The sequence below is a fragment of the Dioscorea cayenensis genome, chromosome 19, assembly GCF_009730915.1.
Source record: "Dioscorea cayenensis subsp. rotundata cultivar TDr96_F1 chromosome 19, TDr96_F1_v2_PseudoChromosome.rev07_lg8_w22 25.fasta, whole genome shotgun sequence".
NCBI lineage: Eukaryota > Viridiplantae > Streptophyta > Magnoliopsida > Dioscoreales > Dioscoreaceae > Dioscorea > Dioscorea cayenensis.
This window is the reverse complement of record NC_052489.1, coordinates 1,210,556-1,350,485: the sequence shown is the minus strand read 5'-3', so window position 1 is coordinate 1,350,485 and position 139,930 is coordinate 1,210,556. Positions and strand designations below refer to the sequence as shown.

At 35.4% G+C, this 139,930-nt stretch overlaps 19 protein-coding genes and 1 pseudogene across 28 annotated transcripts in view; 5 read left to right on the top strand and 15 right to left on the bottom strand.

The window, feature by feature from the left end:
• The window catches only part of LOC120250476 (probable protein phosphatase 2C 78), a 3,631-nt gene extending 220 nt beyond the window's left edge, over positions 1-3,411 (top strand). Inside the window, exons 1-4 of the mRNA XM_039259297.1 lie at positions 1-166; positions 597-964; positions 2,598-2,834; positions 2,912-3,411. The exon at positions 1-166 is cut by the window's left edge and continues 220 nt beyond it. Of these exons, the coding sequence (XP_039115231.1) occupies positions 1-166; positions 597-964; positions 2,598-2,834; positions 2,912-3,175 (1,035 nt within the window). The 3' untranslated portion in view covers positions 3,176-3,411. The remainder of the gene's footprint in view (positions 167-596; positions 965-2,597; positions 2,835-2,911) is intronic.
• A 709-nt stretch (positions 3,412-4,120) lies between these two features.
• On the bottom strand, positions 4,121-7,294 carry LOC120250624 (annotated as a pseudogene).
• On the bottom strand, positions 6,749-11,640 carry LOC120250474 (cytochrome P450 81E8-like). Of its 6 annotated transcripts, none has more exons than XR_005533019.1 (5): positions 10,688-11,640; positions 9,574-9,876; positions 9,307-9,437; positions 7,593-7,676; positions 6,749-7,444 (listed from the first exon to the last, which is right to left on the bottom strand). XR_005533019.1 is itself a non-coding variant. In XM_039259295.1 (3 exons), the coding sequence occupies exons 1-3, from the start codon at positions 11,600-11,602 to the stop codon at positions 9,432-9,434; spliced, it is 1,224 nt and encodes a 407-aa protein (XP_039115229.1). In that variant the 5' UTR covers positions 11,603-11,640; the 3' UTR covers positions 9,306-9,431. The 6 variants fall into 6 exon arrangements, 2 of the variants coding, with proteins under 2 accessions (XP_039115229.1, XP_039115230.1); XR_005533017.1 differs by having other exon boundaries at positions 7,336-7,428; XR_005533018.1 differs by lacking the exon at positions 6,749-7,444 and having other exon boundaries at positions 7,446-7,676.
• An 11,706-nt stretch (positions 11,641-23,346) lies between these two features.
• LOC120250620 (cytochrome P450 81Q32-like) lies at positions 23,347-27,500 on the bottom strand. Its single transcript, XM_039259445.1, has 3 exons — positions 26,955-27,500; positions 24,309-24,439; positions 23,347-23,476 (listed from the first exon to the last, which is right to left on the bottom strand). Exons 1-3 carry the CDS (start codon positions 27,498-27,500, stop codon positions 23,347-23,349), a joined length of 807 nt encoding a protein of 268 aa, XP_039115379.1.
• Positions 27,501-27,870: 370 nt separating this feature from the next.
• On the bottom strand, positions 27,871-28,878 carry LOC120250618 (cytochrome P450 81E8-like). The gene has a single exon (XM_039259443.1). It carries the CDS (start codon positions 28,876-28,878, stop codon positions 27,871-27,873), a length of 1,008 nt encoding a protein of 335 aa, XP_039115377.1.
• Positions 28,879-44,970: 16,092 nt separating this feature from the next.
• Positions 44,971-46,956, bottom strand: LOC120250614 (cytochrome P450 81E8-like). Its single transcript, XM_039259437.1, has 3 exons — positions 46,348-46,956; positions 45,168-45,236; positions 44,971-45,048 (listed from the first exon to the last, which is right to left on the bottom strand). The coding sequence occupies exons 1-3, from the start codon at positions 46,954-46,956 to the stop codon at positions 44,971-44,973; spliced, it is 756 nt and encodes a 251-aa protein (XP_039115371.1).
• A 1,270-nt stretch (positions 46,957-48,226) lies between these two features.
• On the bottom strand, positions 48,227-52,893 carry LOC120250477 (protein TRIGALACTOSYLDIACYLGLYCEROL 5, chloroplastic-like). Of its 3 annotated transcripts, none has more exons than XM_039259299.1 (5): positions 52,673-52,893; positions 52,540-52,584; positions 50,815-50,847; positions 50,577-50,727; positions 48,227-48,373 (listed from the first exon to the last, which is right to left on the bottom strand). In XM_039259299.1, exons 1-5 carry the CDS (start codon positions 52,710-52,712, stop codon positions 48,301-48,303), a joined length of 342 nt encoding a protein of 113 aa, XP_039115233.1. In that variant the 5' UTR covers positions 52,713-52,893; the 3' UTR covers positions 48,227-48,300. The 3 variants fall into 3 exon arrangements, with proteins under 3 accessions (XP_039115233.1, XP_039115234.1, XP_039115235.1); XM_039259300.1 differs by having other exon boundaries at positions 48,248-48,386; positions 52,673-52,890; XM_039259301.1 differs by lacking the exon at positions 48,227-48,373 and adding an exon at positions 48,385-48,412 and having other exon boundaries at positions 52,673-52,891.
• A 1,358-nt stretch (positions 52,894-54,251) lies between these two features.
• LOC120283852 (3-oxo-Delta(4,5)-steroid 5-beta-reductase-like) lies at positions 54,252-55,620 on the top strand. The gene is made up of 2 exons (XM_039290619.1): positions 54,252-54,367; positions 54,454-55,620. The coding sequence occupies exons 1-2, from the start codon at positions 54,329-54,331 to the stop codon at positions 55,603-55,605; spliced, it is 1,191 nt and encodes a 396-aa protein (XP_039146553.1). The 5' UTR covers positions 54,252-54,328; the 3' UTR covers positions 55,606-55,620.
• A 3,369-nt stretch (positions 55,621-58,989) lies between these two features.
• LOC120283853 (ADP-ribosylation factor-like) lies at positions 58,990-62,570 on the bottom strand. Its single transcript, XM_039290621.1, has 5 exons — positions 62,423-62,570; positions 62,107-62,177; positions 61,646-61,765; positions 60,040-60,084; positions 58,990-59,462 (listed from the first exon to the last, which is right to left on the bottom strand). Exons 1-3 carry the CDS (start codon positions 62,568-62,570, stop codon positions 61,658-61,660), a joined length of 327 nt encoding a protein of 108 aa, XP_039146555.1. The 3' UTR covers positions 58,990-59,462; positions 60,040-60,084; positions 61,646-61,657.
• Positions 62,571-70,523: 7,953 nt separating this feature from the next.
• LOC120283851 (3-oxo-Delta(4,5)-steroid 5-beta-reductase-like) lies at positions 70,524-72,119 on the top strand. Its single transcript, XM_039290618.1, has 2 exons — positions 70,524-70,707; positions 70,795-72,119. The coding sequence occupies exons 1-2, from the start codon at positions 70,669-70,671 to the stop codon at positions 71,944-71,946; spliced, it is 1,191 nt and encodes a 396-aa protein (XP_039146552.1). The 5' UTR covers positions 70,524-70,668; the 3' UTR covers positions 71,947-72,119.
• Positions 72,120-77,000: 4,881 nt separating this feature from the next.
• On the bottom strand, positions 77,001-78,158 carry LOC120250606 (leucine-rich repeat extensin-like protein 5). The gene is made up of 3 exons (XM_039259431.1): positions 78,012-78,158; positions 77,467-77,895; positions 77,001-77,289 (listed from the first exon to the last, which is right to left on the bottom strand). The coding sequence occupies exons 1-3, from the start codon at positions 78,156-78,158 to the stop codon at positions 77,206-77,208; spliced, it is 660 nt and encodes a 219-aa protein (XP_039115365.1). The 3' UTR covers positions 77,001-77,205.
• Positions 78,159-81,438: 3,280 nt separating this feature from the next.
• On the top strand, positions 81,439-83,358 carry LOC120283524 (protein TRI1-like). The gene is made up of 2 exons (XM_039290223.1): positions 81,439-81,814; positions 83,010-83,358. Exons 1-2 carry the CDS (start codon positions 81,509-81,511, stop codon positions 83,127-83,129), a joined length of 426 nt encoding a protein of 141 aa, XP_039146157.1. The 5' UTR covers positions 81,439-81,508; the 3' UTR covers positions 83,130-83,358.
• Positions 83,359-83,959: 601 nt separating this feature from the next.
• LOC120283461 lies at positions 83,960-86,279 on the bottom strand. The gene is made up of 3 exons (XM_039290156.1): positions 85,636-86,279; positions 84,902-85,249; positions 83,960-84,821 (listed from the first exon to the last, which is right to left on the bottom strand). Exons 1-3 carry the CDS (start codon positions 86,092-86,094, stop codon positions 84,216-84,218), a joined length of 1,413 nt encoding a protein of 470 aa, XP_039146090.1. The 5' UTR covers positions 86,095-86,279; the 3' UTR covers positions 83,960-84,215.
• Positions 86,280-96,769: 10,490 nt separating this feature from the next.
• On the bottom strand, positions 96,770-102,471 carry LOC120249858 (aspartic proteinase CDR1-like). Its single transcript, XM_039258536.1, has 12 exons — positions 102,166-102,471; positions 101,961-102,081; positions 100,837-101,264; positions 100,577-100,733; positions 99,961-100,043; positions 99,769-99,865; positions 99,582-99,654; positions 99,122-99,340; positions 98,476-98,600; positions 98,137-98,238; positions 97,945-98,039; positions 96,770-97,343 (listed from the first exon to the last, which is right to left on the bottom strand). The coding sequence occupies exons 1-12, from the start codon at positions 102,414-102,416 to the stop codon at positions 97,172-97,174; spliced, it is 1,923 nt and encodes a 640-aa protein (XP_039114470.1). The 5' UTR covers positions 102,417-102,471; the 3' UTR covers positions 96,770-97,171.
• Positions 102,472-103,989: 1,518 nt separating this feature from the next.
• LOC120283388 (FRIGIDA-like protein 3) lies at positions 103,990-107,747 on the bottom strand. Its single transcript, XM_039290063.1, has 4 exons — positions 107,687-107,747; positions 104,804-105,801; positions 104,540-104,712; positions 103,990-104,454 (listed from the first exon to the last, which is right to left on the bottom strand). The coding sequence occupies exons 2-4, from the start codon at positions 105,792-105,794 to the stop codon at positions 104,164-104,166; spliced, it is 1,455 nt and encodes a 484-aa protein (XP_039145997.1). The 5' UTR covers positions 105,795-105,801; positions 107,687-107,747; the 3' UTR covers positions 103,990-104,163.
• A 441-nt stretch (positions 107,748-108,188) lies between these two features.
• On the bottom strand, positions 108,189-111,782 carry LOC120250392 (protein RBL). 3 transcript variants are annotated; one of them, XM_039259206.1, is made up of 5 exons: positions 111,603-111,782; positions 111,327-111,425; positions 108,881-109,971; positions 108,548-108,806; positions 108,189-108,471 (listed from the first exon to the last, which is right to left on the bottom strand). In XM_039259206.1, the coding sequence occupies exons 1-5, from the start codon at positions 111,619-111,621 to the stop codon at positions 108,242-108,244; spliced, it is 1,698 nt and encodes a 565-aa protein (XP_039115140.1). In that variant the 5' UTR covers positions 111,622-111,782; the 3' UTR covers positions 108,189-108,241. The 3 variants fall into 3 exon arrangements, with proteins under 3 accessions (XP_039115140.1, XP_039115141.1, XP_039115142.1); XM_039259207.1 differs by having other exon boundaries at positions 108,189-108,468; XM_039259208.1 differs by having other exon boundaries at positions 108,189-108,453.
• A 2,635-nt stretch (positions 111,783-114,417) lies between these two features.
• On the bottom strand, positions 114,418-116,664 carry LOC120250703 (probable indole-3-acetic acid-amido synthetase GH3.1). The gene is made up of 3 exons (XM_039259537.1): positions 116,260-116,664; positions 116,063-116,164; positions 114,418-115,958 (listed from the first exon to the last, which is right to left on the bottom strand). The coding sequence occupies exons 1-3, from the start codon at positions 116,583-116,585 to the stop codon at positions 114,572-114,574; spliced, it is 1,815 nt and encodes a 604-aa protein (XP_039115471.1). The 5' UTR covers positions 116,586-116,664; the 3' UTR covers positions 114,418-114,571.
• A 9,029-nt stretch (positions 116,665-125,693) lies between these two features.
• LOC120250215 (zinc finger protein 7-like) lies at positions 125,694-126,521 on the bottom strand. The gene has a single exon (XM_039259008.1). It carries the CDS (start codon positions 126,474-126,476, stop codon positions 125,817-125,819), a length of 660 nt encoding a protein of 219 aa, XP_039114942.1. The 5' UTR covers positions 126,477-126,521; the 3' UTR covers positions 125,694-125,816.
• A 5,218-nt stretch (positions 126,522-131,739) lies between these two features.
• On the bottom strand, positions 131,740-134,052 carry LOC120250602 (protein FAR1-RELATED SEQUENCE 5-like). The gene has a single exon (XM_039259426.1). It carries the CDS (start codon positions 134,050-134,052, stop codon positions 131,740-131,742), a length of 2,313 nt encoding a protein of 770 aa, XP_039115360.1.
• A 3,390-nt stretch (positions 134,053-137,442) lies between these two features.
• The window catches only part of LOC120250646 (alpha-L-fucosidase 2), a 4,360-nt gene continuing 1,872 nt past the window's right edge, over positions 137,443-139,930 (top strand). Inside the window, exons 1-5 of the mRNA XM_039259473.1 lie at positions 137,443-137,719; positions 137,810-137,955; positions 138,118-139,022; positions 139,203-139,335; positions 139,603-139,761. Coding sequence (XP_039115407.1) covers positions 137,494-137,719; positions 137,810-137,955; positions 138,118-139,022; positions 139,203-139,335; positions 139,603-139,761 — 1,569 coding nt within the window. The 5' untranslated portion in view covers positions 137,443-137,493. The remainder of the gene's footprint in view (positions 137,720-137,809; positions 137,956-138,117; positions 139,023-139,202; positions 139,336-139,602; positions 139,762-139,930) is intronic.

The following is a 139,930-nucleotide window of genomic DNA, read 5'->3' as shown; positions in this document are numbered from 1 at the left end:
GCATCAGGGGACTTTTCCATCGCGGTGGCGCAAGCGAACATGGCGCTTGAGGACCAGGGCCAGGTGTTGACGTCACCGTCGGCGACGCTTGTTGGTGTTTATGACGGCCATGGTGGTCCGGAGGCATCTCGGTTCGTTAACAGCCGCCTTTTCCCACATCTTCACAGTAAGGGTTTGGTTTGAAGTGCTTGGTTGACTGTTTCCGCTTTAGTGGGTTTCAATTGGATAGAGTTTGGTTTGGAGAGTTATTAGGGTGGCCAAGTTTCACTTTTGATGCTTTTTAATGGATGTTACTATATTCGTTTTAAGCTTTATAAAGTTCAGTTTGAAGTTTCTTTCATGCTTTTGTGATATTTGATGATATGTAGTTTTAATTGGTTAAGGGTTTTGCTTCAAGTATGGAATATTATTTGAGTTCTACTTCAATAATTTGGTCAATAGGATTGTGTGTTATACTTATTGAACGGATAGAGTTCTATTTGGATTTAAGAGTGCCATGAGATTCCTCTTTGAATCTGTTAATTTATTTGAACATCTCTTGTATGTGTTTTTTTTTTTCTAAAAACTTTTTCTTGTGTGTGTATTTGATTGGATAGAGTTTGCTTCGGAGCAAGGGGGCTTATCGGCGGAAGTGATAAGGAAGGCATTTGATGCAACTGAGGAGGAGTTCCTGCATCTGGTGAAGCAGTCATGGCTTTCAAGGCCTCAAATTGCTTCAGTGGGTTCATGCTGCCTTGTTGGGGCAATTGTTGATGATGTGCTCTATGTGGCAAACTTGGGAGACTCAAGGGCGGTGCTTGGCAGACGAAGTGCGAATGGGAATGCGGTGGTGGCCGAGCGCCTGTCAAGTGATCATAATGTAGCTGTGGAGGAGGTCAGGAAGGAGCTTACAGAACTTCATCCGGATGACTCCCACATTGTCGTCTATACTAGAGGTGTTTGGCGGATTAAAGGAATCATTCAGGTGAGGAATTCCTAGCCATTGTTTCTCTGCCCATAATCCTGTTGATCTAATCTATTACAGAACCTTCGTGTGAGAAGATGCCTGATAAATTTGTACCTTTAGAACATTTTAAATTCTTGGACTTACTTTGAATGATGACAAAACATATCAATCTATCCCCACGTCCTCTTTTAGCTTTTGTTCTTATTCATCCTTTGTTTTTAGCATTTGGAAGATGTGAAGGGCCTTCTCAAAATCCTTTTGCTAAAGCTAGACACAAATACAAGTTGAAGAGACTGATGATAAAGCTTTGGTCTCAATTCCTTTTGAATGCGTTGATTGATGCTCTCTAGCCATGAAGTGTTAAGAAATAATCTTAAACACTGATTTTGGAGATGTGGTAGATAGATTAATACCATTGTTGCGGTGGTTGAGCTTACTATGCTCTGCTGTTAGCATCATGATCACTGATTGACAGTGTTATTGATCTTATCATGTCAGTAATTCGATTTAGATTTCAGTTTCATATATGACTCTTAAGTAAACATTAACTGCCTTAATCCTTCTAGTTTGTTGTTCAGTAAAGCTTGCCCTACTTTTACATTGACAGAAAAGAAGTTTGGAATCAGATTCTTTTTTGGAACTTAGTTACTAAACAGTTGCATTATTTAAAGTTGCAGGCTATTCTATATTAATGTACATAGTTGTTATGACACACATTTGTTGTGTACTAGTTCATGAACCTTCCCCTTTTGAAATCAGCAAATATATCCATGAAATATAAGCATCTTTGCTCTATATTATTGGTCTTGTTTTGGTGTCTCTCCTCCATTCTGATTTCAGTTTATTTCTTGCGGAGGACTACTTTTGAACTTTAGATTACACCATAATGATATGGTTGTTTTTCTTGAGCAACCTCATTGTATGCTTTTTAGTGGCAGTATCCCTGTATACCATGGATCAATGTACTTCTGCTTTAGTCATTATCAAAGGCAACATAATGCACAAATATGCTTTGACTTCCTTTTTCCAATAATTTAAAGCAATATTCTACATGAGACAATTTATTCTCAACTTTAGATAACCTGTTTTGTACTTCAATCCATTGCCCCTTTCTACTTGATGTCTCTGTTATGCGCATGGGAATTTTCTTTTCAAGAGTGGTGTGGTACAAAGATGTTGCAACTTGCAGAATTGCTTGTTTATGGTTAGTAGTTTTTCATTATATGATAGTGTTTGAGTACAAGTATGATGAATAATCATTTTTAGCTACACCTTTCCGTGTTTTTGAATTCATCCTCATTCTCTATTTGTGTTAATGCCATTTCTTATGGCTCTGTTTTCTTCCTCAACAGTGACATTTTGTTGAAGGTGCTGTTTGATATAACCCTAGACCTTCTTGGAATTCCTTTTTCAAAGATAGGTGATGAATATGCTTCAAGTCTAAGACAATTATACCACTAAACATCTTTTCAAGAATTGTGTGCATGTATTCTGTATCCACTTAGAATCAACAAAGATGGTGCAAAACTTCTTTCAATTATACCTGCTTGAATTCAATAACGACAACTAACATTCTACATTGCATGCTTGCAAGCATTTGGGTGAACAAATAGCATTTTGGTATATGGTGATCTCATATCTGTCCTTTTAGGTATCACGATCTATTGGTGACATTTACCTGAAGAAACCCGAGTTCAGTCGGGACCCATTATTCCAACGAATAGTCTCACCAATCCCATTGAAGCGCCCGGTCATGACTGCTGAGCCATCTATTGAAGTCCGCAAGCTCAGAGCCAATGACTTATTTCTGATCTTTGCCTCAGATGGCCTCTGGGAGCAACTAACCGATGAAGATGCAGTGGAGATAGTTTTCAAAAACCCACGTCCGGTGAGCCTGCTGTTCTCCTCTGTCCTTGTCAAGCCTTTGATATTATCTTTGCATTTCTCTCAAAAGTGAATTCACAGGGAATAGCAAAGCGGTTGGTGAGAGCTGCTCTGAATGAAGCTGCAAAGAAAAGAGAAATGAGATACAATGACATTAAAAGGATCGAGAAGGGAATAAGGCGTCATGTTCACGATGATATCACCGTCATAGTGATCTATCTTGATCACCGTCGAGGAGGTGGACCCAGATTCAGAAACAGTACAATGGACTGCACTAATGCACCTGTGGATGTTTACTCCGTTGATGCCAGTGAACCGGAAGGCCCCCGCTTGCCTGTGCTTTGATCGTTGGGCTAAATCTCTTCAGTTTAGATTGACTGACTGATTGCCTGCTTTGTGAATTCTAGTTCAGATGTACAATATAATCATAGAATTAAAGCTCACTGTCTCTGCTGGTCTAACATGGAAGGGAAGAATGCTCCATAAGAAGTTTGAATAAAACTCTTGGAGGTTTGCTGTTACTTGTGCATAAGTTGGCTTCCAGAGTGTTTTTGAATGCCTGTCAAAGGTGCTTTTTCCTTTTTGTCATGGATCTTATTTTTTTGGTTTTTCTTCTGTTTGTGATGTTATAATTGTTAAATGTGGGGCTCATAAAGCTAATGAGTTTATTATTAGAAGTTTATTCTCTATTTAGTGAAATACAACTGGGTTTTTTTCATGGCATATATTCCCTGGTGATGTGATAAATGTAACATGCCATGTGACGCATGTAAAAATTTTATGTCTTCACTAAACTCTAGTACTTTTTTAAAATAAGCAAGTTATCTTGTTATTTTTCTCTATAGAAAAATATTTTTTTTTTATATATAATAAAAATGTGGGCAAGTGATGGTTAGGATTTTTTCAAAAAAAAAGTGATGGTTAGGATTCTTTAGAGCTTTGAGTTAGGGAAGAATGATAATTTAAATTTTATCTCTCGAAATACATAGTTTATTTTTTAGTTGATGTGAATTTATGATATTGTAACATATTTCGGTCATTTCAATTATCCATGTTAGTTTTTAGAAATAAAATAATTTGTCTATTTCTATTTAAGTTAATGCCAACTTATGATGATGTAACATATCTTACGCATATCAACTTTTTTTTTTTTTGGTTTCAGACATTATACGAAAAAGTATTCTAATTTAACATCACAATAAATATGTTATAATTAAAGAAACGAAAACAAACGTAGACCATCAATATAAAAAACAAATATGATTTGTATGATACGTGTTAAACAAAATATAAAATAAACTCAAACCAAATGATGATTTATTATAGCATTAAAACTGATTAATTAATCAGTTCATCATCTTTGAAAACAGAGGGGAAAGGCGATACCAAACAAGGGCAAAAACAACAGCAAGTGGAACAACATGGTTAAAGAGCTGACCAAATACTCTTCCAGTCAATGCATGTTGTTGCACATCATCCTTGATGACAAAACCAGTCATGCTCTCTTTCCCAACCACTTTGGTGGTTTCCTTGAGATCATCCAAAGCAACATGATGATCATCAGGATCACTATGTTTGTGGCCTTGGAGGAGTCCTACTTGGTATTTAAGAACTAGTTCTTTAGCCACCTTGCTATGCCCAATGTCTTCAAATTCTTTGGTGGCTTCCTTCCCTGCAACCTCTAACAGCACTTGAACCCCTTCCTGGATGATCTTCTAAAAACTTTGTCACATCCACTACCTATACTTAAATTCATTCATCATTTATACATGCATGTTATACATACATACATACATATATATATATTGATGAAGAGAAAGAGATAGAGTAAGAGAGAGGACCTTGCCATGGATAGCAAGCCAGCAATCTTGCTTAGAGTTGTGCTCAGTGAGTTGCTGGAGATTGAACACTCTTTGGGCAGTCATATATTGCCAAGGTTAATTATCAGTGACCAACCATGCATGTCCATGGATGCCTATTTATTTATCTCTCTCATTTGGGTCATGTTATGTGAATATTGTTGCAGCTACCATGCATGCACATGATTAATTTAACAACCATTCTCACCTGTCAGTCTGTTTCTACTTAAACCCAACAACTTTAATTTGATATTAATTAATGACATACATACATATACACACATTCATACATACATTATCTTTCAGGTTTGGATGAAGGGAAGGCTCCTCTTCAGTTTGGTGTCTCATTGATGCTTGACTTTACTGTTTGTATAGGTTGCAGACTAAGAGGCAATAGTTTACAACATTAGTGACATGGCTCTTGAGGTAATACCATTGCCAAGGTTTAAAATGCTATTCAAATTGGACGTACATGAACATCATTTTGTTGAATGAAAATTTTTTATATACATCAATGCATTATATTAAGCAATTAATTATGTATTACATATATAACATTTTCAAGCAAGTTCATTTATTTGGTGTAATGTGTCTAAATAAAACTTTAAGAAAGGAAAACTGAAACATGAATTGTGATCTAGAGTAGTACGTTTAATTTATTAATTAGTTAAAACAGAGCATACCTTAACATGTGTATCAAGATTAAGAGATTTGCTAATTAATTAGAGTTTAAAGGAGAGAAAAATAAATAAATAAAAGCCCTCTAATCTTTAGATTTTTAGTTCAACCCAAATGATTAAACCTCTTGGATTGAAGAGTGGTGGATCCAAATATATTTATTTGTCTTATAATATATATATAATTTTTTAAAAGAAAAAAATACATATGTAAAAAATAATTACAAGGTACTAGGTGCTCCACAAGAATGCAGATTTCTCTGAGTAAGTTATATATATACAAAAATTTGAATTCGAATTCACTTAGTTAAATTTTCTAGTACCCTCATAGATTCCTCCTTATTCATGGATACTTAATGGTCAATTTTTGGTCAAATCCTTTTATGGATTCCTCATTCATGGAGACACCCTCTGCTAGACAGCTCAGATTATTGGAAGACATTTGCCATTGAAAAGTCAACCTCTTCAACTAGTTGGTTTGTGATAATTAAATACTCATCTCAAAAATATGGTAACATGTCAGAAAGTGCAATAGACTCCCTACATACTACATGTGTTCTCTGTTACTCGATAAATGAATATGAGGTTAACTTGTTTCTACTTTGTCTTTTGGTAGACCGCATTTGGTACTTTTCACCCTAATTTTTAGACTCCCTCATCCCTGAGATCCATGCAGAAATTATGGGTACTTGGAGAATGTAAATTCCTTGTCCTCTTAGAGATATAGGGGCTCTAACAGGCAAGGTTATAACTTAGAATATTTGACTAGAAAAAAAAATGCTTGCATTTTACATTTTTTCATGATAAATTTTCTTCATGCGCTAATGTTTCAATTATTGTTAAAATTATTTATATATTTTTATCATGGTTTACAACAACCTTTGAAGCTAAGAAGGTAAGATTGGAAGACTAAGACTACTACTCTTAGACATTATAAGCTTTAATATGTATATTTCCAATTTAGAATTCTAGTTTTTTTTCCAAGTTCTAGTATAATGCCTAACATTAAATACTAGTATTTCTCCAAGTTCTATAAGCTAACAAAATACCTTCCACAATTCAATATTTAACCAAATACAAGAAAACAAAGAGATAAAATGCTAACATATATAAAACTCAAAGATCATATAAGATAGAGGAATGAAGAATCTAGATAATAAATTCTTACGAAGTTAAAGCATAAAATGCTATAAAAACTGTGCATACCTAAGTTTGGAAAATACAAAAGTAAGAAGGATAAATCTCTCTCTCTCCCTCCCCTAGGCCACTGTCAGATGAAAGTGAAATAGAAAAAAAAGCGAACAGAGGTTTTAAGAAAATTACCCAAAGTTAATCCAGTAATTTTCAACAGTAATTACTTAATTTGCAGTAACATAGTAATGAACTGAGTCAAAAACACTGTATTACAATCCCGTGTGTCATAATGCCATTTACATGACAAGATTCAGGTCCAATATATCTGACACTAGGTTCTTGATCTATATATCTCCTTACATATATAGAGACATCATCAAACATATATATATATATATACACGCATGTAATATATATACATATATACAAACAAATTTTGTTATTGATTCCGAGAGATGCAGCAGCTGATATATAGTCTCTCCATTATTACATCCATACATAATTATCTTACGCTAAATCTTAGAAAGAGTATCAACCATGCAGTCACGTACCTTATACTTAGCCACCACAGGCTTTCCCTTAGGCACAGTGAGGCCAAGTAGTGAATTGAGATCAACCTCCTCTTTGCTCATCATCTCCCAATCAAAGCATTGGACAAACGCTCCCACTCCAGCCATGACAATGCGCATGCCCAAATGCTCACCGGGGCACTTCCTTCTTCCAGCACCGAATGGTATATACTTGATATCTCCTTCTTCTTTCTCTCTAGCAAATCTTTCAGGCTTGAAGTTCATGGCATCATCCCATAACTCCGGGTCTTTTTGAAGGCCCCAAATGTCACGTCCCAGCCCCACAGCCGGGCCCGCGGACAGATCGGCCGCATCCAATGGGACTGGGCCCCACTGGGTGCAAGGCCTCAGCTAAAAACCTGGTCAGAGTCAACCCTAACAAGCAAATATGAATAGAACATAAAAGCACAAATAGGGTACTGAAAACTGACATACTACAAGTACGGGCTTTAGCAGCCCTACAGAATACAAATACAATCCAACAGTTTGCAAATTACAAATACAGTCAGAATACAAGTCTTACACTCTCAAGCAGGTAATAACAAGATACTGATAACGCAGACAATACGACTCTCTGACACCCCCCAGACCTAAACTTGATCTTCTCCTGCGAAAACAGAATACACAGAGTGCATGAGCCACAAGGGCCCAGTAGGATCGCAGAAAAAACAACAAGTATAGCAGATATTGCAGAATAATAGTTCATGCTTCATACGTAATACGTAAAATACGCGAATATCTGGAATAATCCAAAAACACGAAAAACACGCGAAATACATCTCCATGGCTAATAGCGAAAATCAACAAAGACGAGGTCGGATCTTCGACTATGAAGTCGAATAGAACGTAAACGTAATATCAACAGTAGTAGCCGGATCTTCGACCGCAGATCGGGGTAGCGCTACTACGAAAAACATGTGCACATGGCTAGGGACTTACTCCTCCTCACTGGGCGAGCTGAAATGGAGATGTACTAAAAACCGCAGAAAAATACTGAATACGGATGGAGGAATTACTTGAATAAATAATGCAAATAAGAAAAATAAATAAATAAACATAAATACCACGCAAATAAATAAAATTATCAAACAATGCAATAATTAAATAATAATTATTGCCGAAATACTGGAATACTCGGTCGAGAGCCTACCCGGCTCCGAGCTACAGAGTTAGGGTTCACTAAGTCCCGCGAGCTAAGACTCGCTACAATAATCTAACCCAACAAAAATAAACTACACTCGGGAATAATTCTCGGTCTGGGCCCTAACTTAACTATTGCCCAAGCTTTACATAATAGGAATTAAACAACAAACTTCTAATCACCAAGGGATAAATAATAACCATATTTCAAGCCATGATCAGAACAACCATGAGTATAAAAGTATTCACATATGAAAATAACAATAACATGAATGATTAAAGACAATACCATGCTTATATAACAAAATGTTAATAAATAACAATTAACTTATAACATGGCTGCACACTCACACTTTCAAGTTTATTAACATGAAAACGTATCTCTAAAATAATTTAGAGCATGAATGTTAGTTTACAGGTCCAAGTTTACATGATGCATATAAAAATATCATAACTAAACTAAAGAAATTCTTTGGTTTCATATAAATTAATAGCAAGAAAAATATACAGATAATGCATTCTAAAGAAATTCATTATCCACTAAACCAAACATGCTTACACAGTTGTATGTATAAACTAAGTCCAGATGTCATGCTGATATAAAAATAATAACATGATAAAGCAATTAAAGTGTGGAAAATTTTAGAAAATCAGATCTTAAAATTATTAAGCTCTTAGCACACTTCTAAAATCTCATGCTTACAGGCTTTAGAACACAAATATAGGCTAACTAAAAGGTTATATGCTCAAACTTACAAAAACAAGAAAGATAAATAGAATCATAACATAACAAGGTTGCAGGTTCACATCAAGCTCAATGTCACAGCATACACACATAGAGCTAATAACTTAAATTACAAAGGCATGCTACACATAATAACCCATGATGATAAAACACATTCCATCACAAGAAGGACAACTCAGACAAATTCTCAGACTCAACATTTTCAAAGAATTAAACAAAGCTTTCACAACACAAGGATCAAGCTCAAAAAATGGAAGAGTAAATAAGAACTAAGGTTGCAAGGCTTAGGCATGAATCCAGGATTTCTATAGGAGCAAGGCCTATTAAACAAACAACCACAAGGATTACCTACCTTTAATCTCTCCGAGGATCCGCCGGTGAAGAGAATCTCCCTCCAACTCCAAGCTTTAAGAGAAGAAAAAGCTGGAATTTCGGCCTCCTGAAGATGCCAATCAGCAAGCAAGCAAGCTGCTCCCCTTAAAACTAAACAAAACACCACAAGCCAATAATTCACTCATCAAGATCCGGTTTTTAAGGGCAAAGAGACAAACAATGGGGGCCCGCTCACCAACAGCTCAGCCAACCAGTCAAAGATGAAGAAAAAAGAAATTTTACAAACCTTACACCAAACATTAACAAAGAGCATTGTGCCTTTAGGAACGTGGTAACCCTGGATGGTGCAGTCGCCGGACGAGGCTCGGGGTGGTATGCCTTGCATCGGAGGTGATAGCCGAAGAGTTTCTTTGATGATGTATTTGAGGTATGGGAGCTTAAGGAGGTCTGACTCGTCTAGGATGCTGTCATGCCCTACATTCATGTCTATCTCCATCTTGGCCTTCTTCATTACCTCTGCATGGCTCAAAAGTAACAACATTGCCGTCTCAATAGTTTCCGTTGTTGTTTCGTTCGCCGCTAACATTATCTAAATTTAAACAAATGTTGGCAAGAGTGTGTTTATATATATATATATATATATATATATGCATGAATTCAAAAATGTGCATAAATGGTATAAACAATTGATCAAGTTTACACAAATTTATTCAGTGTAGATAACTCTTCTCAAAGTGTAATTTTTATTTTAACTATCAAATTAATTATTAAATAACTATATAATTATGGGATATATAGTGGTTATTCACTTTACCTCTCAAACTATAATTCTGTTGGAGTTAATTTATGCACTGACTGACGTGGATTAACTCACGTGGGAGAATAACTTAGTCTTTATTTGGTAATTAGTTGAGTATATAGTGGAGATAATGTAGCTAGTGGACGTTGTGGGTTCACGTGCTAATTTAGTGGAGATAATGTATAGCTAGTGGATGTTGTGGGTTTATGTGCTAATTTAGTGGAGATAATGTAGCTAGTGGAAGTTGTGGGTTCATGTGCTATATATGCATGTCATTATGTATGTGTTTTGAAATATACTTTTATCTATTGAGCTTCTTCAAATAAAAATATATTGAAAAGGTCTTCATCCACATTACTGCTTGCTCTCTTTGTCTTCTTTTAATCCATTCTTTCACAAGATATCCAACAAATTCTACTTTTAAATATTAATAAAAATAGTGATTTACTCATTTTTCTAAAAACAAAATAAAAAAAAATTATTATGAGTTTGCGGTTGAGTTGCAATGAATTAAGAAAAGTTCTCAAACATTCAGTTTAATAAAGACTTGCATTTTTCTTTCATTTATTTATTTATTTATTTTGTAAGGAAGAATACTGACCAGGATATGGCCCTTGATGACGTCATCTGTGTATGTCTCTGGATCAGCTTCTTGCATGGATAGCATGACGTCAAGTGGATTTCTCTCCTCATCTTCTTCGCCCGCATTGACACCCTCACTCCTCCTCCTTCTCCTTCTCCGGTGCTCCTCAATGATCTCGGTGATGAATCCGTCTAACCTTGAAAATATCCTCTCCATCCTCCTCTCAACACCAAGCAAATCCAACCACCCCAATGCCGGGAAAAAATCTCTTGGATTGAAGGAGGAGACGAGATCAATTACCTCACGGATTATGTCCATAAATTGAATGGCAACATCAGCTTCAACACCATTTCCGACTACCATCTTGGATATTGTATTGTAAGTCATTTCAAAGAACCTTGCTTTGAACTCAATCTCGCCAGAAGAAGAGGTTTTGACCATGCTCTGGATGAGGGAGAGGAACTCATTGGATCGGATTCCGGCGAGGAGGTTGAGCGGGCGAGTGGCGAAGAGTTGTAAGGAGATGAGACGACGGAGGTTGCGCCAGTGAGGGCCGTGAGGTGAGAAGAAAATGGAGGTGTTCTTGTAACCAAGGACGTCTCCGGCTTTGATTCTGGGGCGGTTGGAGAAGATGGGGTCATTTTTGACAAGGGCCTCTTTGACGGCGGCCGGAGAGGAAAGAATGATGGCGTTACGAGAGCCGAGACGGAGGGCAACGACGGGGCCGTAGAGTTTGGAAAGGGAGTGGATGGAGAGATGGCGAGGGAGTCTGAGGAGGTGAAGGTGGCCAATGAAAGGGAGTGATGGAGGACTTGGAGGGAGGTTCTTGGAGGGTTTCTTATTGGAGTAGTACCGCTTAAGTAAGAGATAGATTGAGAGGAGGATGATGATGACGACAAAGAAGAGAGTGGCATCGTAATGGAGAAAGTCCATAGGTATATTTTTTCGTTGTTTTTATTACACTTCGTCAGTATCCATTGCAAATGAAGGGACTTTGTTGTATATAGCTTGTTTCCTTATTAATGTAAAATTTTTACAGAGCTCGATCCCCTCGTTTGGGTTAGAGTAAATTGCTATAGGGCCGAATATATATATATATATATTTTTAATCACAAATCAATATATAAATTTAGCTTTTTTTAAATAAATTTTGTGTTAAATGGTATTTAGTTCACTTCACCTCCGGTGATCATGTGCATATATCATGAACTCGAAGCAAAGAGTGCAAAGAGGAAGTAAACAGGGTAGAAATTAATGACCCACTGCATTGAAGAGCAGCAACAGATGTGCTTGGTAATTAATTAATTATTTAATAGATAGAACAGATTGCGGTAAATTAGAGGACCTAAACTCTACTCTATAAGTAAAAATCTAAATATGAGAATGATTACATATAGATAAACAAGAAGTCAATATTGAAGATGAAGAAACTGTATAAGGTTCATCTCCTGCGTTGTCAATGTATTTTCATCCTTTATAAATTCTCTTAATTTGTAGATAACCTGTATATGACACGTACTTTATGCATTCATGAGCCATAATTAGGATCTCAGAAAATCTTTGGTGTAAGGCTAATTAGATTGATAAGAAATGCTATGAAAGTCAAAGCATACGTTTTGTTTACCAATACACGTTTCATAAGTAAAGTTAAATAAATATATTGTTTTCAACACCGGTGAGACGATAAGTGGTTGATATAAACTACGTGCTAGATAAAGTTGTATAGAAGAGGCATTTGCATGTGAGAAGAGAGAAGGTTTGTAGGTGAGGGATAAATGCGCAAATGGTACAGAGAGAGATACAACGTCTACATGTGAACTGCTCCAGGAATTGTCTACCCATCACCTACTTAGGTATTTCATTTTTTGAAAAACATCCAAAGCGCCAAAATTGGACAAACTCATTGATATGGTCAGATTTAGGCTCACACTGCACCTTGGAAAAAGATGTATTTATCCTTAGGTGGACGCTTAACTCTTTTAAATTCGGTGCTATCTTTAGTAGTAGTCTATTGGATGTCAGTATTTAAACAACCTGTTTGGGTAATAAAAGAAATAGATAAGATTCCCAAAAACTTCCTTTGGAAAGGACCAGACATGGGCACAAAAGGAGCTAGGTTAGTAGCCTGAAAAAGAATCTTCTGACCCTGTAACATGAGAGGATGGGGAATCCTCAATCTTCAAGAATTCAACAACGCCTTATTAGGAAAATGGCGGTGGAAAATTGTGACTACTACAAACAGTTGTTGGGACAAAATTATCAAAGCAAATTATTTATTTAGAGATACAGCTGGACTCCTATTCCAATCCCCACCTAAAAACAAATCCTTCTTCTGGGCAGGGATTAACACTACAATTGAGCCTTTTCATTCATGTATATTCAAGAACGTAAACAATGGAGCTTCCATTGTCTTTTGGTATGACAAATGGTTTTCTAGTCGCCCTCTCAAAGATACTTGGCCATCTCTTTTCAACGATTGCACCAATCCTTGAATAACATTAAGACATTTCTATCAACAACTTAGCTTTCCAGAAAGTCTTTTCCTCACAAGCACAGTTGACGACCTTAATCCGCTTTTGGAAATTTTACCAAATTGCACTAATGACCAGGAGGACTCCCACACATGGGCATTGGATAAAAGTGGTACTTTCACAATTAAATCCTTTTATAATTTCCTAATAGATGGTGGAATGAGGTGTCCACTTTATTCTCAGTTCTGGAAAATGCGATATCCAAGTAAAATTTCTTTGTTATGTTGGTTAGCATGGGACGATAAAATTCTTACACTTTCAAATCTCTTCAAGAAAGGTTGTAGCACCCAAGCTTTCACAGAAACATGCGTTCTTTGTCATAAAGACTCTGAAACAGTAGAGCACCTTTTCTTTAATTGCCAATTCTCAGAACACATTTGGTCATTTTCTAGTGAATGCTTAGATTTTCATCCTTCTCCTCCTTCTGTGTTCTTGATTTGAACCACATGATTATCTTCTCTGAATTCTCAAATTCAGACTCTTTAGGACCTCATCATAAGATCCATTATGTGCAATATATTGCTAGAACGGAATGATCAAATCTTCCAACTAATTGATTTACCCTATTTTTCTGTGATTTTTAAAATTGTTAATATGCTTCTTTCATGGTTCTCTGCAGATTCAGGACGTTACCAGCAAACCCTGAATGGAGCTTCTTAGAAAATAAAATGATCGCTCAACTTACTTAATGCTCGAGCCTCAGATTGTCCTGGCGACTCTTCCACTTTGCTGGAAATCATCACTAACCCCTCGATTAGGGAGTGATTTACCCCTGCCTCTCCTAGTTAGCTGCTGAAGACCTCTGATACCTTCTGGCACTCTTCGTCTTCTTTTTCTTTTTTTTTTGTTAGATCATTTTTCTTCTTGAAAGTGTATCACTGCTGGTGATGTCTTTCTTGTTTGTTTGGATCAGGACTGGTACTTTGTTCATCTCACAACCTGCATTGCCAATCTTCAAGAGACACTCATAAGAGTTCTAGAGTATAAAGATGCGCACTTTGTTCAAATCCCAAGATCTCTAGGATTTAGTGGACTTGGGTTATTCAGATCCGGATGAAGAAGGCCGGTTGAGGGAGAATAGAAAATGCAACTCAAAAGTATTGTTTTTTATTCAACAAGCAGTGCATGAGTCAATTTTCTCAAGGATAGCTGCAGCAACTACATCGAGGCAAGCATGGATGATCCTACAAACTAAATTCCAAGGTTCATTAAGAGTAGTTGTAGTGAAGCTTCAAATGCTGCAGCTTGAGTTTGAAGTTTTACAGATGAAGAGTAATGAAGCAGTTCAAGACTTCATTTCAAAGGTGATGACCATTGTTAATCAAATAAAGACTTACGGAGACTTCATCAAAAATCAGACAGTTGTTGCAAAAGTTTTAAGAAGCCTCACACCAAAGTTTTATCATGTTGTCGCTGCGATTGAAGAGTAAAAGGATTTCACAATCTTCACCATCGATGAGTTAAGTAGCTCTCTTCAGGCTCATGAAACAAGAATAACAAGATCTTCAGATAAAAGTGATGAAAAAGCACTACAAGTTGAAGGAGAAGCATCTCAAACGAGTGAAGGTAACCATGACCATGGCAATGGCAAAGGTCGAGGTTGAGGTGCTTATAGAGGCAGAAGCCTTGGGAGAGAAAGAGGACGCAACATAGACGCAAGGCAACAGTATCATGATTAATTCTAGATAAGGAGTTCAATGTCATAACTGTTAAAAGTTCCAGCATGTTAAAACTGAATGTTGGTCCAAGGAGAAGAATGTTAATCTTGTTGAAGAACAAGAGGTAAGCAACCTCTTCATAACACACTATGAAACCAAACAAGTTGATGGTTGTGTTGGCTCATAAACAGCGGTTGTTCTAACCACATGACTGGCAAAAGAGAGTTGTTTCAAGAATTGGATTAGTCCCAAAATATGGTTGTTAGGCTTGGTGATAACAAGCAAATACAAGTGGAAGGAAGAGGTATAGTTGCTATTAAAACTTCTCAAGGAAAGATCAAGCTATTGCACAATGTCCAATTTGCACCTACCTTAGCACACAATCTATTAAGTGTTGGACAATTGTTGGCCTCTGGGTATTCTGTTGTGTTTAATGAGAAGATGTGCATTATAAAAGATGGGAAGATAGGGCAATCTATAGCAACCATTCAAAAGACAAACAACAACATGTTCCCATTAGAAGTATCAAATATGAACAATCATAGCTTGATTGTCAATATAAGCACAATGATTCCACAATATGGCATCTCAGATATGGCCATCCCAATATCAAAGGGTTGAAACTATTAAACCAGAAACAAATGGTAAAAGGTTTTCCTATTATTGATGACATTGATCTCTGCGAAGGGTGTATATATAATAAACAAGCAAGAAGACATTTTGCTTCAAGACAAGAATGGAGAGCATCAACACACTTGAAGCTAATTCATGCTGACTTATGTGGCCCAATGCAAATGGAGTCCTTGGCTGGTAGTAGATATTTTTTGTTGTTCACGAATAATTTCACTAGGATATGTTGGCCTTTCTTCATCAAATTGAAGCCACAAGCCTTTGAGAGTTTCCTAAACTTCAAGGCTTTAGTAGAGAAGCAAAAGGGGTGTCGAATCAAGACATTGAGAATATATAGGGGTGGAGAGTTCCTATCTAAAGAGTTCTTTATCTATTACAAGGAACAAGGGATTCACAGAGAGCTAACAACACACTACACTCCTCAACAAAACGGAATTGGAGAAAGAAAGAATATAACCGTGATCAAGATGGCAAGGGGTCTTCTAAAGGCGAAGAAGCTTCCAAACTATTTTTGGGTAGAAGCTGTGGCAACTTCTGTATAACTGCTCAACATATCTCCAACAAAGGCGGTGCTAGATCAAACACCATTTAAGGCATGGACAGGTATAAAGCCATATGTAAATCATCTTCGCATATTCGGTTGCATTGCATATTCATTAATCAATCCTCAGCAACAAAAACTAGATTCCAAATCAATGAAAACTATATTTATTGGTTACTGTGTTGAGTCAAAGGCATATAGATTATATGAACATGTTAAAGGTATTGTAATTGTTAGTCATAATATAATTTTCATTGAGGATGGTGAATAGGATTGGAGCAACAGTAAAGATAAAGGCCATTCAAAGATTCCCGTTGACTTCATGGAGGAATCAATTCAAGTAGGCAACAGTCACATGTCTCACTTATCATACCTATGCCTACAACTCAAAGCATTGGATAAATTTCAGCAGAAACTACAGAAATTTCAGCAGGAATTTGTTAGTTTCTAGCACTTGGAATTGCAAAAAACTCAGCTGGAAAAACATCATCTCAACGTGTAGCAAGATCATCTTCTAGACGGACTGCAAATTCAACATCTAACATTATCTCTACGTCTTCAATTCCTGAACAGTCTCCGTTAGCTTCAATGGAAGAAACACCTCCATTAAAGGTAAAATCCTTGAGAGAAATTTATGAGTCTTGTAACTTTGCACTCGTAGTTCAAGATCCTGTCACATATGAGGAGGAAACAACAAAGGAAGAGTGGCAAGAAGCGATGCTTGAAGAATATGCAGCTATTCAAAAGAATAACACTTGGGATTTTGTGGATATACCAGAAGGGAAGACTCCTATAGGCTTGAAATGGGTGTTCAAGACCAAGTATAAAGCTGATGGAAGTGTTCAGCGATTCAAAGCACGTCTGGTTGCAAAGGGTTACTCTCAAATGCATGGAGTTGACTATGAGAAAACCTTCTCTCCTATAGCTCGATTTGAGACAGTTAGGATCTTTCTTGCCTTGGCTGCTCATCAACGATTTCTGGTGCATCAATTGGATGTCAAATCGGCATTTTTGAATGGTGAACTTCAGGAGGAAGTATATGTCACTCAACTTGAAGGTTTTGTTACTGAAGGGAATGAACACAAAGTTTATCGGCTAAGAAAAGCTTTATATGGGCTAAAACAAGCACCCAGGGCTTGGTATAGCAAGATTGATAAATATTTTATAGAACAAGGCTTTGAAAGATAAAAAAATGAACCCACTTTGTACAAAAGGAGAGTAGGAGGTAATGAACTTTTGCTTGTTTGCTTGTATGCAGCTGATATCATCTACATGGCTTCAACACAAGCTTTGGCAAATGAGTTTAAGCAAGGGATGATGAAGATGTTTGAAATGAGTGATCTTGGTCTTTTACATTATTTCCTGGGACTAGAGATCAAGCAAGGAGAGGAAGGAGTGTTTATCTGCCAAAAAAGGTATGCAGAGAATTTGCTAAGCAAGTTTAATATGCTCCATTGTAAGAAAACTGTAACTTCTATGAACACTGGTGACAAGTTGAAATTGAAAGATGGGACTGAGGATGCAGATACAAGGCAGTATCGAAGTTTCATGGGTGGACTGATTTATCTAACTCATACTCGACCTAATACCGCATTCTCAGTTGGTGTAATCTCAAAGTTCATGAGTTGCCCATCAAAACATCACTTTGGGGCAGCAAAATGAATCTTGAGATATATTTCAGGAACAATGGACTATGGCTTGATGTACACTTATGAATCTAACTTCCATTTGAAAGGCTACACCGATAGCGATTGGGCCGACTCATTTGATGATCGGATTACTTCTGGACATGTTTTTTTTTCTGGGTTCAAGTGCTATTACTTGGAGCTTAAGAAAACAAGAAGTTGCGACATTATCAACAACAGAAACCGAATATATTGCAACAACAACTTCTGCATGTCAAGCTATATGGCTTAGAAGATTGCTGATGGATTTGGAACAGAAACATTGTGATGTAACCTATATCTATTGTGATAATAGATCAACAATAGCCATTAGCAAGAATCCTATATTTCATGGGCCTACAAAGCACATAAAGTTAAGGTACCACTTCATAAGAGATTCAGTTTCAAGTGATCAGATTAATTTGAGGTACTGCAGTTCTAAAGAACAAATGGCAGACATATTTACCATGGTAGTGCCTGCTCAAAGTCACTATCATTTTAGATTCATGCTTGGAGTGCGCAGGTTCCAATCAAGGGAGGATGTTGGAGTTAATTGAAACCTGCATACGTGGCAGATCAATATATTAATAAATATTTATGTTTGATTTAGTCTTTATATTAGTTGTTTTGGTTCTTGGAGGGTTTCTTATTGGAGTAGTATTGCTGAAGAAAGAGATAGATTGAGAGGAGGAGGATGATAATGACAAAGAAGAGAGTGGTATCGTAATGGAGAAAGTCCATGGGTATATTTTTTTCATTGTTGTCTTTTGTATTTTTATTATACTTCGTCAGTTTCCATTGCAAGTGAAGGGACTTTGTTGTACATCTTGTTTCCTTATTAATGTAAAATTTTTACAGAGCTCCCCTCGTTTGGGTAAGAGTAAATTGTTGTAAGGCTTACAATTGATAGTTATTGATGAAAAAAATGTTATTTGGTGATGGTGGTGGTGGGACGGAGGGTAAGGATAGGTTTGGTAGTGGGTGGTTGTCGGGGACCATGAAACTTTAAATACCTAATCTGGTTTACATGAAGAAGGTTAGTGTCTTTATGAAGAAGACTCATGCCCATTCATCCTCTGCTCGAACGGATTTAATTATTTCACTATTTTTTGCGGTTACTGATATCATGTTATGGTAAAATACTCATTTTGTTACTTTTTACTTGTCATATTTTAGAGTTTTTCTCTGTTTTTTTTACTTGTTCATTTAAAATTTTTGTGCAACATTAAATATTGGTTTTTTAAATTTACCCTTTATATTTATCATGCTTCTACAACTTCTAATAAATTATATTCAACTATAAATTTTTCAAAACATATTTTAAATAAGGGTAATATTGGAAAGTTAATATAATTTTTTATAAATCTTAGGTTACCAACTAACTTCAACCAACTTTTTTTAATTGGTGTGAATTAGGTAAAATTAACAAGTAAAAAAAGAATGGATGAAGTAAGCAATTGTCTGTGAACACACTTTCTTGAGTGACGATTTAGTGGCTTGTCTTTGAAATGATAGTAAATCATCTAGTTAGTTTTATCATTTTTTGATTGAGTTAATGGCAGTTTTATTTCCTCTTTATGGTCTTAGTCTTCATCATTCAAAAAAGAGTCATACTCTACTGACTCACTCTTAAGTGATCATATATGTTGCATATTAGAAATGCATCAGCTTCATATACTTTTTGAGCAATGTTTTCCAAGCCAAATAGTTGGGCCGAAGGCTAGCCTCGACTCTGGGTTAGCAATCACAGCTCCGGATTTAGCAGCCCTAATTCATGATAGTCCCCTCGTATGGATAATAGTAAGATTGCTATAAGGCCTACAATTGATAGGTATTGATGAAAAAAAAATATGTTATTTCAGTGTTGGTGGTGGTGGTGGCAAAGGGTAGGGATAGGTTTGGTGGTGGGTGGTTGTTGGGGACCATGAAGCTTTAAATATTGAGTTTTCATTTATATATTGAGTTTGAAAATTTTATTAGCTTACAGAAGGAACATCGCTATTTAGGCTTACATGCAAAAGGTTAGTGTCTTTATCAAGAAGGCTCATACCCATCCATCTTCTGCTCGGATTAATATACGGATTTAATTATTTCATTACCTTTGCAGTTATTGATATAATGTTATGGTGAAATAAGTAATTGTCTGTGAGCACACTTTCTTGAGTGATGGTTCAGTGGCTTGTCTTTAAAATGACAACAAATCATATGGTTAGCTTTATCGTTTTCTGATAGAGTTAATGGTAGTTTAATTTCCTCTATGTGGTCCAAGACTTCATCATTTAAAAAAGAGTCTTGCTCTACCAACTTGGCATCCCAGATTCTTATAAGTGGAGTTTCCTTTTCTAAGGTATCAATATATATTGCATGTTGGAAATGCATCAGCTTCATATATAATTTGAGCAATGCTTTCCATTCAGAATGGTTGGGCCGAAATTGGGGCCGAATGCTAACCTTGGCTTCGGGGTTAGCTATTGTTATTAATTTTGTTCATTCGCATTGATAAATTTTTTAGGCTTATATAGAGCCTTACACCTCACTCTTATAAAAACAACTCTGGACTATTTCATAGTTACCTATTTGCCCATAGGCCCCTGAAAAACATGAAAATATATAAACATACAATAAATCTCCACACTCACCCTCAAGATGGGCGAAAGATATCCACTAAGCCCATCTTGTCACATCCTCTAGCTAAGTCTGACGAATTAAGCAATTTCGTTAGACAATCTGTTGCCTGGTCTTTGGTTGAAACATGGCCTAGCTCCAGTAGTCCACTATTCAACTTTTCTTTGATGAAGAACCTATCGATCTCAATATGCTTGGTCCTATCATGTTGCACTAGGTTGTTGGCAATGCTTATAGTTAACTAGTTGTCACACCATAACTTCATTCTGACTCCTTGATCTAAAGTCAACTCCACCAACATACCTTTTAGCCATAATAACTCTGCAACTCCCAAAGCCATAGCTCTGTACTCTGCTTATGGTGTCGATCTTGCCACCAAAGACTGCTTCTTACTCTTCCAAGAGACCAAGTTACCTCCTACAAGATATAGTAACAAGAGGTGGATCTCCTATCATCGGAACACAGACATGCCAATCAGAGTTACAGTACTCCTTAATGCTCACATGACCATTCTTCCTGAATATCAGTCCCTTTCTAGGAGCATTTTTCAAATACCTCAGGATTTGGTACACTACATCCATATGACCCTTCCTCAGGTCATGCATGTAGCGACTCACCACGCTTTCACATAACCATTCTTGCTGAACATCAGTCCCTTTCTAGGAGCATTTTTCAAATACCTCAGGATCTGGTACACTGCATCCATATGACCCTTCCTCGGGTCATGCATGGAGCATTTTTCAAAAGAGATATCAGGATGCGTGTGACTCTGATAGATCAACTTGCCTACCAATCTCTGGTATCTCTCGTGATCAACTGGTTCTCCGGCCTCTGTAGGTTTACACTCTAACATACCTGTCTCCGTGAGAAGATCAATTACATACTTCCTTTGAGACAGAACCATTTCCTCCGCTCCTCGAGCTATCTCAATCCCAAGGAAATATCGAAGCAAACCAAGATCCGTTACCTCAAATTCTTTGCTTAGTCTCACCTTGAGTTGGGCAATCTCCTTCTCATCATCCCCTGTGATGATCATGTCATCCACATATACTGCAAGTATAGTAACACAACCCCCATTTCGTCGAAAGAACACAGTGTGGTCAGCGTTGATCTGCTGGTATCTCATACCTATCATAGCTCTCAAGAACCTATCCAACCAAGCTCGAGGAGATTGCTTTAGCCCATAAAGAGATTTTTTTCAACCTGCAGACCTTGTCCATTATTTGGTCTGTGCCAAATCCTGGTGGTATATCCATGTACACCTCCTCCACTAAATCCCCATGAAGAAATGTATTCTTCACATCTAGCTGGTGTACCTTCTACCCACCATTCACTTCTAGCGAAACCAACATCCGGACGGTGCTCATCTTCGCTACAAGTGCAAAGGTTTCATCATAGTCGATGCCATAGGTTTGGCTATACCCTTTTGCTACCAAGCGTGCCTTGTAACGCTCAACCTGCCGTCTGGATTCTGCTTTACAGTGAAGACCCACTTGCATCCAACTGTCCTTTTCCCAGATAGCAGTAATACTAACTCCCATGTGTGATTTTTGTCAAGAGCCTTTAGTTCTTCCTTCATGGCTGTCTTCCACTTTGGGTCCTCCTTTGCTACCTGCCAACACTTGGGTATAGAGACAATATCCAAAGATGTAATGAATGCTCCATATGTGGATGATAGATTAGAGTATTGAACAAACTGGTCAATATTATATGGAAACCCAAAACGATCAGGAGAATTTCCCGCATTACTGTAAGAAGTCCTCCTTAATGTCACGGGAGAAGAAAAGAGAGGAATCATATCACCTAGATTTGTGGTAGATGATGTAGGCATCTCAAGAGTTGGAGAAGGCCGAGACAAGGAACTTGGCACGAGTGGTACTGTAGGCATAAGTACATTCACCTTTTCTCTCCTCTGGTACACTCTCAGCTCCTCATAAGCCTGTTTTTCTTTTCTTTTTTCTCCTACTACCTCTATTTCAGCCTCTTCTTCCAGCTCATCCTCGGTCAATTCTTCCCTCAAAACAGGACCTAATCCCATCTCTAACTCAATTACCTTTTCTTCCTCACTTTTCTCCCCTTTTTGCCCTATTTCTCCATTATCTGGCGAGTCACCAAAGGGTGAGGTTACTCTCAAGAGGTAGTATGGCTCAGACTCACGAAAAGTCGCATCCATACTTACAAACAATCGTCTTTCTCCTGGGCTCCAACACATATATCCTTTCTAAGTGGCTGAGTAGCCTACGAAAACACATTTGATTGCTCTAGGATCTAGGTTCCCCACTATTGGTCTGTTGTCTCTCACAAAGTACACACATCCAAACACTTTCAAGGGAAGAACTCCTCCATTATCACTCTTCAGCATCTCACAAGGAGACTTCTAATCCAATATTCTCGAAGGCATCCTGTTAATTAGTTGAGCAGCTGTCAAGACTGCTTACCCCCATAGATAATTTGGGACATTCATCGATATCATCATACATCAGGCTACCTCTAGAAGGTGTCTGTTCTTCCTTTATGCTATCCCATTTTGTACCAATGTATATGGGCAAGTAGTCTAATGATGTATTCCCTGTGTAGACAAGTACTCCCCGAAAGCCTTGTTAGTGTACTCTGTCCCATTATCGGATCTCAATACCTTAACCATGGTGCCATATTGAGTTTGTATTGCCTTGTGAAAGTCTTTGAAACAAGCAAGTACATCCTTCTTATTTTTCATCAAATACAACCAAGTAACACGAGAAAAACAATCAATAAAAGTCACAAAATATCTATAACCATTGATTGTATTTGCCGGACAAGACCCCCACACATCAAAGTGAATAAGATCAAAAACCCCAAAACTCTTATTCCCAGAGCTATGATAAGAGTTTCTAGTATATTTTCCTAACTCACAAGCATCACATACTAACTTTTCTTAATTTGCCCTTTCATACAATGAAGGGTACAACTGACTCAAAACAGACAATGAAATGTGTCCCATACGCCGATGATGCAGTAGAAACACCTCCTCTACATTCATCCCAGACACTCATACTCCCGCCCCCTCTACCAAAGATGTCAATGCTGAATCCATCCCCTCTCTGTCCATGTACCACAATCCTCTATGCCACGTGCTAGTCCCAAGTCTCTGACCTGTCCCCTTCTCTGTGAAGTTCACCCTGGGAATATCAAAAGAAACAACACAAGATCAAAATCTAGATCACACAGATATAACGTGACTTCCTTCCCCTTCTTAACTTGACCCAGTCTCGATCTTCTTTACCCACAAGATCAAGATCCCTTTCATTCAACCTTTATTTCGTTTCTTGACACAATCTTGGTTATTCAAGTCATCAAGATCTAGATCAAACCCATGTCAACCCCTTCTTCGAAATCGGTGGGGTATCAACCCCCCCACTTGGGAAAACTTCAATTGACAGAAAAAGAGAAAGGTGGTGGCCGAGTAGAGAAGAGATGGGTGGCTGTACTGTAGCGGCGGTACTGCAGCGGCGACGCGTTAGGGTTTTACTAGATTTCTCTCTGATACCATATTGTTTTTAATTTTGTTCATTCTCATTGACTAATTTTTTAGGCTTATATAGAGTCTTACACCTCACTCTTATAAAAACAACCTTAGAATATTTCATAGTTATCTATTTTCCCACAAGCCTCTGAAAAACCTGAAAAATATCAAGCCTCTGAAAAACCTGAAAAATATATAAACATACAATAAATCTCCACATTAGCAATCCCAGCTTCGAAGTTAGCAACCCTAGCTCATGATAGTTCCCTCGTTTGGGTAAGAGTAAGATTGTCATAGGGCCTACAATCGATATGTATTGATGAAAAAAAATGCTATTTCAGTGTCGGTGGTGGTGGTGGTGGTGGTGGGGGCGGAGGGTAGGGATAGGTTTGGTGGTGGGTGGTTGTTGGGGACTATGAAGCTTTAAATATTGAGTTTTCATTTATTTATCACTATTTATGTGCACAGTTACGACCATAAGACCCAACCTGAGAATCTTATGCACACTGTTACAGTCATAAGCCTCTTGCTGTAAGGGTATTGTAGCAGTATGATGTTCATCATATTGTAGCAAATCACTATTTATAGGTACTATTATGGGTCGGTTATGGGTGTAACTCTAAACCAGAAAACTTTATAGGCACTATTACAACCGTAAGCCTCGAGCTGTAAGGACCTCTTACAGTCGTAAGAACTCTCAATTCCTGAGTTATAAAAGCCAGAAATTAGGGCTTTTGGGGGGATCTTCTTCTCTACTTTAAGAGAGTTTTGTAATTCTCGTTATGTATTTTAATTCATTTTTATTGGATTGTTGTTCTCCAATGAGGGAGAACTAAATTTCATGGTGTTTGGGCATAGTTGAACTCTAGGGTTTATCTTTTGCATGACTCATTTGATTTACTTGTTTTCTTTATTGCAATCCATTCTATTTGAATCTAATTGCGTGTTTGAATGCTTGATTGATATTGTGGCGAAGGCTCTATTTATCAAACTTGATGTGCTTTGTGACACGTAAAAACACCCACCTAGCATAGACATACCGTGATTAGAGGGGATTGTGAGTAAGCCTAGAAATATCGTACTTTGGGGACCTTGTCTCCCTCAAGTCTCCTTAGTGAGCTAATGAGTATCTTTGTGCTCTTTGTAATCATGTGGAGTAGATTTTAGGATATATCGCATCTTTACTCTGTTTAAGGGTAATCTCTTCTCATACGAGAGATTATCTACTTAAGCGATTCTCAATGATATTTCATAGAGTGTTATTGCGATTGTGTGGATGACTGTATTAGCTATATACCGATTCAATTACTCTTCATCCTCTACCAAGGGTTTAGTATGATTTAGAAAACTTCTCGGTTCAAATAGGATTGCATACCTAGACAACTTTTGTCCTGCACTTTATCAAACCCTAGAGGGATCGTATGCTCGGACATCATTTCTTCCCCTGATTTTCCTCCTATTTTATTCTGTATTTCTTGCTTTTTCTCTCTTTTTTTCACACACATCACTAGATTAATTAGGCTAATTTTTGGAACTAAGGCTAGTACTAGTAATCTCATTCTTTCTTGTGGACCAATATCCTGATTTTATGCACATTTTATTACATTATCAACATGTACACTTGCGTCATTTTCAACCTCCATTGAATTATGTTTATCATCTAGTCAAATTATATTTAATTAACGACTTTTGTTGATACCCATACTTTCAGTAGCCATGTCTTCAAAACTTTTATTTAAACATATATTTATCCATTCTATTATTATTTAATTGTTTATATAGTTATTTTAATTCATGTTAGTTACTCATTTTATTTAAATACTTACTACTTACTATTTGCACATTGATTTTCTATGGGTTGTCTTCCATCCAATCATGGTGATATAATGGTTTTAGTTATTTTAAAAATTATTATTACCTCTCTAAAGTGGAAGCATCAGGCTGTAACTTGGCATTTGGTATTTATAGTTACATGTACATTTAGGAAATTTTGTGAATCTTTCCATGGTTATGAGTTTTGTTTGAGGATCTTTGTCTCCAAGTGAACTATACCTAACCCTGTCAAGTGGGTGTTAAACATTGATCTTATTGACAAACAATTCTGAGAAAATTAAGACTACGGTTTTGAACCAATCTGTCGATAAAATAATAACGGCCTCTGATATTCAACTTCAGATCATCGAGGGTAAACAAATGACATCTGTTATTCTGACTAGGGTCACCGATGGTAAACAAATGACCTCTGACATCTATAATGAATTTGGAGACATATTCTGTTATTCGAAAAATCTGTTATATTTTGTTATGTATTTAAGTTCTTATTTTCATCTGATTGCTATAATTGTGGGTTATTAATTACTCTGCATATTTCAAATCCGAACTTTTTTTTTTCAAATTTTTGAATTACTTACTGGGTTAATGAGCTCATGAAATTGTTTAAAATCTTTTTCAAATCAGGAGCAATAGACCCAAGGATTTTAGAAATATTCTAGTAGTCACATTTTTTTCGCTTGAGTTGAGACTTATGTTATTGTATTTTGTTATGCATGTGGTTGCTAAAACCCTACCCTTTGGGATATTTCTATATTTTGATTATAATGTATTGAACATTGTTATATTCCTTAAAGTTGTATCTGTATTATGTATTTTGTTAGTTTATTTTATTTTTCACTTTGAGTTAGGTTTTGAGGTCTTGCAGGCTCACCGGGCTCTCGCCTTGTGGGACTAGCCATTTGTCCTTGTATCAGATTCGCTTTGACCGGGTCCGGGGCGTGACATATTAATAGAGTGTTACTACATATAAATCTATGTGTATTGATATATTAGGTATCAGCTTTGTAGGTATACCGTCATTTGTTAGTGCACCAGGCTCGGGGAGTGATAGATGCAATATATTTCATATTATTTTCTTCATATTAATTTGCATCTTTAAAAAAACATTCGTTAATTACTCACAAGCAGCGAGGAGAATCAGGCGTATAGAACCATCTATAATCAAACATCTTATGTGTATATAACCAAATTTTATTAGTAATCAGCTGGAGAGATACGGCAGTTCATAGTCCTCCATTAAATCCATACGAAATTATCTCATTCTAAATCTTAGAAAGTGTATCAACCATGCAATTACGTACCTGATATTTAGCCACCACAGGCTTGCCATTAGACACAATGAGGCCAAGCGATGAACTGATATCAACCTCCCCTTTGCTCATCGGCTCCCACTCAAAGCACTGGACCAATGCACCAACTCCAGCCATGACCATGCGCATGGCCAAATGCTCACCAGGGCACTTCCTCCTTCCAGCACCGAATGGCATATACTTGAAAACCTTTTCTTCTTCCTCTCTGTCGAACCTCTCTGGCTTGAAGCTCATGGCATCGTCCCATAACTCTGGGTCACGGTTAATTCCCAGAGCATTAACAAAGAGCATTGTGCCTTTAGGAACGTGGTAGTCCTGGATGGTGCAGTCGCCGGAGGACTCTCGGGGTGGGAAGTCTGCTAGGGTCAGCCGGAGAGTTTCTTTGAGGACGTTGTTAAGGTATGGGAGCTTGGGTAGGTCTGACTCGTTGATAATTCGTTCATTCCCAACATTAGTGTCTATCTCCTCATTCGTCTTCTTCAGTGTCTCAGGGTGGCTCAAGAGAAACAACATCATTCTCTTAATTGTCAACGCCATGGTGTCAGTCCCGGCCATCAACATTGTCTGTGATTAATTAATTAGTTTTATTTTCATTATTTATTCATAGCCTTTGGCTTTGGGGCTTTGCCATCTTTAACAAGATTAATTTTTCAGTCTAAATATGTTTATTTTCTTTAATTTAATAAAAATTTATTGAGATGAATGCATAAATTTAGATTAAAATAATTAACTTTATCATTTTGGCAACTCATTGAGATTTTAATGAAATAGTTATGCATGTCTAGACTTGCAAATTGATTGAGTGCTGATAAATTTTTGAACTTGTACCAACAAAATCCAAACATATATAACAACTACAGCGGATCATAACTATGCTCCAAACTTGTTTGACAATTAACATAATAGATCAATATTTAGTAGTATTTTCAGGCAAAGTGGAGAAATTCCGAAGAGTTTTTAGGTAAAGAATGCTAACCTTAATATGGCCCTTGATGACTTCATCAGTGAATGTCTCGGGATCTGTGTCCTGCATTGATAGCATCACGTCAACCAGACTTTTCTCCTCTTCCTTAGTCTCTTTCTCCGCTTCTTCATTGCCGTTGGCCGGATCATTCCTCCTCTTTCTCCGGGCCTCCTCGACGATGTCTGTGAGGAATCGGTCAACTCTTGGAAGCAATCTCTCCATCTTCCTTTCCACCCCAAGCAAATCCAACCACCCCAACGCCGGAAAAAAATCTCTTGGATTGAAAGAAAACATAAGCTGAATTTCCTCCTTCATGATATCCCTAAACTGGTTGGCAACCTCCACTTCAACATCCAAGCACTCACCGTAATACCTCTTTCCGACCACCATCTTGGACATTAAATTGTAAGTCATTTCAAAGAACCTTGCTTGGATGTCAATCTTACCTGATGAAGAGTCCTTCACCATGCGGCGGATAAGGGAGAGGAACTCTTCGGTGCGAATACTAGTGAGGAGGTTGATCCGGCTAGTGGAGAGGAGTTGTAAGGAGGTGAGACGACGGAGATTGCGCCAGTGAGGATTGTAAGGAGAAAAGAACATGGTGGTATTGTTGTAGCCAAGGATGTGACCTGCTTTGATAACAGGGTGGTTGGAGAAGATGGTGTCGTTCTTGATGAGGGCCTCTTCGACAGCGGCCGGTGAAGAAAGAATGATGGCGTTGCGAGAACCTAGACGGAGTGCAACAACGGGGCCATATAGTTGGGAAAGGGAGTGGATGGAGAGGTTGCGAGGTGATTTGAGGAGGTGAAGGTGGCCAATGAAGGGGAGTGATGGAGGACTTGGAGGGAGGTTATTGGAGAGCTTTTTATTGGAGTAATGGTGGATGATATAGATGAAGAGGAGGATGACAATGAAGGGAATGGTAGGTATAGTGTAGTGGAGAATGTCCATAGGTATAGCTAGTACCTTTGCTTTTGAGTTTGAGGGCTTGAGAGGTGGTGGGATTTATAGAAGGAGAGTAGTGATGGAGAGATGTCTTTGTTACTTGGTGAGGAGTTAATTAGGGCTTTGTGAGATAATGACTATGTCTATTATAAAGTAAAGAGCATAATAAGATTATATTAGAAGGGTTGTTGTGTGTGAGAAGAAAGGAAAAAATAATTAGGATTGAGAGGATAGAGGGAGATGATAATTAATTAGGGGACACACAGATATATGTGAGGTGTGAACCTCGTCTATTTAGTACTCCTTTGGTTGTGAAACAGGTGCCATATGAAAAACAAAAATCAAAATAATTATCGCTTTAAATTTTCAAGATGATATTTATTTATTTTTCCTAACGTTACTTTTATTTTATTTAATAATTATATAAATAAAAAAAATTCTATTAAGTAAGTATTCCCTCCGTTGTAAAATAGGTATGGCTTTAGAGTTTCAAGATTATATATTTTTTTTTTCTAACATTAATTGTATTTAATTTAATAAATTATATAAATAAAGAAAGTAATTTTTATAGTTTTAAAGATATAGTTAAGGTTTCGAACCAGGAATAGTTTAGTGCTTTGATTAATTTTTATGTTTAATTTTAAAAAAATTTAATACTATCATTAATTTTTATGAATCATTTTTAAACGAAATATATTTTGAAATAAAGGGATTATTTACACTCATATTATTAACAAAATACATATTTGTGTGAAAAGTTGAGAGAAATATTAAGAAAAATTGTAAGTTGTTTATGCATAGAAATATGCGAAAACGTGTAAGGTAAGAAATACATTATACAAAATTCCAAGTCAAAGTTCAAGTTGAGGAATTTAAAAATTAAAAAAATGTAAAAAAAAATTTGGAAGTTTGTTGGTGTATTTAATCACTTTAATTTAAAGAAAAGGTTTGATGGTGTGTGTGAGCAGTTCCAAGTGGAAATATTCTAAAATGAGTGTTGCTGAAGTGTTTTAAAAAAATATGAAGAAGAAGCTAAATCATGTTTATAAAAAAAAATGGAAGTATCAAGGGTTCAAGTTATTGTTTGAGCTTAAAAAAGGAGAGGTTTTAGTACATCAATACATATAAAAAATTAATTAGTAGAATGAGTATAGATCTATATATATAAAAATAATCAATAGAATGAGTATAGATCCATAGTCATTAGAAACAATATTATCATAGTAGCCCAAGAATAAAATAAGATCTCAATCACATGATTCATATGAGCACATAATTATGTGAATGGCATAAGTTACCTCGGTCTATCACATCAAACAACCTATAAAATTAACGGTCTACCACATCGAACAGCCTATAAAATTATTTTTGGAGCGTGCCATTAACTTTGTTTTCTGCTAGTAGTTAATTATATTGTTTTGTTAAATTTTTATTTTCTTTTTAACATAAATACATTTTAATTTTTTTTACATGAAACTAAAATTAATTTTAGTGAATGATGCGCTTTGAGAAAGCATATCCAGATCAACAAATTAGTGCTACCACAGCTGTTAAATTCTCTTGATTTGCAATTTCTTTTCCCTTTTTTATAAAATTGTAAATCAATATCGCTGAGGAGAATATTCATGCATATATATATATATATAGTCTCGAGACAAAACCAAATATTTTATTAGTAATCTTCAGATCAAGCAGCAGTTCATAAAGTCTCTTCATTTTTTTACGTACATCCATAACATAATAATGATACATTTCATTCTAAATTTTAGAAAGAGCATCAGCCATGCAGTCACGTACCTTATACTTAGCCACCACAGGCTTACCATTAGACACAGTGAGGCCAAGTAATGCATTGATATCAACCTCCTCTTTACTCATCGTCTCCCACTCAAAGCACTGGACCAATGCACCAACTGCAGCCGTCACCATGCGCACGGCCAAATGCTCACCAGGGCACTTCCTCCTTCCGGCACCAAACGCTAAATACTTCAAACCCTTCTCTTCAATCTCACCGACGAACCTCTCCGGCTTGAAGCTCATAGCATCATCCCATAACTCCGGGTCTCGTTGAATTCCCCAGAGGTTAACTAGAAGCATTGTGCCCTTAGGAATGCGGTAACCCTGAATGGTGCAGTCATTGGAGGACTCTCTCGGTGGCATTACTTGCATTGGCATCCCTAGCCTAAGGCTTTCTTTGAGGATGTTTTTGAGGTAAGGGAGGTTAGGCAGGTCTGACTCGTCAATGATGCGGTCATGGCCGACATTAGTGTCTATCTCCGCCTTCGTCTTCCTCAGTATCTCCGGGTGGCTAAGGAGAAACAACATGGTTATCTCAATTGTCTTTGCTATCGAGTCACTGCCGGCTGACAACATTGTCTGTGCATGATTCAAATGTGAGACTATATATTATTACTTTATATGTATTAATTAGTTCACTCGTATATATAAATATGCATTCTCTAATTGAGTGATCTGTGGGGTTATGCTAGCTTAACATGATTGATTAATTTTTCCTTGATAATTTAATAAAACAATTATATATTGATATTTGATACTAAGATAAATATATATATATATATATATAATTAAATAGTTAACTTTATTGGTGTGTAAACTATTTTTGTATTTATTTAATTTTTTTAATAGATAAATCATAAATATATTTAAAAAAATGGAGAAATTAATAGAGTATAAACCAACAACAAAAATAAAAGAGAGCTACAACATGTAATACTTATCATGCATGTCTAGACTTACAATGTTGCTGGTAAATGTTTGACCATGTTTGAACAAAATCCGAACATAGTAACCACACGCATATAGTCACATCAAACTCTTAAATATTTTACAAATAAATTTAAGAATTAATAAAATAGATCATTTAACAGTGTGATAATTTTATTTTTACAATAAGCAACAAGGGCCTATTAAAAAAATTTATCAAAAGATAAATATATATGGAGATAAACTAATTACCACGACTTATCAATTTTTTAAAATTTTATTAAATCAGTTTAATGCCACTAAAATAATTGGATATTTTTTTAAAAAATAATAATAAATCACACATGCACTAAAAAAAAAAAGCAAATTACAAACACAAAAAGGAAAGACTAGAGAAGAGAATAGAACAACGGATTAGGTAACGAGAGGTGAAACCCGGAGAAAAAAAAAAACACTAACAAAATAATTTGATACTTCTTTAAATTTCTAGCAAATTAAAATTAAAAATTCCAAAAATAAGTAGGGAATGCTGACCAGGATATGGCCCTTGATGACTTCATCAGTGAATGTCTCGGGATCAGTTTCCTGCAAAGATAACATCACATCAACCAGACTCCTCTCCTCTTCCTCAGTCTCTTTCCCTGCTTCTCCTCCGCCGTTGGCCGCGTCATTAACCCTCCTCTTACTCCGGCGCTCCTCTATGATCTCAGTGATGAATTCATCGAGCCTTGGAAGCACCCTCTGCATCCTCCTCTCAACACCAAGCAAATCCAACCACCCAAACGCTGGGAAAAAATCTCTTGGATTGAAAGAGAACACAAGCTGAATTACCTCTTGAATGATATCCTTAAATTGGTTGGCAACCTCCACATCAACGTCCACGTTGTCACCGTGATATCTCTTTCCAACTACCATCTTGGATATTGAATTATAAATCATTTCAAAGAGCCTTTCTTTGAGTTCAACCTCGCCAGATGAAGAGGTTTTCACCATGCGGTGGATGAGGGAGAGGAACTCTTCAGCACGGAGACGGCCGAGGAGGTTGAGCTGGTGACTGGAGAGGAGTTGTAAGGAGGTGAGACGACGGAGATTGCGAAAGTGAGGGCCGTAAGGGGAGAAGAAGATGGTGGAGTTCACTACAAGAAAAACAGAAATTTGGCACGACAATTTTGGCACGGAAATAAGCCAAAAAACCGTGACAAATTGATTTTGGCACGGATTTTGGTACGGAATAGTAACCGTGCCTATAACATGCGTGACAAATATAATTTGTCACGAAATAGTAAAACCGTGACAATTTTGTCACGGTTTTAGGTACAGTTTTTGTCACGGTTTTATTTGTCACGATTTTTGGCACAACTAATGTTATCGCGGTTTTAAACACGACTTTTTGAGTGCAGTTTTTGGGGACGATTATTTTTGTCACGATTTTTTAGACGCAGTTAGTTAGCACTATTTTTAGCATGGATGATTTTTATCACGGTTTTTAGCGCGATTGATTTTATTACTGGTTTTTGACACGGTTATTGATTAGACTGTTTTTAGCACGATTGATTTTTGTCACGATTTTTTTGGCACAATTATTTTTGTCACAAAGATAATTTTTTTGTCACAATTTTTTGTCACGGTTTCAAATTTAACATAATTATTAACACATTTTTTTGTCACATTTTTTTGGAGCGGTTTTAAATTTAGTATTGATATTGATATGATTTTTTTTGTTACTGAATTTGACACAATTCTATTTTAAAAAATAAAATAAATTTCAAATAAATTTATTTAATATTAAACCTGCATTTAATTTCATCAAAATATAAATTACAATATTGGTAAAAATATGCAAAAATGTTATTACAATCATAACATTATTATAATAATAAGGTCCAATCTAACATAACCCTATACATCATCCTATGATGGAGAAATACGAACTCTCTTGGCATTGGAGAGTGCTTATCGGCATGTATTTGTGACTCCTGTCGGTGTTCAAGGGCATGTGGCATGCGAGTAACATTAGACATGCTAGAAAGGTTGATCAATACCTTGCCTGAAAGGAGGAAAAAACTTTATCACATTAAGTGGCTAAGCAATATAACATATACAAGCATAATTAAGTAGAGCCCACTAAATTCTTACGTTTTCACATTCATTCTTATACTTCATATTTGTGAGTGAAGCTCAAACCTTTGTTCCGACCATAATGAGGCGTTATATCCCAAAAACTCATCACGCATTATCATGAGTTTTGTTCTGGTTTGTTGATTTGGTATAGTGCCCTACAAACATTAAAACTAATGTTACACCTAAGAATCCAAAAGAGTGCAAGATACAATCAGATTTGGTTTACAATATACTCTAACTGCATAACATCAACTAGACCATTAATAGCAGAGAAAAGAAGGAACAGAAAGTCAAGTCTCCACTACCAAGAACTAATTCTTGGAACCAAGAACAAAAAAAGCAGTCCAGTAGTTTCAAATAAACAAATGATTATAAAGTTGTAGCTTCATACTTCCTTGTGATAAACAGTCTTCTATCCCAAGGTTAGGTACCATCTATCAGAATCAAGAAAAAGAAACATTGGGATTCTTTGGTGCAAATCACCTTTTTCATTAGCCTACAAGTTAATCACTGCTATTTCCTTGGAGCGATATGTTCAACTTACAAATATATGAACAGACTACAATGATCACTTGCCATGGATAATACTCTCAAATGGAAAGTACTAAACACATCACAGAAATAACAACATACTCATAAAAAGCTTTAAAAATCAAGCTTTTACCAAATCATGCACTATTATTCATCTTATTATTGTAATTGGCTTCCTTCATCTAGGAATATTCATGCACTATTATTCATTCTATTAATTCTATCATATGAAACTTACTTCTAAACAACAAATGATGAAAAATACAAAGAAAGAAATCAAAAGACATGAAACTTATATATATATATATATATATATATATATATATATATATATATATGTATAAATATCTAATTGCAAGGGAGAGCGAGCAAAAATTTCTATTATTGTTTCTACATCGATTAATTTTAAAGTCAAATAAAGCAGAAAGCTACAATTCTATATACAAAACACACTGAAATCGAGTAGTACACTAATAATTGAGTTAATTTAAACCCAAATGTTTTTGTCTTTATTTGGTCATAATTAGAATAACATATGTAAAAGCATAATAAAAATTATGCAACATGAAACTCGACATGCGTAAAAGCATACCGATAAACTTATGATCCTGCAATTGCTTTCGTTAGAGTTTGGTTTTGCAACAATGCGATAGAATCGTTAGCACTCTTTGTGAGCCAAGCCCGATCCCGACCTTCACCCCTGTGTTCATCAGTCGGCAACCTCCACAAGTATGCTAACTTTCTCGCTGAAATACGAGATGCATGTACATCATCATTAGTCATAGAGAAAGAAAATGCATTCTGTATAAACAGAATGTGCATGTTAATTACCGGCATGACCAATAGGTCCATCCAAGGTCGGGGCCTTCAATGAAACTAGGCGTTATTCTTTGCACCATTCGTCATGAGAGTCATCATCTCGCCAAGGTTTTGAAACCTGAATAATTCACGGAATGACTAAAGTTCTTTTACGTGTATTTGACTCAAAAATCATCAAATAGAATGAACATTTTTGTGAGTGACAAGTCTTTCTATCCATAGAATGTCCAAATCATAAAATTTCTATCCACAAAAGGCCATAAATTTAATAAATTGGTCCGTGTATATGTATATTGATCGAGTATATAGCATGTAAAGTCCAAGCCAAAAGGAATATCGAGAAAATGAATTCAAACCTGAGCGAGAAGAGGTCGGTCATTGATGGCGAGCCCAAAGGTTCCAACCGAGCAAAAATCGACTTGCTGAAAAAGCAACTGAAGATGATTACTGAAACCGTTAAGTTTAATAAAAATAAATACAAGTTGAGTAGGCAGAGCTGGGGCGCACATAAGGGTGGAGAGGATGGCATCGATGGCAAAAGGCGGTGGCTTTATCTTCATTAGCGAGGTGGCGGATGGCGAGGGTCGGCGGTGGTGGTGACCTTGAAGAAATTCCGGGTCTTGAAACTCTCGAGCGCGTTCGTTCTTAGGGTTGACGCGATCGTAGGGAGGCGGTCATAAAAGCTCGAGGGCACCACGAAATCGAAGTCTTACGGGGGGTCGGGGACGGAGAAGGAGAGTTTGGTGAAGGTAGAGAAGGGGATCTGATCGAGCATTATCCATTCAGGCTGGATATCGACAGAAGATTTGAGAGAAGAGGCCTCGCAACACTGGGGACCTTGGTGAGCATTAGATGGAGGGCCAGAAGAGCAGTGGTTATGGTGGTAAATCCGATCTCGGCGTGCACGCTCCTTCTTAGCCTCACGTCGGCGGGCTTCGACCTCCTCATCGCGTCGCTGGAGAGTTGAGGACGCTGCTGAAACCGCCACTTGGGGCAAAACTTGGGACGCGGCGAGGGCTTCCCATCGACCAATCGAAACCCATTAATGGTGATCTAGAGCTTCGGATACCACGAGAGGAGATCAAGGTTCTAGGGTTTCACCTCTAGGGTTTCTGGAGGCGAAAGATTGGATTGGAAGAGAAGAAAAGCTAGGAATCGCGTGTGTATATATCCCGTTTTTCGTCAACGGTTGAGATTGGCGGAGTGGATGGAAGCAACGGCTGATAGCCTTCCAAGTTTATCCACAAAGTTGGGCTACCAAACCCAGTTAAAAAGCCCATTTGATTAAGACCCTTGTTTCTATGTTAATTACAAATTTCCATATTTTATTTATTTATTTATTTATTTTCTTAGTGGAAAATTAGTATCATATTGGTTTTTAAATAATGGATTTTTTCTGAAAGAAAATTTAAAAAAAGGGACACAGTCACTTAGGGAAGGATTATTTTTACCCAACTTTAACACTAATAAAAATAAATAAATTTATCATGTTCAAATTAATTATTGATATTTGTTAGTGTTGATGATATTAATAATTATGAATAAAATACTTATTTGATTAATTATATTAAAAAAATTCAGTTGCTTCAAGATTGTTGATTTGGGGTTAAAGGGCTAAAAGATGTTCAAAAATATTGTTTAGAAGGTACCTTTCTATGTAGATGTCGTGCAGCTCTGATGCATTGATCGTGTTAAAGTCTCTGGTGTTCATGCTCACCACCAAATGAGTCTACGACAGTAAGACATGTGTTCGAGCTTTTTCCTGTCCGACACGTTCCAGACTAGGTTGATCCATCAGTGAGGGGCTTGAGGTTCCTTGTGATATTTCCTGAGCTAAACTTTGCTCATCAGTAGTAATGACGGCAACAACAGCGGTGATAGCTCGAGCTTCTTCCTACCTCCTCTACTCCTCCAATAGGTACCTCTCCTAACATGTAAATCAAAGCACTGGGCCCCTATCCTAATTAGAAAGCCTAAAAACAACACGGAGGGACGATGATGAAGAAGCAAGGCGGGTGTTTTGGGAGAATGGTTTAGGGATTTTGTCACGATTTTTGGCATGATCTTAGGCACACCGTGTCAAATAGCATGCCAAATATTGTACCAAATAAAGACATTCCTAGTTTTATTTAAAATTTTTAAAATAATCAATTTTAATTATATTAGTCAATTTATACTTATCAAATTTAAATTATAATATAAAAATTTATTATAAATAGAATATAATTATTATAAATATTGAATATCGTATGCGTAATTAAATTATGCAATAAAATTCTTATATATTTCTGTGAAGTATAGAGACTTTATAAGAAAATATTATGCAAGAAAAAATTAAGTTTTTTTTTATTGTGGGTATGTAATTATTATAAAAAGAGTATAATTATTATGTAATTATTATAAATATAGAAATATCATGTGTATGCGTATTTATATTATCCAAGAAAATTTATACTTATCTAATTTTAAATTATAATATAAAAAAATAAGTTTTTTTTATTGTGGGTGAGTAATTATTATAAATAGAGTATAATTATTATGTAATTATTATTATAAATATAGAGTAAAATTAAGTTTTTGATATAGTTTTGGGTTGTTCGTGCCAAAAAACCGTCACAAAAAAGGGATTTGTCATGGTTTTTGGCACCACCAAGTTAAAACCGTGCCAAAAAACAGTGTCGAAATCCATGTACTTCATTGATCCATGATTTTTGGCACGGTTTTGGCTGATATGTCATAAAACCGTGACAAATAAAGGGATGAGGTGTTTGTCACGGTTTTTGACACGTTCTAGGTTTGCCCGTGCCAAAAACTGTGCCAAATACCATGTACTCTATTGTCACGGTTTTTGGCACGTTCTAGGATTGTCCGTGCAAAAACCGTGACAAATAAAAGGATGAGGTGTTTGTCACGGTTTTTGGCACGGACAATCCTAGAAAGTGCCAAAAACCGTGCCAAATGCCATGCTCTCCATTGTCATTGTTTTTTGGCACAGGTTTGCCTTGGTCGTGCCAAAAATCATGACAAATAAAGGGATGATGTGTTTGTCACGGTTTTGCACGAGCAAGCCTAGAAACGTGCCAAAAAGCGTAGTCAAATGCCATGTTCTCCATTATTCACGGTTTTTGGCACGGTTTTGGCTTTCGCGTGCCAAATATCGTGACAAATAAAGGGATGAGGTGTTTGTCGCGGTTTTTAGCGCGGGAAATCTAGAACCGTGCCAAAAACCGTGCCAAAATGACATGTTCTCCATTGTCACGGTTTTTGGCACGGTTTTGGCTTGCACGTGCCAAATATCGTGACAAATAAAGGGATGAGTTGTTTGTCACAGTTTTTGGCACGGGAAATCCTAGACCGTGCCAAAAACCGTGCCAAATGACATGTTCTCCATTGTCACGATTTTTGGCACGGTTTTGGCTTGCACGTGCCAAATATCGTGACAAATAAAGAGATGAGATGTTGTCACGGTTTTTGGCACGGCCAAGCCTAGACCGTGCCAAAAACCGTGCCAAATACTATATGCTTCATTGTCACTATTTTTGGCACGGTTTTGCTTTGGTCGTCCCAAAAACCGTGACAAATAAAGAGCTGATTGTTTGTCACGGTTTTTGGCACGGTGTTGACACGGATTTTTATTTAAATTTTAGACGAAAATATAAATAGTGCTAAATACCGTGACAAAATTGTCACGGTTTGGTAACCGTGCCAAATACCGTGCTAACGTTGTCACTAACTTTGTGTTCGTGCCAATTTCCGTGACAAATTTGGCACGGAATCAAAACCGTGCCAAATAAATCGTGCCAAATTACTGTTTTTCTTGTAGTGGTTGTTGTAGCCGAGGATTTGTCCTACTTTGACAACAGGGTGGTTGGAGAAGATGGTGGCCTTCTTGATGAGGGCCTCTTCAACAGCCTCAGGAGAGGAAAGAATGACGGTGTTGCGAGAGCCGAGACGGAGGCTGACGACGGGGCCGTAGAGTTTGGAAAGGGAGTGGATTGAGAGGTGGCGAAGGGGTCTGAGGAGGTGAATGTGGCCAATGATGGGGAGTGATGGAGGACTAGGAGGGAGTTTTTTGGAGGGTCTTTTATTGGAGTAGTGATGGACGAGATAGATGGAGAAGAGGGTGATAACAAAGAAGAGAGTGGTAACATGATGGAGGATGTCCATGAGTATATTTGCTTTTATGTTTGATTTCTGAAATATTGTAAGATTTATAGAGGGATGACAGGTTTTTTTTTTATTTTCGTGTGTTTGTCCTTTTTATTTTTTCTAATAAATTTATGATTTATTTTCTTTATTAAAAAAAAACAACAGAAGCGATGACAAGTGATAAACATATGAATATGAATGTACCTTTTTTTTTTTTAATCACAAATCAATATATATATATATATATACATATAACTTGTTTTTTTCATTAAATTTTATGTTAAGTGGTATTTAGTTCACCTCCAGTGGTCATGTGCATATATCATGAACTCAAAGCAAAAAGAGCAAAGAGGAAGTAAATCAGGGTAGAAATTAACGACCCACTACATTGAAGTGCAGCAACAGATGTGCTTGTTAATTAATTAATTAGTTAGGAGATAGAACAGATTGCAGTAAATTAGAGGACTTAAACTCTACTCGATAAGTAAAAATTTAACTATGAGAATGATTACAAATAGATGAACAAGAAGTCAATAATGAAGATGAAGAAATTGTATAAGGTTCATCTCCTACGTTTTCATCATATTTTTGTTGGAGTGAATACCAGGTAATTGAGAAGAGAGTAGAAACTCACAGCAAGATGAAGAAGGCAAAAGAAGGAGAAAAGCTTTGAACTATGTATTAAGATAATCTTTTTCTCAGACTTCATGCTACTGGTCATACAAGATAAATAGAATTGGAAAGGCAACAGCCATTTGACCAATCTCTGAAGAGCAAAGATATTGTTGAGATGGTGATTGAAGACAAGACCCAGACAGTGGGCATGGTGAGCAAGTGAGGCGTGTGGTGTGGGGGAAAGGCTGGTGCTTGTGGAGAAGCAAACTAGCATGGTGCTGTACCAGAGAGGATGGAGAACCATTGTGTTCAGAGATTGCAGGGCATGGATCATCGAGCCCACGTGGGTAGTTTAAAGTAGTTGGAAACCTTTTGATATATTAGTATTTTAATGTTTGAATCTCTGGGTGTTTGGGTTGGTCCAATGGTTGGGTGAGTCAAGATTACGGACAGACCAATAGGGAGAACGCTTTTTGGTGTCTCGCCCTAATAGTCGCTGAGTTAAGTGTCTACACGTCTGTAGTTATATATATATATTCAAATGCTAATGGACTTCTTGAATTGGCTGAGATTTTCCTCTGTCTCCCACTTTATACTTTGACTCTTTGAATGATTGTTTTACATTATCGGATAATCTAGAGACATTTCGATCGAACACCTCAAGCCGCCAGCTCTCCACATCACAACAACTGCGGTATCGAGCTCTGGAGACGATGGCAACCTGCAGCTCGACGGCACCAGGAGGGGCTCCAGTGTGTCTCTCCCAACCGTCAGTTCCGGTGTTCACCGGGCAGGAGTACGGGCGGTGGAATCTCGTGGATGAAAAACCGTGATTCGTGTCCCGTGAGCGTGGGACTTGGTGGAGAATGGTGTGACGGAGTCGAGGACGAGGCGGTCGAGAGGGAAAACCGAAGCGAGATGCGAAAAGCGTCGTGCTTGATCCAAAGAAGCGGTGGACGGGCCAAATCTCGACCCGGATAGCCGAGGCCAAATCGGCGCATCGATGCTTGGGAGATTTTTGAGGAAGCATCGCTCGAGGACGTCCAAAGTCTTGTCGCTGAGGATCCAAGCCCTCCGACAGGACTTTGAGACATTACAAATGGGCGACGACGAGGGTGTTCAGGCTTACATCTCGAGGGTCATCACGATCACTAACCAGATTAAAGCTCTAGGGCACAAGCTCAAGGAGCCAGAGGTTGTCTCCAAGGTGCTGCGGAGTCTGGCGCCGAAGTTCGACTGGGTTGCTGTCGCGATTGAAGAGTCGAAGGAGATCGCGAAGCTCACTCTGGATGATCTCTGTGGAACGCTGCAAGCTCACGAGGTGAGGGTGAATCGAGCTGCCGGGAAAACTGTAGAGAAAGCCCTCTATGTCAAGACCGAGCACTCAATCTCAAACCACAACAAAGGTGGGAGTGCTGGGAGCTCATGGGGAGTTGGCCGGGGTCGTGGGAGATCATTCGTACGCGGGAGAGGTCGAGGCCGAGGCGGACGAGGAAGGGGCTTCGATAATAAAAGTCACATCCAGTGTTATCACTGCAAGAAATTTGGCCACGTAAAAGCCGAATGCAGAGCACGTGAAAAGCAACCAGAGCAGGGTGCTGGGCTTGTTGCAGAGGAGGAATGTACCGAGAATCTTTTCATGGCCAGCTACTCCACAGGAGAACAATCAAGTTCCGTTTGGCTCATAGATTCCGGGTGTTCAAACCACATGACCGGGGACAAATCCTTGTTCAGCAGCTTTGATGAGTCATTGAGCATCAAGGTGAGACTGGGAAATGATAAGGAGATGAAAGTGTGTGGAGAAGGGACCGTGGCTGTAAGCACAAGCACAGGAACCCATAAGAAATTACATGGAGTCCAATATGTGCCGGGGTTGGCACATAACCTCTTGAGCGTGGGGCAGTTTCTTACCAGAGGGTACTCTGTGGTGTTCGAGAAGAACCAATGTGTTATCTCTGATAATCATGTGAAGGGTCAAGCAATATGCATTCCGAGATCGAGCAACATGTTTCCACTCGACATTGCGAAGATGGGAAGTTTAGTGCTGAATACCAGGTGTCAAACACTAGAGGAGTTGTGGCACCTAAGGATGGGTCATCTAAATTATAACAGTCTGATGACCATGGCTCGTAAGAAGTTGGCATTCGGGATACCTGAACTGAAGCAAGGAGTGCAGTGCGAAGGATGTGCATTGACGAAACTGTCAAGAAACTCATTTCCCAGTGGAGGGTCTCGGAGGGCCAATGTATGTCTTCAGTTGGTTCATATGGACCTCTGTGGTCCAATGAGCGAGGATTCACTGGGAGGTAACAGGTACTTCTATCTGTTGGTGGATGATTACAGCAGATGGTGCACGGTGTTCTTCATCAAAAATAAGGCCGAGGCCTTTGCCAAGTTTCGCATCTTTCATGCATCTGTAGAAAGACAGATTGGCATGAAGCTCAAGGCAGTAAGAAGCGATCGTGGAGGCGAGTTCTCATCAAAAGAATTCGAGGACTACTGTAATGAGTTTGGCATTCGGAGGGAATTTACAGCCCCTTACACACCTCAACAGAACGGCGTCGTTGAGCGCAAGAACCGCACTATTGTTGAAATGGCCAGAGGACTACTCAAGAGTAGAGGACTGCCCGTGAAATTCTGGGGGGAGGCAGTGTCCACTGCAGTGCACCTTGTCAATCGATCACCGACTCGCGCGCTGCAGGACAAGACCCCCTACGAGGTTTGGCATGGAGGTAAACCATCTGTGAAACATATCCGTGTGTTTGGTTGCATTGCTTTCACCTTAATTCCATCACTTAAGTTGAAGAAACTTAGTGATAAAGCTGAAAAATGTGTGTTCATTGGGTATTGCCTTGAATCCAAGGCATATAAGTTATTTAATCCCGTCACTTGTAGAGTCATTGTAAGCAGGGATGTAATGTTTCATGAGGACTCACGGTGGAACTGGGATGGCCGTGCTCATAGAGGCCCAGAAATCTCAATTGATAATGCACATGATGCCGCGGGTGATGCAGATTGCGGATCTGGAGAGGTTGCAACTCAGCTTATAGGAGGACAAGATGAGCTGGGGACACAAGCTGAAGAAACACCATCAAAGAAAACCCGCTCACTGGAAGAGATATACAACAGGTGTACCTTTGCATTGTGTGCAGGTGCTCCAGCAAATTACAAAGAAGCTGTGAAGCACAAGGGGTGGCAGGAGGCTATGAATGTTGAGATGGCATCAATCGAGAAGAATTGCACCTGGGAGCTGTGTGAGCTACCATCCGGGAAGCATGCTGTGGGGTTGAAATGGATATTCAAGCCTAAAATGAATGCACAAGGGGAGGTTGCCAAACTGAAAGCCAGACTGGTCGCCAAGGGATACTCACAGAGGCAAGGTGTGGATTATGAGGAGGTGTTCTCTCCAGTAGCTAGGTTGGAAACAGTAAGGCTAGTGCTCGCGCTCGCAGCTCATGCAAGCTGGACGGTTCATCACTTTGATGTGAAGTCGGCTTTCTTGAACGGGGACATACAAGAGGAGGTATATGTACAGCAACCGGAGGGCTATGAGATTGAAGGGAAGGAAAATCAAGTTTACAGATTGAAGAAAGCTTTGTATGGGTTGAAGCAAGCCCCCCGTGCTTGGTACGGAAGAATTGATCAACACTTTCGTGATCATGGCTTCATTCGAAGTGAATTCGAGCATACTTTGTATAGGAAGGTATTGAAGAATGGAGACAGTCTGTTGTTGAGTCTCTATGTGGACGATATCATCTACACTAGTTCGTCCTGTGCTCTTGTGAACCAGTTTAAGGCAGACATGATGAAGACCTTTGACATGTCAGACCTGGGTGAGCTGAGTTTCTTTCTCGGGCTTGAGATTAAACAAGTATCAAGTGGGATATTTATCAGACAAAAAAACTACATTGATGTGATTCTGCACCAACTCAACATGGTGAACTGCAAACCCATGACGACACCCATGGGAGTGAATGAGAAGACACTCAGAAGCACTGATGCCGAGCTCACTGATCCAATGATGTATAGAAGCCTTGTTGGGAAGCTGCTGTATCTCACACACTCACGACCAGACACTTGTTTTGCTATTAGCTATCTAGCAAGGTTCATGCATTCACCCTGTAATTCACACTTCACTGCAGCCAAGCGTGTAGTGAGGTATCTCGCTGGCACCAAAGATCTTGGTCTATGGTTCTCTCGAGATAGTGGTGGAATGCTTGAAGCCTTTTCAGATAGTGACTGGGGAGGATCCGTGCCCGATCGGAAGAGCACAACCGGGGTGGTAATTCGGTTGGGGCAAAGCACCATATCCTGGAGTTCTAGAAAGCAAGATGTGGTGGCATTGTCGACCACGGAAACAGAGTACATAGCGGCCACCGCAGCTGCGTGTCAAATTGTATGGTTCAGGAGACTGCTTGAGGAATGCGGGCATGTTTTCAACAAACCAATATGCCTCTGGTGTGACAACCAATCAGCTATAGCTGTGGCAAAGAATCCGGCACACCACGGAAGGACCAAGCACATCGACGTTCGTTACCATTTCATCAGGGGCCTGGTGAGTGATGGAGTAATCGCCGTCCAACACTGCTCTACCTATGACCAACTTGCAGATTTGTTCACAAAACCTCTTCCGCCAGAGAAGCATGCCATGATGAGGAGTATGATAGGAGTCCACGAGTTTCAATCAAGAGGGGGTGTTGAGATGGTGATTGAAGACAAGACCCAGACAGTGGGCATGGTGAGCAAGTGAGGCGTGTGGTGTGGGGGAAAGGCTGGTGCTTGTGGAGAAGCAAACTAGCATGGTGCTGTACCAGAGAGGATGGAGAACCATTGTGTTCAGAGATTGCAGGGCATGGATACTGAGCCCTGTGGGTAGTTTAAAGTAGTTGGAAACCTTTTGATATATTAGTATTTTAATGTTTGAATCTCTGGGTGTTTGGGTTGGTCCAATGGTTGGGTGAGTCAAGATTACGGACAGACCAATAGGAGAACGTTTTGGTGTCTCGCCCAATAGTCGCTGAGTTAAGTGTCTACCTGTCTGTTGTTATATATATATATTCAAATGCTAATGGACTTCTTGAATTGGCTGAGATTTTCCTCTGTCTCCCACTTTATACTTTGACTCTTTGAATGATTGTTTTACATTATCGGATAATCTAGAGACATTTCGTCGAACACCTCAAGCCAGCAGCTCTCCACATCACAACAGATATTGCTCTGACCAATACTAAAAGGACAATACACAAGGATGTAAACCTCGTACAAACCGAAAGTAAAGAAGCATTAAGTAAGCTCATTTGGAGTAACCCATCTATCAAAGACTTGACTAGACATACCTTGACCCAAATGGTCAAGCCAAACAAGAACGAGACCCAAGGAACTTTCAAGTCAAAGTTCTGAACACCCTTTTTCAACAATTTTCATCCTTTGTAAACTCTCTTAATTTGTAGATAACCTGCATGTAATGGCACGTACGTACTTTATACATGCATGAGCCATAATTAGGATCTCAGAAAATCTAAGGTGTAAGGCTAATTAGATTAATAATAAACGCTATGAAAGTCAAAGTATACGTTTTAGTTCACTAATACACGTAATTCATAAATTAAGTTAAATATTTCAAGCAAATATATTATTTTCAACACCAGTGAGACGATATGTGTTTAATATAAGCTACGAGCTTGATAAAGTTGTGTAGAAGAAGCATTTGCGTGTGAGAAGAGAGAGGTTTGTAGGTGAGGGACAATTAGATGGTACAGATAGAGACAGATAGAACGTTTGTGCATGTGATAATTTTGATGCGTTTGTTAAAAGCAATATATATCTTGATGCAGAAAAATATGAGAAATATTAGAAAACATGTAAGTTTGTGGTTTGTTGATATTTATCAAATAATTATGATAATAATAACTTGAAAGTTACAATTTTATGTGAGGAATGAGAAATATTTGAAACAATGCAAACTGTGCTTACGGGAGATAAATGAGGAAATTATATATAAGAAAAAGATGCAACATATAACAAAATAGAAACTAATAAAGGATTTAAAAAGGGATTATTTGGCTAAAAGAAGAGCTATTTTGAGGAGATGAATCTGTTAAAAAAAAATCAATAGAATGGGCATACATGTTGTCAAAATTACAAACAAAAACATTTTTTAGTTTAAAAAAAACATTTTTTTAAAGGCTTATTTAATTTTATAGGAAAAAGTTTATTTGAATATTTGGTTTGAATTCTATTCATGATTTGTATAATATATATATACACTAGCTAGGGTGATGAATGGCCCTTCTTTTTGTTCATAAATTTTTCATTTTTGTCATATACCCATTGGTTCAATATGTATTATTTAAAATATACATATTTACATATAGTTTTTTATGCCTCATGTAAATGATTTTATTTTGAAAATTATTCTTCCCTATCTTCTTGCTCCTTTTCTTATATATATATATATCCTTTTTTCTGGATTTGTTGATAATTAAGTTGGCATTTTGAGTAAGAATATATACTGACCAGGATATGACCGTTGATGTGCTCATCTGTGTACATCTCGTGATCAGTTTCCTGCATGGATAGCATGACATCAAGTAGATTTCTCTCCTCCGCTTCTCTGCCGGCGTTAGCCTCTTCACTCCTCCTTCTCCTCTGCTCCTCGATGATCTCAGTGATGAATCCGTCTAACCTTGGAAGCAGCCTCTTCATCCTCCTCTCAACACCAAGCAAATCCAACCACCCTAACGCCGGGAAAAAATCTCTTGGATTGAAAGAGAACACGAGATCAATTACCTCATGCATGATATCCTTAAACTGGTTGGCAACATCCACTTCAACGTCCAAGTTTTCACCATAATACCTCTTCCCAAACACCATTTTGGACATTGAATTGTGGGCCATTTCAAAGAGCCTTGCTCTGAGCTCAATCTCGCCGGATGAAGAGGCTTGCACCATGCGGTGGATTAGGGAGAGGAACTCATTGAACCGGATTCCTGAGAGGAGGTTGAGCCGGCGGGTGGAGAGGAGTTCTGAGGAGGTGAGACGGCGGAGATTGCTCCAGTGAGGGCCGTGAGGTGAGAAGAAAATGGCGGTGTTCTTGTGACCAAGGATGTCTCCGGCCTTGATCATGGGGCGGTTGGAGAAGACAGTGTCATTTTTATAAGGGCCTCTTCGACGGCGGCTGGAGAGAAAAGAATGATGGCGTTACGAGAGCCGAGACGGAGGGTGACAACCGGGCCGTAGAGTTTGGAAAGGGAGTGGATGGAGAGATGGCGAGGGGGTCTGAGGAGGTGAAGGTGGCCAATGAAAGGGAGTGATGGAGGACTTGGAGGGAGGTTCTTGAAGGGTTTTTTTAATGGAGTAGTACCTCTGAAAGAGATAGATTGAGAGGGGGAGGAAGACAAAGAAGAGAATGGTATTGTAATGGAGAAAGTCCATGGATAAATTTTGCATTCAAGTTTGAGTGTTTGAGAGGTATAGGACTTATAGAAGAAAGAGAATGGAAATTAAGATGTGTTTCTTAATTAGTTAGGAAATGGAACGTGGTTGAAAGGAATGAGAGGATCCACAATTAATTATAAAAATAATAATAATATTAACATTATTATTGACAAAAGTTACAAACATGATAAAAAAAGATGAATAGATAGGGAGATTAGGAGTTATAATAGCTTAACAACACTTAAAAATTTACACTTTAATTGATTATTAATTATTAAAAATTAATAAATATTATATATATATATATATATTGATAAAAAATGGACAAATTAGTTACTTTAACTGTTGTCACTTTAACTAGCTTGTGTGAAAAAAAAGTTGATTGCTAAATCTCTCACGTGGAAGAGAAAAGATTTATCATCCTTCTATTATAAAATTGGTTATGAGATTATAAATAAATGAAGGAAAAGATTTATCATCTTTCTACTATAAAAGTGATTATGAGATTATAAATAATTGAAGGACAATAATAATTATAAAATTGGCTATGAGATTATAAATTGATGAGAGGGAGGATGATAAATGCATAGAGAAGTTTTATTATCTTATTATCTATGTTTTTGTTATGCTTTCTACCAATAATATTTTCCTATAATATTTTTCTATATATTTTTTAAATTACATGTGTTGAATGCAAAAGGTATAACACAAGGTACCCAAAAGTCTTACCGTTTAATATATATATATATATATATATATATATATATATTAAGGTATATTACAAAAGTCTTCATGTATATACTAATTATTAGAGGATCAACTATCAGAGAATTAATAATTATTGAATGATAAATAGATGGAAAGAAGATGATAACCGAATGAAGAAGTTTTTAAGTGGATAAACCACAATAGATTAAGATAAAACGACAAGATCTGAAAGAGTGTCATGCAGAGTGATACACAAAGTCGGATACCAAAATACAAAACAGAGAAACAACAGGCCTCCTCAGAGCCTACAACATCAAAGAGAGTCTAGCCCGTGGACATATCATGTGCCTCCTCGGCCATCCCAATCATTTTCCCACTAGATCCAAGAAAATCCAGGCTACATCGCACGGCTGCCAACGGTTATTAAATATTGCTTCTTTATATAAGAAAAATAAGAGATAAGAAAGCAATAGGGAAGGTGATGCATACATATTTTGTTATTAAATATAATACATCTTTATATTAGAAAAATAAGAAATACTTTTAATGTCCCTATTATTACAACTACAGTTAGAGAGATCTTGTCCTCCTATGATAGTACTCTTAAGGTCTCTAACATTATATGTCATCCAAGTGATACATTGGTCCATATGGATCGACTAGAACAACCGTCTTTTCTCTTCCATAACATCTTCATATCTTTCATCTATATGTAATATTTAATTACTACCTGCTCATTGTTTAGATAAATACAGCTTTAATTTAAATTCTCAAAAAAATCAAAGTTAAGGAATCCCTTCCGATGATCAAAAAATAGTCTTGACTTAATTTGTGGTCCCACTAATAGCCGTTCTTAAAGGATCTATAAAGGATCTAACAATCAACAGAGCGGCCCCTCAGATTCAACTAGCCATTGAATAGCTGCAGGCTCCATCTTGTTTTGTGTTTTATCCGGTTTTTATTGTTTTATTTATTGTTTTATCTATTTTGTTATTTGCTAGCTCTTTATTGACAATTTTATTGTAGTCTGTTCCTATTTATCTTTGGTGGACTATTAACTATGTTACCATCCTTTGTCTTTTTCTAGTCTTCTCCACCGCAATTGGTCATATTACTCCTCTTCCCGGTGTTTTTTATACCAAAAAAAAAAAAAACTTCAAACAGGCCAACAAAATGTAACATGTAGTGCATTTCCGTCTTTTAAAATCAATTTTATATATACATGGTATTTTTGCTAATGATGGACAAATTTAAATTTTTTGGAAGATTTTTCAGAAATAAATAAAGAAATAAGATCTCGACTTTTCTACTTTGTCATTTTTTCACACAAAAGTCAGATATCCAAATTCCACATAAAGTATGATAAATAAAAATTTACTGTGCAAGTGATGAAAAATCCACTATGCACAAAATATCATAAAATTCTTAATGTGAAGATATATTTACAATCCAATCTCTGTACGGATATTCAATTTTTAGTTGTGTGCACACCCTCAAATTTTTGTGCACTTATAGCGTTTGCCACATTTATCAATATATATATATAAATATATTAGTGGTACAATGCGAAGAGGAAATAAAATATTAAAATATTACTTAATTTTAGTCACTAGTGAATAATGTTAGTCATGTGAGATCCCTTTGCACAATCGGTTCAAATCTTAAAAGAGGTCAGATTCAATATATAAATAAATTAATTTATTTATATATTTATCTCTCGGTTTCAATCCTGAAAAAGAGAAATATGTATTAAACCATTTAAACGCAAATCATTTTCTTTTCCAATATTCATTACTATAAAAATAACTAAAGTGCTTTGTACTATGCATTACACTGACTCGCACGATCCCTTCAGTCAATCAGGTGCTTTTTTTTTTATTTACTTTCAAGAATTTGACAATTAATTACGGCGCCATAACTCACTCTCAACAAAAGAGTCATGAAACAGTTATATTTCATATTTCTCCTAATTAAAAAATAAAGGGCTTGATTTTATCACTTATCTACATTTATTAACAAAAATTATAATTAATTAATTATTTTTTGTACTCTTACAAAACACATACACCATGGGCGCATTGCAATGGTTAAAATACAGGGTTTGCATAACCTTACATTGAACCATATAAATTTTTGTGTTCAGACTCTGATTGTTTTTTCAAATTTCTTCCATATACCATAAAACCTACAACTTACGCCAAATCATGAAATATAACATGAAGTAACAGCAATAATTTTTCTGATTCAACATTGCTATATTTCCCAAACCCAACCAACAAAACAAGAGTGATAAATGATAACAAGATCAATATTCAAAATGACGTGTGCTTTGTTTTTTTTTCAATAAGAATGGTAAGTGATGAAATTATAGCGACATATGATGAACTTTGGAATAAACTTGGAGCACAAAAACAAACACAACGTCACAGGAAGGATGATTAAGTTTGACCAATAAGGTGAGCAAATTGCAATGAAATTCTCTATATAATACTTGCATGAATGCCAAACGTTAAAAAAAAAATTGTTTTTGAAAAGATTTAGACAAAGCTAACAGTTCATAAAGTTCATCATTTTGTCATGTTTTGAGAAGAAAGTATTACTTGGAAGTATGAACATCTTGATCGGGCTTTTCATTGATGACTTTGCTATCAAATTCAATGCCACGAAACCTAACCTTGGAATTTCTGTATTGACAACCGAAGGAGCTGCCGAAGCCCCAGCCAAGACCAAGGCCTACACCACAACCGCCCCCTTCATAATACAATGAAGATAAGGGTTTACTGAGACTAATGAGTTAAAAGAAATGGTAATGAAAATATTGATAAATAGAATACACACCTATGCCAAGACCAAATGCATGCAAAGGCATCCCTGGAGAAAATAAAAGGTTAAGTAACTTAAAAAGGCTAACAATCTTAACATTGTATTGCATATAAAGTTAGAGATTAGACGAGGACCAAAGGAAGCAAAAATGCATTTTACAGTCAAATGTAATCAATGTGTAATTCACTTTGCCAACAGAAGTTTGCTTGTCCATGTATTTGTTTCTAACATGAAAGGGGTGAGTAGAGGGCAAAAACAGAAACGTTTTAGGTTTGTTTTCCTTTCAGTCAGCTAAACATCAGCCCAACTATATTTTGCGTTCTATCACTTTTCGATCCAAGCAAGAAAGGAAACCAAATTGGCCAACCACACCAAAGTAAGAAGAGCACATAGCTATTTATAAAGTAAACCAAAATAATGCAATAGTTTCTAGCAAACTAATTTATGTATATGAAACTAGCACAAGTTAGATTATATGCTAAATTTGGAATGCAACTAATCAAGATTCAATAGATATGATCCATAGAGAAGTTAACAAATAAAAAAATAATAAAAATAAAAAGAGAAGAAAGTTGTATAGAGGTTTGTAACCATAACAAATACTTTAAAATTGTGCATTGCGTAGGGTGAGGTGCAACCCGAAATTAGATAGGTCTATTCTAGACACACACGCGTGAGCGAGAGAGAAAAAAAAGGGATCAGAATACATAAACCACCCCATCTGATGTCTTAAAAAAGATTTCCAAATTATAGTTACATTGCCCCCCTTGAAAAACAATGGCAGGTAAACTCTTGGTCTAGACGATAATAGCAAGGGTTGAAATCCAAACCAAGATATCGGTCATCAAGCCAACAAGTGAAACTTACCATACCCATAGATGCCTTACGGTCCACCTCCAATGGTGAAACCAATATTAAATACTCTTGTCCTAATAAAACCAACAAAAGACTAAATTGAAAACAGAACACAAAGCTCTTGTCCTAATAAAACACTACTCCACGATCGAAACAAAAAGGAGTTATTAGCTAGTTAATGGCCAGCCTCATATTGGCCAAGTTGCAAATCCTTTCCTTCCTTCTCATTTGCACTTGAAATAATAATTTAAATAAAAGCATATGATTTCAGTCAAGGTCTAAGTGTTCAAAAAAAATTGAGGTGAACACTCACTTTCTATAACAAATGAATGTTGAGAATTTTGAAGAATACAAACTCCGAACAAGGAATAACTATTTCTTTTGTAAAGTTTTGTAAATGTTGCTAAGCAGGGCAAGAGACAAACAAGCAAGAAAACCAAGGGTTAAGGAGGTTCAAACTCTGGGTTTTATAGAGTATTCTTTAAATGTAACATGTTCCCAAGTAATCTCTTTGACTTGCACAAATTGTCTCCACCTTCCCTTTGATTAACTTCAGAAATTGAAACCTCTAAAATAATACCTCATATACAGATATTAGAGAGCAATAATCCTTCCAGAAACAATCAAATTCTAACCTAACATTTCTCAAGATCAAAAGATATGCCCTCATAGAATGCAACACTCTGCTTGTTTACTAGTAAACATTGATTTGTGAAGTGATATGTCTACTATGTTTTCGTTACTACAAATTTAATCCATAATTTCACATTATGAAAAAAAAAAAATCACGCTTAGCACACAAAGAACTCTTCAACTATATATATAATTCACCAATCGCATGGATTGAGCATACAAATGATGGATCAAAACTGAAACAAAACAAACCTCCAAACCCCCATCCGACTCCAAAACCACAGCCAATGCCAAACCCTGCAGCAACAAAAGAACAAGAGCATAAGCATGGCTATCAACTAACACATTGGACATACGCAATCAATGGAGAGAGAAGAAGGAATACCAAATCCGACACCATTTCCAGTGAAGTTCGTGAGCACCATCCTTTCTAGATATGGCGGAAGGATTGAGAAAAGGATTTCTCTGAAGAATCTAGGGTTTTGATTGAGAGAAGAACACGAGAAATTTGGGGGTTTAGGGATTTGAGAGAGAGAGAGAGAGAGAGAGAGAGAGAGATGACTTGGCTTCCCAGCCCTCCCGTTCCCGGGAAATTTGGTTGCTAGCGCATGTGCGGGTGCTACATCCACTGTTGAATTGCCTCGAGATATGGTGACGACAAGCGTCCCCCATTTAAGGATAAGTCGTTGACATGCAGAGAGCTCAATGCTGACTCACGTGTACTCATCTTGCGTGGACATGAGATTCGATCTCGGGTCTTTCCCAAAACGAAAGACCCTACGCAAAGGACCTAGTATCAATTAACCTAAAAGCCATTAGTGCTAGCCTAAATAGTTATTTAAAAATCTATTTACATTTATGATTTATACTAAAAAAAAAAATCACAATGCTCATTGCTAAAGACGTTAGTATGAAATATTAAAAAAAAAAAATCTCGATTTGAAGTCTACTGAGCTAATGGTGGTATTGTGGTAACGAGATTCAACTCACAATAATAGTAAAAAGTTGTATCTTATTTATTTATTTATTTATTTTGAAGAAATTAATAAACCATAATTTATTAAAAAAATCTATTTTATTCATATTTATATAAAAAAATTTAAAAATTATATTTTTTTTTTGTCTAAATATAATTTATGATTTATATAAAAAATATATTTCATGCAAAACTCAATGGTCGATGGATATTATATCATTGTTAGATTTTTATAAACACAATATAAAAAATATAATTAGACTTGAATTTATTTTATTTAATTAAATTTTTTTTGTAAAGATTGTGGATAAGTCATAGATAGTTTGAGTTTTGAGAAGAAGGAGAATGAAGTACCTACTTGAACTTATGATTTAAACTATATTCAATCTTTTTAAAAAAAAATGAGGATTAAACTTGAGAGAAACTTGACTAATAATCAGCCATTAATCAATGTTGTTGTTGTCATATTTAATTAGATATGTAAATAGATGACTTAACTTATCACCTAAATGTCACCAATATTTTGTAGGGTATAATTTGAATTTCTAGTCTTTGACTAGTGGGAAAAAAAAAAAAAGGAATACTACTGTTCGAGAGAGATTATGAATAATTTCAAGTTTAAATGAGTTCATCTATTTATTAATTTATATTTATAACTTTTTTACAAACCATAACGGAAAAAATAAAAATAAAATAAAATAAAAGTTCAAATCACTAGAATAGCAATACCAATATAAAACACCCATGCACGTATAAAACTCTTTTATGATACCAAATATTGCCAATTATCTTGTATTTGCCGCCCTTGCCATCTTTACAGTCTGTCTGAAAAACATATAATTATTATAAAATATAAAATTATAATTAAAACCGCACATCAACACCAAATAAGCTGTCACTTTGAATAAATAAATAAATTAATTAATTAATTAAAAGCTCTGAAAAGTGATTATTATATAAGCATGCTATTCGCGATGACCGAGGCATTCCCTCGAAGCTCCCCGATCTCTCCTCCTTCGTCTCCGTCTCCGTCTCCGTCTCCGATCATCTACCACCGTCGCCGCCATGAGCTGGTGGTGGTCCGGTGCCATCGGTGCTGCCAAGGTACTTCTCTGATCTTCTCAATCACTTCCCTTCCCTTCTCCTTTCCATTTTACATCTTCATGCTCTCGGCTTGACTTGATCCGCAGAAAAAGATCGACGAGGAATCCGGCGACGCCGCCGGAAAATATCAAAGCGTCGGCCTCGTCGTCGGCGTCACTGGCATCGTCGGCAATAGCCTCGCCGAGATCCTCCCACTATCCGACACCCCCGGCGGTCCCTGGAAAGTGTACGGCGTCTCCCGCCGCCCTCTCTGTTCCTGGTCTCCAACCCCAGTCCCCGCCTTCGAGCACATTCAGTGCGACATCTCCAACCCCGACGACGCTCTCGCGAAGCTCTCGTCTCTAACCGACATCACCCACGTCTTCTACGTCTCCTGGAGCGCGCGTCCCACCGAGGCTGAGAATCGGAAGGTGAACTCCGCCATGCTCCGCAACGTGCTCGCCGCCGTGCTCCCTAACTCTCCCAATCTTCATCATGTCTGCCTGCAAACAGGGCGGAAGCACTACGTTGGCTCTTTTGAGGCCCTCTTAAAGGTCGAGTTTCCTGAGCCACCCTTCACTGAAGAAATGCCTCGCCTGAACTGCCCCAACTTCTATTACGATCTTGAAGACATCCTGTTCGACGAATTGTCTAAGAGAGATGGGGCGGTGTCTTGGTCTGTTCACCGCCCGACGACGATCTTCGGGTTTTCACCTTACAGTCTTATGAATATTGTTGGGACTCTCTGTGTTTATGCTGCCATTTGCAAGCATGAAGGAAGCTTGTTGAGGTGGCCTGGGAGCAGGATGACTTGGGAGGGATTCAGTGATATCTCTGATGCTGATCTTATTGCTGAACACCAGATATGGGCTTCAGTTGATCCTTTTGCTAAAAATGAAGCTTTTAATTGTAGCAATGGTGATGTGTTTAAATGGAAACAGCTTTGGCGGATACTTGCAGAGCAATTTGGAGTGGATTTTGTTGGGTATGAAGGTGAGGAGAACCAGGTCAAGTTGGAGGAGGTGATGAAGGGGAAGGAAGGGGTGTGGGATGAGATTGTGGTAAAGTATGAGCTTGCACCAACAAAGCTTAATGATGTTGGTCAGTGGTGGTTTGTGGATGCTGTGCTTGGAGTGGAGATTGAACACTTGGATAGCATGAACAAGAGCAAGGAGCATGGATTCCTTGGCTTTCGCAACACTGTAACTTCCTTCCATTCTTGGATTGATAAGTTGAGGGCTTATAAGATTGTCCCTTAGAATTGTGTTTCTTCAGTGCTTTCAAGTTTGATCTCATGTCTACTGTTTGTTGCTCTTGTGTTCTTGACATATAATGCATGAATTTGGACTAGTAAAATAATAAATTTTCATGTTGAATAGAATTAATGATGCTGCTTGCTGGCACTTCCTTCTGTCTTGATTTAGCTCTATTTCTTGTGCTTTTTGATGTCATAATACTGAACTCAAGTCTAGCTTATTCCTTGCTCAACTATTTCATCTTGGAGTAGTTAAGTTAACCTTTATGTTGGGCTTTGGATGTTAGACCTCTTTACAGTCTCCTTTTTTGTCTTTGTCCTTCCCACATTAAATTTTAATGTTGATTGTGCACTATGGTTCATGTATAAGTCTTCCATTATGTACGTTTAAATTCTGCTGGTTAGCAGATACTAGAAAAGAAGATGCGACTGTTGTATCAGTTGTACTAGTGGATTGTAGTTTTATTATGGTGGGTGTATGTCAAGGATATTCAGCATTCAAGTGGGACTTAAAAGTGGGGGACTAGAGGAGTCTTTAAGTAAGAACTTGTCTTCATATTTGTCCTTGCAAAAGGTTGATGCTCACCTTTGATCATTAGTTTCTTTCTATCACTTATCTCCAAAGACTGACCATTTTGGTATGCACTTTCATCATTTTCTGCTGCGGGGTTTCTTGGAATAGTCAGCCGTCCATGGTTTATGACTTCTAATTTTCTAAAATCTATGTGCTGAGGTTGATGCCTTTTGTGAATCAATTAGGAAAATATATACACCTCTTTATTTGTGTATCAAATAGGCCTTTAGTCGCCAACGACCAAATGATCTATTGATATATGGGTCGCTAATAGAGTTCTTCACCGAGTAGTGAGAGTTTGATTCTCGGTTATGGACACATTTTTAGAAGATGTGAGCGGTGGTTGTGTGCAGGTGGTCCCAGCGCACATGTGTGTGTGGACCCCGCCCTCACTTGCTCCACCGAGGCTTGTGCACGCCCCTGACGGTTTAGCAGAGCTTTCGACCGTCTGTTCCTCTTGTCAAAAAAAAAAATCCTTAGTCCTTCATATATTGTCCTTTTCTTTATTCATCCTTTTTCTCAGTTGTCTTTGTAGTTTTTTTTTAATTTATAAATATGATTTATCTATTTTATTTTAAAAAAAAATACTCGATACTAATTAAAGAAAAAAGAATTATTTGAATCAAAATGAATAACCAAATTATAAACATTTTTGCAACCTAGTTTCAAAACTTATAACCACAAAATACGGTTAGAAATGTTATTTTCCAACAAAGGCAAATAATTGACAACCCAAGCACCAGAGTGCATTTATAATGGTTAAATACAAGGTTCTCATACCCTCACGTTGAACAATATAAGCTTTTGTATTTAAACTGTGGTTGTTTTTCAAATTTCTTCCATATACCATAAAACCTACAACATGGCTGACTATAGATTATCAGTAACCACTGGTTATTGCCTACAATGTATAATCCATTTTTTAAGGACACTTTTTCTCTCTTGATACTTGAAGATCATCAATCTAAATCCTTAAAAAGATCAAAACAGATGAAAAAAATATAAAAATAAAAATATGGATAGTGGGAAAACAAAAATTCCCTTTCTCTATATTTCTACTTACTTTAGTTGGATGTTTCTGTAGAACAAATGGGTTCATATTCAGAGGGTGACAAACTTTTGGGTAGAGCTTAGATGAAATTATGACATATAACATGAAGTAACAGCAAGAATTTTTCTGAATCAACATTAATGCTAGACTACACAAACCCAACCATCCAAACAAGAGTGATGGACGGATGATAATAAGATCAATAGTCAAAAAGATGTGTGCATTTTCAATTTTTTTTTTTTTCTTTTTGAATAAGAACTGATGTGATGCAATGATAATGTAAAGTATTTGGGAAAGTTGAATAACAGATTAACAGCTGAAGAAATTAGATGTTCAGCATAGAACGGTAGATGAGGAAATTATTGCAACATCATGACGAAATTTGGAATAAACTTGGAGAACAAAAACAAACACAACGTCACAGGAAGGATGATTAAGTTTGACCAATAAGGTGAGCAAATTGCAATGAAATTCTCTACAGAATACTTGAATCAATGCCAAACTTTAAGAAAGATTGTTTTTGTAAAGATTTAGACAAAGCTAACAGTTCATAAAGTTCTTCATTTTGTCATGTTTTGAAATGAAAGTATTACTTGGAAGTATGAACATCTTGATTGGGCTTTTCAATGATGACTTTGCTATCAAATTCAATGCCATGAAACCTAACCTTAGAATTTCTGTATTGACAACCGAAGGTGCTCCCAAAACCCCAGCCAAGACCAAGGCCTACACCACAGCCTCCCCCTTCATAATACAATGAAGAGAAGGATTTACTAATTAAGGCTGATTAGTTAAAAGAAATGGTGATGAAAATATTGATAAACCACCAACGACCTTTGGGTCTATTGGTACACGGGTCACCGATAGAGCTCTCACCGAGTGGTGAGAGTTCGATTCTCGGCTGAGGGCACATTTCTGGGAGTTGTAAATAGTGGTTGTGTATGGGTGGTTCCAGCGCCCACGTGAGCGCGGCCCCATTCCCATTTATTCCACCGAGGCTTGTGCACGTCCCTGGGTCTTTAGTGGGTTCGCCCCGCTCCTCTTTCCCAAAATATTGATAAATCAAATACACACCTATGCCAAGACCAAATGCATGCAAAGGCATCCCTGGAGAAAATTAAAGGTTAAGTGACTTGAAGAGATTAACAATATTAACATTGTATTGCATATAAAGTTAAAGATTAGATGAGGACCAAATGGAAGCTAATTTTCATTTTTTAGTCAAATGCAGTCAATGTCATATAAACAGAAATTCACTTAAGTTTGCTTGTCCATGTATTTGTAATTCTAACATGAAAGGGATGAATAAAGGGCAAAAACAGAAACGTTTTAGGTTTGTTTTCGTTTCAGTCAGCTAAACATCTGCCAACCATATTTTGCTTTCTATCACTCTTAAATCCAACCAAGAAATGAAACCAGATTGGTCAACCACACCAAAGTAAGAAGCACGTAGTTATTTATAAAAGTAAACTAAAATAATGCAATCATTTATAGCAAACTAATTTATGTATATGAAACCAGCACCAGTGAGATAATATGATAAATTAGGAATGAAGCTAATCAAGACTCAAAAGATATGATCCATAGAGAAATTTTTTTAGAGAGAGAAAGCGAATTTTTTCAACCAAATACAAAATTTTGTGATTCAGCATTACAAATACATCCAACCAAACACTGGATTTGACTCTCCTGAATTTTCAAATACAAGGATTTGTAAATATAAATCCACTACACTTTCAACTACATCCAACCAAACGCCCTCTAAAATTTATGCAACTGATATGATGTCATAGAACAGATTTCCTAATTATAGTTACATTGCCTCCCTGGAAAACAATGCCAGGTAAAGTCTTGACCTAGATGACAATAGCAAGAGTTGAAATCCAACCCAAGGCATTGGTAATCGAGCCAACAAGTAAAACTTACCAATAAAGACCTTTTAAATACTCTTGCCAAACTACATATACAAAACCAACAAAAAAAACTACTCCTAAATTGAAAACAGAACACAAAACTCCTGTCCTAATAAAATGCTACTCCCCATAGAAACAAAAAAGAAGTTATTAGCTAGTTAATGATCAGCCTCATATTGGCCTTGTTGCAAATACTTTCCTTCCTTTTCATTTGCACTTGAAATAATAATTTAAATGAAAGCATATGATTTCAACCAAGGTCCAAGTGTCTGGAACTATAACCACCTTTGCCATGCACTGGAAACCACAAATTCTCTGAAAACCTAGAAATGCATAAGTATTCAAAACAATGAGGCATCACTCATTTTTTATAACACATGAATGTTGAAAAAATTGAAGAACATGAAATCTAAAGAAGGAATAACTATTTCTTTTCTAAAGGCTTGTAAATGTTGCTAAGCAGGGCAAGAGGCAAACAAGCAAGACAACCAAGGGTTAAGGTGGTGCAAACTCTGGGTTTTATATATTAGTTTTTGAATGTAACATTGTTCCCAATTAATCTCTTTGGCTTTAACAAAATATCTCCTTCTATCCACCTATCATCTTAGAAATTGAGACCTTTAAAATTATACCTCATGTACAGATATTTGAGAGCAACAATGCTTCCAGAAACACTCAAATTCAAACCTAAACATTTTCCAAAATCAAAAGATATGCCCCATTGAACATGATACTCAACACTACAAGTGTGCTTGTTTACTAGTAATCATTGATTTGTGAAGTGACAAAAAAAACAACATTCACACTTAGCATACAAAGAACTCTTCAACTATATATATAATTCATCAATCGCATGGATTGAGCATACCAAGGATAGATAAAAACTGAAACAAAACAAACCTCCAAATCCCTATCCGACTCCAAAACCACAGCCAATTCCAAACCCTGCAGCAACCAAAGAACAAGAGCATAAGCATGGGCATCAACTAACATATTAGATATACTGATGCGTATTTTCAGTAAGGGAGAAGGAAATCAGAACTTAAGTGAGAGGAGAAGGAAAGAAGGAGGAAGACAGAGGAAGAGGAAGAAAGAGAATGGCAGAATACTCGTTGCATTCTCCATTCCATTAACCAACATATATAGAACATGAGGATAACAACTACCACAAACCCACGTAACACCTACCCCACATCCACCACTAACACCATTACTCACTTCACAAAAAAAGTGCTTTTGAGGCGGTTTTCAAGACCTATAGAAGCGGTTATAACCGCATCTATAGGTATAGTGTTGGTTTTTTAACCCGCCTCTAAACCGCCTCGTATTAAGCCGGCTCTACACTTTAGAGTCGGTTTATACCAACCGTTGGGGTAAGTTTCATCTATGAAAGTGGTTTTTAATAACAAGAGTAGAGGCGGTTATAACCGCCTCTATAGCTACTAAGTTTTCATTGCTCTCAGTAGTTTTAGAGGTGGTTATAACCGCCTTTATAGCTACATAGTTTTCATTGTCCTCAATAGTTTTAGAGGTGGTTATAACCGCCTCTATAACTACTAAGTTTCATTACTCCTCAATAGTTTTAGAGGTGGTTATAACCACCTCTAAAAATTATAAGTGCTAGAGGCGGTTATAACCACCTCTATAGTTACTAAGTTTCACTATTAGAAATGTTCATACTTTTAGAGGTGGTTATAACCACCTCTATAGCTAATAATTCTTACATGTTCATACTTTTAGAGGTGGTTATAACCACCTCTAAATTTGTTCATTAATTTTAATTTATTTTTCTACTAATAATAAATAAATTTGTTTAACCTGTAAATCAAAAACATAAATATTTAAATATATTCAAAAATATCCTAAATTCAATTTACAAGCTATGAGCTAAAATGCAATGTATTTTGATTAACAACAAAATACAAAGAGTTTTACACTATTTATGTACTTTCATTACAAAATATTTTTGGGATAATTACACAAAGTAAAAAACTTGGTGTATCCTTTTCATCTTCAACCCTTTCGATCTTTAACCATGAATTCTCCAAAATCTGCAAATATATATATATATAAATACAATCTTTTATATATAAAAAAAAAATTGGATATACTGCATTAGAAAAATTGCGACGCTAAATAACAAACGTAGCATAGGAGGACCAATTTAATTAACAAATTGTTATTATTAGTTCATACTTATTAATATTATATTGTTTGCATTGATGGGTTTGTCTATATAGTTGAAAGTCCAGCTTTCTTTTTTGAAGCCAAATAACAAAGGCAGCATAGGAGGATCAAGTGGTTCAGAGCACTTGATGATGAAACAATAGAAATTGAGAAGAACAGGACTCAAGATCACATGTGAAGATCTATGGATAGGTTGAAAATGCAGATAATCAATACAAGTTTCCAGGTCCACAACCATATAGAATTATATACTCGGTATTCTGAAACAGGTGCAATATTATCACCCAGTCTAATCGGAAAAAAAAATGTGATGATTTACCTCATTGAGCATTCAGTGAAGCTCATCCCTTGCCTCAACCACACGGTCACGTTCATTACTATCAACCACAAATATAAGGCCTTGAGTATTCTGGAAGTAATGCCTCCTCGAGGGCCAGATCTATCGAAGTAGTAACCAAAAAGCCGTAGCTATCAAATACTCGCTAAAATTAATTTTATAGTAACCATGGTGTTTACTACAATAAAAGTACATGCTACAAACTGTAAATTTAATTATTAAAACTCCACTAAATGGCCAAAGGGAATAATTCAAATTATGACTTCAAGGCACTAAATCAAGTTCGTCCAGGATAATTACCTAACTTAAATGAGGCAACTCACAATGGGTAAATACCACATACTAACAAAATTAGTATCATGATAGTTGAGCATCAGTGGTTATCCGTATCATTAGGTCTCTGATGCATAGATATTTGAAGAAAACTTTAATGATAAGAATACCTTGTCCTGGCCAACAACATCCCACATAGTAAAGCTAATATTCTTGTACTCCACCGTTTCTACATTAAATCCTGGCATACAACGAAGAATATGTTGATCATAGTTCGCAAGAAATATATATATAATGTACCTATGTATATAGACATGCAAACATAATAATCTGGTATGTTTTCTTTCCTCAAGCGAAAAACAAAATTACAAGGGAAAAACCATACACTTAGACTAAAAAGAAACAAAGTTGCCCAAAGAGTTTATTGTCAACACTATAAAAAGAGGTATTACAGAATCCACCCTTTCAAAGGTACATAGCACATACCAATGGTGGGAATGGTAGTCACAATCTCTCCAAGCTTGAGCATGTACAAAATGGTGGTCTTACCAGCAACATCAAGATCAACTATAAGAATATGCATTTCTTGCTTGGCGAAAAGCCGACTAAAAAGCTTGGTGAAGGAAAGCCCCATTTTCAAATCTAAAACAAGTAACAAAACAAAAACATGTCAACACATAGTAGGAAAAAAAGTAATTTATACAACACAGGCATACTCCTTCAACTAAACATGAAATAGATAGCATGTTACCAATAACAACTACAACTCATATGAGATAGCAGATAATAGTGAAGCAAATAAAAATTCTATCTGAAGAACAAAAGTTTCAATATCTTTAGAAAGGGAAGAACATGACTCAAGATCACATGTGAACAAAAGTTTCAATATCTTAACAAAAACATCATAAAATCCATGATTAAAAAAAAAAAGGTAAGTACAAAACAAGAGAAATTAAAAATTAAAAATTTAAATGCATGGTACCTTAAATAGAAGTTGAAAATCAGGAAAGGGCCATTCAAATATAAGCTAATTATTCAGCAATTATTTTGAAAAAGGTAATTCAAATTTAAGCAGAGATTAACTGAATCATATGACACATCAAACAACAAACAGAGCTTGTCATATTTGCATAAAAGCATATAACCATACCAAAAAGAAGACAGAACAGAGAAACATATGACTATTACCTTGTGATACATGTATGCCCAGGTTTATGAACTAAAGATCATTTTACAGTTGTGAACATACATTGAGGATGGCAGGGAAGTTGCCGCATTTGACCAAAGAGGTGGCTCACTTACAGTTTTGGGTTGATGCATGAGTGGGTTCTCTCTTGATGCATTTGTAGAGAAAATTTGCCTCCTGTTTTCATGAGCTTTGAGATTCTGCAAAGCAAGAAGTTGGACAGTATATTAAAAAGAAAGTCTAATATTGAAAGGTAGAAATTTTCAGAATGGACAACCTCTGTCCTTGCCGTTAAGACATCCTTAAACTGCTTTGTAGCTCCCATTAGTCTGCTCTTCTAGTCATCACATTTAGTCGTGGCATGGACCACTCTATCCTTTGAGCTATTCATATCAGCTAATTCTGTGTTCTGGAGGACTTGCAAAATAAACTGAGAAACAACTAATTTTAATTCCATCTCCAATGCATACGAGCATACTGCAATGAAATCTAGTGAAACACAGCGAAGTGAACCATCAAATTCATCTGCTAACAAAAGAGCATAAAGATTAAATACACTAGGTTTGATCTCAAAGTAAGATCTCACAGTAACTAGCAAAATTATGAGAGTATATGATCAAAGATGATGAGAAGAACAGTGAACCTCGAGGGTGTTGCTCGCCGGCTGTGGTGGCCAGAAATAGAGCGTCCCAAATCTCGGAGAAGGCGGAGATAATGGAGCGGTGGTGATGGTGAGAGTTGAGAGAGAGAAAACAATGCAAGAGCTCTTCGAGATCGCAGGGCTCGTACAGCTCCTTCTCCACACCATCATCTTCGCCATGGATAGCCGAAAATCGGAGCATGAGTTATTGGATCTCTTCACCATCGCAAAGCTTTCCTTGAACATTAATTTCTCCATCTCCTTCCTGAGATTAATGGCGTCCAATAAGCCGGTGAAGGAGGAGGAATTAGGGTTTCGGTCTCATCATCGTCATCATCTTCATCGTCTCGATAGTTAAGGGTAAGAGAAGAGGTTTGGTCGAAGAGATCGATGTAAATATAATCTCATCATCGCTGGAGAACCAACCACTATCGCCGGAGAAGAAGCTGGGTCGGGGATTAGGTTTAGGGTTTCGAAGAGGAGGAGGAGGGGGAGTTGTGGCACTTAGGGCTCTCATATAAATCTCCTCTCCTTGCGGTTTCCTCTCGAGCAAATGAAGAATAGCTACGATTAGGGCGAAGTCTCCTCAAGGTCGCCGCTCGAGCAAACGAAGAAGTCCAGGGAACGTCTGAATAAAATCCAACCTTTTCATGCGGTTATCTTAAACCGGCTCTAAAACTGGGATAATTTTTTTTTAATTTCACTTATAGAGCCTGTTTTTAAAAACCCCTCTACTAATGTGCCTCTAAAAATAAAAATCGGTGTAGTGACTACACCCTCCACTAACCCAATTACATCACATGATAAAACACACAACTCACATTACATAATCCTTAAATTTAGTGACCCTAGTAGACACCCTATTGGTACGAATGTTGTGCTTGAGTGGGTTAATAGTGGCACCATATTGTGAAGACAATTGACATTCATCATCTGGTAATTGTTGACCAGCATCATTATCCCCCGCTGCCACTGGAACTTTGTCGTCAAGGTTGAAGTCTGGAAACTCCAAAGCAATATGCTGACTGAATTCCCACGTTGCATCTGAAAGTGGTAAGTTCTTCCATTGTATCAACACCTGTTGGACTGGACGACCATGGCGGAGAATGGTCCGTTTACCCAGAAGTGCAATAGGTCGCAGAACAGGATGTTGATCCACGAATGTGGCAGACAGTGGAATGACTTGGTTGGGTCGGTCACCAAATCATCGTTTCAACTTTGAAACATGGAATATGTTGTGGAGACGAGCATCCGCTGGCAGATCTAAACGATACGCAACCGAGCTAATTTTCTCCATGATTTGAAATGGTTTGAAAAATCGTCTGGACAATTTGTGTGTTCGCCGCTGTTGTCGAACGGATGTTTGACGATGAGGTTGAAGCGGAAGGAAAACCCAGTAGCCGACATTGAAACAAACATCTGAACGATCCTTGTTTGCGAGGGTGCGCACATGATTCTGTGCATGGATGAGGTTGTCGAGTAAGGTATGTAGGATTTGACTCCGAGCCTTAAGAAGTTCATCAACAGAAGCAACCGATGAAGAACCAACGACAAAGTCAAGCAAAGCTGGTGGGGAATGACCGTAAACCACCTCAAAGGGAATCATCTGGATAGAGAAATGCTACGTTGTGTTGTAATGTCATTCTGCCCAAGGTAAATACGATAGCCATTGCTGCGGTTGATCGGAGACGAAACATCTCAAATAATCTTCCAAACAACGGTTGAGAACCTCGGACTGGCCATCAATTTGCAGGTGATACGCGCTACTTGTCATAAAAACGTTGCCATGGAGCTTGAAGAACTCTTTCCAGAAATGGCTCATGAAAATAGGGTCATGGTCAAAGACAATGGAGGAGGGAATTTCATGTAAACGAGCAACATCGCGAATAAAAACGGCAGCAACTTGCGGGGAAGTAAACTGGGAAACCAACGGTAAGAAGTGTGCGTATTTGCTCAAGCGATCAATAACGACGATGATAGTACGCTTTCCGTTAGATGGTGGAAGGTGTGTAATAAAATCCATTGCGATGGCGTCCCAAATCTTGCCTGGTATAGGAAGTGGTTGTAGAAGACCTTGAGGTGCCCGATTGAATGCTTTAGAAGATTGACAAGGAGTGCACCAAGCAATGAAGTCTTGCACAGAACATCGTAGGCCAGGCCAATAAAAAGAGCTAGATATACATGCAAAAGTTCGTTGAACTCCAGCATGGCCACCACTAGGCGAATTATGGAATTCTGCAATGAGCAATGGCTGTAGTGCAGAGTCAAGAGGCACGAATACACATCCTTTGTAAAGCAAGAGACCATCTTTAACTGAATAGTGAGAATGAGGATCTGGGCAATTAAGGATGTCACAAGTCATGGCCAAACTTGGTGGATGTAATTTTAAAAATTGGCGCAATGCTTCCCAAAAAGCTAGAACCGGTTTAGAGATGGACGTCATTGCATAAAGAGTGGCCGAAGGTGGTAGTCGAGATAACGCATCTGCGAGTCCATTCTCTTTGCCTGGCTTGTAAACAATTTCAAAATCATATCCAAGAAGCTTCGTGAGCCAATGTTGTTGCTCAGGTGTTTGGATAGTTTGGCTATGGAGAGTCCGAAGACTTTGATGATCACTCACTACTGTGAACCGACTACCTAGGAGATATTGGCGCTACTTTTGAATAGACTCCGTGATGGAGTACATTTCTCTAACGTATGCGGAGCCGTTGCGTAATCTGGAAGACATTTGTTTACTAAAGTAGGCCACTGGATAACCTTCTTGGGAAAGAAATCAAAGAATAGCTCCTATGCCCACGGGATCTTTTGTGATAATGACATTGTTGAAAGATGTCAGGGTTGGAGGAGAAGATATCGGAGACATTGAATGTGCGGACACCATCGACGATGACAAAGCTAACGCACAAGGGGAGGATAATGTTCCATTGGAGTTTCTTGCTTTTGTTCTCGTATTTGAGTTTTTATCCAGGTCTGTTTTTATTTGGAATTATGAATAATAGGGACACCATTATCACATGCATTAATTGCATTATCATTTATCAACAACAACAACAACAATAATAATAATAATAGAAAAATCATATAGTGGAAGAGATGTAGTTGCTTGTGCTTGATGAATATGTGATTGTTAAACTATTTGTTTTAAAAAGTTATTTAAATATTCTTTCAAAAAATTTATTAAATTATAACATAATAAATAACATAACTGACACTATATTATAACATCAAGATGTTGATGGAAAGTTTGAGGAAAAATGCAATTGTTATTACATGTATAAAACAGCTATTATGAGCATTAATTTTTTCTAATGATTGTCCTCACCATGGAAAAAATGTTATTTACATAAACACTTTTTTCAAGTGAGACAAATAAATATCTTTTCTCCACTTACATCCATTTAAATCATAGATCACGTGTTAGGTTATAAATTTATTGAATATCTACAATATGTTACTCTATTTTGTAGGTACCTATTATAGATAACTTATATTAATATTTATACATTTACCTATTATGATAATAAAGTAACTTATAATTCAAATGAGCTTCATTGAAAAAACAATAATATAAATTTTAAATTTTTATATAATTACGATTTATAATTTATTTAAGTAACCAAAAAAAAAGACGTGCAAGAAATATTTTATTGCAAGTTGTGAAAGTTCTGAACTTGCATTAAAGGAGAGATTTGAAACATTATAACATTTGACAAAATATTGAAGTAAAAAAAACAAAAATTTATATTTTTCTTTGAACAAATTAAACAAAAAATTACTACAAATTTTTTTTTAATAAAAAAAATAATTATGAATCCCTCTTCACACATACCTTTTAATTTTCTTCTCCTTTGCATCTAAAACAAAAACCAAAAACCGAAAAACTTAAAGCTTGAATTAAAATTCAAGCAAAGATATTTAAATGAAAAATAAAAAAGGAAATTGGTACTTAAGCTCATCTTCTCTCTAATCTAATACTTGTCAACAAAAATAAAACAAACAAAATCAAATGTTGAATCAAAATTTAATGGGAAAAAATTATAAAAAATCCAAAAAAATTGAAAGAAAGTAGTACCTTTCTTAAGCCCTTCTCTCCAATCTTATATCTCTTGTGAACAAAACCAAAACAATATATATATATATATATATATATATACTTCTAATCAAAATTCAAGAAAAATTAATGAAGAAAAATAATACCTTTCTTGATCTCACCTTCTCCCTATTCTTATCTCTTATGGAATAAATTTTCCATAATGAATACACAAGATATATATATATACAAAATCAATTCTCTTTGGATAAACTACGCCGAGATACTTTGCCCGGGAGAACCTAGACATGTTGGATCTTCGATTAAGGAGATGATTCCAGCTTCAATGTGTTGATCAAGGAACAATAAAATCTCTTAAGACCTTTGAACCTAGGCATGTTGAAAGCTTTGATCAGAAGCAAGGCCAGGTTCCAGAAAATGATTGTTTGAGTTGGAAGAGATGTTTGGATGATTATCATATATATAACAATATATTGTATAATTACACTGCCTAAATAATTAGACAATAATAATTAAAAGAATGTGGAGAGCGCAAAAACAGTTGCAAAGTCACACTTGCTTCCTCTTAATAATATTTAATGATAATTATTATAACAATAGTGACAGTGACAAATACCTATATATTTTTTTAATGAGATTGAAAGTAACGTTTGAGAGTTATTGATTGATAATATAGCATAACAATATAAGAGCATCTTTAATCGATGTAAAATAGCACTTATTGAGCGCTCAAAAGAATGGGATGCCCATTATGAGCGCTCAACGGCCCCATGATTTTTGTTTTAATATTTTTTTAATTGAGCCATTGCATCATAACTTTTAATATTTTTTTAATATTTTTTAAATTTAACCTTTGAGATGTGACAGTAACTCTTAATTAATTTTTTAATTAATTTTTAAATTTTTAAAATTTTATTTTACCTCTATAAATACACCCACATACACATACAAACCTTAACATTCTTCTCCATTTTTTCATCTTCAAATTTTCAATTATATTAGGGATAAAAATACTCCTTCATCTTCCCAAGCTCCGAATTTTTCAAATAATTTTCAAAATTTTTCATATTCTTTTTTCCCACCAAATATGCAAAATTCTCAAAATTATCCTCAAAACCTCGCAAAATTGTCCCAATTTTTATCCAAATGTCCAAAATCAACCAAATTTTTCATATGGCTATCCTATGTTTTCAGGACCCGGTTTCTTCAATCCAAGCATGGGTATGACAAGTCAACAAATCAATATTGAAACAAGTGGCTTTCAGATTCCTTCAAGTGACCATGAAAATTTGGATAAAAATTCTCATTCCGATCAACAGAATATAACAGAAACTGGTTCATTTTCTGACTTTCAGTTTTCCCCTTTTTTCACACAACCAGGGATTAAGAATAATGATTTGAAAGAAGACCAACATGAAGATCAAGTTGAAAAACGACAACCGTGGAGCATGGGAGGTAATAAAATGCTTGTGAGTGCATGGCTTACAATTTCAACTGATAGCGTGGAAGAATTTATTAAAAAACTATGTTTTAATGAAATATATTAATATTAATAGTTTAAAAAATGGATGAAATAATTGTGGGTCCTATTTTATAGTATAAATAATGAGAGATAGTTTAATGAGTTGATAGGTTGATTGTGGGTCCCATTTTATAGTATAACTATTATGAGATATAATTTAATGAGTAAGAGTTTAATAGGTTAATGAGGTGGCATGGCTATCAAATTCTAGGATAATCTAACCACTAAAGACGCCCTAATGGATGATTGCACTACCTATATAATAAAACAATGATAATTAAAAGGATGTGGAGCCACCGAAAAAAAATCAAAGCAAACCCCAACTGCAAAGTCGCATTTGTTTTTTTTAATAATATTTAATGATAATTATTATAACCATAGTGATAATGACAAAAACCTATATATTTTTTCAAATAAAAGGGAAAAAAAAGTTAGAGAGTTAAGAATGCACCACGTGTCAATTAATAAAAACATTAAGGGATTTATATATGTTTAACTTGTTCTTCAGCCTTTTACTTGATAAAATTATCTACCATCCATTCTATTTAAAAAAAAAATAAAAAAAAAATCATAGAATATTTTGGTCACAATCAAAACTAAATTATTAATAATCAAAATTGACATTTTTAATCACTAAATATTGATAAAAAATCAATATATTTAAAAAAAATATTGGTTTATTACCAATAAAAAAAATCCAAGCACTAGTACTTTCATTTAATATACTAGGCATTCTCCCCGGCTTCACATCAGAGTTTTTAAAATTTCGTGAATAATTTTGAGATAATATCATATATAAAATAATATAATTAAACAACTGCTACAATAGAAATTATTTTATATCATAAACATTTATTACATAAATAATTAGGTGTAATTAATATTTTTATTATTATTAATATTATAAGTAATATAAATAAAAATTTAAATGTTATAAAAAATTAAAATTATTCCATGAAACATTCTCAAAAATTGTTCCTACACCTAGTATATATAGATATTTAAATATTTTATTTTAGATAAAGTTATATAATAAATAAATCCATTAATTTGAATGCAAGTCATTTACACGTTAAAAAAATAGTAATAAATAAAGGGGAAAAAAAAAACCATCAGAGCATGTCACTTCAATAGTTCAATCCCATTTAATTCACTTTAAATAAATAAATAAACAGATCTCTAAAAAAAATAAATTCCAAGAAGCTTTGAAACGTGATTAAATTAATTGGCGCAGAGTCACAGACCAAGCCATTCATTCCCTCGGACTCCCCGATCTCTCCTCCTTCGTCTCCGTCTCCGTCTCCGTCTCCGATCATCTGCCACCGTCGCCGCCATGAGCTGGTGGTGGGCCGGCGCAATCGGTGCTGCCAAGGTACTTCTCTGATCTTCTCAATCACTTCCCTTCCCTCCTCCTTTTTCATTTTGCATCTTCAAGCTCTTGGTTTTACTTGATCCGCAGAAAAAGATAGACGAGGATTCCGGCGAGGCCACCGGAAAGTATCAGAGCGTTGGCCTTGTCATCGGCGTCACTGGCATCGTCGGCAATAGCCTCGCCGAGATCCTCCCTCTATCTGACACTCCCGGTGGTCCCTGGAAGGTGTATGGCGTCTCCCGCCGCCCTCTCGCCTCCTGGTCTCCTACCCCTGGCCCCGCCTTCGAGCACGTTCAGTGCGACATCTCCGACCCTGACGAAGCTCTCGCGAAGCTCTCCCCTCTCACCGATATCACCCACATCTTCTATGTAACCTGGAGCCCGCGTTTCACAGAGGCTGAGAATCGGGAGGTGAACTCCGCCATGATCCGCAACGTGTTCGCCGCCGTGCTCCCTAACGCTCCCAATCTTCAGCATGTCTGCCTGCAGACCGGGCGGAAGCACTACCTTGGCTCTGTTGAGTCCTTCGGCAAGGTTGAGATTCCTGAGCCACCCTTCACTGAAGAAATGCCCCGCCTGAACTGTCCCAACTTCTATTACGATCTTGAAGACATCCTGTTCGACGAATTGTCTAAGAGAGATGGGGCGGTGTCTTGGTCTGTTCACCGCCCGACGATGATCTTCGGGTTTTCTCCTTACAGTCTTATGAATATTGTTGGGACTCTCTGCGTTTATGCTGCCATTTGCAAGCATGAAGGAAGCTTGTTGAGGTGGCCTGGGAGCAGGATGACTTGGGAGGGATTCAGTGATATCTCTGATGCTGATCTTATTGCTGAGCACCAGATATGGGCTTCAGTTGATCCTTTTGCTAAAAATGAAGCTTTTAATTGTAGCAATGGTGATGTGTTTAAATGGAAACAGCTTTGGCGGATACTTGCAGAGCAATTTGGAGTGGATTTTGTTGGGTATGAAGGTGAGGAGAAGCGGGTCAATTTGGAGGAGATGATGAAGGGGAAGGAAGGGGTGTGGGATGAGATTGTGGCAAAGTATGAGCTTGCGCCAACCAAGCTGAATGAAATCGCTTCCTGGTGGCTCGCGGATCTTGTGCTTGGGACGGAGATGGAACTGTTGGATAGCATGAACAAGAGCAAGGAGCATGGATTCCTTGGCTTTCGCAACACGGTAGCTTCCTTCTATTCTTGGATTGATAAGATGAAGGCTTACAAGATTGTCCCTTAGAATTGTGTTTTTTCAGTGCTTTGAAGTTTGATTTCATATCTAGTACTTGTTGCTCTTGTGTTCTTGAGACCTTGCTCTTGTTTGTGAGTTATGCATTAATTGGGATTGATAAAATAATGAATGTTCATATTGAATATAAATCATGCCAGTATTGTTTGCTGTCTGGCTCTTCATTTTGTCTTAATTTAGCTCTATATCTTTGTGCTTTTCATGTCATAGTACTGAACTCAGATCTTGCTTTTTCCAAGCTCAACTTTTTCCTCTGGGATTAATTAAGATACCTTTCTATTGAGGCTTTGGATGTTAAACCTCTTTATAGTTTATTTATCTTTAAGCAAAACAAACGGAATCAAGGTAATTTCCAGTTTTGACCATTAAGTCTCATATCTCCTTTTGTCTTTGTCCTCCCCACATTGAATTTCAATGTTGATTGTGCATTATGATTCATGTATTTCAAAGCCTTCGGTTTTGTATGTCTGGATTCTGTTGGTCAACACATACTGGAAAAGAAGATGCACCTGTTGTGCCAGCTATACTAGTGGATTGTAGTTTTATTGTGGTGGGTGTATGTCCAGGATAGTCAGCATTTCAGATTTCATTAGGAAGCATTCAAGTGTGACTTAAGAGTCTTAGCTAAGAGTTGTCTTCAGATTTGTCCTTGCAAAAGGATTATGCACGTTTGACATATCTGCTGTGGCTGGCATATGTTTTGATGCAATTCATTGGAGGTCTTGGAACAATCAGCCTTCCATGGTTATTTCACACAGACTTATAATTTTCTAATATCTATGTGCTGGGTTGATGGCTTGTGCAAATCAATTTGGAAAATATGATTGTTTTAGTATTTTTTTAATTGCAAAACAACAATTGCTTTTGTTTTATTTTGGAGGTCTTTATTCTGGGGAGTCAGAGACCAGCAGTAAAAATTGAAGTCGGTCTTGGCATTCTTCATTATCATTTATACCGTCCTTTCCATTTCTCATCCTTTCCTTGCAATATAAGCATTGATTATTCTCTTCTTAAGGAAAAAGGGTGAATTTGAGATCTTTTATTATAGATTGATTGCTAATTGAAGAAATAGGGAGGTTTAAGTAATGAAGCCTTGTCCCGTCAAGTAATTATAGTTGAAGAACAAAAGGCATTGACAAGACTATCTTGTGTGAGGACAACTTAACATTATTATCATTTTTGTGACTTCAATTCACCATTGATGCGACTTACCTCTCTAAACAGTCATATTTTTGTTTGCCCAAAGAACCTTGAAATAATCTTGAAACAGGTCCCACAAATACTTTATACTTTCTCTAGAAATTGTTGCTATTGTGACATTCATTGTTAATTACCCAATCCATGTCCTGTTTGTGCATTTTTATAGTTAGCTACCATTTTTGTAGTTACCTACATGATCAAGCATGGCTACAAGCCAAATGAGAAAGCACAGTTGGATGAATTGTGTATTCTGGTACAGAAGAATGAAGCCTAGGCATTTATTCATAACACTTGGCAGCTCATTTCTGGCGTTTCTAATGTTGAAGAACGTAATAGATCATTTGAGTGATTGGCCGAAACCGCTTACTGATTTTGTTGGATTTGGATACAAGGATGGGCTGAAATCCAATCCAATGGATGGTAATATGGTTTAATGACTTGACAATATTGACTTTTTATTTTAATTTTGTGAGCTGAATGAAGGACAGACTTGAATTTGTTGGATTTGGATACAAGGATGGGCTGAAATCCAATCCAATGGATGGTAATATGGTTTAATGACTTGACAATATTGACTTTTTATTTTAATTTTGTGAGCTGAATGAAGGACAGACTTGAATTTGTCGAAGGCTTACATATACTTGTACTTTCATATGTTTTCATTACTGCAGTTTCAGCTGGCATAATCATTCAATTGGAGTAAAATTTATATAACTTAGTTGCTGTGATATGTTTTTATTCTTCTGGTGAGTTGTCATATTGTATCATCTGTTCATAGTATTGCTACAAAGTTGAATAATATGTAAAAACATCTGAGCCATTTTCGTATACTACAATGTAGCATGTTCAAATTGTATCCGTTTTCACCATTAACTTTTGCCAACCATTTGCATGATAGTTTTGTATTTGAAAATTACTGCTTACCTTATGAAAGATAATTCCTCTTCTGAAACTCTTTGAAACTACCAATATAAGACTTATTGGTCCCTTGGCATCATCAACAGGATGGTTATATGCAACTGAATGATCCCTAAAAAGGCATGTGCATAAAGTGCCTTCGATCTTTTACTTGTTCTTATCCTCAAGGTATATTATTAGGTCGAGATTGTAGCTGGAAAATTTTGTGGATATGTTTGCTTTGCCTTGAATGAGAAAATTCAATTGGACCACCCAACTGACTTACATTCAAATCATGTTCCTTATATATCAATAATTTGGTATATAGTCTTTTTGTATATGTGCTTTGCCACAAATGAGAAATTTCAAATTTGGACCAGGCAAGTGACTTGAATTCAGAATCATGGTGTTAAATGCATGACTCTGCAATTTGTGATTCTATTACTTCAATGGTAATTGTGTCAGATAGGCTGCTAGAAACTTATAACAGATCTAAAATAAACGAGTACATAACCAATAAAGATGCACCTTTTGTTGTAATGTATGTTAATGTGCTTTTCGACTTTGTAAAATAATTTATCTTAATCTGTTGTTGATTCTTGGTTTTCAGTTATTTGCATTGTTGACAGATTTACATTTTGACGATGCTGTAGAGGTAAATGCATTCACTTCATACAAAAAATATTCATTGTTTATTAAAGACAAAAACCATATTACACCATTATAGTTTGAGATAGATGTCAATACTTTGATTAGTTTCTCCAAGATTCAAAATTTTCAATTCAAACACTTGATGTTTGTTTGGGGTATATTTCTACAATCACTTAATGTTTATGCTCACTTGACACTTCAAAGAATATGGATGCCTCACCATCAATGATTTTGCTGACTTGATTACAGCCACATATAAAATCACTAGTCTGACACAATTGCATATCAACAACTCATTCTTTGTGGATGTGACAGGGCCTCCATATCTGCAAAAACTTGAGAGCTTGCTGAAAATGTGACACAAATAAAATGTTAAATGTTATTTCAATACTTTATTGAAACTTTGGCTTTTAACTATTACATTGTTAGATCTTATGCTCATGTAATTTGCATCCTAACTGATCATCTTCTTAGAGCTGAGTTTTTTGTAGACATCCCATTTTAGCAATATGTTTTGCTTTGATTTCTGCAGTTTAGAAGAGTGCTTGAAAGTAATATACATATCTGACATATTTTTTGCTTGGTAACAGTAAAATGTTCTCAATTATACGGATGTGGAAAGATTAGCATGTATGAAGGTGTTTTAACTCTGGAGAAACCATTAGTAAATGAAACCCCACTTTCAGAACCAATGCTGAAAACCAGTTCTCTTCTATACTGGTATTTAATAGAGAGCGATGTGGGGGAGGGACTGTATTACATGAAACAAGCATTCATGGCGGCATGGAAATCTCTCCTTGACGGTCCTAACAAACAGCACCAAATGTTGACACTGTAAAATTGCATTGAATGAGAAATCAGGAAATACAGCACAGGACAGTAAGTATGTTCTTCTTCTTTCTACAATTTAATTCTGCATATCTTCATTCCATATCTCTGATCACTCTTTTTCATTTTAGTTAATTACAGACATGCTGTGATGCTGACAGGAATGATGAGGAAGGTGATGAAGAAGGAAACCGTGACACTACAGGTTAGTAAACTAATCATTCACTCAATTTAAAACTGAACCTTGTGAATGAACAGAATGGAAAAGTACAAAAAAAAATAGTAAAAGAGATGAACAGGAGAGCAGTGACTGTGGTCACAAACTGCTAAGAAGATATAACAAGAAGGTTGATGAATCAGGGTAGGTTGCAGCAAAATTATTAAAGCCATCCACCACATGGTTTGTTTCTTCCATGCCTCCTTCATCCTCCTTGAATGCATTTATCTATTTATCCTAACTATTAAGGTTTGATATTTGAGTGTATTTAAGAGTTGTTTTTAATCAGGGAATCTGACAGAAAGGAAAGAAAAACCAATGTAGATCTACTATTTTAGTTAGAAAGGTTGTGATGATGGCCAAGGTGGCTGCCATTAAAGAACTTTGTCATTTTCTTTCTTTTGATAAAATAGTTATGTGGGTGGAGTGGATCCAGGTATGAGTCCTTTCTCAATGTTTATTATTTGATTTAGAGATCTTGTCTTCTGCCCACTAGTGATGGTATTTTTATTTTTATTTTCATTTTTAGTAAGTGATTTAGAAACAAGTAAAATTAGTATTTCTCATATGAAAATTTAGGTCCACACCATGCAGCTATTATTATCAGTATATTGGATTCTTCCTGCTTTGGTAAAGATGTGGGTTTTTCCTTCTCTTTTATTTTGACATTTTTCTTTATTCATTCCAAACTTGATTTGGAAGGGGGAAAAATGAAATATGGCACCGACAAGTTTGGTATCTTTGATATAAATAAATGCTTTCGCAGTGTCCTGCATAGTACTCTTTTTGTCGGCCATTTACCTATATTTACTGGGTAAATTATTCATAAACCATTGAACTGAGTTTGCATATATATATATATATATATATATATATATTATGTGAAAATTTATTTGGACATCAATGAAAGGACAAAATTATGTTTCTAGGGAGTTCACATGTCAATGTCTATATGTGTTTTCGACACACAATGTAAGGACAAAATTATCATTTAAACTTTATATTTTTAGATTATTTTTTAAAAAAAAAACAAGAAGAGGAAGATGAAATGTTGATATATTTGTTCTAATAAAGCCTCATATTATCTCATACTGAAATTTTAATAATTATTATCTAAAAATGTGTGTGCATGTGTGTGTTCTTATATCACAGAAGATGATTCATAATATCAAACATGATAGTCACCTATAAAAAAAACTAAATAATGAGAATAAAAAAATGCAAAATCAAATAGAAATATAAGATAAATCCATGAGCAATACAACATCAACAATAAAAAATAACAAAAAATTACATCAAGTGATCGATGTCGACGATGTGTGTTATAAAATAAACTACAAATGGCCATAAAAATTTAAAAAAAAATTAAAAATTAAAAAGTAAAAATAACACTAATTAAATCTAAAAAGACAGCCTTATTATTATCAACCATTATTGTACAGCAACATCCATCATCTCTAGGCAAGCAATCCAACGGCCAAGATCATCGCAGCCAACCCCGAGATCAGCACTTCTCTCATCCTCACACTTTCCGCGCCATTCTGCATTTCCAAACAATTTATCTTCATTTAATTAAGTATTAAAAAATAAATAATAATATTTATATCCGGTTTTAAAGCATTAATATTATATGAAAAAAAAATCAAAATTTATTTTTTTTTTTAAATAGTGAAAAGCGAGAGAGAGAGAGAGAGAGAGAGAGGGGAAAGAGGGCATGCCGGTGAGGCGTCGGCGGAGGCGGAAGCGGCGGGGCCGGGAGAGGATGCGTCGCTGCTGACAGGACCACCGACGGAGGGTTTCGGAGGACTGACGGCCGGAGAAGGAGAGACAGCCTTCTTCTTCTTGGAGTGTTTCTTCTTCTTGCTAGGAGCTGGGGCGGGGATCTCAGCAGGGATCGGAGGGGAGCCGGCCGGGGATGGGGTGGCGAGAGCCGGAGGAGATGCGACGGGGGATGAGATGGTGGCCGCGGGAGGAGATGCGACAGGGGATGGGGTGGTGACCGCCGGAGGAGATGCGACAGGGGATGGGGTAGTGACAGCCGGAGGAGATGCGACGGGGGATGGAGTGGTGACTGCCGGAGGAGATGCGACGGGGGTGGGGGATGGGGGAGGCAATGTGGGGAGAGAGGGGTGGAGAGCTAACCGGGGCTGTGATCGGTGTGGGTTTTTGGGTCGGAGGGGAAGCGGATGGGGGTTTGGTTGAAGCTGGAGGGGTGGCGACGGGGGAGGGGACGGTCGGAGTGGAAATGGGGGGCGGGGATGACCGGGGCGGCGGTAGGAGAGGGGAGGTTGGGGGTGGGTTTGGAGGGAGGAGTAGGGGTGGTGGTTGGGGCGGCGGCGGGGGATTGGGCGGCTGCAGCAATGGCGATAGAGAGGAGCAAGGCGGCGATGATGACGTGGTGATGCGCCATTGCTTGAGTGAAGAGAGAGTGAGAATTAAGCGTGAGGGGAAAGAGGAGGTTTTTATAGAGAGAGATAGGGGTTGACAGGGTGGCAGTGGGACCCGGAGGATGAGGTGATGGAATGGACTGTTGAGAATGTTGATTGGTGGAATGGGCCCTACTCTTTTTACTTTATTTTATTTTATTTTATTTATGAGAAAAAAATGTAAAAATTTGTCGTGCATAAGATTAATAAATAATTGCATGTATAATTACATATGATTTGATACTTTATGGAAAAGCGTGGTGTTGATATAATATAAATTTTATTTAATAATAATAATAATAGTAATAATAAGGGTAAGTGGTGTGAATGAGAGACAATGAAGTCTTTTCAGAAGAAGGAACAGCTGATGTCTTGGCGTTGTTAGCGGATCCTGGTTTACAGCTATTATTATGAGAAGAAGATAAATTGAATTGATTTCATATTTGTCACTCTGTTTCAATGTATATATATATATATATTGTTTGTGAGCTGTACTTCAATAAATTCAATAGGCTTTTATTTGAAAGTTTACTTATATATATATATATAGAGAGAGAGAGGCGTTCAGTGATATGAATGAATTTAACAACTAACATATATAATTTCCAATAATAAATTTTCCAATTTGGAGTCAACATGATGTTTTTGCAGCCCACCATGAAATATAATCTTGACCTCCTCCTCTTTGGTGTGCGGATTAATACAAAATTATTATCTTGGATTTGATTGAAAACACTTGAAGTTTATTTCTTATATCATCATAAATGAATGATAGCTCTTAGGAATTATTTTTTAGAAACTCTTTTGTTACTATCCCATTGAGTGCCTTGTAGCTATATTTTTATATATTTATTTTAATTAAATTTATGGTTTATCAATTAAAAAATAAATAAATTTTAACTTAGAATATATTCCTTACATTATATTTTTTTTAAAAAAAAAAAAGCATTATAAGAAGCATCTATGGTTTACAAGTAAATGCACTAGGATTGTATAGAATAAGAACTTGTTTCTCAATGATCTCTCATCTTAAATCAAAATTAAAAAAAAAATAATGAAAAACATTGTTACAACTAAATTTTCTTTTTGTTGATTCTTAATTTCAATATAAGTTTAATATGTTTATTAAAAATTAGTAGATATTTGTAGAGCTTAAATTAATTAAGCAAAATAATTTTATACTTGGTTGTAGATGAGACACAAATCCATGTCATATTTGGCTTGGTGGGTTGGCATGTTTTGCTCCTACCTAGCATTTGCCATTGGATTCACCAAAAGTTTTAATGAGATTTTGTTATGGATACTGCCCCTACATATATATATGTATAGTCCTATACTACCTACCAACCATTATTAATATTATCAACTACTTGATTTTGATTTATAATGTTATCTAATTTTAACAAAATTTATGTAGGACCAATCATGTGAGGGAATTAATTGTACATTTATAGTTGTAACATACTTCAATTATTTATCTTAATAAATATTTTATATTAGTTAAATAGACCCAACAGGTTAAATAAATTAATATATAAAGTAACAACCTCTCACTCTAAAGTCTAAACTGGTGGTCTTTTACACTTAACAGAAGGTTCTTAATAAAATCTTTTTACACCTTCTTGAACAATGGGGGCATGCGCTATCAAGTGTACTGGATTTTCTAAAAAAAAACTCATGTCATGCAAAAATAACTTCTTCAATTGGTTTGTATGGAAAAACAAAATTCTCACTTTAAATAATTTATCGCAAAGAATGTGCAATAAGTTACCAACCACAATGGTCATTACCTATCACTCGGTTATCGAAACTGTGGATCACTTCTTTCTCCAACGCAACTTCGCTCAAAGTATTTGATGTCACTTTGGCCAACTCCTTCAACTACCAACCTTCCAAGGCCATATCTCTTATGGAGGTGTAGAGTTCGTGGAGAACATCCCTTAGGGTTTCTAGGAGGTAATCAGGATATTTAGACGTGTGCTATCACGGGGAACAACTAACTCGAACGAAATCAGTGCATCTTTAATTCAAAACCTCATTTTTGGTTTGTGATTATTATAAAAATTGATCATATGTTTTTTGTTGTAACTCTCTGCAACCTTAAGATAAAGAGAGCAAAGTACAAGAATTTCATTTCAGCTATATAAGATACGACTTAATTTGGAGTTTATGGGATCCAGTTTAGAAACAGCTAAAGCAAGCGATGTCGGTGAGGACAACTTCTCCTTACAGTTTCATTCTAGGGTTTGTTTTTGCACATTGAGGAAGTTTTGTTTTATGTTTTGTGATTGATCCATCTTTAGTGGATCTGTCGATCGTAGTGTTTCTTTTGTTTTATCTATCATCTATGCCTATTTTTATTGTAATTTCTTTATGTACATTTTTCACTCAATGCGAGTGGTTTTTTTTAAAAAAATTATATAATATATATAATAAAATAAAAATAGCATAACAAAGCTCTAATATTATTTAATAACTTCTTAAGTCATCAAAAGATCATCAATAGAGAAAATAAATTACCAAACTACTTAGTTAAATCAATTTTCTAAATCAATTTATTATTATTATTGTTATTATTATTATTATTATTATTATTTTAAAGATAAACAAATATATTAGGGATATTTAATTTGGACTATTTCTTTTTTTCTTATTATTTAATGGCAACAAAAGTGAGGTATCCCACCAAAGCTTGACAAAATACTCATATACATACATATATACATACATACACGTATGTAAATCAATGGCGTTGATACAAAAGTTAAGTTTTGGTTTGCCCAAGTGTTTTAGGGTTTGAGGTCTTATATATAAATTACAATGTGTACTTAATAATGTAAAAATAAGTAATAGACTATTTTATATTTTGAATTTTACCTTTAAATAAATATAGACAAGTTATTTTGTGGCTTCATCCTCCGAAACACTTCAAATTAAAACATACAAATAATTATATGAAAAAAAATCAATAAATAAATTTGATCTTAACTTTAATGTATAAAAAAACGACAAAATTAACATAAGCGTAGCCTAATAAAAATCAAGAGAAAAGAAAACCCAGTAATTTAAAATTAATCATGGAATATATAAATAACAAAAAAATAATTATCGTTAACACAAATATATGCAATAAATATTAATTTGAAAGTAATTAAACTAAGCCCAAGGCCCAAGTCATAATAATGGGCTGGAATAATAAAATAGTTTGGGCCGAATCAAGGGCCCACTTGATCCAAAACGTTCTTCATTCTCTCTAGAGATCGTTTGGAGTCGCGCGCTTCTCCAACCCTCGAAACCCCAAACCCAATCCAAAACCCTCGTTCTCTCTGCTCCAATGGCGGCCTCCATATCCTCCGCCTGCTGCTCCGCCTTCGCCCCCGCCGACTTCGCAGCCTCCCGCAAGCCCGTCCTCCCGCTCGCCGTCTCCCTTCCTCGGAGGATCCTCGCCCCGCTCCCCATCCGCGCCGTCAAGGCTGAATCCAAGCCTTCTGCGACGCCGGCTCGGAAGCGAGAGCCTCGGGGCATCACGAAGCCTTGCCCTATCTCTCCTGAGCTTCAGGCGCTTCTGGGTGTTGAGGAGATTCCGAGAACCCAAGCTCTTAAACTGATCTGGGCTTACATCAAGGAGAAGAACCTTCAGGTACTCTTCCTTTCTCTATTGCTTTCATTCTTTTGTGCTTACAGTTCTAATCTTTTTTCTTTCATCACAAGATCTGGTTTTGTTCTTGTTTTCCCTTTAAAATTCTCCTTTTTTGTTTGCTTTGTGTGCTAACTTGGGTTTTCTTCTTGTGAATTATCTTTCAAATGGAAACCAGATGCTTTAATCGTGGTTGGGTTAGTGCATTGTGTAGTGCTTTGAATTATCTCCTGAAGATAGCTACTTCAATTCTTGGATTATGGATTTGTGGCTTATGCTTTGAAGTTCAAAATTTTATTGACTAGTTTTTGTATATTTTTCTCTATCAGCCAGTCATTTTTGTTTTATGGTTGGTGGCTGGGTTGCTTGAGTTGTATATTGTGGTTTTTACTTTCTATTATTATTCAAGATATAAACATTGGCAAAAGTAACTCGAACTAATATTTCCAGTTTTAAGCTCAGTTTGCCAATAAAGCTGGTAATTGCCCGGGTATGTGAATGCTTTAGTGTGCATTACTGCAAAAATGTCATATTTTTTTTCAGGAATTATAGTATTGTTGTGATGAGGCTCATTGGTTTTATTTGACATTGTTAACTATGCCTTTTCATTATAGGATTAGAACTCCCCCGGTGTCTGATGAAAAGAGTTTAAAAAATCTGGTTTCTATTTTTAAGCTTTGTTTTTCCTTTTTTCTTTTCTTTTCTTTTCTGTTTAGCAGTTGCTTAGCCCTTCTTTCTCTTTTGTAGTATCTCTTTATTTTCCTATAATGAAATAGCTACCAAGTACTGCATAAAATTTCCTTGCCATGAAATGTGCACCTATTAGCTAATAGCTGTTTTGATATGAAGGTTCAAGAATTTTACCTTTCACTCTAGGACAAGGTGGGGATCAACACATTCATAATAATCATTTTGATGACTTTTAATATAGCTTTAAGAAAAGCTAATAGCCTGCTGGATTGAACGATGAACCTATAGGGGGTACTGATGTTTAGGTTCGCTTTGTTATGCATTATTCAGTGGCTCTCCTTAAAAAGGACTTTCTTTCGGTATTTCTTTCTATCCCATCATACATCATGATCTTAGTTTCATTTCTCTTTTGCAAACCTTGATTTTGTACTTCCATGTTGTCCACAGAGGCATTCTTACAGACTTTTTATGCACCTAAATTTTTGCCCACCTTTCTATTTTTCTTCAGGATCCAGAGAACAAAAGGGTTATAATTTGTGATGAGAAGCTGAAGAAAATATTTGCTGGAAAAGATCGTGTTGGATTTCTTGAAATCTCCGGGTTGCTCAATCCCCACTTTGCAAAATGAAAGATGCTCATTACTGCCTTTCTCTTTTGTGGGCTCTGTCTCTGCTTAATACTTCAATGTCTTTGGCCTCATTGATGTTCTTAGGTTGCACATGAATATCTTGATATTTTGTCTTGTCCTTGCTTACACAATCAGGATGTCTTGCAGCCTTGTTAATCTGTCCTGAGATCAAATATCTTTAACAATCTAATGTTCAGCTAGTTTTTCCCTTTCATGTTCTTTTGATAAAGTTGTTCCGTTTATTTTACAGAATGTGTTTATCAATCTTTGGTTCTGTTTTGGTGATTTATTTATGTTGTGTGTTTTTTATTGCATCAAATATTATGTAAACCATTGAAAAATATACTTCTAAATAGTTAGTAAAAAAGACATTGTTCTTGGATGATTGATGAATGAAAGACAGTGAGGTTGATGCTGAGAATAAAGAGAAAAAGAAAAAGGCAGGCAAGCTTGTAGTAAAGAAGGATAAGACCATGATGAGATTCAAAAGGCAGTCCATTCCAATGTGAGACATCTTTGATCACTAAGCCACATCTTTTCAGTTTAATCTCATCATGATGTTTGTGTCTACCAGACTTTTGTTGCAATTGAGTTAAGTCTGTACAATTTGGGCCCAAATCCTGGTCCCACCCAACCAGAGCCACCTACCCTGCCAACTTAATGCTTGCATTGGATTTGCATGCTATCTCCATTAATGAAGTCCTTGGTTCTTACAAGCTCACACATATCCATCAAATAGACAAAGAAGATCAAATTAAATAAGAATGCAATCAATGATGGTTAGAAAAGAGGATGAAGGAAACCATTTTATATATCTGTTAAAACAGAGGTTAACAATATGACATAATAAAAACCCAAATTTAAATTTAGTTATACAATGAGGGTGCATTGAGTTTTTAGACCTCAATCTTAACTACTGAATCACAAACACCAACCAAATAGAAAGGCAGCACCCTGAAGAAAGCAAAAAACAGGGCAACAGGTGCTTCCCTACAAAGTTATGACTGTTGCTTGTCTAAATCTTCATAGTCAGTGAGTTATATAGACAATTCGATTTGTTTGCAATCTTAGGTAGCACTGATAAAACTAGACTTCGACTCTCCACACTATGTTATCGTCATTGTGTGCAGCAACCTTCGATCGATGACTCCCAGGCATGATAGTCTTACCTCTGTCTCTCTGAGGAAGTTCAGATGCTTCACTTATTAATCCACATCTAATGTCGGCCGGAGGGATGAAACAGTCCATCGAAAGGCCAGGGACATTGAATGCCACCTCTTCGATGGTCCATGCTTCTTCCATCCTTGTCTTTGTGTGACTCATGGCCATTTCACCGAACCTGAACAATGTGACTACTGACCGGCCTGAATGAGCAATCATTATCCCTTCCACGGGACTATAGTCATCAAGAAACGAATTAATGGTCGTCTCCCAGTAAACTGCATCACCACCAGAATTGGATTGAATTCGTGTCAGATGTGAATCCTCCATGTGAACAAGAAGCCCGGATCGCTGGCTGAAGTATCCAAACAACACATGCCTTATTATTTCAGCAGGACCCTCGCTCCTCGCTTTCAATGTTTGAGGATCGGCGCAGAGCTTGAGTATGAAGCAATCCTCTCCATTCACCTTCTTTTCTCCAATACATCGAGCATTCGCAAACATGCTTACCGTTGTCAACGGATCAAGACCCTGCTTGATAAACAGATCAAATTTTATAATTCCGACAATCAACACTAAATGTGGTTTTTTTTAGTGATTAAATTGAAGACCTGAAGAGCTCGACGGAGAGGTCTGACAGGGCCTTTAGCAGCATGAGTACCGAGCCACGGAGTGTGGCGCCAAACAAGCTTGCCATTGCAGCCTGCATGAACCTTACTACCACCAACAGCAAGCTCAACATACCACATGTCCGGCGCCATCTGCCAAAGAACAAAGCCACCAGACTCAGCGGCACGAGACGAGCCCCGGGTTTTCATGACTTTGTTCGCAGTCTCAAACTCTGAAGCTAACATCCTAACTTTCCCCATTGCATATGAATTCCGAATCGAACTCTGCAGCTTCAGTCCTCCTGATGCTGCAGAGTATTGCTGCAGTATATACTGCGCAGATGAAGTCTCCTGATTTGAATGCAATCAGAGATGAAATTACAAATTAGAGAAAACAAATCATCCAAGAACTCTGAAATTATTAATATACTTGCAGATGAAATCAACCCTCCAGGACAAAACTAACAATTCATCTTCTTCTACAGTAAACTATAAAAATTCAAATGAAATCAACAACAAACAGTAACCATAAAAATCGCCACCACCACCACAACAACAACCAAAGCATACAAATATCAAATCTTTTCACATAAACAATGCAACAAGAAGCATAAGTGAAAGATTAAACAAAAAAAAATCGCATTTTTATGAACATGCAAGCAAAAAAATATATAACTTTTTTTACTTAAAAAAGACCAAAATTGAGAAGATAAAGGAAAAGGAAAACAAGAACTCACAATGGGAGTATCTTTGATGCTAAGATGAGGCAAAGGCTCGCCGGAGGTAACATGAACCGGCGCAAGCGGCGCCCCCATCACTCCAAGCAGCAACCGGAGATCAGACGGCCGGCAAGACGACGACCCAGCCCCACCCGACATCGACGGCGCCCGCGAGAGCTGGCCACGTACCCACTGCCCCCACCCTTCCCTCCGCCCATCCCCGGCACCGCCCACCCCTCCACCGCCATCCTCCGGATCCGGGCCCTCCATCAATGGTGCCAGAGCCTCACCATATGGCCTCAAGTTCCCCGATCTCGCTACTAACCCCGGGTCCGCCAACGGCTGCCGCAGCATTCCTCTTCTTCTCCGCGGCTGCAGCATTCCCGCCACCGGCGACGCTCTCCTCGCCCTCGACGGCGAGAGCCCTCGCACTACCTCCTCCTTCAACACGGCGAAGAACCCTTGCTTCCTCTCCATCCAGGGACCAATTCGTAATAAAAAATTTGACAAGGGTCTCTGCGAAAAGACAAGAAGATATCTCCACTGCTCTGCTCGTTGCCAACCAGTTAAGCACTAAAATATAAATAAAGGAGGAATTAAGGATGAATAATAAAAGAAAAAAACAATAATAATAAAATATGAACTGAGGGACCAAAACCAAAAAAAAAATTAAAACAAAATTTAAAAAAAAAAAAAAGACACCAAAACGACGAGCACTTCGCTCCGGCAGTGAAAGAGACGTCGGCGTTTCGGATTAAAAGATAAAGACAAGCCGCGATCTGGTCACCACCTTGTCATTTTACCGCCCTCTCCAACTGTCGGATTCGGGTCGGATCTTTCACTGTACTGCTCTAGATCCGACAAAGCCCTTCAAGACTTCAACCACTCTAATATCCCTTTTATTAGTCTACTCAAAATAATTTGGTAAAAAAAATATTAAATATTATCTAAATTGAAGAGTTAGCACAATGATTATTACAAATCAGTCAATGGACAACTGCACAACTGCAGTAATATATACTGTTTTAGGTCTAATTTTATTTACTGAGTTCTGATAAATTTCTGTGAGAAGTGGTGTATTTTTTCCATTTAAAATCATATAGTATAAGATTTTTAAATCATTTATAATATATCTCGGGGAGTCGTTAAATTATTATAATCGGTACACGTCCGTTATTATCAAACACTTGTGACTTTTGTCAAAAACAAAAAAAAATGTTTTGCATTATGTCGGATGCGGATCAGAATCCAGGATCCGAATTTGGCATAACGGGTGTGGTTTGTTGGGGCCGTACCTTGTGAACAGGAACGTGGAAGGTGAGCGGAATCAGTGGGCCCCGCAAGACAGGCATATGTTCGGCGCGGCGGGAAATAACGGCTCTGATGGTTGACTAGGGTTGACTGTGACGGAAAAGTAAACGGTGGCACGTCGCTGTCACGTGACATAGCTTTAAATTTAGTTAGTTAATTAATGGGTTTTGATTAAAATAGTAGTAAATTTAAAAAGTAATTAGCGGGAACTTTGGAGTGGGGACCCGGGAACGTAGGACGCGCTATTGGATTTGGTGGATTAATTAAATCCAATTTATTGCCTTTTATTTTTAATTAAATCAAATATGTTTTGATCGGACGGCTGAGATTTATGCACGTGGGCTGGGCAGGACCGTTGAATTGGATAAGTGTGTGAGATTTTTCATAAAATTTGATTTAAAATACCTCGTTTTTATTGGAATAATTAAATGCGAAATTATATTTAGTAATAAGTAAAAAAATAGATAAATAGTAAAATCGGAAAGTTTGAGTTGTCGATTGAATAAAAATAAATAAATATTGAAGCAGAATGGAAGATATTGAATGCGTAGGATATGATATTTTTTTTTCCTTTGAATGTTTATTTGTAGGGAGATATGGGGCCAAAAATATTCTTCTTATTTTGTATTACTTCAAATTTAATTTGAGTTTTAAAATTATTTAATATATATGTACACAAAGGAACTAATCGTCTAAAGATGTCTAGTAGTTATTGGATTTGCATTGAATATTAACCAAATCCATTAATTATGCACAGTGTTAAACAATGTCGAACAATGATTATATACTATAACTTTGTACATAATCTGTATAAATAATAACTATTAGATAATTATTCAATGGTTGTCAGTAAACATCACTAGCAAACAATGTATTTACGGACGTTAGCAAATAACGTGTGTGTATATATATATATATAAGCTTTGAGTTATTAAATATATCTCATTTTTTTAATAAATATGAACAAGCTATATTAGATATATGTAAGCAGAATTACTACTTAAACGCATTTATGCTCTTACTTCAAGTGAATTGAAGTTTGAATAAACATCACTAGTAAACAATGTATCTACGGACATTCACAAATAACGTATATATATACACATATATATATAACCTTTGAGTTATTAAATATATTTCACTTTTTTAATAAATATGAACAAGCTATATTAAAGATATGTAAGCAGAATTACTACTTAAACGTATTTATCCTCTTATCTCAAATGAATTGAAGTTTGAATATGTCTTCTTAATGAAACACGAACATCATATACAGAGAATCCGGTGGCCATAGATGAAGAAGTTGTTGCCTCTCTTTTTATTTTTTTTTCACTAAAAAATATGATATAGCATTATGTGTGCTATAATAGACATGCACGTGTGGGTAGTCCATCCCACGTGAATTAAATAATAAAGGGTGGGACCAAGTCAAATGGGTTTGGGTCCGTAATATTGGCTCACCTTGTCCTACACGGTTCGAGTACATAATGTGAGCCCCATTTCAATTCAATGCTGTGATTTTGGTCTTTATTGTGTGCCCCATGCCATTGGGATTGGGTACTATCAACTAATCAACAACAATATATTTATATATATATATAATATTTTGGATATTTATAATTGATGAAAAACTTGATGAAATGAATGAAATTATAGTGTTGGATGAATGATGAAGAGACTTGTATCATAAAAGATTTTGATGTGTAAACAACTTTAATTAGTAATTTTTTTTAATGGAATGTAAACAGTGAGCACAAATGTAAAATAAAACCTCAACATATTCATATTTTCACTTTATGCAATACTTTCATTTTATGCAAGCTGATATTCAAATTCATTTTTTTAATAAGACACGAGCACCTCACATTAAGAACTAGGTGCTAATAGATCATTAGGTTGCCGGCTATTTATTTTCAAAACAATCATTGTATTTCAAATTTAGCTATATGCTTATCTATTTATTTATTTTATTATTTAACTATATATATATATATATATATATATATTGCACAGTATTGATAAATTAGACTGATTTATAATATGATAAAATTGATAAATGTATGAGAATTGCATAAATAAATAGAAAACAAAAATGTATAAATTATTCAAAATACTTTAGCACATTGGATAATAAAATAAATTTATGAAATTTTGATTAAAAAATAAAAAGAGAAAAATATAGGTAAATGGGCTGAGTTTGGGATGTCAAGTTGGGCCTAGTAGAGTTTGCGCCTAGTAGAGTTTGGGCCAATTTCAAGTCTCTAATGAAAAAATTCATTAATATATATATATATATATAAAACTAATGGACATGTTACCCAGAGCATTAATGGACTACAAGTTGGCATTGAAAGAATCTTTGTTGTAATGTGATTAAATTTGGAAACAGTTTGATGGCAGAGGCACATAATTATGAAGACATTAATTAATAAAATAGATTAAAAGACTCTTCATTAGCAACTAAACTTAATTTATAATTTTTATTTTTATTTTTTAAATTTGACTCGTGTATAATTGCAGTTATATAGTTTTGAAATTTCATGTTATTTATGATAATTTTGGGTTTGATTTAAGGGACAAGAGAATTTAGACCTTCATTATTATTATTATTATTATTATTGTTATTGTTATTATTATTATTATTATTATTATTATTATTATTATTATTATTATATTTTTTATTTTTTATTTTTTGGGGGAATAGAGTTTCTTAATTAGCAAGTAAACTTTTAAAGACTAGACATTTCAAAAGGAGCTTTTATTATAAATTTCATGTTATGTTGCTTCATTTTTTATACTCTTCAAACTTAGTTTTTAAACAGTGAACTTTCAACTTGTTACTAGTATATATATATATATATATATATATATAAAGTAAAACTTAATCACTTAAACAACTCCAACATGTCATGTGAGGTCAATGCAAACAAACAAATAGAAAGATATATTTATTTATATATGTTTTATTTATTTATTATTGAAAACAAAGAGAAGAACAAGCACACACACTTGAGTATGCATGGCTGCCATGTGAGTTTGCCATGCTAAATTAAGTACAAGAGTCCTGAGCACATAAGGCATGTTTCAACATATTTCATTAAAAAAAAAAGAAAAAAAAAGATCAAATATTCATCATGTGTTATCCATTGTTATCTTAAAAAATTGTGTGTAACTATTTATAATTTTTTAAAAATAAAATCCAAATATTTTTGCTGAATAATATATATCCATATTGAATTCAAATAAGTCATTGTTAATAATGTACATGAACGGGCTTAATATATATATATATATATATATATATATGACAAAACGTTTTTTATGACCGTCCATAAATAAAAAATCTATAGACATCTAATTATCAGTCATTGGATCACAATCCAACAATCGACATTGATGAACAGTTGCAAATAGTAATTATCGTGCTTTGTTAATTATTGTTCATCAATATTGGCCTTCGGATTGAGATCCAACGGCTAATAATGGATGTCTATAGATTTATGTTTTATGTTACTATATAGAGTTTATTATTGGAAATTAAATATTTTGTGGTTAGTGATCTATTTATCACTTTAAGCCTAACAACAGTTACTTGGCCTATTGATAACAGGTCCCTTGTGTAAAGTTATCATTTCAGTTACTTGGCCTATTGATAACAGGTCCCTTGTGTAAAGTTACTTGGCCTAACAACAGTTACTTGGCCTCTAGATCGAAACCTATACAAGGCGAGGACAAGGTATTGTTAAGCTTGCTAGTGCGCTCCACATCTGTACCTGATCCTAACTTAAATCATAAATAGGAGTGTTTGTCACCTAGTATAAAAAATAAATAAATAAATAAATATAAATAAAATAAAATCTTTAAGGCTAACTTAAAAAGAAAAATTAATGTAACATTTCTTTCATTCAATGGAGTATAACTATACTAAATTTTAAAAAATATATATATATTAAAATATTTTTAGTGATGAAGTTTCTAGGTAGGGTTTAGGAAGGATTCCTTCATGAATGGTACAGGAAAGTGCAATTAATATATATATATATATATATATATATATTAAATAAAGTGTTACATTTTAAATATGAAATGAAGATAAAGACATAATAAAAGCATGCGCATAGGTAGCTTCCTCTTCTTTTCCATCTCTGGATTCACTGATTCACAGTCCGCGTTTTATAATGCCCTAACAACTCATTCTAATTATTATTATTATTGTTATTATTATTAGTATTATTATTATACATAGGGAAACTCACTCATTTCACTCTTACATACTCTCGATTTTTATTTTTATTTTTATTTTTTTCTCCTTTCATGAATCATTAGCATATATTAAATTAGGAAATTTACTATTTTCACCTGATATATTCCCATTAATCTTAATATATTATAATTGATATAAATAATTTTTTTAATTTAAAATTTTATATTATATATATATATATATATATATATATATATATATATTATAAAATAAGCCATCTGTTGACATTCATAAATATCCACAGTATAATAAAGATAAATTAAATCTTTCAATTCTCTTGATTATCTCCTTACCAAACTTGGTCAAAGATTGACACAGACCATATTTTTACCCTCTTCATCTCTATACAGCCCATTTCCCTAATGTTTAGGATCAATTGGTCCATGTTTTTTTATGGTGCCATTGAATATAAATTCTCCCTATTTTTAATTTAATTTTAAATATTGATCCAAGTCATGCAATACATAAAAAAACATAAAGCAATGACATTGCAAGTGGTATCGCTTGAAAGAATATTGATCAATTAATCTTAAACTTTAGGAGCAATAGTATTTTATTATATCTATGTTCTCAATCTTATACTTGATTCTTCCTCAATATCACTAAGATTGTTATCAATATATAAATTCAAATAAAATTTTATAGAATTTTGGATTTTTTTTTTCCAAATTACTGAATCATTTAATTTGAAAAATAATTTATTATTGTAAGCTTCTAATATAAGTTTTTGCTTTCTTTCGTTATCTTGATATATAATAACACAATAGTTTTATGTATAGTTTTATTATTCTTAATTAAAAAAAATTTGATAGTTCAATTATAAAACTTCACATAACTATTTGCATAAAACAAGAATTTTATGCAAATAAAGAAGTTTTCTTGAAAAAAGTTTCCATTATTGTATGTAATGTTTTTTTTTCATATTTGTTTAATTTTTAAGTTTGATCAATTACTTTAGTTTGATTTTGTAAAATTACGAGATGATGATGGCAGTGTGGAAAGACCCGCGGTTTGATTGGAATGAGATTGTAAAATTATTATTTTGGGTATAAAAATATTTAATTACTAATTAATTAACAATTAAGGGCCCGTTTGGATACCCAGAAATTATGACATAATCCGTACAATATGACATAATTTAACATTTTTCTAAAAATTATGCGATATTGGCTGTTTGTGTACTTATTTTAAAATATAAAATTATGGCATAAAAAAATATTCCACAAAGAGTGGAATATTTTCTCATTGTAAAAAGTCTCTTCCTTCTGATCAAGCCACCAACCATCGGTCCACCAACGGTCCGGCCAACCTCAGGAGACCAGCCTCCAGTGACTGGGCACCGGCGGTCCGACCAGCATCTGGCGACCGGCCACTAGTCCGGCCGGTTTCTGGTGACACACTGGCTGTCCACAGGTGGTCTGGCAGACCTTCAGTGGCCGGCCACCGGTCCACCAGCAGTCCGATGGCCTACCGGTTGGCCTCCGACGACCGGTCACTGGTGGTCCGACCATCAGCCCGTGGTCCACCGGTGGTTTGGCCAACCTCCGGCGACCGGCCACCAGTCTACCGGCAGTCTGGTAGTCAATCGCCCAGTCTCCGTAATTTTTTTTTATTTTGTGAACCAAACACTCATTCTGTAAGAATAAAGTATGCAACAATTTCTGTAATAATCACTTGCACTTCCTACGTAATAAAATTATACCATATTTTTTTTTTTTTTTTGCAACCAAACAGGCCCTAAGCAAAAAAAAGTAATTAATAAATATTTTTAAAATCCTCTTATATAAAATCTCTTTATTGTTTGAAACTTATAATAATATTTAAATATTTGAAATATTTCTAATAATATGTATATATATATTATACTGATTATACTGAGTTGGATATAAAAGAAAATTAGGGTGTAAATTAATATGCATTTGTTTTGTAAAACTTAAATGGAGTATCTAACGATTCTTACCGCATCTCATGCAACACTAATTTAGCTTCAAAATCTTCATGTAGAAATATGTTTAGAAAAATTAAAATGGATTATGTGCAATACAAATTTTTCAGCAGCATCCTTCACGATCTCACCAACTGTAGTTAATATTAATGTGGTGAGACAGTAAAGGATGATGTTGAAAAAATTCGTTTATTAGATTTTTTTTTTTTTTTACTTAAATGAATTTTGATGATGAAGATGATCATGAAACAAAAAATATATATATATATATATATATATATAGGTTGTTATCCTTGTAATCTTAAAATAACAATTTTTTAATTTGTAGATCCCATAAAATCTCATTATCCATTAAAAAACTAATAATATCTTATTATTATTTAAAATTTATAATAACATTTAATATTTGAATTATTTCTAAATATTGGATATAGGAATTAAGAATTTTGTCAAAACCTCCTTAAATTGGAGTAATAAAATAATATATAGTATTATTATATGGATTAAAAAAAGAAATTATCTTAGATTTTCTAAATAATTTGAAAGATATGATGATATCTCATTAACATTTTGAATTTATAATAATCATTAAATATTTAAATTTTTGTAACTGGTAAAAATTGTTTTTACTTTTAGCAATGCTGCTTTTCATATTTGGTTAATTTTTTTTATTTAAGATCAATTAATTTATTTTTTTATAATTATATATTTGATTATCATTTAGATACACTTTGGCTAATGATATTAATAATTATTAAAAGAAAATTAATAAATAGATAATTAATATTTTTTAAAATTTCAAAATATATGATTAATAATTAATTATAAAAAAATATTTAAGGTAAAAAATGGTTGGATGTCTTTTCTGAACCTTCAATGATACTATCATGAAAGTTTGGTAAAGAGAAGATCAATAAAATTGAAACAATATAGACACATTAATATTTATTTAATTAAAATAAAAAAAAAATTGGCCATCATATATAATATTATTTTTTGAATATATCATTATTATTATTATTATTTTAAATAAATAAAACTACGTAATTAAGATAAAGGAATTTTTTAAAAAACAAATATAAATAAATCATCTGCCACAAATATGCATAAGATTTTTTTAATTATATCATCCATCCTCCCCCTACTTATTCTCATCCATGCACCAAAAACCAAATATATAAACAGTGAAATCATAAATATGAATCCTCTACCCAACAACTCTCTTCGTTTTTTTAGTTGTCACTTTTTGAAGTTTTTTTTTTTATTTGTCACATTAGAAATTTTGTACAATATTTAATAAATTTTTCTAAATTTATCTTTTAATTTAATATACATGTATAATTTTTAATAAATCACAATCAACTAAGTATTAAATTATGTACTCTCTCCGTTCTTTTTTTTATCTGTCGTGAATAACCGAATTTCACGTACTAAAAAAAGTTGGTTATTTCACATAATTTAATAAAAAGTTAATTATCTTTATAAAATTACCCCTAATTTATATATTCACATTCTTCTCTCATTTTAAATTTCAAGAACAGAATTGAATAGAGTGTTAGAGTAACATTGGAAAAAAAATAATAAATGATTATTGATGTTAAAAAAATGACAGATACTCCCTCCGTTCCTATTTATTTGTCATAAACCATGTTCTTTTTTATCTGTTATTTTTTTACATTAATAAGCATTTATTATTATTTTTTTAAAGTTACCATAACACTCTATTTAATTCTGTTCTTGAAATTTAATATGAGAGAAAAACATGAAAATATATAAATTAGGAGTAATTTTGAAAAAATAACTAATTTTTTATTAAATTATGTGAAATAACTATTTTTTTTTGTATTTGAGATTCGGTTATTCACGCAGATAAAAAATTACAAAGAGAGTAAAAAGGAACATGAGTTTATGACATAAAAAAGAATCGAGGGAGTAGTTCCTTAGTGGGAGTTTAAATAGGGGTAGTTTAAAAAAAAAAAAGTAATAAATCTTTATATAAAATATTGATAATCAATTAACTTTAATCAATATTTTTTAATCCGTATAAATTAAGTAAAACTGAAAATTACAGGGAGTACAAAAACAGAGACTTAAATTAAACACACTGCCACCAACCGAGATGCCTTGGAGGTAGAGAAAAAGCTTTTCTTTTTTTTTTAAAAAAAAAAGACAAAATCAACAGCCAATAAAATTAATTAGCTGAGTACAACGTAGGTATTTATTTATTTTAAAATAAATAATTAAAGCATAATTAATTTAATTTTAACAATTTTAGGAATAATTTGTTTAAGTTGCCATGCATACTTTTCAGTGAAACACTAAACCCTAGGTTCCCTTCCAACTGTCTTACACTTGCTCCTCTTGCTTGCCAGCTCATTTACACCTTTTTCCTCACCAAACCCTTTCTTCTCTATATAAATACCATAACATAACATCCCATCACACCCATCTTCTTCTTCTTCTTCTTCTTCTTATTAACCCTAAACACTGTACTTACTTGGTTCACCATTGTCTGTATTTTTATATCTATAATATGAAGGTCATCACTGCCACCTTTACTCTCATCTTTCTTCTCCTCACTGTCTCTTACTTTCAAACAACAATGGCAGGCTCAGGTAATTAACACTCTTTTTGAAGTTTGAAGTATGTGTTAATTAATGGTTTAATTAGAGTTATATGTGGTATTGTTTTTGTAGCATTTTGTGACTCAAAGTGTAAGGTGAGGTGTTCCAAGGCAAGTGTTCATGATAGGTGTTTATTTAACTGTGGAGTTTGCTGTGAGGATTGCAAGTGTGTGCCTTCTGGGACTTATGGCAACAAGGATGAGTGCCCTTGTTACAGGGATAAGGTCACTAAGGATAAGAAGAAGAAACCAAAGTGCCCTTAATTTTAATTAAAGATGGATTTTACTACTTGATCTACTTGAAAGACTTTAGTCTTGGGATGGAATGCATCTTTGTGTGTCCTTTCGTAATTTTTGTTTCAAGTTTATTGGTTTTGTTTAATGGTGTGATAAATAAATAAATAAATAAATAAATAATGTTGTTTGTTCACTTCTTGGTTTTATGGGTTTTCTTTTTTCTTTTTATTTTTTTATTCGGTCTTATTCTCTCTCCTTTATCTTTATTGTTTTTTTTCCCCAAAATTTATTTATTTTGGGATAAAAGCTATTTAAAATAAACCAATGGATCTGCTTTGTAAAACTATCATGAAATGAGCAACCATTTTAGCTTTTCTTTTTCCACGGTGAGTTTTTAAAATTTTTTTCAAAATTAAATAATGGAGCCTTGCACACCATATTTATAGTTTTTATAACAGAAATATAAATTTTGTAAATTATTTCAAAAGGTGATCGGAAGAAGGCTTTGTTAATTTCCGTAAATTTGCATTTATACCCCTAAAAATGCAAATAAATGAATGGACCCTACGTTCATTTTATTTTTGGATTTAAAAAAAAAATACCACCAATGAAACCATAGATTCAAATTACCAAATACATTGCAAGAAAGTGCATCAAAGTTTTGCTATAAAAACATCAACCACTCAACCACCCCTTCAATGTTTTACTAGATAAAACATTGACCACTCCACATTTCTTTCAAAAGACACCAACTACTCACTCAAAAATCAGATAGTAATAAAACAACAAACTTTCCCACACACACAGAGAAAGAGATATTCCCTGCAGTAATCATTGTCACATAAACACAAAATGCAGCAAATGATATTACAATAAGATCTCCTATACTGAATTTTTTTGTTGAAATACTAAAGTTAAACAACATACATAAGTGATCTAGAACAAAAAGGTTTTGCAAATGTCACTATAAAAGACCACTCTTAAACCTTACAACTTCCATAACAACATGTTTTCCATTGTTGTGCAACATCTGATCTATTGTGTGCTCTGTATGATGAAATCTTTTATATGATAAACATGCTTCATCAAAGATCATGCAAGAGAATGTTTAGATGCTGCTGCCGTTAAGGAGCATTGCTATATCTTATGTCTTTACTGGGTTAATGTTCTTGATTTACAAAGGCTGGAGTTCTTGTTCTGGAACTGGAGCACCTAATGGCCTGTATGGCGTCATGGCACCGGTTTTGTGTCTCCAGAAGTACCATACTAGAAGAGTTGCAAAACCAAGCAACACAACCGCTGAAATCCCCAAAATCACTGCCCATAAATGTTGCTGCAACCAAGTCCTGCACATAAGATAACATCATATGGTACTATTAGGTTGTGAATCTCAAATCATTCAAATAATCGGCATAGCTACAACAACTTAACAGTATTCATTCATAAGGGTATCATTTTTCAAATTTGATGCAATTCATTCTTATGGGTTCTACACTATTGATCTCTCTATGGATGCATTTCACATTTGACAGCATCATGACATGTGAGAGAATGAAGAATTCATCCCCTTGATATACAAAAACGGTATGTTGGAACAAGATGTTCGATGAAAACAGTAAAACAAGGAAAACTACAAAAACACTGGGTAGCAAATTTGGTGTTTTGATCATGGATGATGTACATAATAGTGTGGAAGGTGAAGTGATCACATTCCATTAAATAAAAAAGAGCATGTAATCATGGTAAAGCGTCCACAACTACAGAATCTTGTCTATGTACAACCAAGGAGAACATAGTTAGGTAAAAAACCATTAATAGAGAAAACCAGTTCTCCTTTTGTTGCAAAATTGGGTAATACTTATCCTTTGAATTTCACAGCACATCTATTAAAGAAACAGTAGCTAAAATTTCCAATTAATGAGAGCACTCATACTAAAGAGTCAATACCTTCTCAATGGAGGTTCCACTTTCCAGTCACCCAACTGATAAGTTCCATAATTTACAGGAAGACGAAAATGGCCTTCAAGGCGAGATATTATTCCCTGTATATAAATTATAAGGATTAAAACTTTGATATTAAAGGTTGATTTATTTGCAAAAGAGCTGACAGTTGCATCAGCCTGAGATTGATGAAGTTACCAGAGCTGTAGTGTTAGAGAAGATATCTGCAGAACCTTCTGGAAAAATACCCCATTTGAGCCAAGTAGTGTTACCCTTGCTCGTAAAATTCACTAAATGGACCTGTGAAAATTTAATATTAAAATATCAACAACTAGAGAAAACTGTAACTTAGCATCAAAGCAACCAAGATTACTAGGAAACAGACAAACACATTCAAAATATAACTTGGAAGAATAAAAGGATGAAGAATCCTTGAGTCCTGATCAGCTTTTCTTTCAGGAAGCAGAAAGCTTGAGGTCCAGATACATACAAGAACCAGAAAAAGTTTGTTCTAAGTCTGGGAATATCTAAATTTACCTGATGCACATCAACTTCCAGCTCATGTCCAATAAGTTCTGTTAGTTGCTTGATGTGAGGCACCAAGTCTAAATATGAAACATTCAATGACATATCAAAGGTTATTCGTCCAACTTGGAATTGACCTGGGAAGACAGAAGAGTGACAGAAACTCAGATTAGACATACATGGAAAGAAGTGGACCACTATAATAAAGCGGATTATAGTAATGCTTTTATATAGAGACAGAAAAAAAAGTGACTTATAGCAATACATATATATAGCTAGTAAGTACCATACAACCCAAACATTAAAAGAAGAAATATCTTCAGATGTTCTAATAAGACAACAATGCCAACCTTCTTTCACATAATACCACTTTTTAGGGCATGATTATCACAACATTGTTTAAATTATAATTTACTAACTAATGCATCACATTCATCATTATAAAAAATATTACCCAGCATGAATGAGGCATGAGGACATATACTCAGATAATTTATTTTTACATTTATTTAGGCATGATTTCAATAGTGATGAATACGAAAGAAATATAACTGCAGATGTGCACAAACTTGACATGTGACAAGATGGTCCTCAATTGCTTCGAACAAAAGCTTTTAGAGGATGAGCAAAATTTGTTTGCAGAAGTGCAAATGATGACCTGGTAAAGTATAATATTGCAGTCCACTAGGAGATGGTCCTGGTGAAAGTCCACCATTTGATGTATGATTATCAGAAACTGAAGGAGCAGGTAAAGGAGCAGGTAAAGGAGCACCATGACTTTGCAGCCCCTCCCATAGTTGAGAACAATTAGTTTTCCAAAACCCAATTTTCTGATTCTGACGATCGTAAGTCACAAGAGTATTTCTAACAATAATTCCTGCCAGAAAGCAGAACCAATGGTATGCCAATCAGATGTACAGTAAAATGACATCAACCAAGAACGGAAAGAAAGCATATTAGAAGAAAAGGAAAGGCAGGACAAGGATTCATTTGATATTGAGAAAGTGTCACATGGCAAGCATTATAAGAAGAACACTTATCCTGATTCTGGAAGTAGATCAATTAAACTCTGAATTCATATTCAAAGAGAACTTCATGAACTGGTGAAGCAAACATACCTCCCAGAAGTGTTGTTGGATCTTTTCCATTCTGAAAAATACCCAGGCAATAGGCACCATGGACCTTTGAGTGCTATATTTCCGCAAATGCATGGAAACATAGCAAATTTAGTATTTCAGTTGACAATTAGCTGTAGATATACCATACCCCACCTCTGAATAATAGTAACATCAAAAATCACATTACCCTAAACAAGTAGTTTTCAGGTGATAGTTGTAACTTCTGTCCATTGCCAAAGACCATTTCAACCTCTGGAAAAGTTTTTGACAGTTGGGAGACATCACTGCACAAGTTACAATTTGAATCATCACCTAAGTACCAAGAAATGGGTAATTATGTAGAAGTAGTTTCAAAATTGCCTCCTATGATCACACTTACTTTCCTGCACCTGAGAAACAGATGTCATGATAGTTTGGATCAGGCCCACGTATCTGTTTGAGAGTATGTAGCTTGCTTGTTATCTGCCAAAGACAAAATTAAAAAACAAATCAAAGATCTGATCTAACAGGTAACATCCCATCAACAATCTGCAGAGTGTATGAGTGTTGCAATCAGTCTCCTTGTTGTGTTTGAACTGTTACTATCTTTGTACACCACACTAGCCTCAACTCCTTATTTTGATTTTGCTTTTTGATTTTACTTTGAAAAGTTGCCACTAATTAAAAAAAAAAAAGTGAACAATTATCCAGCTTACTCATCAGAAAACATAAAACTGGAACACAAAGCTAATCTTAGACACACACACTCACATAAACACTGACAGAACATGTTGGCCAAATACAATAATAACAATTTTGATTTTGCTTTTAATTTAATTTGAAAAGTTGCCACTAATTAAAAAAAAAGTGAACAATTATCCAGTTTTCTCATCAGAAAACATAAAACTGGAACACAAAGCTAATCTTAGACACACACACTCACATAAACATAGACAGAACATGTTGGCCAAATACAATAATAACAAAGCAAAATGCTCTATGGGATGAAATCTTACAGCATCCCGGAGTGCCACAAAAGCTTCTTCTGGTAGGTAGGCATATGTGGTGCCACTATCCAAGACAGTTCCATGCTTGCTATCGAATACTTTTGGATTCAATCCCAATGATTTTCCAGATACACGCAGTTCCTTCAGCTCAATGTTGTAATATGGACTGTTTCCATCCCGAGACTAGAGTAAATGTGGGAGATGTATCAAATGTATTTGTAAAGAAATTTTTGAGTCTAGTTGTTCCCAGAAGTGATGATCTACCATACCTGCGCACAGGGTCTGAACGAGAAAAAACCATATCAGGGAGAGGAGAAATACCACCAAGAACCATTGCCCCTCCCCCAATATCCATCCCACCATAACACAAAGAGAAAGAATCACTTATAACACCCTTTTCAACAAGTTGATCCATAATGCTGAGCGGACCACGACCAAGACCCATTATTCCATCAGCATGCTGACTGAATAGATCACCAGTTTCAACATTTTCGCAACCAAAAACAGCACGCTGTGGCCTAAGTGCACTTTCATCACCAAAGGACATGACGTCTTTTCCAAGCACTCCACTGCTTGAACTCATCTCTGCGTACTGCCTCTCATAAGTACACTGCTGCTTATCTTTATCGCAAGTACAAGCAGTGTTGCACTTTACAGGTTCATAGGTGCTTGATTCATCAGGTTGGAATCTTGGGTCCTAAAGACCATTCAAAGCTTGTGAGAATTGAGGATAATGTACAACCCATAAACGACACTAAGACCTTTAACTATCAAAAGCAACAAAAAACAATACACAACAGGAAAAAACAATGATTTACAAAAAAAAAAAAAACCTAAAGCAGACCAATACAAATCCACTATGAAGTAAACAGTTTACCAAAATATGCAAAGGGACATTCATAACACAACAAAGGAATTTACAAGCAACTTGAGGCATTCATGTCAGTCATTGATCAATAGTTACATAGGGCGGGCAAAATACTTAACTGTAAAAACCACTGAGATGTAGAGGGGCATACTGACAACAACTGGCATCATATGCAGGCCATAAAAGACCCATGAGTTCATACAAAGTTAAAGGGAAAATCCAGTCTTACAGAAACAAAACGTCCCTATCAATGAAATCATCACAGCATACAAAACCTCATCCTTCATAGAAGCTAGTGTGGTTATGAAACGTGGACAAATTTCAAGCTGAAATTTAGACAATTGATCATTCTTTTAGTATTCTTCGGACCCGTATGTATCCCTTCACTGCGATAGCAACCAAACAAAAATCAATGGTGAACCATGCTTGATTTCAGAAAACAAAAGGTTTAAGAAACTCAACTAATTACCATTTAATTCTCAAACAAGCATCCAGATCCCTAACTTATCAACAGAAACGGCTTACCTGATGATGGCCACACCGCTCACAAGTAGAACAAGGCACATACGTAACAGTACTTCCAGAATCCACAATCAAAGCAAACTTCTGCGGCGGCGTCCCGATCCAAAGCTTCGTAGTATAATACCTAATTTAAGATCCAACACACTAAGACACCGAGATCAAGGAATCATAGATCAGAACACCAGAAAGGGGGTAAAAAATTCCCTACCCGTTGGTGAGGAGATCATCATAGAGGCGCATGTGGGCGTTGGCAGTTGGGTGACCTTGAAGATGGCGGCGTACAGCAGAGATAGGACGGCGAGTGGAGTTTCCATGGAAGAGCTCGAGCGGCAACACCGCAGAGCCACCAGGCAGCGTCCTGGCCGCGAGGTCCGGCACCGGCTTTGCGTTGGGGACGCCGGAGGCGAGCAGGAGAAGGGCAACGACGGCGGAGAAGGCACGGTGGAGAGCTCGAGCCATGGCGAAGGCTCTCGGCGTCGTCGCGAGAGCGAGAGCGAGAGAGAGATGGAATCGAGACGATGGCTTGGCTTCTAATTTCAACTAGCGTCGATGTCGATGCTGGTGGGATTCGCTGTTTGGTCTAAAACAGCAGTTGATGTGGGTGATTGGGTGGGAATCTCGAGGTAGGATTGATGGTTTGGATGAAATATATCGCGTGTTTGCTGTTTAGATTGGAATATTGAAGTTGGGGCTACGACTTGAAGTGGGACCCGCGTGACCAACTGATAGGTGTCGTGCTGCCTACGTGGCCTGGTTTGGATTTGGACTTTAGGCCTTGTTTGGGTTAGCTTTAAAAAAAAGTGTTTTTTTTTTCAAGTTGTAGAAACACTTATTTTAAAAGTACTTTTGAGAGTAAGTTAAGTGCTTTTTAGTGTTTTATGTTTGGGTAAGCTAATGTAAAAGTACTTATATATATGTGAAGTTGTTTGGATATGGATTTTTAGAAGGGCTTTTAGGGTGTCAAATTACTAAAGTGGGCATTCATTGAGTTATTTTTATACATTGCTATTAATAGTGATTATTAAAATATTAATGATAATAATAATAATAACTTAATGTATTATAATTATAATTATTATTATAACTTAATGTATTATAATTATAATTATAATTATAATTATTATTAATTATTATAACTTAATGTGTTATGATTATAATAATAATTATTATTAATGTATTAATAATAATAATAATTATTATTATTATAGTCATGTTTTTTTTGTTGTTTAATAAGCTAGGACTAAGGGTATTAATTTGTTTAATTGTTGAGGGTAAACTGGTAATTTACAAAACCCAAAACAGCTTTTTAAAAGTGCTTTTTTCAAAAGCACCTCTTTACCAGCTTTTGAAAAAAAGCTGAATTTGGGCTTTTTTAACAGCTTCTGCTTTTGCAGAAAAGCTAATACAAACATCTTTTCTTATGTCCAAAAATGCTTAACTTATGAAAAAGTGCTTTTGGGCTTCTAAGAAGCCAATCCAAACAACCCCTTAAAACAGTCAACGAGTTGGGCTCGGTTTTGTGGGTTGGGTTGGATGCGATTTAACTCAAACACACGTGTGAAGTCATGTGCGTTTGCGCGTCGCACGCACGAAAAAGAGAAAAGAGAGACATTGACCGGGGACAAAAAGCCAATTTACATTAGCTATGCATTACTACTTGTCTTTTTCCTATGAGCAAAAGAGATAGTCCAATTCGAGACTTCTGTGTCTCATAAATACACAGTAAATTTTTCTCGGGAGAAACAGTAATTTTACTTTTCAGTGAAATTTATCTCCGAGAGATCGTTCAACTCACCATAACAGATATATTTTCGTATTTGCTAATCCCTTAATAACCTTTCTGAGAGGCACTTGTTGCCTTTGAAATATATATATATAATTTTAAATCAAGCTAACTCTATAATTATTTAAGGTTTTTTCATATATATGTATATATATTGGCTAAATAATTCAATACAATAATACATAACAATTAATCATGAGAGGAGTATATCCACATATGAATATATGAAGAAAAACTATAAAGGCACCAAAATTTCAGACCTTTGCACTAACATAATAACGATATGGATTTACAAATAAATGGAATGATAAGACATTAAGTTCAACAAGGATTAGTCATTTCACAAACATTTTTGAGTTAGAGATGAGATGTAATTAATTTTCATGGTTGAAATAAACACCAAAATTACTGCAAACTTACTCTTTAACAGGAGGAGATTTTCACAGGATACTTATTTGATTGAAGCATGAAGAGTGATGGTTCTTGATCATTAGCAGGTCTTTTGTGTGCATGACTTCTATAATCATCAACTCGAGCTCTTTTAACACTGTTCTTGGCAGCATCTTCTGCAACTTTTCGTTTTTTCGCCTTTGCATCCTCCAGCTGCATAATTCTTGTCTGCAAAGGATCCAGATTGTACTCTCTTTGAAGTTCGTATTCTCGAGCACACCAGACAACGTTCCTCAATGCGACGAGTTCTTCGTTGTTGGCATTCTTTAAATTACAAGATACATCGATTATCGTTATTTTTTGTTGTCGTGAAGAAACATTCTCAGATACAATAAGAAAATATTCATACCTTCACACCAGCAGCTCCATCTGTCTGAACTTTCAAATGTGCCTTGCTCCTCACAGAATTCAAGTAATCCTCCAACAAATATATTGGAGGATAGCTCTTGCCAAGATCGAAAGCAAAAATGAAATGAATTGCAGGAATTTGTTTCCCACTGTTCACAAGAGCCTCTACCACTTCTGCATGACAAAATTAGCGGTTTGTAGCTTCTCAGTATATACAGAGATATATAAATATAAGAGTCTATATAAGAGCTAGTAGATTACTGACCCGGTACTCTGTGTGCCAATCCAAGGGATTGGCAGAGAACTGATGCTCGTTTAGCATTAGGAATGGCAAGTACAAGCTTGCAAAGTTCATTCTCATCAAACTCTGCAGTGATGCCATAAGTCACAAGAAGTTGCACGAGTCCTTGAGCTTGCAGTTTATTCACATACCAAGAATTTAGGTCCACATGTCCCAGTGTAGCTTTCCACTTACGCGCAATGGCTTTCGCCTGATTCTTAATTTCATAGTATTTTTGGCGACCATGTCGAAAAACAAGAGACTCTATCAAAACTAGACAAGCTTTGAACTTGATATTTGGGGATATATCCTTCCCTTTTGCAATAGAGCCTGATGGGATTGAGGGAAATAGCAGGCTCTCCAAGATATTCAGTACCAAACGAGCTGGTTGGGGTGCAGATTTGATTGCACTAGACAGTTCTTCATAGTATGAGCACAAATTAAAGTGTTTCCATTTGCATGTAACATATCTGAGCACACCTTCAACATCCATCTTCTTACAAAATTGTTTCAATTCATGAAGTGTCATCACTTCATTGTCCTTAGCTTCTGCAACCTTTTCTGATTTATGACTGCCTCTGGGAGGGCCTAACTCACTACCCGATTTCATGGGAGGTGCCATCTTACGTTTTTTGCAAGCCTCCACTAAAGCAGAAACAGATATGTCTTTCATCTCTTGGAGGCGATCCAACAGAGTGCGTTCTCTATCAGCAATTGTTGCTTCTCTTTCTGCAAGCACTTCCTGAATCTCAGATTTCATTTCCTCAAAAAAGTTTTCCTTCTCTTCTAGTTGTCTAAATTCTTTCTGAAAAAATTTCTGTAGTTTCTGCACACATTCTTTGCTACTTTCCACCGGAATCTTGCTTTGCAGAGATGGATTCTTCCGTGAATCCAGTTCATCCAATGCACTCAAAAATTTTAAGACAGTTTCATTCATAGAATCAATGCATGCAACAGCTTCTTCAGACTCTGCCATTTGTTATCTGAATATGCAAACTGTTAGCAGATTGCAGTAGTTTACAAGCATGCTGAAATTTGAAACTTCAAATCAAAGTTCTTCAAAATAAATATTGAAGTGAAGATCAAGGAAGGGGTTACAGAGGAAATACAAATGAGAGCAAAGTGTAACTTAAACTAGTAATCTGAATTTTGTTTTAATCTTGCTAGCTAAGCAAAAGTACTAGGTGAAGTACAAAGAATTTTCTTTATTAAGAATTTGTAGCAGTATACTTGACAGATTACAACAAGCCAATCACAAATCATCAGAACTCAATTAAATAATAATAACCGTCTGAATTATTCAAACTTAAACAGAGAAACAACTGAGAGGAGTTGAACTAATCACAAGACCAAAATCATGTTTTTTAGAAAAAAGGTTGATCCTAACAAGCATATTTCAGTTCCATTCTATTTCAAATCAGTGTCCACACTTCAAATTACATATATATATATATATATATATATATATATATATCTTAAAAACCTAACATCAAACAGTAGAATGATATTGTTCTGGATTTCATGCATTATTTTCTAAAGATTAGAACAAGTCAATCACAAATCATCATAACTCGATCAAATCACCACTTCTTAATTTCTAGTAAATGTACACAAAGAAACAACCATAAAGCATGGGTTGAGCACATTCAGTTCCGTTAGGTTCAAATCAATGCTTTACTTCAAAATCACACAACTTTTGATCTTGCAAAACTTATATTAAATAAAAAAGTATAAAACATACAAACTTTTTTGGATTTGTGCCATTATTTTGTGAAGATTATAACTAGCCAATAACAAATTATCAGAACTCAATCAATTCACTAATTACCCAAGTATGCAAACCCACACAAAGTCACAAGAACAAAAAGAAAAAAAAAACCCCGTCTGTAACTTCACGCCCATTCAAATTCAAATCAAACTATAAACTTCAGATCACATATCTTTTGATCTTGAAAACCTAAATCAAAGAACTAAAAATATATGGAAAAACAGCGTATATTTTGCAGCATTAACATTGAAACAATCACAAATAATTAGTAGTCACTAAACTCATCATCTTCACGGTTGCTCAAATCTAAACAATAACAAGCCGTTAATCCAAACTATTTGAGGTCTGCTACATGAATCCTTCCCTTCCACGTTACTTTTTCAAGGACCAAAATACAGGATAAACTAAACCTTGCTATATTATCACGTAAAGTTTTTACTAAACACTTTTTTATCCATCTTTCTCTATCCTATGGCATTTCACTTGGAAAGGTTCCACCTTTTTTAATTGAAGCATCTACAGGTCATCTAAGGACCTGCCAATACCATCTAAATTAGGTGTCACTTTCGATCTATGTCGAATAAACTCAGTCTTTAATCCGCCTTTCCTCATAGCGCTTGACATCCATCTCAACATTCTCATCTTAACTACACCCATCTTCTATAAGTTCCTGTCCTCCTTGGTAATAGAACCTCCAAATACTGAAAACTTCTACATCTACCAATCTCAGTAGCATCTTTTCTAACTCCTCCCCCATTTCTACTTGCTTTATTACTGAAATTGCTTAAAAAATCAGTGCCTTCCGGTTTTCAAAAAAACTTAAATAGAGAAACAAAAAAGAGGAACTAAATTAGGTAGAAACTAGGCAAACCCAAAAAAATCACTTATTTTGAGAAAATTTTCATTTTGGAAAGCATATTGCAGTTCCACTGAAGTAAATCAACGTCTACACTACAAATCACACACAGTTTGTTCTTGAAAACCTAAAATCAAACAACATAGTATCAAAATACCAAAAATCCAAGACTCAAACGCAAAGATGCTTACAATAAAACCTAGATTGCTAAAAAGAATTCATGGAAAACATAAAAAGCCAGCACCTTTCGGGGTTCTGTGCTGAAGTTTTCGCCGAAGTGCTTCTGAGCAACCTACAAGATCGTGCGCGTATATATATATATATTATATTATAATATGACCGGGTGAAATTTGCGATTAAACCCCGATAATTAAATAGTAGCACATTGAATTCCCCGTGAATTTCAGTTCAGTCCCTAATTTATTTTTATTTGCATGAAACTACAAAATGGTTTTTAACTCTCCACCCTGAGTAATATCTAATTAAGAGGATCAAAAATTTAATTGTCTCATTAGATCACAAATTGGATTGGATGAGCTTATTTTAAAAAATAAAAGGACTATAAGATATTTAAATTAAAAAACTTGCTTTAATCTAAATGAGAATGTTGTATTTCCCTGGTTTTTAGTTTATTGATATATAATTACCAACATAATCAATACTAATTTAATGTTTGGTCTGAAAAAAATTAATAAAATATTAATTTGAGTAGAATAATTACATCAATGATATGATTCACTAGCAACTTAAAGCATGCAAAAGTAGAGAAAATTTAAATTGATATTAGGAATACAATGTTTCATATGTATTCATCAGTAACAGCATCATCAAGTACAGAGTCATTAGCATCCTGAGCATTCTCTAGTTTAACTTTGGCCTTTGAAGGTTTGCCCATGGATTTGATCAGCTTCGACAAAGGCGGCTTCCGTCCTTTCTCCGCCTCCAACTCCAGCCCCTTCGCCGATGGCTTGCGCTTCCGCTTTACACCCGTATTCACCGCCGCGTCTTCTGCTGCAGAGTTCGCCACTACTACAAATGATTGATCATTTTATTAAGTTTAGGCATGAGACGGTGCTAATGTTGCGATTGATCTCGAGGAAGTTACCTTCTAATGGGCTCGAAGCAGGATGTGCCTGTCCATTCTGACCTGCTTCGACCGAAAACGGAGAGCCTGAATGAGTGCTCTCCTCTAACTTCGACAGACTTGCAGGATACTTGTCTTGTTGTTCGGGAACATCTGGAGAAGGAATTGCTGGCAGAAAACATAGTTCTTCCTGTGAAGCCTCTGAATCACTGAAAGTTGAATCCTTCTCAACCGTCATGATATCAACCTCGTCGTCTTCATTGATTTCTGACTCCTTTACCTGTATGAAAACAATTCAGATTTATGTAAGTAATTTTTCATTATAAATTCAAAGCTAAACTTTTTAAATTTTACCTTCTCTGTATCAGGAACCAAATCAAATTCATCTTCCCTCTCAATGTACTCTTCATTCTCTTCGAGTTCTTTGAAGTCGGGTGCAAATGCGCTCCAGTTCTCGGTGTAGTCTTTGGCCCATATATAAACCAGGCCAGCCACTGAAACAGAAACAACCAAAGGGCGGACGGGATGCCATGCAAGATCAGTCAGAGCTTCCTTAGGTCCTTCCAGGATTTTAACTAGATGTCCGACCCTGTCCCAGATGTAGAGTTTGTGCTCTCCCTTGTTAGCTGAAGCACCAACAACCCACTCGCCGTCACCACTGAAGCAAGGTGCTTTCCATTGCATCTTGGTCACGGCATCTTGAAACTCCCGGAAAAGGATCAGACACTTGGACCCAACTGCCTTCAACTTCTCAATCCCTTGAAACTCATTAACCGGTGATGCATTGCTCATCTCTTCAAGCTCATTTGCTGCACCCTTTTGGGACAGGAGATTCTCATAAACTCTGATGACACGATCATTTGAATTGGTGAGCAAGTATTGCCCATTCCTACTAAAAACGATATTCTTTATTACAGAACCTCCAGGAATAGGAATTATTGCTTGCACTCGGATGTTCTTTGAATCTACTATGAGAATTTCACCTTTGGAGTTGCCCACGTATATAAGATCTCCGCATTTATTGAAAGTCGCTGCTGTGGGAGTGAAAGGTGGAGAGCCATCAGAAAATTTATTCCTTGGATGAGTAGTGCCAGTTCCAACATCAGACATTGTGACCGGGAGAACAGTTGAACTTCCCGTGTTTAAATCCACAAGGATTGGTGCAGAAGAGAGGGGGCAAGCCAAGCAAACGGATGGAGTACAAGACCCGGGATGAAGACGAGCAAGAAGAGTGGTTTGCTGAAGAGTTACACGGGCTATTTTCTCTCCACTAAGAACACTCCAAAGTGTTAAGGACTTATCAGTGGCGGATGCAAGAATATGGTGACCAAACTTGGACCAACAAACACTCGTTATAGGTGCAACACAATCTTTATCCCTAAGTTCCTTCGCAACTCCTCTAGTTTCAAAATCCCAGATCACACAGCTTCCATCGACACAGCCAGCTGAATAAAATAAACACAATCAAAGAATAAGCTTAACCATTGCGTAAAATAGCACATACAGAGATTTACATGGAACTTTGGAAGTCAAAATGGGATGAGAAGATATGAAAAAGGTGCACTACTGCACACAAGAACTGTATTTGTTAGGCCTGGTATTGGACAATATAAATCCATAAAATTATATTTAATCAAAGAAATATAAGTATGACTATGATAACAGGTTTAATTGCTGCAAACTACTCATTTGATCTTAATATCCAATTATGTTGTGCGAGATTAAGAGTGAGAGCTTGTCACTAAGATTTGAGCATATGTGAGAGCTAATACACAACACAAAATCTACTGTTTATGCATGACTAAAAGTTGTCAAACTAGAAATGGTGGCTAAACACTCAACTGACTAACATCAAGAACAAAAACTAAATAATAGAGACCAAGATCTAAAAGCGCAAGTTTAGTTTTTTCTTTTCCCAAAAATGCACAATACAATTAACTCACTTGAAATGGTTTGCCTTAATTTGTTTGGTGCATTCTACATTTTTTTTCTCAATAATTAGGCAACAATAATGCATTGAGCACCATAGAGAGCAGTAACATCAAAAACATCTACAAGCTTAAACTCTTAATACATTGACTTCACAGAAGGAGAAACTTGCAACACCAAGAGAAAATGAATAGCGATGATGGATCAATGGCAATGATCCAGTTTGGATGCAAGAACAACCTATAGGTAGATAGGTAGTAATATGAAAACAGAATGACCAAAAACGGCCTATAAAGGCATTAAGCTACTTCATACTCCGCAAAGTAAGAGAATCTGAAGATATGCATGAAATAGAAGAAGAGAACTTTGCAGGGAACATCAGACTTCATCAACAATATCTTTGATTCTTTCAAATTTCAATTGATTTCAAACAAAACCAGCCATAACCAGATTCTTAAGCTCTGCATAATATCATGTTCCCAAATTATCTTACACTCAAAAAACATTAGTTCAAGCAATACTTTGAACAGCATTAAGAGGTCTTCACCGAATCAAATGGATTTTTGCACTGATATTCCACTATTCTAAAGTTATAAACTAAAAGAAAAAAAAAAAAACATAAACCAACGCAACAAACTCCAGGTTAAATTTTAATTCTCTTTCATCCAAAAATAAAGCAGCAAACACCAAGATTGCGCGCTTCCTTTCGAAACCCCTCCAAACGAATCACAATGAGATTATGCCCAGAATGGGGATACTAAAAAAACACATTTTTTCAAAAGCAACAAACCAATCAAAAGAACAACAAACTGCCGCATTATATTTACAATGGCATCATACTTCAAGTTCATCCTAAAATCAAAAACTTTACCTGCAAGAAGAGTTCCGCGGCGATTAAAAGCTATGCATTTCATGTTCCCATGCTGCAAAAACTCCTCAATGACCTCCGGGAAGTCACCCTGCAACGGATCTTCATCCCCAAAATCAAGAAAACCAAAAATTTCAGCAAACCCAACAAAACCAACATCCAAATTCCCACCTTTACAACAAAACCCTCATCAAAACCTAAACTTTCACCTCAAAACACAAAACCAGATCATTAAATCAACACAAAAAACAAAAAAAGAAGAAAATACACGAAACTCACCAATAATCGGCACATTCATGGCAACCGCGACTCCAAAGAATCACTAGGGATCAAGTGAATTAGGGCTTTGGGGTTCGCCGCCCCCGGCGAACGCTGCTGGAGATTTGGGAACTCGAATCCTCGAAGCCTCCCTTAAAAAAAACATACAGAGCTCGGAGAACAACAGAAAAGGGGACAACTCCAAAGCCCACTCGAACTAAAACTAATAAAAGGAAGGGCTTGTTTGCATATTTACTCCTCTGGAAATTTTCAGTTACATATTAACCCTCCAAATTTTTACAATTATAATTTACTCCATTTTCCTTGAATAGTAGTACCTTGTAAAATTTAGCTTTGCTTATATTTCTATATATATATATATATATATATGTGCTATTAGTGAAATTGAAAATTTTTACATTAAAAAGGAAATTTTTATTTCCCTTAATATATTTGCTAAAAATATAAATATAATAATTGTATAAATAAATATATTAAAAAAATATATATTTGTTTGACGAATAGGTGAAAAGAACAAGTGCTCTCTGTTTAAGAAAAATCAAAGAAATGCACAGGTGTAAACCAAGCTCAACAAATACCTGTGCTTTCGTCTCGCATGACCTTTGGAGTTTGATCTTTAAGTGCTCTCTTAAATGAACATTCTATAAGAGAGACCCATCAACATTGAGTTAAGAGGCGGTTGATATGAAAATAAATACTTGATATAAAAAGCTAAATATTTATATAAAGATATTACTCCAATGAGTTTTGGTGCTTGGGCTACGGATACAATTATGGGCCTTTTCAAGCCCAAGAAACCATGAACACCCAAGCCCATCAATAAAATATTACGAAAAAATCATGTTAATGTACTCGTAATAAACTCATTTTGGATTCTTTATTATTAAAATTATTCTAATTCATATCATTTTTTTTTTAAAGAACCAAATATAAGTGATGTGTAGGATAGTAAAATTTCTCAAATAATATGAACATACCAAACATAAGTCAATTATTTTGTGCTGATAAGAAGTTTATAGAAGGTAAAAATAAGATTCAATGTTCTAAATGGGTCAAAAAAAAACGATAAAGAAGAAAGTAAAAAAGAAAAAGAAGAAGGTAAATTAAAAAAAATATGTTTTCTTGTGCTAGGTTAAAGAATGACAATATGATGGTTAAGTAAATAAACTATTTAAAATCTTTTAATTATTTTCATATTTTACTGTAAAAAACACACACACAATTTTAAATAAATAAATGATTTATATCAAATTGAGAATACCTCACTTATTTATTTATTTATTTATTTTATAAATGTGATAAATGCATTCCTAATATATGCAGGGTCAAGAATTGATCATTCAGTCCATACGTCTCTTATTCAATAACATAATATTTGAGTTGCAAACTCGTATCGACAACCAAAAACCCATCACCAGACTTAAACTTCTCACTCTTAACACCTTTTACAGTGAGTTCAGTGTGACTGGTTATTAATTTTTTGACAAGCATTTATTTTTTAAAAATAAATGTAAATTATTTTACATATTTATCTTAAAAAGATAAAAAGAAAAAGGAAAAATGTCTCAAATAAGTCAAAAGGACAAATGATTGTGGAACAAAGACAAGGATTCGCCACATGCTCCAATAGTTGGTGCACTAAAGTGGGTTAGTTTGTGTCAAGCCATCTTGACTCCAAATTCCAATCACTTGGTGGTGCCTAATCCGCGGTTATGTAAATTTCACATGCACATATAACTTTTTGTTCTTTGACCGTTTACCATTGACCGTTGACCATTGACCTTTATCAATTGGACTCCACTATTGCTTCTTAGCCTTTTTTTGGAGGTCTTTTACATCACTCGGTTTTGATTAAGTCAATTATAGTCACCGACCGGTATAAAAGTTAATTGATATGGCTTTTGAGATTTTAAAGTTAAGAGTTTATATTTTATGAATAAAATTTGATGATTGATTAGAATATAAATGGTTAAAAATAAGTTTTGAATTGATTCTTTTTAAAAATTTTAAATAATAATAACTAATTAATAGCAAAAGTTAAATTAGCTTTGATATTCTCTCATCGTTCATTCTAGAAAGTAGATTAACACATTTTTTTATACATTTGATTGGAATGAAACATTGACTTTATCTATATATATATATATATAGATAACTTTTAAATAGCAAGCTCACAAGATATTTATTTAGACTTTATTAATTAATATAAATAAAAGAAGTTTTTCAAATTCAATTTGGTATTCTTTAGTGTTTCTTGCCGACTTAGAACTCTAACAAACAGTTGAAAACTTTAGAAAATCTAATAAAAACAAGTACGGTTTTGAAAATTTGGTCTCACAACCAAACAAAACACAACCTAATCCCACTCATTGATTTCCAATTTCCTAATTTCCAATTTTAAGTAAACAAGAAAAATACAATTTTGTGGCATTCAAGTCAATGTCCATTTTTTTTAAAATTTTTTTCTCAAGCATTAATTAATTCCATTTCATACAAGTAAACAAAAAAAGATGTCATGCATACACCACCTCCCCCCAATGACTTTTTAATTTCTTCAATTTGATCACATTTTCTTGAGCCATTGATTAGCATCAAATCCTTTTTTTAGTTTGTTATATATTTTGATTGTGATGTTGAACTGTTTTCTCAAAGACTTTGTTGTTTTTAACATTAATAATATTTTGCATTTCTTGGAATACTAATAATTGGCACACACACCTCAATGCCTTCACATATAACTAGGCAGATTCCTATCTATCAACTAATTATTGAGAAAGGGAATTGAATCTTTGTTCTTTTATTTAAGATAAAAATATAAAAACAAAATTAATGCATATATCATTTAATTACCTTAAAAGAAAGCATTATAGTGTAACAAGGACAACAACATGAACAATAACAATAACAACAACAACAAATTATTACAGATTTTTATATATGATCATTGAATTTATTCAAGCTCATCATTATCACTGAGGGCCCACCTTGTCATCAACCTTATGTGGAGCCCACTTAGGGCAAGAAGGGCTAAAGTGAGTTGACTCAACTCGTGAGTCAAGTAACTCAAGAATCGGTGGGAAACTCACACATCTTGGCACTTTGTATTGGTTAATTGAAGCTCCTCTAGAGATTGCATAATCCATGAGCTCCTCAAATGTCCCTGACCTCACAACCCTAATCTCCAATGGACCTATGGATCCATCTGCAACCCTACTTTGCCTGTAAACTGAGTTCAATGCCTCTTCCATCTCCAAGCAACACTTGTCCAAAACTCGGTCACTCGGTCCGGCCGCCGCGTCTTTCTTCAAAAGCTCCCAATAAATTACATAATGTCCGGGGATTGTCTTCGTATCGGCATAACTTGTATACTCAATTATGCTAGTGTTGTAAGGTAGCAGAAGCTTCGAGGCCTGCGATACCGCATGTTGAAGCTCAGCTTCATCGGTTTTATCCGACTCGATGCTTAGTAGTACGTTTTTACGACGAACAAAGCGGAATTGTGGAGCTGAGTTATGGAAGCCAGTGACACGGAGAATATCACCAACTCGGTACCGGTAAAGACCGGCGTAGGTGGTGATGACGAGCTCGTATTCTTTGCCGAGCTGAACTCCGGTGAGGTCAACGAGTTGACTCGGATGAGTTGACTCAGTGGAGTCCGGGTTGTGGGGGAGGAACTCGAAGTAGGCCATGTTGGGCATGATGGTGTAGGAGACCTCGGAGGGAGGACACATTGGCCGGAGATTAAGCCCAAAGTAGCATTCCGACGATGCATACATCGTGCACGCCATCGGTAATCCGCCGCTGTAGTACTCGAGTGTCGGAATGTACTGTGCCATTGCTCCGGTGACGATAACGTCTAGATACTTAGTATTTGGCCATATTCTCGGTATAATTTTAGCCCATTCACCTCCTGAACATTCAGCAGCGATGAATTGAGCGAGCTCCGGATCAGGCCGGAGGATGTAGGTGAGTGACGCTCGAACAGATTGATCGGTGATGTTTTTGTTGAGAGTTCCGGTGGCGATATCGTGCGAGAGCTGAGACCAGTGAATTTGGAGGAAGCGGATGGCACGGAGGAGGCCGGAAGCGAAAACGGCTCCGACACGAAGAACCTCTTGCCTTTGGTAAAGACCACAAAGCATTTGTGCATACATGCTTTGGTAAGCATCAGCACAAAGAATGGCAGCAGTTGGACTTGTGTAGACATTGTATGGATCAAATGGCCTGGTCTTGAAGTGATCACTTTTGTAGTAGCTTGTCAACACCGGCCTCGCCGTCAATCCTCCCGGTGTTTTTGTCTCTGATTTCACGAAGAGGAAGTATAATCCTTTCCCTTTGTCCAACCCCTTCACATACCTGAATTTTTCGTATTTTTAGTAACTATGATCATCAATCAATAGCTTAATTATGAGAATTTAAAGAATTATATCTATATATATAGATTTATGTATAGTACTCACAAGTTCATGACCGGGGTAAGAAGACTGTAGAGTAATTGGCGTCGATCGAGCTCTTCTTTAATCGTCGGCATTAGTTTCCTTTCTCCGGCCGATGTTCCCGAACTATATATGTATAAAAAAAAAAGTTGGATACATTAATTCAACAATATAAAATAAAGATTTTATAGAACAAAAAAATTTGGGCAAATTTTGAATACCTAGTGAGAAACTCAGAGATAGGATGAGCCGAAAGAATGGCGGAGCGATCACCATTAGCAATACGCTGAATCTCCGGCTGAAGGTCTTCGTAAGTAACAACAGGAAGCATGGATTTGAAGGTTTTGCGGTCAGTAGCATCACCAAGATCATATCGTTTTAGATACTCAGTCTCGGCATTCCGGCGCAGAATCTCCTTCAAAACATTGGCTTGTACCTCATCAGCTTTCATCGTCATTTCATCGATGAATTTCAGTTTCTCCGCGTCTTTCTCGCACTCTGCTGGCCCAAGCTTCTGCACTTTCACACTTTGAAGACTCATTTTCATGACAATTCTCACAATGATATCAAGAGGAAGAAATTGAGAATCTAAGTTTTAAAAGAGAAGAAGAAGAAGAAGAGAAGAACTTGGATGAAGAAGATGGTGGGGGGAGTAGGGGTATATATAGGGGGGGAGTAGGGGGGGAAGAGGGTGGGGACCACACGGGAGAAAAAGATAAGTGACGTGGACAAGAGATGGTTAGGAGGTTGTCGGGGAAGGACGTGGACAAGGGTGGGACCCATAGGAAGACAATGTAGGGCAATGAGATGACATGTGGGGCCTACGGTTGGGAGACAACGAGGACAATGCCAGGTATTTGTATTTTGTACATGATAGTTGTGGCCACGTGGTGAAACCGGGGGAGAAGATGAGAGGTTGGTGTTGGTCCACGATTGTGAGCGGTCGCCCGCGGAGCAGCAAGTACGGCCGGTAGCCGGACGGCTGATAATATTATGTGAGCAATTCGGATTTTGTTTGTCTTAATACTCTCTTGTTGTTATTGGACTAAAATTTTTCTTTTTCTTTTTATTTTTTCTTGTAATTATATATATATATATATATTTATATATATAAAAAAAAAGCCTAAACATGGGGGCCTAGAGTTTTATAGATTAAGTTTACTAAAATTTTAAACAATATTTGTAGAAAAAAACTAATTAAACATGAGGGCCTATTGATATTTACTTATTATTATTATTATTATTATTATTATCGCTTTTTATTAAATTAAAGAATAATATTTGAAGGAAAATAATTCTAAAAATTACTCCCTCTGTTCTTTTTAATCTGTCGTAGTTAACCGAATCTCACGTTTCAAGAAACTTAGTTACTTTACAGAATTTTATAAAAAATTAATTATATTTCTAAAATTACCCTCAATTTATAATTTCAAATTTCTTTCTTATATTTAATTCCAACAAAAGAGTTGAATAAAGTGTTAAGTGTAATTTTGAAAAAAAAATAATAAATATTTCTTGATGTTAGAAAAATGACAGATAAAAATAAACAATAAAAAAAACATAGATTTGTGACAGATAAAAAGGAATGGAAGGAGTAATAAATTATTGTAGGAAGATGCAAAATTTTGTTGTAGTACAGGAGTGAAATAGAGTATTGTAAGATCGGGATTCAACCAATAGAAATGATTAGGTGACAGATGAACAACAATAACAAAAAAAAAAAAAAAAGAAAGAGGTTCCTAGAGGATGATTAGCAGGAGAGATCAATCACTTATCATAGTAAAAGTACTATAATGAGATTCAAATATGTGCCTTCAACAAGATCTATGGTGATCTTCGTATTATTGCTAATATAGGAGGCAAGAGAAGCTCATGAAGTCAAAGCTGTATTTTTTTTTTAATAAAGTGGATAAACCACAAATTTATTAAAAAAGAGCAAACTGGAAGCAACAAAGTACAAATGAAAATACAACCAAAGCTGCATTTTGATAGTGGACGAAGAGATCGAAATTATTTTTATTATTTTTATAATTTCTATTTAAATGAAAATGGTCACTTTCTTATTGTTTGAGCAATATGCGTATAAAAAGTCAAAGATGGTGGAAAACATTAGATATAAATATAAATCAATATTTGGAAGGTGTGGTTGAAGACTTTTGGTGAAGAAATAAGATGATGTTGAATAAACAAGATGGTAACTTGAAGGATTGAAACTATAGTACGTGTCGGAGAGAATTACGTATTAATCTTTGACTCTTCTTTTATGTTGATAATATTGAATATATATATATATATATTAAAAAATATATTTTGACTTTGGACAACAACTTCAAACAAAGAAAAGATGGGATCGAGACATGATATGAAGAGGAGATTGCAAACAATTAATTGAGACCAAAATGTGGTCCCAAAGGAATTTGGATTATTATTATTTTTTTGTAATATATATATATATATATATATATATATATATTATTCAAACCTTCGTTTTAGTATAAGACGAAACATTTATATTCTTTACAATTTTAGATTAGAATAATGTGAGTCTAAGGTATAACTATGAACAAACAACAATATAATATATATCAAGTACTTTGATATATAGTATATATCCTACAAAGCATATATAACATATGAAATTAAAACATGAATTCCTTCTGATCATGAACAATATCGTCAAACATTTCAAACTCGACAAGAGAAAGAATTTTCTTTTGATTTGTTGGATGAACAAGGGACAATATAAGATAATTTGTGTTCCAAAGTAATGCATTAGGTTCATTGAAACATGGCTAGCTAACTTTTCCAATTTGATTTTCCTTGAAATGGTCAAGCATTGCAAACTCTAATTATATGTGTGTGTGTGTGTGTGTGTATGAAAGTGATGAAGAGATGGATAGCTAATTTATTTTATTTTTTTTCAAGTTGTTTTGATCATTAGAGTCAAGCATGGCAACCAATAATATTATAATTAGTATCTTTCTATTATATTATGTTATATAAATTATGGTCAAGTTGTGGAGTCCTGATTTTTATATATATTTGCATAGAATATATTTCTTGCACTCAACTCTCAGTCAATGAACTTTTAATTTGTTTATCTTCTTCTTCTTCTTATTATTATTATTCTTATTATTATTATTTTGACATGTTTGTGCTTGAATAAGTTTTTTTTTACTTGTAATTATCAAAAGTTTTTTTTTTCTTTCGTATGACTGTTGACTTAGCATACGATTTCTTTTTTATTATTTTTATTATTTTTAAATTGGTTTTAATGGATGTAGTTTATGGTGGATAGTGTGGATAAACATGTGATCAATCACACTATTCTAGATAAAGATTGGAATATAAAAAAATACAATAATTAAACAAAAAATTCTAATAAGTAATTATTGGCAACTTTTCATGTGTCCAATTTATTTATTTATTTTATTTAGAATTGAAGGAGCAAGACATGTGCAACACGTTAGAAAGTAAAATATTAATGAGATATCTTATCATTTTTGTGGTTCAATTGGTTGAAAATTTTTAGCATGTGAGATAATCTTTAATTACCTAGTTTTAAAAATGTAGGGAAATATATTATTATAGAAGAATTTTGCAATTTTTTAAAAAGAATAATTTATAAATTAGAATACATGATATATATAATAAAATTTTGCAAGAACCGCTCTTGTTTGGCTTTCAAATAAATTTGTGCATGATTCATCCATTTTATTAAAAAAAATAAAAATAAACTTTGCAAGAAAATGGATGTAACTTTTGACAAAAAGGGGAACAAGATATATTATAAATCCATTTTAAAGCAAAATTTGTTATTAATTCTTGTGTAAAATGTGCTTCAATTCCATTGACAAATTAAGTTGATGTGAAAGAAATACCTTATAAAGTATAAACCAATGGCCGAGGAAACTTTGAGATTTTAAAAATAATGAAAAAATATATATCAATCAATGTGATTGATTAATGAGTTAAATAATATTTAGTTTCTCAAATGAACTTACACGTTTACAACTGACTTGAATCAAACTCATTTTAAAAACAAGTAATTCGTGCTTATGGTAATAAAGATTCCAAATCAGATATATATATATATATATATATATATATATATATATATATATATTAGACATTCAAGATTATAACTAATAATTAATGTCAATATTATACAATATTTCCTCACTATATTTTAATGGATTATTTTCTATTTACATTATATTAAATAGGATATCATTTAGTTCAGTTATTAATATATTTTCTTTTTTTAAAAAAAAAGTTTGAGTTTGACTCGAACTCAAGTTTTCTATTTAAAGTCAAGCCAAGAGATAAATATGTGCAAACATGTCAAAAAGTTGATAATATGTTTTCCAAATCTTCAATATATAAAATACTTCTCCAATTGTAATTCCCAAAAAAACCATAGCCCCTAGTTTCTTCTCTACCTCTCTTTCTCTCTTATAGTGCTTCCAAATTTCTCAAGTTCAATGTATTTGAATCATAGCTTTTAATTATATCCAACATCTTTATGAAAAGAGGAAAAACAAGTCACTATCCTCTTCACTCTAATAAAAGAGAGAAAAAGGCATTTCTTTCTCTAAAGATATCTTTTCTAGTGGTCTTCTTTTGTTTTCTTTTTAATAATGATATAAAGATACATAAATTCAAGTAGTTAACAACCTTTAATAAAATACATGTAATTATTTTTTTATTTAATAAAATATGCACAAGACATATGTTAGAGAATTTACAGATGTATAATTAATACCCCAATGATTTATACTTTCATTATATCTGAGTTGAAATTTCAATCTTCCTCTTCGTCGGGACACAAACACTCTACATAGAGGATTTTATGCTAATATGTAGTCTAATGGACAAAAAAATATGATCACCCGTGTAATTATTTTATCTCATACAAATTAATATCTCAATATATTTGTACTCTCATTCTACTTGAGCTAAGGTTTGAATCTTCTTGTTAAACAGGATCATGTGCTAATAGTCTAATAGATCATAAGTGGTTTGACTAGTAAATATTTCATCTCTTATGTTTTGCTTTTAAAAATTAAAATAAAAATATTTATAATGATAAGAAAAAGTAAAAAAAAAAAAACTCGTCTTTTTCGTTTTAGACTTCATACGAGTAATATTTATAAAAAGTTCATTTCAACGTTGACAAACGGTCAACGTTGATATTTGTTTAACGAGTAAAGTTGGCTAATTAAGTGCGCACGAGTTTATTTGACTGAACTGTTGATGCGTTTTGGTCTGTTCATGCACGTGCATGCATGTGTTTCTCATGCACACGTAGCAAAGAAACGGACGTGTGAGAGACTTTGGTTTGAATGACCAACCAACCGTCCATATAAGACAGTGAGATGAAATTAATAGGATTATTATTGGCTCACACACTTAAGTGTGCCTTTAATTTGTGGGGTTATAAGAGGGACCTTCATGGCTCCTGCCAACCCAACATTGGGGTCATTCTTGTCATTTTCTTCTTCGACATCTTTAACCACACGTGCAAATGTTTGTTTAACTATGGTCGATCTTGGGATTGAATGTAACTCATGAGTTTATCACATCTTTCTTGTTTTTAAATTTTTTTTTTTTTATAGAGTTTTTGGATCAGTGAATTGTTTTGATTGATTATATATATGTGATGCATGCATGTCGTTTTCTTTGTTTATCATTTGTTTTGTGTTTGGCTAATTAAGGTTGGAGGTGGCAGTACATGTATACAATGTTTGTGTTTTACTTAGATAAGTTGGAACCTATATGGTTTAATTAGATAAATTTCTTAACTCATTAATAATCATTAATTATTTTATCATGATAACTTGGATTGTTATTCATGAATTGAGAGTGGTTTTTTTTAAACTAATGTTTGGTTACAATAGGCAAGAGTTTAGAAATAAATAAATAAATAATAATAATAATAATAATTATTATTATTATTATTATTATTATTAGTGATGTTGGACTTTTCTTTGATTTATGTATTATGATCAAATTTGATTTTTTCCCCATATTTATAATTAATGAGGATAATTATTGGTCTAGTTTTGACAATAATTAATAGAGTGGTGGTGGTGTTGGGAAGAATTTAAGCAAAGCGTGGATAAGACGCAACTCAAGGATGTGGACCTTGGTTTTATAAATTAAAATGCCATATAAATTGATTACATAATAAATTCTAGTTTATTTAATGCCATGAACCTTTTCATTTCTCAATAACACTCGTCAAATCTATTTTTTCCTCTCATTATAACTTTGTGTGCGTTTGGAATGTGGAATAGGAATAGAAATGAAAGGGAAAGAATAGTAATGGGAATAAAAATAATCTTTGGTTGAAATAAAATTCATTGGGAGTGAGAAAAAAGTAAAGAAAAAAATACGATAAAACTATTATTTTGCTCTTAGTGTAAATAAATAATTTTGAAAATATTATTTATGACAATTTTTTTAATTTGTGAAATATTTAATATATCTTATTTACTTAAATTATTACCAAATATTAATTAAATAATTCACTTTTAGTATAATTAATTATTATAAATTAAATTAATAATAATTAAATATTTTGATGTATTGTTTTTTTTAAATAAAAAAAATGAAAGTACTGCATTTCGAAATAATTTAGATATTACTATTTCTTTTAATGATTATAATTAAATATTTATGTTAAATAGTTCATAATAATAATAATAATAATAATAATAATAATAATATTATTATTATTATTATTATTATTATTATTATAAAATTGGGAAAATGGTAGATATGTCAAATCCCTTCCATTCCTCTCCATTATTTTCAAATTTAGGGTAATGGAAATTATCCTTCAATTCCCTCCACTTAGAATTCCATTCTCATTCCTTTGTATATCTAAATGAGTGTTAACCTCAAAATTTGTGTCTATTCCCATTCCTTAGTAATGATTACCCTAATCCAAACACACTATAAGTGCAATATATTTCCATCACATATAGTATGTATGACGATCAATCATACTTATATATAATATGTATATATAAGCACATTCTTTTTTTAATTTAATTATAAAAAATTGATTAGTAGAATTAATAATATAATTATACAAATGAATAAGCACTTATAAAACAATATATATCTTTGTTGAGGACGCAGGTTTGAAGCTCAACTCTTATCAAGTGAGAATACGATGTGTTGATATATTAATTTGGTAAATGTGTATGTTTCCAATGTGCATGAGTTGCTTTATTTTGTGTGTGCATATATATAATTTGATTAATATATATTTTTTGACACTATATATACTTTAACAATTATCTTTGCAAAGAAAAAGCTCCCATCTATCAAAAGTTCAGGGAGTAGGCATGGAAAAGAGTTAGATTCCATTAAAACTTGGGTTCCTAGAAAGAGTGCCCATAAAAAGTAAATGTCTTATTGCGAAGAGTTAAGTTCAAAGAAATATGATGAAGTTATTGAATATGAATATATTCTTGTGGAAAGATCATGTTCATGAGCTTTCCAAGCACTTTCCTGTGTGTTGCTAATGAAAATCACATTCAAGCCTTTTCCTCTCTGTGTGTTGCCAATGAAAATCACATGCAACCTGACCACGGTTCGGTTCGGTTCGGGTTCGGTTTCAAAACCTAGGTTCGGTTTTTATAATATAGAACCAGGAACGAACCATAGTCATAAGTTCGGTTCTCGATTCGGTTCCGATATGGTTCGGTTCGGTTCGATTCTAAATAATTTAATCCAAATTAATTAAAAATATAAAAAAATTATATTATATATATATTTTATTTAAAAAAATAAAAATAGAACCCGGAGCCGTGGTTCGGTTCGGTCGGTCGAGTTCAGGTTTTCGACTTTGCATAAGACACTTAACGGAACCTTAAAGATTCGGGTTAAGGTTCCGGTTTGGGAAACCGAGCACTTATCTGACTACAGTTCGGTTACTAATCAGTGGCGGTTCGGTTTTGGTTCACGGTTCGAACCGAGACCGTGATCAGCTCTACATGCATAATAACATTTTGAGTGGCAATATATATATATATATATATATATATATATAAAGGCAATAAGTTCTCTGTGAATATTTGTAAACATCGGTAAAAAAATAGAAAATAAGAGAGAGAAAATAAAAGACAGAGACTGAGACAAAAGATGAAAAGAGAGCACATGCAACAATAACAAAGAACAATGCTGAGGGTTGTACTTATTCTTAGAGAGTAGCTAAGAATATGTTGATTGTTTGGTTTTAAAAAAATTTTGCCCGCGGAGGTGCAAATCAGGTTCCATGATTGTTAATTACATCATATGATCATTGTAATTAACAGGTTACTGTTCAGACAATAACCGAATGATTGTGTTGCAGTCCCTGTTCATTCTATTTTTTTATTATACATATCACTTAATATTGTTCATTAAACTGTTAAAACATAATGTTACATCTACTGTTGATAATTAATGTTTATTATATTGTTCACACTAATGGATGATGTGTAATCATTGGATTCTAAATTTCTAATCCAATAGTTGATATATGGCCATTTGTAGAATTTTTATCTATGGAAATCTTTGATAGACTGGTCCAGTGGTCCTCATATATATATATATATATATATATATATATATATATATATTCAATTATATATAATTAATGTTTTTGTTAAAATATATTAATTTATAACATGATAAACAACATGGTAAATTCAACCCTGAAATTGATTTATCAGAATTATCTATATTTTATGGCATACACGCACAAACTTATTTCTAAACCTAATGGGGTAAGGCATCTTATCCAACGTCTCAACCTTACAATTATCTTAAGTGAAATAATTATAATATTTATAAATATTAATTAATTAGTATACTTTTAATTGTACATATTTATAATTTATATAATATAACATTGAGACAAGGATGAGAATAATCAATTGGGGAATAAATGGTTGATCTTATACCTATCTCCGTTAGAAAACCCCTTATATAAATAAGAAGAAATTTTAGACTTAAAAATATTTATTTGTAAGTTAAATATTTATCGATTAAAAAAAATTGGGGATGATCTAACTGATAGAGCTCTAAATTATTTAAATATTTAGTTTCAAATTTGAATCTTTAAGTATGTAAAAAACAAAAATACTTTCTATGAGAGATTTAGTCTATTATAACGCTCACCCTTGATTGGTAATTAGAACCCGTGTCTTCTAAAAAACTAGTGGATCAAGACCCAAATAAAAGAAAAATAAAAAATAAAAAATCCACACGGCCCTAAATACATGTTCTTCGGTTTCGAATTTTATGGGCCATAGAGCACAAGTAGGGCCCAACCGGAGAATTTAACATAATGTTTATATTTAGGATGGGCTTGATCTTAGCTTAGCCCAGCCATTTCTTGTGTTTATGATTTTCAATATAGTGCAATTAATAGTAACAAATTGATCTTATAAAATATACACTTACATAATTAAAATAGTAATAATTTGTATCTTCATATGCAAAGAGAGAAGAATTATATGACTATGAAAGAAACTACAAAAGTTTTCTATTGTTTTAGCTCAATCATTAACTTTTCCAATTAATAATATATTATAATTTAATTTCTAGATGACATGATTTCTAAAAAGAACAAAAAGTACTGAATAATTTTTTCTCATTTCTGAACATAATTGATACAATTGATCACAATCACACTGCAACTCAACTCACTAATCAACAACAACTAACAAACCTTTTTCTTCATTACATAATAATAGCAATAATTAATAGTAAACAATAATCAAAGTCTTAGATCAAGATCAATATTGATATTGAATCTTGATGATTTCTGCAACTCATGATCATGCTGATGATCAAAACCAGTAGTAATCTTGTAACTCCTTTGCCATCTCAAGTCATGACTGAAACAATCTAAATCACCGAAAGCAAAACAAGTGTTGTTATTATTTGGATGATGAACTCCACTCATGATGATCTTATCAAACCTTGCAACCATATCTCCTCTTCTATGATCACCATGAACCTTGGAAATCATAGAGTGAGCTTGAACTCCAAGAGACCGAAAAGACGGCATGATCGAAGAGCTTTCGATAAATCTCTGAGCTTGATGGAACCTTCTTGCTTCACTTCTCTCTCTCTTGTGAGCATTTTGATGTCCTCCAAGTGCTTGAGAGCTAAAGAAAGTTCTCATGCAAAAGTTGCATGTGAACACCTTGTGTTTTCCACTTGACTTTGGAGAAGAACTTATAATATTAGTCATACTACTTGTACTACTATCAGTACTACTTTTTCCAAGGCACAAGTCTAACCATGATTCATCTTCTTCACTTTGATTCTTGGATGATGATAGTGATGATGACTTCTCTTCTTGGTCTTCTTCTTTGAGTTGTTGATGATCCATGGAAGGAGGAAGAAGATGAAGAAGGTTAGGGTTATTCATGAATGAAAGACAGGGAGATGAGAAGGGAGATGAAAAGAGGAAGGAAGCAAGTGGTGGATGGATTTGAGTTCTTAGTTAATTATCTCTTTATCTTGTCAATGTTGTCATGTTTGGTCCCCACTTTGTGGACCTTCATGTTCATCACATAATGCTTCTCTCATGTCTCACTATTTATGTCTCAATTTGGCATTTAAGCATTTTCCTTTTTTATAAATATATAACACTGTTTTAAAAAAAAAATTAAAATTATAAAAGACTCTAGCATACCTAATTTTTTTTAAAAAAAATAATATATTGTAAAGCCGGGGCAATTTAGGAGTCTCGAGTTTGAGTTTCTCAAATTGTAATGTACATAATTCCTTTAAAAGATTTGTGGAAGGAGAATTTTTTCTCGAGTCCCTTGACTAACAATATTTATTGCTTTTATAAAAATAAATAAATTAATATATATTTTTATATATTTTCTTTTCGTTAGTGATGGATACTTATTATTAATAATTTTTTAATGTTAATTAATAAAACATTTTAGAAAAATAAAGTTATTTAAAGGTATGGGTCAAATTGGTTGTCAAGTACTCCATGTTAAACTTAATACTTAATTATATAAACTTGAATTAACCATAAACCCAAAACTCTAGTATGTTTAGAAGCAAATTCTAATCAAGTATATATAAGATATATGAAAACTTATTTTACTATTTTGTAGGTTTTTTTTCCTGCCATACTGCTATTAAAATCATACTTATATAACTGTTATTTATTTATATTCTTTTAATTTAACAACAACTGAAAACAAAAGGAAAAAACACAAGGTTTTTCAAAGATATATAAATAAACATGATTTATATATATATATATATATATGTAAATGGATATGCATGGATTTTTTTTTTCTTTAAAATTTCCACTCTTGAGATTCCATCCATCTCTTTCATGGCCACCTCTAATATTACTTTATAAGGTTCTAATCCAAGAAAGCATGATGCTCAGTTGACATTCCAACAGACAGTGTTGCCATTTCCAATTTGCCATCACTTAAAAACATCTTTATCTTCTTTTTTCTTTATGTTCATCAAAATACCAAAAGTGCCTTTTTTTTATTTTATTGTTACTTTTTTTTTGTGAAGGTAATTCAATGAACTACAATGGATCAATCACCATGAATTTGGATTTATTTATTTATTTATTTTAATGTTTTAGTGCTCCTACTTCCATTCAAAACAGTAATTGTGTTACTGTTACATTTTATTTTTTTAGTGTTTTATCAATTGTGCAAAGTTTAAACATTTAATTTGATACCATTTAGAGATGTTGTTAATTACTGTTTTTAGAGTTTTGATAACAGTAATATTTTCCTATTTTCTTTATAGAAAAATTATCTAATGTCCCATTTAAGTTTCAGCTTATTCAAAATATTCTTTCAACTTATAGAATCTCTTTATTTACTTTTTATAAAATTATCATTTTACTTTTTCTTCCAATGCAAATGAATTTGTTTCGGTTTTATCATTATCTATTCTGCACAAAATTGCTGGTTGTAAAAGAGCTCACACGAATCGTAATGGTCTCTTTGTAAAAAAATTAAAAAAAAAACAAATTTCTTTTAGATATATTTTAAAAATAAAAGAATATTCTACATATTAAAAAATATATTTGTACTCAATATTTTTTAAAATTAAGTTTTTTCAAAAATTAAGTTTTTTCAAAAAGCAAAGACTTCGTTGTCGCATTTTATTGTTATATCAAATTGAGATTATAGCATATAAATCAAATTTGAAAACCTAAAAGTTGTAATGATTAATGAAGAATTTTGTCTGAATTCTAAAATAATGAAGGTTTAATTATAAGATGAGTAAAGAATTTCGCTTATGTTGGGAAATTAATGTTTTATTTCAGCTCACATTACCAGTAATAATATTTTACAAAAGAATTAGAAAAATCTATTATTGTTATATATATATATATAGGGGTTACATCTCCTAGGGACGTCCCCAGAATCCATATCTGGGGATGTCCCTAGGGACCGTTGGATCAAATGATCCAACGGTTCCCAGAAAAACCCATTACAATAACACATTCCCTAGGGGATCGATCCATTTCCTCCACCGAGCTCACCCATCAACGACACTTTGCCTCATCGTCGTCTCCTCTCCTCCACCAGCGCCCTACGAGGGCCCGATCCATTTCCTCCACGGCGCCCACCCATCAACGACGCCTCCATCGTCTCCACCACCGTCGGCCGTCTTCTCCACCGACACTGCCTCCCCGTCGTCTCCATCTCCTCCACGAGCGCCCACCCATCAGCGAGCGCCTACCATCATCTCCACCAGCGCCTCCACCAGCACCCACCCATCAACGACGCCTCCCATTGTCTCCACCACCGCCTCTCGTCTTCTCCACCAACGCTGCCTCCCCGTCGTCTCCATCAACGCCAACGCCTTCTCCGGTGTCAAGGTTTAGATCCATCTCTCTATAGATCAACCGATTTCAGTTTGTTGTTCTTCTTTCTCGAAGCACTGATTTGGGAGAAATTATGTTAATTTTGAGATCATTTGAATATTTGATTCGGTGTTTTAAATTTAAGTTTCATCGATTGTCCTAGATTTCCGAGTTTGATTTAGTCCATTAATTTCTAGGGTTCCAAAATTTCACCGAAAGATTTAAAATTTAATTTTTTCTTTTTCCTTTATTTAGATATGTATCTATGATTTCTTACCGATCTTAGAATTTTTGGTTTGTTGAAATTGTGAAAAGTGGCTGATTAGTGTGTATGAGAGTTTAATTTTTTGTGCTAACATGTTTTCAGGAAGTTATATAGATAAAGAAGGAGGCAGTGAAGATGGTTTTTGCTATTAAAAATCACGACATTTTTGCCATAAATTAATGAGATGTTGTGAATCAAGACATGATTGCAGTTGCCTGAATGAAATAAAATACAAAAACTTATTGGGTAATTTTATTTTTCTTCTCTGAATGGAAGTTTTTCCACTTGGTTTTGCGAGTGAATCCAACTCAAACTTCAGAGACAATTTCATTTATGTTTCACAGCGAGACTACGCATGAATAAGTAATAAAATGATGAATGTCGATACCGCCTTGATTAGTGAAAAGAATCTTTGGAAAGATTTACGTAAAAACATACATGATCGGTTAAGAGAATGGTGGCTCGGTCCTACAAAAACCTTCCATCTTTGCTTTGACATGTGATTCTTCGATCAACGGTGCTCCAACGACAAACCGAAGAATGAATTTGTCCGATAGAACATGTTTATTAGTAGCAATGATCGAGCATTTACATTGCTTTTTCTCATAACGGATATGATTGAATTCGGATGTTTAAGAATGCAGAGAACACGAGATAGTGTGTGATATGAAGATTGTCCCGCTTGCATTGACAGCATCGAGCAAGTTGTAGTTTAGTTTGTAGCCATTATCTTGATCACCTTCAGGGGGGATAAGGCAGAAGCAAACAAGCGAAAAATATTCCCAAGAACAACAACCTGTGTATATTAACAGGTTACGCATTGGTTTACATGGAAGCGTTCGCACGTAATTTGTTTATATGATGATAACATAATCTGTGTATCATATATCATAGTTTCTGTTGTCGAAATCCACAGGGAATGCCAACAAGCATGATGTTCTGCTTGTTAGATTATTTAGTAGGGATAGTTAACTGTTTATTAACAAATAAAAAAACTAGATGAAAGTTTCAGATGCTATCAAAATCTTAATGATCTGTATTGATTGATCTTGCATAATCAAAAGGATTATTGAAAAATAAGATGCCAGAATCCTGAGTAAAAGGAAGAATTTGTTGTTGGTTTTCTATGATTAATAGTCATGAAAGTACACGGTTGCTATAAAAATACGAAACTTTGGCTACTTTTCAAAAATCAATATAATTCATCAGCCATCACCATTTGCAGCTTTGAAATCAATTAGTTTTGCAGCCAACCCAGGTGGCCTTCGCCAGCTTCTGTCCTAGCCATTTACCTGTTTAGTGAAATTAGATGTTACATTCTTGATTTAACAAAAGCGATTTGAACAATCTATATATTGTAATCAACAGCTTCTGATCCTGTTATAATAATTAAAAACAATGGCAAACAATTTATCTAGCTTTTCAGAAAAATATTCCCACTTTAACTAAAACAAAACACCGAGACTTTAAATGGTTTACCTAGTGTGTCATAGAGGGGAACACAGATTAAGCTGAATCCATTGCAAGCCTGCAAACAATTAAGTCCAAAAATAATCAATCCAAATTAAAACAGAGCCAATCACAGCAAAAAAAAAAAAATCAGTGAACAACCTCCATTGCAACACTGACTGAAAATTTGTTCAGAAGCCTAATATTTAAAACCAATTAAGAATTAAAAGAAACATATCATTGGGCATGGGGTTCAGTAAACATTCTCAAAGATAAAAGAGTCAAAAAGAAGAAACTTACAAATCAACTTTGACCAAAGTTGGACTAACATTTATCCAAACAGAGTTTGAACTGAAGAGCTTTTAAAACAAGCATGCCATTGACAGTGAAGACAAAATTTAAATGTCAATAGATTTACATGAGAAACATTTGAGAGAAGAACATGATGCTCAAACTTAATTATTTTTAATGTATATCACATTAGGAATACCAAGATAAACTAATTGGGTGTCAACATAACTTAGTTTTATGTCTGATGACAAAAGATTGAAAAATTGGAATGCTTGTAACTAGAACATAAAAATTTTGAGAAATCACCAGCAGGGTAAAACAAATAGAACTGAGCAAAGTTTTGCTTAGATGAGTAAAACCATCAAAATGTGAACTATTGAATGAAGTGAAAATAAGAAAGAATGTTGAAGAAAAGAATAACTTACCGCAGCAGCACCGAAGCTGACCCCGAGCCCATAACAGTACCTAAAGAGCACAAAAGAGATATGCTTAGCAAGAAATTTGTACACAGAAACCGGAAAAAAGAGACAATGCTTCATCAGTATAGAAGTTGTTACAAACATTGTGAGGCCAATTCAAGCAACCAATCTGCTACTCTATATGACAAATGAGAATCAGTATACAATGCATATGAAAATCCATAAGATAGAATGAAAAATAAATTCAATAGAGCAAATAAATCTCCTAATGCACATCAATTAAAGACGCAGATAAATATATAGATCCAAACACAAAAGAAAATTTTCATATTAAAAGGGTACAAATTCAACATCCATTAATAGAAGTAAACTAAAAACACCATAACAAATAACCATGCGTTCACAAATAACCCTTTTCAGATGTGCATGTGGTCATGTAATGACCCTTTTCCCCACATCTACTACAAGTCCTTTTCCTCTTGGCTGATAATTGAAGGTCGATTCCGGATTTAATCCTTGTATTTACTCTTGGCCGCCCTTTGCTCTTGACAGGTTTTGGATCAAGAATACTAACGTGTGACCCATAAACATCATTATCACATGAGAAGGTAGGCAAAGAACATGAACCAATAACCTCTTGATTTTCCTCATTTTGCTTGTTGCTTAATGAATGCTCTGGTGCATTTGACTTTTCAGTAACCATTTCAAATATGTCATTTAGCTTAGGCATAATTTTCTCATACATGTCTAGAGATGATATACTCTGTGCAATACGGAAACACATATTTTGTGCACTCCACTTCATCAATGGTGTAAAGGCATTGTTGTGGGTCTCAACCATCATAACACTTGACTGATACCTTGCATCCATACTCCAACGACGTAGAATATATTTTTTGGGAATCTTCGGCACCTCCTTTTTTTTAAATATTTTCAATATGTGGCAACACAACACACCCTCTCTCTCAAACTTCTTACACGAGCACGTTGCGTAGGGTTCCCCATCTTCAGTACAGTTTTTTCCAAATACGACAACATGATTGCAAATTGCATATTTAGCATTATCGGACCCATCTCGAATCCGTTCAGCAAGCATGCTATCACTTTCTCGCAATTCTGCCTGGAAAGTATCAAACACAGCTCTTGTATATGCTTCTCCTGCATGTCTCTCAATTGGATGACCCGTATAAAAGTTAGCTATAGAATTCAAAGTCTTGAAGTCTTCACTTTCTTCAACATTTCTTCGAGCTAACAAAGCCTTATCATACTGCATAACAAACTCATCCAGTGGGGTTTGTGCATTAACAAAGCCATCAAAAAATGAGTTGATACTTTCACTACGTTGTGTAGTGGTCATTCCTGCTGTGAATGTATCTTGCCAATATAGAGAAACCCATTTGCTCCGAATTTCATACATCCTACTCAACCAATGTTTATCATCAATGTTGTATGTTGCCTTAAGTTCACCCCATCTATCCTCGAATGCTTCAATCGATTCACTAAGATGCAACCAGTTAGTGTAATCCCTCATAAAGCCATCTTTGCTCTTCAAATCTGTTAAATACTTCATTGAATTTCTCCCAATGTGCAAAGAGCAAAGCCGATGACCAGAATTTGGAAAAACATGTGCAATAGCATTCCCCATAGCCAAATCTTGATCTGTAATAATTGTTTGTGGATGTTTCCCTAGCATGCATTTCAGCCATGTTTGAAATATCCATAAAAAACTTTCTTCTTTTTCATCTGCCATGAGAGCACAACCAAATAAAATGGACTGCTTATGATGGTTGACTCCAACAAAAGGAGCAAAGGGGAAACAAAATCTATTTGTTTGATAAGTAGTATCAAAAATGACGACATCTCCAAATTCTGAATATGCAACTCTAGATCTTCCATCTGCCCAAAAGACACATCTAGTTTGACCAAACTCATCAAGCTCCATATCAAAAAAGAAAAAATCATCATTGAGTTTTTTCTCCTTGAAAAACTTAACAATAGCCATGCATTCTTGCCCAATATTGTTGCTTCGAACTCCCCTCAAATGATTTGAACAATCGTTCGGGGTAATAGATGCAGACCCTGTATTTGAAAGTGTTTCATTCAATATTCGAGACATTTGGCTTGGTCCCACTCTACTCTTATGCAATGTCTCCATTAAACTTCTACACGTCACACTGATATGGCGGTGAGACCGCATCTTCATCACCTTAGAGGGAGTTCTTAGTAAATGATGGTTATGAACATCTTCAAAGGTCTTTACTGTCCATATCCCATTCTTCATTTTTGACACTACCATCCGAGCTTGGCAATTTGTCCTTGTATCTCTACGCCTTTGAACAATTTTTCCCAGTTGCCTTTTGTCTACCAACTTGGCTCCTTCTTTATCACAAACAAAGTGTCGACATGTAATTAATTGAGAACGAGATGAACGATACACGTGACCCTTTCTTACCCCAAAACCTCTGGACTTTGCATAATCCAAGTAATATCGAAATGCTTCCTCCTCATCCTCAAACTCCATACCAACAAATGGGTTTTTTGCTAATTCTTGTCCATCTTGAGACTTTGGACTCATTGCCAATTCTTGAACATCTTGTGTTACCAAATCATATTCATTTTCAAGTTGTTGGCTATCATTCTCTTGTGTTAGACCACCACGTTCTCCATTTAACCCGAGCTCATTCAAATCTATCCCATCAGTGGTATCGGCCATGATATCCTATTAGGAAAACTACAACTAATTAGAATATATTAAAGCTTATAATTGAAATAAATGGGAAATCAGATAGAGATCAACTTGAGCTTCTTGAAAATTCATTGTATATCACCCAATCAATATTACAAAAAGGAGATCCAGTAATAAATTAAAGATTATATTTGCATAAATATGGCTTTAGAATGTTAGTCAGTAATCTTGCACAGAACCATCATTTTGAGACATTAGTAAAATTCTCATGCAAACAAAAAATTAAACTCTCATACACACTAATCAGCCACTTTTCACAATTTCAACAAACCAAAATTCTAAGATCAGGTAAGAAATTATAGATACATATCTAAATAAAGGAAAAGAAAAAAAAAATTAAATTTTAAATCTTTCGGTGAAATTTTGGAACCCTAGAAATTAATGGACTAAATCAAACTCGGAAATCTAGGACAATCGATGAAACTTAAATTTAAAACACCGAATCAAATATTCAAATGATCTCAAAATTAACATAATTTCTCCCAAATCAGTGCTTCGAGAAAGAAGAACAACAAACTGAAATCGGTTGATCTATAGAGAGATGGATCTAAACCTTGACACCGGAGAAGGCGTTGGCGTTGATGGAGACAGCAGGGGAGGCGGCGTTAGTGGAGAAGGCGAGAGCGGTGGTGGAGACAATGGGAGGCGTCGTTGATGGGTGGAGTCTTTGGTGAGGCGTTGGTGGAGATGATGGTAGGCGTCGTTGATGGGTGGGCGCTGGTGGAGGAGATGGAGACGACGGGGAGGCAGTGTCGGTGGAGAAGACGGCCGACGGTGGTGGAGAGCGATGAGGCGTCGTTGATGGGTGGGCGCGGTGGAGGAAATGGATCGATCTCGTGGGCTGGTGGAGGAGAGGGAGGCGACGATGAGGCGAGTGTCGTTGATGGGTGAGCCGGTGGAGGAAATGGATCGATCCCTAGGGAATGTGTTATTGTAATGGGTTTTTTTACGGGAACCGTTGGATCATTTGATCCAACGGTCCCTAGGGACATCCCCAGATATGGATTCTGGGGACGTCCCTAGGAGATGTAACCCCATATATATATATATATATATATATATATATATATATATATATATATGTCAAATTAATGAAAAGGAAACACGCTGTAGAATGCGCAATCAACGGAAAAGGATTTAACTCATAAAAATTGCTTCAATTATTTATAAAGACAAACACATCACAAGCTCTCACAATTACCTAAGTTTATTGATACTAATTATTATTTTGAAAAGAATAAAACTTTTTTTTATATTCTATAAAATTTCATATCTATAAAAATGCAACCCATTAATATTTTTTATTTGAAACAATTACATTTGACTGAATCTTGATCATATTATTATTTATTATAAAACTAAAGAACTAGAAAAATCAGAGTCAAACTAATTGTCAACCAACATAATAAAACCTGTTTACTATGTTTAAAATTGGTTTCATAGCCTAGGTCTTATTTGGTTTTATTATGAAAAACGAGAGTAAGACAATAAAAAAATTTTAGGGGATGTGAAAAAGGAAATCCTATCAACTTGTTCTAGCCTAAGATAATAAGCTCATGAACTTGGTTTTATTTCACCGACGAGAAATGAAAGAAGTGGAACAGAATTAGCCGAGTGGTAGAGCCGTGGAAGCACTTGCTTATTTCATATTTTTGAACCTTAGCTCCATAGAACAATATGTTACTATTGAAACATGGAAAAATTGAAATCTTAAATCAAAACACTATGTATGGATGACATGAACTGGTGGTTTCTTCTTCACATAGATAGATATAGGATCTATGAGGCAATTACTTAGAAGCACGTTTCGTGCAACAACCCTTCTTATCCGATAGAAAAGGATCCCATGATCCTGAACCGATTTTATCTGAGATAACAATTCATAAGTTTGTCTATGATGCAATAAAAGAGTAAATCAACCACATTAAAATTATCATATGGGAGATCCGTTTTATATCCAAAAACTGCTTAGCAATAGTTGGACAAGTGGGTAATATCAAGGCTTGTTAGAAACAATAATGATAACAGATCATCAGTTATGGTATGAGCTCACAGTCTAAATCTTTAGTTTTTAGTTGAGAGTATACCGGTTGGATGATTAATTATTTGCACATGCGCACGCCCTTGATATATATATCGCTCGTCATTTTAGTAAAAAAAAAAAATTCTTTTTAAAATTGGTTCGCTAATACTAATACTCCAATGAGTCAAATTATTGGGTCACGGTTTTCTGGACCTCAAAAGCAGAGGTGTCAATTCGGGCCGGCGGGGCGGGCCGGCCCGCGGTCCGCCAAAACCCACCATTTGGCGGGGCGGGGCGGCCGACCCGCAAAAATAATGCTAACCCAACCCGACCCACTTTGGGTTTGTGGGTTGGGCAGGGCCACTACCAAAAAAATATAAAAAAATTAAAAAAATTAAAAAAATAATTATATTTCATGGATTCTCACATATTTATTTTTTTATTTTTGACATAATCTTCTAGCAATACTACAAAAAAATATTAACAAAATCCAAAAAAACTAATTGCAAAAAGAAAAAACGTCAATTACTATTAAAAATCATCAATTCATGAATATTACCTTAATCCTATTATATTTGTAAAGTTTAACAAAATTTAAAAAATCAAAATGTTAAAAAAATCAATATCTTTCGCATAGAAACCCCTTTAGAAACATGTATTTATCTTTTCTAACTTTGTAATTAATTTAATAATTTTTTATTTTTAAAATATAATTTTTAAATTAAGGGTGGCGGGCTAGCCCGCCACAACCCGCGGCCCGCCCCGCCCCAACCCGCGGCCCGTGCGGGTTGACTTGTTTTGACCCGCCTCCAAACGGGTCTATATAATGCCAACCAAACCCATTTATTTTAGTTGGTGGGGCGGGCCGGCCCGGCGGGCTTGGCCCAAATTGACAGCTCTACTCAAAAGTCATGTTTAATTCGTTGGACACCTGGGCCGACGTCCCAGGCAAACATAAATACTTCCAACTAAATCCTCTCGGGATTATACCAGGATCCGCTGTGCCACTCCTCCCAGCAAAACCACCGACATCAACTAACAAACCGCCACGTGTACCGAACCCACCACTCGTATTATGAAAATTCCACTTTTAGCAAACCTCACCCTGTTTAAACCCCGACAGCGACCTGATCACAAGTATGAATCCCAGACAAAGTGGCCGGATATGCTGTTAGGTTAGGAACAGCATTGTACGATTGTGCAGAATCACGGCCGTTGATCGAAACAATGAGAATCTTGAGGCGAGTTCTACGGCTACGATGAGAGAATAGCAAACAGTGTATTTAAAGCTTGTCACCTCCTTCGGTGCTTCACGTGAAGCTCATTGCCGCCATTAAAAACCTCGTCTTTCTCTCTGCTTCTCTTCGATCACTGTTCCCATCTCGATGGCTCGTGGCGAGGAGGAGGAGGAGGAGTGGGTCTGGGTCCGGCGGCCGTCGACGGCGGAGGCTGAATGGTGGGGCGGTGGCTCCGATCCCGACCCATCTCGGCCATTGAAGGTCGTGTTCACTGGCCCAGCCAAGCACTGGACCGACGCTGCGCCCATTGGCAATGGCAGTCTCGGCGCTATGGTCTTCGGCGGTGTCGCTTCCGAGACCCTCATGCTCAATCGTAGCTACTCTTGATTCCATTTTGTTTTTGAATTTGAAATCTTGTATGGATGAATTGTAAAATGTGGATTTGTGGGATTCTTCTTTGCAGATGATACTCTCTGGACTGGCGTTCCTGGGTATTATACGAACCCTAAAGCGCCTGATGTGCTTGCTGAAGTTCGGAAGCTTGTGGATGATGGCCATTACTCGGAGGCGTCGAAGGTTGCTTTCGATTTGGCTGGACATCCATCGGATGTACGTGCATTTTGATTTTGAAAACCTAATCTTTCTTTTTATGCTTATTTGGTTGATTTATTTGAAGATCATTGATTTGCTAAAGCATCGCATTGCCTGCTATAATTTTTAACCAATAAAAATCAAATTTTGATTTTTGTAATTTTGTGAATGGCAATGAAGGTGTACCAACCTCTGGGCAATATCAATTTAGAATTTGGTGATTCTCATCTTGAATATGCTGCATATGAAAGAGAACTTGATCTGCGAACTGCTACAGCAAAGGTGAAATATACTGTTGGGGATGTTGAGTTCACTAGAGAGCATTTTGCCTCTAATCCACAGCAAGTGCTTGTGATCAAGATTTCTGCTAGTAAAACAGGGTCTCTCTCATTTGTAGTGTCCTTGGACAGTAAATTACAGTATAACTCGAGTGTGGATGGTGTCCGCAGAATAGTCTTGGAAGGTAGTTGCCCTTCGAGTAGAATAGCCCCGAGAGAGAATTTGAGCAATAGTCCTACAGGGATTCAGTTTGCTGCAGTTCTTGATTTGCAAGTAGGTGATGCTGGTGTTGTGCAAGTTGTTGGTGGCAAAAAGTTGAAAGTGGAAGGCGCGGACTGGGCTGTTTTGCTTCTAGCTGCCGCCTCATCATTTGAAGGGCCATTTAAGAAGCCGTCAGATTCTAAGAAGAACCCGAAAGAGATTTCTTTGAACACATTGAGTTCGATAAAGAAGATGTCTTTCTCTCAGCTCTTTGCTTATCATCTGGACGATTATGAAAGTCTCTTTAACCGTGTCTCCCTGCAACTGTCCAAGGGATCCAGTAAGACAAGTGAGGAGAATTATTTTGGTAGACACAAAGCAGAGAGGCCCCAAGCAGTTAAGACAAATTCTTTTTCCCTCTTAACAAAGGATTCACTGGTATCTACTGCAGAAAGAGTGAAGTCTTTTAAAATTAACGAGGATCCTTCCTTGGTAGAACTACTATTTCATTATGGCCGTTATTTGCTTATCTCTTCTTCAAGGCCCGGGACTCAAATTTCTAACTTACAAGGAATATGGAACAAGGATATTGAACCAGCATGGGAGTAATGTTCTATACTGTTTGCATAAAATTTCTCTTAATTGTTCACTGCGTTATCTTCATTTGCACCCTAGAATGTTTTGGCTTCTTTTCATACTTCACATTATATAGGAAGGGTTGCAGACTAATGCAGCAATTGTTTCAATGTTTAAAACGAGAACTTACTCTGGCTCTCCTTTTCCAGTGCAGCTCCCCACTTGAATATCAATCTGCAGATGAACTATTGGCCATCTCTCACTTGCAATCTTAGCGAATGTCAAGAGCCTTTATTTGATTTCATTGGATCTCTTGCGGTCAATGGAAGTAAGACAGCAAAAGTATGATTATCACTTTCTTTGTATGTATTACACTCAGAAAATTTATAGGAAGGGTAGTTGAGGTTGATAGATACATTGGTTTGCACCTCTCAAATCTTTTATTGCTTTTATTTTTCAAAAAATACTGTCTTTGCAAAAGATCTTGTTAGATGTAGTCTGATGTGCTATTTCCCTCAAAGTATGGGTGCAATTTACTCTGTTGGTGTTATTTGTTTACTTGCAATAGGCTTTTCCTCATCCATGCTATCACGCCCCCTGTGCTTGCAGGTAAATTATGAAGCAAATGGTTGGGTAGCTCACCAAGTGACAGATATATGGGCAAAAACTTCACCTGATCGCGGTGACCCACTTTGGGCTTTATGGCCAATGGGTGGGGCGTGGCTTTGTGTTCATTTATGGGATCATTATACTTTCTCAATGGATAAAGTAAGACATTTTCTATAATTTTTACTGAACTTGTTCATAATTTCTATTCAAGTTTTAGCCTGGATGACTAATACAGTGCTGAGTGTATGAAGTTTTTTTTTTTTTAAATTATTTGCCACTCACTGGTAGATCATAGACATTCAAGTTGACTGTCTCTGTTTTTGACATT

What these genes read in the sequence shown, in the direction of transcription:
- LOC120250474 (XM_039259295.1), bottom strand. Translation starts at nt 11,602, where the DNA reads ATGGACTTTCTCCATTACGATGCCACTCTCTTCTTTGTCGTCATCATC. An exon ending in TCATCAAGGGCCATATCCTG is followed by an intron (nt 9,877 to 10,687) that starts GTCAGTATTCTT and finishes GTTTAAATTTAG; the next exon opens with ATAATGTTAGCGGCGAACGA.
- LOC120250620 (XM_039259445.1), bottom strand. Translation starts at nt 27,500, where the DNA reads ATGGCGTTGACAATTAAGAGAATGATGTTGTTTCTCTTGAGCCACCCT. An exon ending in CTGTGGTGGCTAAATATCAG is followed by an intron (nt 24,440 to 26,954) that starts GTACGTAATTGC and finishes TTTCTGGTTTAG; the next exon opens with AGTTACACCCATAACCGACC. An exon ending in AGTGTGCATAAGATTCTCAG is followed by an intron (nt 23,477 to 24,308) that starts GTTGGGTCTTAT and finishes TGATATTCCCAG; the next exon opens with GGTGAACTTCACAGAGAAGG.
- LOC120250618 (XM_039259443.1), bottom strand. Translation starts at nt 28,878, where the DNA reads ATGGACATTCTCCACTACACTATACCTACCATTCCCTTCATTGTCATC.
- LOC120250614 (XM_039259437.1), bottom strand. Translation starts at nt 46,956, where the DNA reads ATGATCAAGGCCGGAGACATCCTTGGTCACAAGAACACCGCCATTTTC. An exon ending in ACATCAACGGTCATATCCTG is followed by an intron (nt 45,237 to 46,347) that starts GTCAGTATATAT and finishes TTGTTGAAAAAG; the next exon opens with GGTGTTCAGAACTTTGACTT. An exon ending in GCTTGACCATTTGGGTCAAG is followed by an intron (nt 45,049 to 45,167) that starts GTATGTCTAGTC and finishes AGTATTGGTCAG; the next exon opens with AGCAATATCTGTTGTGATGT.
- LOC120250477 (XM_039259299.1), bottom strand. Translation starts at nt 52,712, where the DNA reads ATGGTGCTCACGAACTTCACTGGAAATGGTGTCGGATTTG. An exon ending in AGTCGGATGGGGGTTTGGAG is followed by an intron (nt 50,848 to 52,539) that starts GTTTGTTTTGTT and finishes TATTTTCTCCAG; the next exon opens with GGATGCCTTTGCATGCATTT. An exon ending in TGCATTTGGTCTTGGCATAG is followed by an intron (nt 50,728 to 50,814) that starts GTGTGTATTCTA and finishes TGTATTATGAAG; the next exon opens with GGGGCGGTTGTGGTGTAGGC.
- LOC120283852 (XM_039290619.1), top strand. Translation starts at nt 54,329, where the DNA reads ATGAGCTGGTGGTGGTCCGGTGCCATCGGTGCTGCCAAG. An exon ending in GTGCCATCGGTGCTGCCAAG is followed by an intron (nt 54,368 to 54,453) that starts GTACTTCTCTGA and finishes CTTGATCCGCAG; the next exon opens with AAAAAGATCGACGAGGAATC.
- LOC120283853 (XM_039290621.1), bottom strand. Translation starts at nt 62,570, where the DNA reads ATGGGGCTTTCCTTCACCAAGCTTTTTAGTCGGCTTTTCGCCAAGCAA. An exon ending in GACTACCATTCCCACCATTG is followed by an intron (nt 62,178 to 62,422) that starts GTATGTGCTATG and finishes GTTGTATGCCAG; the next exon opens with GATTTAATGTAGAAACGGTG. An exon ending in ATGTTGTTGGCCAGGACAAG is followed by an intron (nt 61,766 to 62,106) that starts GTATTCTTATCA and finishes CTACTTCGATAG; the next exon opens with ATCTGGCCCTCGAGGAGGCA.
- LOC120283851 (XM_039290618.1), top strand. Translation starts at nt 70,669, where the DNA reads ATGAGCTGGTGGTGGGCCGGCGCAATCGGTGCTGCCAAG. An exon ending in GCGCAATCGGTGCTGCCAAG is followed by an intron (nt 70,708 to 70,794) that starts GTACTTCTCTGA and finishes CTTGATCCGCAG; the next exon opens with AAAAAGATAGACGAGGATTC.
- LOC120250606 (XM_039259431.1), bottom strand. Translation starts at nt 78,158, where the DNA reads ATGGCGCATCACCACGTCATCATCGCCGCCTTGCTCCTCTCTATCGCC. An exon ending in CCTCTCCTACCGCCGCCCCG is followed by an intron (nt 77,896 to 78,011) that starts GTCATCCCCGCC and finishes CACCGATCACAG; the next exon opens with CCCCGGTTAGCTCTCCACCC. An exon ending in CCTCCGCCGACGCCTCACCG is followed by an intron (nt 77,290 to 77,466) that starts GCATGCCCTCTT and finishes TTGGAAATGCAG; the next exon opens with AATGGCGCGGAAAGTGTGAG.
- LOC120283524 (XM_039290223.1), top strand. Translation starts at nt 81,509, where the DNA reads ATGGCGGCCTCCATATCCTCCGCCTGCTGCTCCGCCTTCGCCCCCGCC. An exon ending in TCAAGGAGAAGAACCTTCAG is followed by an intron (nt 81,815 to 83,009) that starts GTACTCTTCCTT and finishes ATTTTTCTTCAG; the next exon opens with GATCCAGAGAACAAAAGGGT.
- LOC120283461 (XM_039290156.1), bottom strand. Translation starts at nt 86,094, where the DNA reads ATGGAGAGGAAGCAAGGGTTCTTCGCCGTGTTGAAGGAGGAGGTAGTG. An exon ending in GCATCAAAGATACTCCCATT is followed by an intron (nt 85,250 to 85,635) that starts GTGAGTTCTTGT and finishes CATTCAAATCAG; the next exon opens with GAGACTTCATCTGCGCAGTA. An exon ending in CTCTCCGTCGAGCTCTTCAG is followed by an intron (nt 84,822 to 84,901) that starts GTCTTCAATTTA and finishes TTTATCAAGCAG; the next exon opens with GGTCTTGATCCGTTGACAAC.
- LOC120249858 (XM_039258536.1), bottom strand. Translation starts at nt 102,416, where the DNA reads ATGGCTCGAGCTCTCCACCGTGCCTTCTCCGCCGTCGTTGCCCTTCTC. An exon ending in TGTTTCTCAGGTGCAGGAAA is followed by an intron (nt 99,866 to 99,960) that starts GTAAGTGTGATC and finishes TAACTTGTGCAG; the next exon opens with TGATGTCTCCCAACTGTCAA. An exon ending in TGGAAGTTGATGTGCATCAG is followed by an intron (nt 98,239 to 98,475) that starts GTAAATTTAGAT and finishes AAATTTTCACAG; the next exon opens with GTCCATTTAGTGAATTTTAC.
- LOC120283388 (XM_039290063.1), bottom strand. Translation starts at nt 105,794, where the DNA reads ATGGCAGAGTCTGAAGAAGCTGTTGCATGCATTGATTCTATGAATGAA. An exon ending in ATTGGCACACAGAGTACCGG is followed by an intron (nt 104,713 to 104,803) that starts GTCAGTAATCTA and finishes TTTGTCATGCAG; the next exon opens with AAGTGGTAGAGGCTCTTGTG. An exon ending in ATGGAGCTGCTGGTGTGAAG is followed by an intron (nt 104,455 to 104,539) that starts GTATGAATATTT and finishes TGTAATTTAAAG; the next exon opens with AATGCCAACAACGAAGAACT.
- LOC120250392 (XM_039259206.1), bottom strand. An exon ending in CCGCGGAACTCTTCTTGCAG is followed by an intron (nt 109,972 to 111,326) that starts GTAAAGTTTTTG and finishes TATTTTATTCAG; the next exon opens with CTGGCTGTGTCGATGGAAGC. An exon ending in TGGTTCCTGATACAGAGAAG is followed by an intron (nt 108,807 to 108,880) that starts GTAAAATTTAAA and finishes GTTTTCATACAG; the next exon opens with GTAAAGGAGTCAGAAATCAA.
- LOC120250703 (XM_039259537.1), bottom strand. Translation starts at nt 116,585, where the DNA reads ATGAAAATGAGTCTTCAAAGTGTGAAAGTGCAGAAGCTTGGGCCAGCA. An exon ending in ATCTCTGAGTTTCTCACTAG is followed by an intron (nt 116,165 to 116,259) that starts GTATTCAAAATT and finishes ATACATATATAG; the next exon opens with TTCGGGAACATCGGCCGGAG. An exon ending in CTTACCCCGGTCATGAACTT is followed by an intron (nt 115,959 to 116,062) that starts GTGAGTACTATA and finishes CGAAAAATTCAG; the next exon opens with GTATGTGAAGGGGTTGGACA.
- LOC120250215 (XM_039259008.1), bottom strand. Translation starts at nt 126,476, where the DNA reads ATGAATAACCCTAACCTTCTTCATCTTCTTCCTCCTTCCATGGATCAT.
- LOC120250602 (XM_039259426.1), bottom strand. Translation starts at nt 134,052, where the DNA reads ATGGCCGATACCACTGATGGGATAGATTTGAATGAGCTCGGGTTAAAT.